Raw genomic sequence first — 144,179 nt, 5'->3', positions numbered from 1 at the left:
TCAATATTCCACTCTAACGATTGTTGAAATTGCTAAAATTTCTGGTCTGTAATTGAAGAACAAAGATATTTTACGTGATCCAATCGGTATACACCCTGATAAAAAGTATCGTACGTTCAACATGAATTTTCTAAAAACTGTTTTAGCTAAAGGGTTCTGGTGTATTGCGCTTATAATATTTATCTAAAAAAGTATGATCCTTCTCTGCAAATTTTTAAGATATAGTCGGTAGCACTACTAGAATTAATCACTGACAGGACATGTATAACACCAGCTGATCATCTTTTACTTATTAAAATCCTGTTGGAGAAATCAAAATTTCTGTATAAGCAGACACTATACAACACAAGACATACAGATATTGAATTGAAGGGAACATATGTTTAGTATAAAAAGTTTAAATAGCTACCAGTTTGTGACACAGTACAGTATGTCGAGGTTAATGCAGCATACAATATCTCAATATCATAAGTTGGCAAATCAGCAAACTGTGTTCTAAAAACTCTATCAGAACTGCCCGTAAGCAAAGCTATTTTTGTTGTGTCAACAGTATTTCCGATTGCCAGAGCATAGATAACATATCCAGCATTTCGAAGATTATTTGCAGTAGTTACCACCTGGTTAGGGAATATATTTTCATCTCCATCAACCATTAAAAAGATTATTTTATTCTCTCCTGCTCTACCACAACCATTTCCTGACAATAATTCTTGTGCTTTGTCTAAACCACACTTGATACAAGTTGCACCAGTCATAAGATTGACTCCATCTACAAGTGTATTAAATGCACTCAATGTGGCAGCATTGTTACATCTGATATGTATTTGACTACTACTTGCAAACTGTACAAGCCCAGCATTGCTGTTTCCAGATACATCAATTCGGGTAATAAGTCGCTTAATAAAATCTTTTTGTTGTTGAAATTGATTCGCATCAACGCTGGTTGAGCCATCCACAGTGACTGCAAATGATAGCGTTGCAGTAGAGCATGGAACTAACTGACCTAAATAAATGAATCTTTTTCTTACTTTTCCCGTGTAAATATCACACCAACATTTTGCGACGCTGTTCAATCCTTAAGATAACGAGCCTTGGCTGGTATGACAAAATATGAAAATGTAAGAATATACTAAGGAAGTAAATACACTAAATCCGGCTAATTATAGAAGTTTATTATTATCTGACTGCACAGTGACGCATACGGAAGTAGGTATTACGAAGACATCTTTGTTAAAGTTTAAAATTTCTAAGAGGTTTTCGTAACAAGATTAAACAAAGGTGTTATTCCAACTACATTTCAGGGTTATTTTCTACCTTCAAGATACAATAAGTTCCTTAATAATAGCTGTTATTTTACCTTCACTTCTCGTAGCCATTATTGCAAGTAACAATAAAATTTGTCCCATGTTCGCCATAATGATCTAAAAAATAAGTATTATGACTGATTACCGATTGCTGTCCTATTTCATTTTATTTTTCTACATAAAAACTACCCTAAGGATAGTATAGTAAGTGAATCTCTTTATCTTCGATATCTCCTTATCGTCAGCAAAAATTTCGGTTTCTTTTTAGGTATTTGTGTGGTTCTTAGCCAGTTCAAGATGGATTGTGTTGACTCTGCTTCCTAAACGATTTACATTTGAAGGCATAATCTTAAAGTTTGTTTGTTTAAGATATGGCTGAAAACGTGATTTAAAATTTACTTTATGGTTTAACATATATAACTTTAACTATTATAAGCATCAAAGAACAGGGAATATAAAATTCAAGGACAATAATCAGAACTCCAATAACATCCATGCCAACATGGCCTCGCCACCGTTATCGTCAAAAAATGAGGCTAACTGCGGTCGACCAACTCGACAACAGTAATGAGGCCCAAGAATGTTTTGATTGAAAATGGTTTATTTTCTAACCTATCCAAATTTTAAGGAATAATTAAGCAAAATTCGTCGCAGGATTCCATTTCAATTTTAAGTCTGGATGAGGGTTTTAATGTAAGAAAATGGCTCACCATTATGAATTCCACACCGACAAAAATACATTGGTATTATTAAGCCCGTGGAGAACTCCACTTACGCAGAGGAACAACGAAAAATGAAGAATTCATTTAGATTTTGATGACGTCAGCAATGATATAGAAAAAACATTTACTCGTTGCTTGCATTGTGCAGAACCTGAAATGCTATTTAAAATAATGTATATGATAATGTGGTTCCAAAGAACATTTAAACAATTTAAACATTTTGCTAACGTCAGCAAGGACGTCAAGCAAACAATTTTCTTTAGAAATTTTTATGCCTGTTTCTTTCATCGTATAGACCTTGGAACGATAGGATTAAAATGTATAGGATCATGTGCTTTTGATAAACGGTTACCGAGGTGTTCTGGTTAAAAGGTTTTTTGATGACGTCATCAACGCGTCCATCCCGAAACGGATTCAAGGACCAAGGTTTAAAAAACTTGGTCCAGCTGACAAATATAAAGTGCAATGCAAATGCTCCGTTATTTTTAAAATTGCTATTGCTGTCTGTTTAAATGCATTGATGTCATGCCGTAACGTTTGTAAAATTCACCAAGAAAACAGGGAAAATGATCGAGTTACAGACTCAATCATTTTCAGGCTGTGTCTGTCTGTTACAGACAGACACAGCCTTCGCATTATTATGTAAGATAGATTAAAAAATACTAGTAGATCAAGAAAATGACTGATTCGTGAAACTTAATCTTCGGGAAATACTTTGTGGTTAACAATTGAAGCTTTGCTGGCCAAACTCAAACAGTTTCACAAGCGAAACTCTCTTTTTCTTACATTTTTATTCTGTAATTAACGATAAACTATATTAAGTTGATATAGAGATTATACTGATATACAGAAAATTTATTTTGTGCAAAATTTTTCGTTTAAAAAAAGGTCAGCAAAATTGCCCTGCCTTTTTTCTTACATTTTTACTACATTCTTTTTGCTGAGAAAAACACACGCCCAGTAAATCAAATAAAACTATGGACACCTAAAATGAGTGTTTGAAATAATTATTAGGGTCCTGAACATTTAGAGTCTGCAGATTGTACCAGGGTTTATATAATTTTATATTTGATAAGAAATCTTATATATTAATTCCCATGCGTGAGTAAAACTGTGAGTCCACGACACGGAAATCACGGGTCACTTTCTTATGACGTGGCTGTACGCTAAAATTTAACTAAAAAAAAAGTAAGCCGCCAAATCAGAAAATAAGGGGTCCATTTGTCATTTATGCTACAGGGCGGCTCTCGGTCGTTATGGTTAAAATAATTTAATTTTACCCCCGGTTTACCATGTGCGCGCTGTATCTCACGGAAACAAGTTGTTTATCAACTGAAAAAAGAAAACCGAAGCGAAAAAGGTTGCCTGTTTTTCAAATTAATCCTGAAAAAGTTACTTTAAACAAAGCATGCCAATGTTTATGTATATGAGGTTAGCTTAAAGCTTATATGTTTTTCTATATTTTCCATTTTTGTGTTCTGGGACCGAGGTTGTATCGCATTCGAATATGAATGTAATTCGGATCTAGTATGTAAAAAACAGGAACTGTATATTCGTACGCACTTTAGTATGACATAAAGTGCGTATTAATAGTGCGTAGCGCTATTCATACGTAGAAAAAAGGAAAAAGAATCCTAACCCTAACCCTAAAGCACTTTACGTACGAATAGCGGATGAACATATACGTACTCAAAAATGGGCAAAAGTGCGTACGAATATACACTACGTAAAAAACAAACTGTTGTTGTCGAACGAAGTTAAAAATGTTGTTGTTAGAAATATTTTTTAAAACGATCACAAAAAGAATTGATTGGAAATGCATCAGACAATTGTAGCTATAAATTTTAAATTCGCTCTCTTTGGGATGAAGCAAAATTTAGTAATGGAAGTAAAAAACTGATTGGACTTTTACTCAGCCTAGCTAGCTAGGTTGCAACCTACTGAAAAAGCGAAAGAAAAGTGTGTTGTCTAAATTATTTGATAAAGAAATGATTTTAGGTGTATAACGATTTTTTAGCCGTTTCTTTTAGAGCTAAATTTTTCCTTAAATATTAAGTTTGTTGTTGTGTCTTGAGCCGGAAAATATTTTCTCTAAGCACTTATTTTGTAAAAATATACTCTGAAAAATGGGTCAGAAGTCTAGAATATCTTAAGAATATGTCTAAGCCTGATAGTTTGTTTTAAATAAGAACATTTGTATGACGCATAAAATTGATTAGGATATCAAACGAACTGAACTTTTTTGTGTCAAAGCAATGGGCCGTTACATGTAGTAAAATTGCCATTAGCTAGCTACACTATTCTTATAAAAACAGCGTGCATATCCTAGAGAAGAATTTACATAAACTGTAAAAAGTAATTTTTCCGTTGTTACTGTTTTTAACACTGTGATTCAGTATTGATGTCGTTATAAAAAACCTAAATCAATGTTTACATCTGTTACGATCGTTTGAAATATATTCGATTCTTAAATTCGAAAACGCTGCATTGTTATCTTCTTTGATTTTTAAGTCTGTTGAAGGAAACTGTTCTTTTAATATTTTGGATTGAAATATTTCGGTAGATATACAATATACCAAATGATTCAAGCTGTTACATTTCTCTTTTTGTGTTTTCAACTATTAATTTCTTGTATTTTGAGTATAACTTTGGAAGGTTTGCCGTATGCAATAGACTGAATAGCTGATTTTGTATGACTTAACGAAAAATGCTTGAATTTTTTTGAATGTTTGGTATCCTTTCTTTCCTTGCATTACTTCTGGAATGGCAAAGCAAGTATATAGTTTTAGCGTATTTCGCTTTTTATGTAACGGTTGTTAAACGCCTTTGATTTTTATGGACATTTTCCATTTTTATTTCATAATTTTTTTTATTATTTTTGTTGTTGCACATGCTTATATTTTTAGACGTTTTGTTTCAGCGGTTATAAACATAGAATAATGCAGATTGTGAGCAACCTCCATCCCAGGGCTTTTTTTCCCTTTTATTATTATGTTTTTGTTATTGCTGCACATGCTTATTTTACGTTTTTTTCAGCGGTTATAGATATAGAATAATGCAAATTGTGACTTTTCAAATTATGTTCTATGTTTTTTTTTGGCACCCCTCATATAGACTCCATGAGAGATTCAGTGGATTCTTCCACGGGACTTCGGCTAGTAAAATATTATTAAGGCTATCCTGATACATCATTAAGGTACTTCGGTAGCATAAATTATCGACGAAAATTACAGCATAAATAATGTCAATAACACTTTTCTTGTGTTAGGGCCAAAGGACATTGCTGCAACGAAAGAACTGTAAAAAAAGAAGAGTATAGAAGACTTGATTAAAAAAACTCTGTATTGTTTTTTTATTTTCTTTACCGACACGTGTGGTGGTATGTAACCTCGATTTATCAAAACTGGTTCTCACATTTAATCGATTTAGTACTTGCCTCAAACTCCACATCTTTTTTTTTCAAAGTATTATGTTGGGTAGTTGATACGATTTGCTGACATGGATACCACATGCCATGACTAATTCCCTTTTTAACATTTTATTATTTTACCTCGATTTAATTAGCTTGTGTTAACAAGTTTAAATCCACTTTCATCCACTTTTTTTCCCTTATATTTCAAAAACAAATTTTTTGCACATCTTTTGCAAATTTTTGCAATCTATAATTCCATTAATACATGGATATTTATCTTCGTCAAAAGTGTTCAGACACTCTTCAAAAGTTCAATTATACACACACAGGTGAAACCCCGCCCAACCAATGGTAATGCTGCGTTGGGGTACCTTTCATGACAGAATTATGCTGCTATGACCCTCCAAAATTGTGTAGAGGGATAAGGGGATGAAAATCAGTAATTCCATTGCCTTTTTTGTCATTTATTTTAGCTTTCGACTTTGTGCCAATCACTTTTCAAAAGCTCGTAGCTACATATTATATCTGTTTTCTACACATTTTTTATATACTACTTTCTTTATGTATATATATAAAATGTGCGTGACTATATGATGTGTTTATTTCCAATCTTTTCAAGACATTTTCCATTTTTATTTGCCTGTTCTATTTTTTTTGCACTTAAAGTTCTACTTCTTACTTTTTATTTTTTTATTCGTTCCCCCGACGTACAAATCGCGAAATAGGGTGGCCAATAAAATGTACTTGCAATTTCCAATCAGATGGCGAAGATGACCGGCCGGTGCAGGGTTACTTCTCGTCGTTAGTTCGTTAGTTCTTTTAGCTTTTCCAACTAAAGTAGTTAAAAAACTTGGGTATTTGATCCTTGAACCTGAAAAGAGTTCCAGATTAATTACTATTGGCAGCAATCACTAAAAATGCAAAACATTTTAGATTCGTAGTTTTGTTTAAAAGGTTAATGAATAGATCTCCCACATAGAGCATAAATTAATTACTTTGTTTTAACGCCGGGTTACTCTTGTTAAATTACTATTCAAAGCTGTTGTGTCATGGAAAAAGGATAATCCGATTTTTCTGCTGATATATCTTCCTAGCTAGCAAATGGATTATAAAATAGCATGTACTCCTCAATCTAGTTTCCTCCGTCGTAGCTTTACACAAACGACTAAATTAGGAATCAGTATTAATTGCACTGTATAGCAGTAACTTTTAATGAAATACTGAAAACAGCTATAACTCATTGAAATATTGGCCCAACTTTAAAGTAAAAAAGAAAAAAGAAGTCCATAATCCTCGTTTTAAGGGTTAACATTCTTTGAAACAGCTTTTTGTTAGCGCATACCGCACTTGGAATAAATGTCCAATTTTTCCAAGTGTCCAAGCGCCAACTAAAAAGCATGCGGAAAATGCTGTCAAAGGGAAGCCAGGGTTTACTGAAAGAATTCCTAAATCTAACACTCCATATCGCTTTTTTAATTTTGGGATTTAGCTGGAGAATCCAGAACCACTAAAGTTCATTTTCTGATGTGTCCCTACGTAAGGCTCATACCAAGCAATCGAGGTATTTTACAAAAAGTTAATTTTTTTTGAAATATATAACGAATAACCTAAACAAAAAAATATTAGAAAAGTTTAAAACCCTCTCACCTTAATTTTTTTGAGGTGCTTGTGCTGTGCTGACGTTTCAAAATGAAAGAATATAGCAACTAATTATTTAAAAAAATAACAAGTCTCCACGATGATTTTCCTTCTCAAGTTTTCCTTGAGACAAACAGTAGCATCTTGAGAAATTTTCCTGTTACCGTCGCATTCTTTTTTTCTTCAAAACAAACAACTAAAATTCAAACAATAGAAAAACATTCCGCTTACCTGAAGGCCGTTTCATCGACCGTCTTTCAATCTGTCTTCTGTTCGAATGAAAGGGTTTGGTAATGGATGCTAATGCCAAGTTTCGGTGAGTTAACATGCAAACAATGCAGGTAATCAGTTGGATTACACGTGTTTAAAGGAATGAAAATCGCTATAGACGACCCTAAAAGTTTTAAATTCTTTCGCCTTAGAGATGTGTACATTGCTTAATTTCATATCACGTTTTAATTGTGGGTAAATTCTTAGCTACTCAAATATTTCTAAACATGGTTATAAGAAAAAAAGTCTGGAGGCAAACAATAACCTATTGTTTTATGTTTTTACGAGCGAATAAAACTGGTGCCCAGATCTCAGATCCTGCTCAGAAGTTTAAAACGATGCATTACTGGCTACTGTGTATGCTGTAAATTAAAACTTATTTTTAATTGGATATGTTTGTTGCAGTTTTTACAATCAATTGAGAAAATTATGTTTCAGTTTCCCTAACATACGATTTATTTTGCCTCCTCCTTTGATAATACTTTAATTACCTGTTCCAAAATAGCAACGATTTTTTAGTTGGTAAACTTGTTGGAGTTAGACTATAATTTATCCCTTTTGATAGAACACTGTTCTCTGTCTCCGAAAGTTCCTTGGAGGAGAAGTTCATGACCCACTTCGATATCTCAATGAACGTATTTTCAATAACTACTGGTCTATTGATATTGGAAAACTTTTTGAGATGTCTGGTATTGCACAATCTCATTTCTTTCTTACAACTACCCTCGTGAATTTTTATCATTTAGTCGTAATAATCACCTGACAGTACCGCACGTTCCCGACAATTTCCGTCATTCTTATCGGGAGATTATTTCTCACCACATGATTTAGGTGAATCCGCTCCTGCAACAATTGGCGACTTGCACGGAGTAGTATTTTCCGATTTCTGTCCTTTTTCACTTTGCAGTGTAGATGGAGGTCTTTCGGAATGATGTCCTTGTGATGACAACGTAAAGAAAATCTAGCTAAGACGATTCGAATACCTTGTGATTTTTTACCAATCGCACCTTGCTGTTTATTGACTTCAAAAATAACACCACTTATCTGTTCAGTTATCTGTTCAGTCATTGTAATTGAATAGTATAGTAGATATTATCATGTCGTGGAGAAGCGAGTTTATTCTAGGTTACGCTCTAGGCTACAAAGTAAAATGTGTGCCAAGTTAACTGCGACAACAGCTACTCTTTATGCTAGTCACAATTTCAGAAAATTTTAATTTTGGCCTTATGTTCTTGCTCCCCTTATTTGTGACAACTAGTAATTTCATATAATGTCAAATTTGACAGATGTAACCAAAAATTAAGTTTTATATTTTTTATCAAGCTATATTTCAAGTTGTTGTCATTGTTTTTTTCATACTTCAAAATTCATTGCTTCGAGTTCTTTTGATATTTGAGAAATCAAAATATTCTGACCAGATTTTCGTACCAGCATTCCTTGACACGATACCTTAAGGAATGAATTTTCGCGAATTTTACGATTTTTTTTTCAATTTCGCGAAAATAAGTTCCGGCAAAAATTATTGGGAAACTCGCTAATTGCGAAGTTGCCGCAAAATTTGTTTTGTTATTTCAATTTTAAAAAATCATTTAACTATTTTTTTCTTAGTAATTTTCCTACAGCTGAATTTTAACTTTGGCAGGTTTTATTTAGTGTCCTACGTAAAAGCCCTTGAAAAACGGTATAGATTGAGAAGCACAATGTCATCAAATTTGCAAAATTCGAGAAATATTAGATGTTCCCATATTCCGAAAAAATAAATTTTATTCCAAATATCTATCGCGACAAGTAGTTCTCAAGAAATTTAGTGCTTTAGGGTACCAAAATATTTCTGTACTTGATTTTAAAAAAGGTTTTATCAATAAAGACATCTTTGGACAAAATTTGGAGTAAGAGAAACGGTTTCAGACGATTTAAATTCAAAACATTAGTTGATAAAAGCATTGAAAGGCCAAAATAAGACTTTGGAAGGATATTTCAAAAAAAAAATATATATTTTTGCCGATTTGCTGCTAATCGATAGGTACCGTAAGAACAGAATATTCTGTGGAATTTTATTTCGCGATTTAGTACTTTATTTATGAGCTAGTAAAGTAAGTTTTACGAAATTCGCTTTTCAGAGCTAATCGCAAAAATATGCTTTTTCAGTAAGTTATGTATAAGTTCTACAACTTATTATAAGAACTGTAGAATAAAAAAGTATTCAAAATCTAAAATTCGTCTTAGTTGACATATGTTGTTTGTTCTTAAGATATCTGTTTTCCTGCAAATAATTCACAATGTAAATATTCTCATAAAAGAACTTTAACAGGAAAATTATTTTTGCGATTTGATGTCCGAAACCACAAAAAATAAGTTCGGAAAAAATTTCTTTTTATAACGTAATTTCTATTTAACAAAGTAAAATAATTCCATTAAAAATACATCATCATCATCATCATCATGTATTTGGTTCCATTATTTACAAATGGTTCTTCTCCATAAAAAAAAAAAAAAAAAAAAGAGAAAAGGTTAAAAGTTATTTACAAATAAGTTATGATAAATTTATACATATAATACAATTAATAAAATACTATAAAATCCTACACTTAAGATAAGTCAAGACACATGGTAATGGAACAGAACGCTGAGAAAAGGCTGAAAACAGGGAGACAAAAGAAAATTGGAACGTGGAAAAAGTAGAAGACAAAAGTGCATAAGTTCGCCAATTAAATTGTAGCTTAAATAAATTGAATAAAATAGACATAAGTAGGCACATGTAGCTAAGTAAATTGGGGTAGTAGACACCAGGACGCTAAACCACAAAAGATATATGTAAAATATGATGAAAATTATTCACTTGCTAAAAGTTAATTTGTTGAAATCGATTGAAGAGTTGAAGTACCATTCAACTGATCTCAGCAAGTCGTTAAAGATGAAAATAAAATAGTTATACGTAAGAAAAAGTATCACAATGACAGAAGCCTCGCTAGACCTTTGTCTTTGAAATACTCTTTCGCATCTGTTTTAAACCTGTAAAAATTTTCACAAACTCTTATTTTACGTGGTAGGTCATTATATATGTTAGCTTGTTCAGAAAACGTTTTTGCTTCACCATGTTGTAATGTCATTTCATTACCCAAACGTGGATTAAATGTGTTCATATGTAATGGAAGATAGTCTGGCCATGTATCAGTGTGTAAAGCTTTATGTACCAGTTTAACAGTCGCGAAATCAATTTTTTCTCTAACTGGCAACCACCCAAGATCGATAACGTCTGTTGTTTTCACATATCTTCCAAGAACATAAGATGCTGCTGTGTTCTGCACTCTCTGAAGTCTATTTAATAGGTACTTTGGTAATTGGCCAAATACTACATTACTATAATTAAATTTGGATAGAATGAGTGTTTCAGCGAGGTTCTTTCTCACATGATACGGAGTAAATCGTTTCCATTGTTTAAGTGCTCGAATTACTGCATAGGAAGATTGTGTAACTTTGGTAATATGATTTTTCCAATTCAGATTTTCGTCAAAATGTATTCCCAGTATTTTTGAGATTGAGTTACGTTCGATTGAGCAACCATTGTGAATAATGTTACAGTCGTTAGTTGTTTCAAGATGATGATAGGAACTCATTTTGTTTGTTGAGAATAACATTTGTTTCGTTTTGCCATCATTAAATAGAAGGTTCTGATTGGTTGACCAACCAGATAAACTATTCAGATCGTCCTCAAGTGTTTTTGCACATGTTTTCAAATTTTTCATTTTGCAGTGTTGGTATAATACAGTGTCATCAGCATACTGTGTTGTGTTAGATGACACATTCTGAGACAGATCCATGACATACAAGTTAAATAATACTGGGCCCAGAATGCTTCCTTGAGGTACCCCAAAATGGATAGGTTGTGTGTTTGATGTTTTATCATCCACTTGAACAAACTGCTTTCGTTCGGAAAGATAGTCATGGATTATCAATAAGCTTTCTTTTGTGAAATTCATTTGGTGTAATTTGAGAAGTAAAGTTTCATAATGTACAGTGTCAAATGCTTTCGAGTAGTCAATTAAAACAGCCAGGGTTACCTCGCTTTTATTCATAGCTTTTTGAATATCATCTCTTAGTTTCATAATCTCTTAGTTTCATACATAACCTGAATTTACACCCAATTATGTAAATGAAAATAGACATACTTACTAACAGGCTATAGCCCAAAAGGACTAAGCGTAATGATGAGATGATCGGCAGGTGTATGTGAATTGTTTTATTTACATATTGTATCATGATGATTTTATTCAAAAAATATACCTGAGTTTTACTAATGCTGCGTTTTATATCAACACGCAATGTTTCACCAGGTTGTGCCAATTGAAAGAACTGATATTGAAATCCATTCGATAAAAAGAAAACCGTTATCAAAGGACCTCAATCTCCACTGATGATTTCTTTGACTTGTATCGTCTATAACATTTAAGGTTTGAGTTCTAATCTGTAATCAGTTTTGCTAGATTTAAATAGACGCAATTCAATCATGATTGTAAGCTATGTTACAATTTATTTCTATTTTTTATTCCCTCTAATTTACAGTAATTTATGAAAAACTTAGTACGTATTTGTCGATACACGGGTATTGTCGTCTTTTTCACTTCCAGTACCAAAATCTTTTATCACAAACTGTGTATTTATTTATTATTTATTTATTTATTTCCGAATTTATGTACAGGATGAGTATGTCGGTAAAAAATACTGTTATAAATATAGGTCCTGTTTATGCATAAGTTAAAATCTAGTTAGTAATATGTATTTAAAATGCAAAGAAAACTATCAAACTGAAAGAAATAAAAATCCCAGAAACTTATGGGAAACGCAAAAATAGCCAAAACGTGCGAAAAGTAACGACCAAAAGAAACAGTGGCTGGAAAGAAGTAGTTGCCATTGAAAAGAAATTATCACACAAAGAGTTCAATATAACCAAAAACTAAAAATTCGGCGAACTATTTCAGCAAGTGTTACTCAGAACAAGTCGCCATGAAAACTTAAAGTATAAAAAATACTCAAAAAATTTATCTAAACTCAAAATTTAGTAACTTGTTACTAAACTCATGTCCACTCTGCTGGATCTCCTTGGGCAAGGAATTGAAAAGCCTAGCTCCTTGAAAGAAGAAACACGACCGAGCAAACTCAAGTTTTATTTTAGGAATTTTTAAAAAAAATTTTGATTTCTAGTTGATAAATTATAGGAGTTTAAAGTAAAATAATTATCAAAATTCGAGCAACAATCACCATCCAAACGTTTTTTTTGCGGAGAGAAGCCCATTTCCTTATTAAAAAAGCCAAATAAAGGCTGTATAGGATTTCCGCGTCTCGCCCCTATACATCAAAATTATCAAACACTCTTCCCCACGGTTACGATTTCGCCCATTTTGGTTTTGTTTCCCAGCAATTTAATCTGGTCGTTTTTCCCTAAATTTCTGATTAAGCAAGACAACATGAATTTAAAACGGCAATGGGGGAGTCTTTGTTGTTATTTAAATATGGCGACGATATGAGAAGGACCACGAGAATTTTACTGGAAAAGTTTACCTTTTATATCTATCAATCTCAGGTAGTAATATCCTTATTTAATTCTCATTAGATATACTTTATCTTAAGTTATTAACATTTAGTGCTTGCTTTTTTTCGTTATATATGGAAACTTTGTCTAGCGTAGCTAGCTAGCTAGCTAGTGCTAGTTCCACATACTAGGTAGCTAGCAGACCTTCAGTGAGATATTTCTTGCCATAGCTAGTTATCTACATATTTTTTTAAAAGAAACCTAAGCATTTGGTTGAGCCTGGATGGAGTTTCTTAAAATTTGAGCCTCAGGCGTTTGGACTATAGTTTTGATATATATATTTTCTATTGCACATTAAGTTTCTTAATGTTGAAGATTTCTAAAAATTTGGTCTTTCTGAACCTAAGGTAAAAGCAAAAATGCATATATTCGTTTCCAAAAAATGAAGGTGATCGTTTAATTTCTAAAAACCTGGAAATAATTTCCCGACAAAGAATTATTTTCGTTGGACACCGTTCTTGTTCCGTTTTAAATAAATATGTCACTAGCCCATGCAATATTGTGTCCGGAACACACTGCGGTACTGCCAATGCAGAAACCCCAGCAAATGTTTCATGAAACCGTTTGATCGACTGCCATGGAGCACGTTGGAACTTTGTTTTTTATATGATTCATTATACAATTCAACCGAAAGTGGCGTCTAAAATTTTTCGCTTGCGAACCCAGGGGACTCAGTCCCAAGCTCCGCAAAACTTTCTATATTGATTGCGGAGAGAGAGCCATTGCTCGAACGGAGCTATTTTCCTCGTTCCCATAAATATATTAGAGCGTGACGAATTTCCGCGTTTTCCCCTACTACATCAAATTTTCGAAAATGTCGGATTTTTTTGACCCACTTACCCAAATATTTTTTATGGTCATTTCTTCCGTGAAAATCTGATTGATCGAGACTCGCCGTGTGCAGTTAAGATCAGGTCGGCACACAGCATTAGCCACGTGATTCATAAGTTACTCTTTTTAATGTCACATGATATTTCATTAGATACATAGCCCTTGAAACGAAAGTTGCGTTGATAGCCATATTGGCTTGTTGGTCGCAATGGACGGAAGGTCATTTTTAAGAAACGAAGAAAGGGTAGGTTTAGCTAGCTAACATATCACTATTTTTTGCATGTAAATGAACCCCTTCTTAGCCTTACGCCCACCTAAAGCTAGCTAGCATAAGACTGCCGACTTAGCTGGGATAATATTAAAACTTAGATAGCATATATAGCTATAGCTAGCTAGCTAACTATTTTAAGAAGAGTTAGCTAGCTCGCATAAAAAAGAGAACAAACAGTGCCATATAGCTAGCATAAAATTATCAATGTTGCTAGCATAAAATTAGATATTTGTGCTGACAAAATAACTAGCTAGCTAGCATAAAAAAATTCTTTCAGACAGATTTTCTAGCTTTTGCTACCTAGCTATAGCTACATATATACTACACACACAGTGAGTGAGATAATTCTACTCTCACATACCTTGTTATAGCTACAATTGGGCACAAAATTTGTTGACTCTGCCAATTTTATATATCAAAAACCAAGAACCAAAAATTTTAGAAAAGTCAGCAAAAAACATAGCTATAGCTATAGTCACTTATTTTGCAAATAGTACGTGGTCTCGTCCGCTGATGATTAATGTTTATACAGAGGTTGGCATGGTCACGTGCAATGATTTATATATATAATATATAATGTGTGTATATATATATATATATATATATATATATATATATATATATATATATATATATATATATATATACACTTTCGGATACATCAGGTTCTACACAAAATATGTCACCGGCCCATGCAATTTTGTGTCCGGAACACACTACGGTACTGCTAATGCAGAAACCCCAGGAAATGTTTCATCAAGACAAAGATGAAACCGTTTGATCGACTACCATGGAGCACATGGGAACTTTGTTTTTTATACGATTCGTTATACAATTTAACCGAAAGGGGTGTCTAAAATTTTCCGCTTGCGAACCTAGGGGACTCAATCCCACGCTCCGCAACACTTTCTATACTAGTTACCAACTTAACAGCATGTTTTTTAACAATGCCTGATGTGTTGATATTCGCATCTTTTGTTATCCTTATCGATCGTAATTTTTGTGATTGTGTTGCTGTTTAATTAAAAAATGACAAGCAATTATATCGAATAACAGATTGTATGAGAGATCGATAAACACGTCTGATAGCTTCTTCGTTGAAGAAATACTTGAGTTTACACAACAACCTTAACTTTAACGAGGATCGATTACTGTACCAAGATAATTATAAGATGTAGTGACATTGATTGCTACTCCGTCAAAAAGCAATGCAAAGTCAGCTTTTGACATTGCTAATCTAATTGCTGTCCCACATAGCACGCACTCAGAATTTCCAGGTTTCAAATTATTCACAAGTTCATTTTCACGAAAGTATGAGCTGATGTTCTTTAAATCATTATTTAACAATTCTTCTATCTCAGAAATCTTGTTTGAAGAAACGTAGGTAACAGTATCATCAGCAAATTCCACAACGTCAGCTTTTTTCAGAATGTCCGGAAATGTTAAAGAAAATTAAAAACAGTAGAGGTCCAAGGATAGAACCTTGTGGCACCCCACACAAAACCGGATAAGGATCGGTTAACTCATCGTCAAAACCAACAATTTGTTTTCTGTCAAACAAATAGCTCTCGAACCACTGAAGTGTGATATTGCTTACCCCATATTGTTCTAACTTTGTTAGAAGTGTTGCGTGCCCAAGGGTATCGAAAGCTTTCGATAAGTCAATGAATATTGCACCAGTAATTTTTTCTTTAACTGCAGCTTTTCTTATATCATGTAACTATAATGCTGTTGGTCGATCTCTTTTTACGGTAGCCAAATTGTTTTTCTGACAGTAAATTGTTGGATTCTAAATATTCACTCAATTGATTGTGGACAGCTTTTTCCATAATTTTGGACAGCACAGGCAGCATTGAAATAGGTTTGAGGTTTGATCAAAGCAATTTTCCATTCAGTTGGCATAACTCCAGTCTTTAAAGAAAGATTTACAATGGATGCCATTGGTGTTGAAATCATCTCAGCACTGTCCTTTATCAAGTTAGGAGGTAAATCATCAAATCCAGTTGCTTTGCTACGCTTCAACGATTTCAGTTCTTTTTGGATGTACACTTTGGTGACATACGAAAACTCAAAGGACTTCCTCAGTTCTAGAGCGATTCTGTTGTTGACGTTTCCAAGCGAAATTGACGAGTGGTATAGAACGATTCTTGAAATCCCTAGCAACAGTACTAAAGAAATTACAAAACTTGTTTGCTTTCAAACTGTTACTGGCTTGGTCGTCAACAGGTTTTACTAACGATTCATGTGTTTTATTGTTGGACGGAAAAACTGACTTTAAAGCTTTCCAAAATTTTCGAGGATTGTTTTGATTCTGGCAATTTTAAATGAAGTCCAGTCGTTTTTGTTTTTAGATCTTCGCGCTTTGCGCAACAATTGATCTTTATGAGTAATCTGCCCTTTTACTTCCTGTGTGAGGCATGGACAATGTCTTCCCTTTACTCGTTTTGTTTTCTTGGAAGCATGCTTGTTATATACCGTTGTTAAAATATCTTTGAAAAATGTCCATGCACGATTTACATCAGTCATGGCTCCTTGGGAGGAGGGTTGAAACGGGTTTTTCGGTGAGTTGCGTAGCCTATCAGCACATTCTTCAGTTTTTATTTATAAGGCGAATTAACTCAGGAAAAGTCATTTGTCAGAAACATTGTTTTGATGGAACAACGTTGTATCTGGGTTGTTGGTAAGGATATTTTAAGAATTTTTAATTTTTGCCGATTTTGATTTCCGACCACAACAATCGATATATACCAGTATACCTGTGATTTTCTTCCTAGCATTTAGAATGTTGACAAGGTAAATAAATAAATAATAAAATAAATAAATAAATACACCTTTTCCGAATTAGTTTTCTTTCGTGTACCACTGCTATTTCTTTTTTCAAACGAAATAAATCACACAGGAAATAAATAACCTGACAAAACAATTTTGTGCCAATTGACCTTTGTTTGAAACCGAGGCTAATTCGTACAATTCGAAAGAAGACTTTGAACATAACAATAACACCACCAAAACAGCATTTTCAAATGCCGGATTTAGCTGAAAACTTATTCACGCACCAATTTAATGACGCTTGATATGATCTTAAAGTTAAAACATATAAATTCACAATTCTAATAATATAAGAACATTTACTTCAGGGGACGTGTATTGAATTTCCAATTTTATTATAAGCGTTTTTCTGGTCTGGTTTGATAATAAGTTTATAATTTTATCAAAATCAAAAGTGCGAATCATTTACGGGGATAGCTAAAGCTCTTACTAGTTTTTTTAACCTAAACCTAAAAGCGGTAATAAAGATCACATTAGTAGTGAAATCTTTGAGAACATTCGCACTGGTTGATATTCATATTACGCCTTCAATAAGTTGAGAATAAATCCATAATTTAATCCATAAATCAATTTAAAACTGGAAAAACAGAATTAAAAACTAGCGGCTTTTACGTTGCAGGGGATGAACAAAGAATTAACATATTTGTATATCAACAACAACTCCCTAATGAATGTTCTATACTCTTTTATTATGCTTCATAGCTATGGTACTTACTGAAATCCCTATTTCCTGATTTCTTTTATATCTGACTCAAAAATTCGGGAAAGATTTTTGGCAGATAAATATCGTTTAGCTCTACAAAACTTTAAGCAGAATAAATATCTACGGTTTTAGGAGTTATGTAAGCTAAATATTTATATAGTATAGTATTTAGATAGTATAGTAAATAAATATAAAAACTCAGTATGTATTATAGTTGAGAAACATAGCAAATCTCTGCGGGTATTTCCTCTCTATAATTCAAACGTCGCACATGTATCTAGACTTTTATATGACACAAGCAGTTTTTTAGCATTGTTTTTGCTCTGTAAACGTAAATAGAGTCTAAACTAACTTCGGACTTTTTTTCTTCCGAAGAATAAATCGTCGAGATAAAATATTTTGTATTTTTAATTTTTTTAGTTCGTTCTTAGGCTACGAGGTAGAGGTTTTATCCTCACAAAGAAAGATTTCGTCCCCATTCCATAAAAGGGAGAAAATTCACGCGTAATTGGCCATTTATAGCAAATTTATACAAAAACTTTCTCTATTACCCGAACCTCTCTATAACTCAAACGGTTTTCGAATCCCCGTGGCTGTTCGAATTATAGAGATTCCACTGTGCCATGTTTTGCATGAGAGAAGTGTGTCATTGAAACTACTTGATGTTGTACAAAAGCTTCTCGAAGACATCGGTTCTATTTTGTTTCCAGATGGACCTTAGTTACCCACGCTTGGAAAAAAGACTGGCGTGGCACAAAAATCGCGGGTCATTTTCTTAGTTCTTAAAGCATGGCGTTACGCTAAAAATTTACTAAATTAAAAGGAATCGCAAAAGGGCGGTTTATTTCATAAAGTGCCCGTGGCATTTTCAAAGTCTAATAACTTTTTAAATACTGGATGAAATTACTTAAAATTTTGTGACTTTTCCTAACTCTTATTGGACTTTTGAAAAATAAAAAAAGTATTTCCAAAAATTGTCCTGTCAATGCCACTTTGTCCTGCTTGACAGGTGGTCATATCAACTTTTTTACTGCAGTGCTAAAAATTAATGCTTTCTAAACTAACCAGTTGCATGAATATGGAATAATGTATGTGAGAGTGACAAAAACTCATCATACAATGTTGACATGCATACTGTGTAACTTGCAGACCAGAATATTGTTAATTTACAGACCAGAATATTTGTAATTCCCTATTTCTCTATTTTTATTGTGATATGATGACGTCATTGGTTATTTTCTCCCATTTTAATCCAAATTCTCTTTATTGAGTAGCTACTGACATAAGTGCCAATAGATATTACCAAGTTTTATTCCATGACAGCTACTTCCACTAAGGTTCTCAAATATAGATTTTTCAAAGAAAATACTTGAAGATTTGAATTCTGACCGATTTCCATTTTCTTCTTAGAGAAATCCTTTATCTTTATACAACCTGTTCATGTTTCTAATAAAATCTTACATTCCCTTTTTTATTGAATAGTACTGTAAATAGTTTTAAAAAAGATACAAAAACGAGAATTTCGAAAAAAGACATATTTTCTTCAACCATTGTTTCATTATGACGTCTGTTATGACATGTCAACTTAAATATTTTGTCACTAATCAAGTCACAACATACTGATGCTTTTTTGTGCCAATTTTCGTCACTTAAAACCAAACTGGACAAAAGTTATAGCCCGCGGGCACTTTATGCCCCCCCCCCCATACTTGCAAGGGCCAAAAAAGCCCATACCAAATAGGGTTAAAGCCTCAATAAAGCCGTAATGGTTAAAAAAGTACCCTTTTACCCCCGTTTTTGGCATGCAAATTCCGTATCTTACGGAAACAAGTTGTTCAACAACTAAAAAGAGAAAACCAAAGAAAAGAAGGCTGTGTATTTTTAAATTAATTCTCAAAAAAGTTATTTTAAACAAAGCATGCCAATGTTTACTTATCATCAGGTTAGCTTAAAGCTTATTTGTTCATCTATATTTCCATTTTTTGTGTTCTGGGACTGAGATTGTTTCCTCTTTAACAAACTATTGCATTTCAATATGAATAATTCGAATGTATAATGTAGAAAACAAAACTGTTTTTGTCGAACGAAGTTGTTGTTAGTTAGAAATATTTTTTTTAAAAAAGAAAAACGTATGATGATATAACATCACAAATAAAATTGATTGAAGATGTATCAAACAATTGTATACGATTCCAATTTATTCTCCTTGGAACGAGGCGAAGTTTAGTAATCGAAGTTGGGCCAAAGGTGTAAGCCAAAGGTGTATCTTGTACAAAAATAGTTATAAGTGTATAACGATTTTTTGGCCGTTTGAACTTTTAAAGCTAAATTTTCCCTTAAATATTAATTTCCTTGTTGTGTCTTGAGCGGCAAAAATGGGTCAGAAGTTAAGAATATCCTAAGAATAAGTCAAACTTATTCTAAATATAAAAAGAATTTGTCAATAGTTTTCGCAGCTCATAGCAAGCTGTATTTTATTACGGCATTATATATTTCTAGGCCATAGCCATGCTAAGAATGTATTAAGAATAATGAGGATAGCATTTGTCAAGAAAGTGTAAAAAATTGAGACTGAAACGAAAAAATACTATTCTTAAAAAACACATCGTGTAATATACTAGAGAAGAATTTATATAAAATATAAAAAGTAATTTTTCCGTTGTTACTGTTTTTAACGCCACGAAGTGGGTAATTCCGTGTTGATATCGTTATAATAAACCTTAATGTAAACAAACTTAAATAAATGTTTACATATGTTACGTTACGATCGTTTGAAATATATTCGATTCTTAAATTCGAAAAGTCTGCATTGTTATCATGCAGGGCACGTTTGCGCTGTTTTGTTTATACATAATCAAAATAATTGATTTTCTTGATTAAGTTTTGATCGTAAGGCAAAATGTTCTTTTGATATTTCTGATTGAAATATGACAGTACATATACAACATACCAAAATGGTTCATGTTTTTTATATATCTCTTTTATGTGTTGTTAACTATTGATTTCTTATATTTTGACTGAAACTTTGGGAGGGTTGGTGTTTGTAATAGACTGACTCTTTGCTTTGGTAGGATGCATTACAAACTGAAACTGTACATTGTAGAAATTTTGTAATTACCTGTATGACTTAACGGAATATGTTGGATTTTTTGGCTGGTGTACTATTTTACCTGGTGTACTTCTGGCAAAACGTCCTAAGAATGTTTTGATACAGAAAATATTCGTTATATAAAATGGTGTTTTTTGACATAAAAACTATATTTTTACCTAACACTTTTCAGAGCGACAAAACACTAGACCCAACATATAAAACAAAACAGTCTGTTAAAATAATACCAGTTTTGTTTACATCTTGGCGAGTGCAGTTTTTTTAATTCAGTATTTTTACATATTTGCCAAACAAGTGGCTAAATTAAAAAAACAATTGGATATATTTTCCCTCCTTTTGATGGCGCCCCGGTTCAATACCAACAAAATAATGAATCAAAAAAAGTTGAAGATCAAAACAGCAAAAAATGTTGAACAACAGGTGAAGAACTTTTTTATTATTTTAAACTACTGAACGTACTGAACGAATTAATATTTACATTGTGAGTAAAGATAAATAAGGTAAAGATTCGTGAATAAAGATGAAGCCACTGTATTGCGCGTTGAATTTGTTGTTGAGTATGTCCGGTCTGTATATTTATTAGCATTTGGCGTCTTCTCATCAAAACAAACTTAATTATAATGTACATGTAATAAACAATGTCTTTAACTTTTGATATTTATTAACAAACAGAACTTTATAGAAAGAACAGTTTGCCTGTACAAATACTATTGAAACAAATAAATAACAAATAAAATAAAAAAGAATTATCGATCGAAGCTCGTAGTATTTTGTGAAAAAGGACTCCAAACATGAAAAAATATTGTTGTTAGTCACGACAGCTATTTTTAAAGTTCAAAGAAGTTTAAACGAAGGTTGTAAATTGTAATTATTATAGTACGTAAAATATTCTTGGTTATCTTAAGTAAAAGATCCCATTTTTGATGTTTACTCGTAAGTACATCAAAACCTTCTAATCTTCATCCTGTACAGCCATGAAGATTTTTTTTAACAATTTTTTTAGGAAGATATACAGATACTTAGTCTGAAATATCGTTTTTTAATATTATAGTACTTACCTTAGCACATTTTAGGATGTAGGATTTTACTTTCTGGCTGCCACAAAATAGTTTTTTGTTCGCTTTTTCTATAAAGGAGAAAACATTTGCAAAATAAAGTTCCGCGAGGCAAAAAATGCGTATTTTACGAATTGAGTAATTTTGGATTTTTCGCAAGAATTAACTTTCGCGAATTCATTGGTATAACGAAGAAATGAACTATGTATTACAAGAACAATCAAGGTGAAATAGAAAGCAAATATTTTGTTCAAACCTTTTTCATTTCCCATAAATGTGAAATCCATCCAATATAGAAAACTTAGTCATTTAAGTGCATAAAGTTCCCGCCCATTAGATTACAAAATGTGAAAAAACACAAAACAGTTTCAGTCAAAACATTTAGTAATTTCTTTATAATCAGCAAACACCTATTCCTGCAAAATTTTGAAAAACTCTGAACAAAACCAAAAACGTAAAGGATTTTCTTCTAGCAAAAATGACATCACATAGTTTTTCCCAACAAAAGTTCATAATACGAAATATAAAAGACATTAGCTTACACAACAACTTACAATGAAGTCCAATTCTACAAAAATTTGTTCTTTCAGTATATTGTATGTGGTCTATTTCCATAAAAGTTTACACAAAATTTCAAATAACAGCAACACAAACAGTATAAATGGGTAACCATATCATTCTCTCATAATTTTTTTAACCCAAGGCCATAAACACACGTAAATTTCCAATTAAATGAAAGCAACCCCGGTAACCATAACTTGACATTTAACATGTAGGCTGATAAAAGTTTAACAGGATATCAGAAACAAAACAATAAAAAATAATTTAACATACACACTTTAAATTTTACAAAATTTGTTCCACTTGTCCCGTTGCATGTGGTCTCCCTGTAAAGTTAACGGGAAATGTGAAAAATATACTCTATGGGAATTGTGCATCACACTATATATCCTATTAGTTCATGAACACGTTAAAAGATTTTATAGCTAGTTTTTTACATCATATTTCATCTTTAATAAAGGAGAAAAGTTTTACTACTAAGGTAGCTACCTAAAAAGAGGAATAACAACATAACTCCTAGGTTAAAACTATGGTGTGAAGCCTTGCAGCTAACATTAGCTAGCTAAAAATAACTAAGAAAACCAGTTAAATATACTTAAGCTTGGGCTATAGCTAGGTCTATAGCTAGCTATTTATGCTTAGTTAAACACATATAAAGAGAAACAATAGTAATGTAAAATAGTAACATTACAGTGAGTTCAACAAACCAAAGTTTTCTGTTTGGACAGCAAATATGTAACATTTCGAATTTTAGGACAAATATATTACTTACGCACCAGGGTATGTGAACAAATATGCTAGCTAGCTTTTTATAAAGATAGAGGTAAAATAGAAAACTTTAGGAATTTGAAGCTTTTAGGTGACTTTTTCCTGCGAAATCCGATTCTGTTTGACAACTTACACATTCACTTTGCCTGTTACAGACAGACAGATACACTCTCCGTATTATTATAAGAGATATTACTTGTAGTAAGGTTAAGATTAAACTAATCTTACGACATGTAAATATTATTCAGTAAAACTTATTCGTAAGCAAAAACAAAAACTACCGTACACTGCAAAGATGCAGCTAACCATACCGCAAATATGCAGCCAGCCATATTAACCCTATTTGCTCCGTGGGCAGGCGCGAATTCCTGCCCCTGCAACTTTTTTTTGTTAAGCTGCATGGTTATGGTACTGACTGAACTTTAACATTTATCTATTACACACCAGCCAAAATTTTATGTCTCATACCTCTCAGAGCCTTAGACATTGGCTATTACTCCTTAAATTTCTATTAAATTATTACAATCAGGAAAACATAACAATTTCTTTGAGTATTATACTTAGAACTTGAAACTTGCAAAGCAACATTACCTTATTAAAAGAAATTTATAAATTGAAAACGTAATTAAATACCCCAAATCGAGAAATAATGTCCATATGAATTATGTAAACAAATTTCAAGCTTTCGATGTTGTTACATAAAACGTAGTGACATAGAAAAAATTATTGATACAGTTTTGTTCCTTTTATGACGCACTATAAGTGTACCAGGTTTGATTCAATTTGGAAAATTCTACCAAAAGTTAGGGAAAGCGAAATCTGCCATCCTCCTCCTAATAACCTTTTTTTTGTACCAAAATATGTGGGCGTTATTTGTGTATATACTGTTCCTGAGAAAGCTTGTCGTTTGAAAAGAAAATTTATTAAAACTTAATATTTGGTGGTTATCTGTTTTTTATCGTCTATAGAGTGCAATCGTGCAATCTAATTAACAAAACGTGTAGGCGCTCTTTGTATATATACTACTCCGATGACTTAACACAATGCGCTTTTTTTGAGTCTTTCATGTCGCTGTTTAAGTTCTATTACGCTGTTTATTATTTCATCTCCTCCTGAGTGTTTCTCAGAGACATATTGATTTGACTGAGTGATGCAGTACCGATTTAACAATTCGCCCTAACTGATATGCACATATCAATGTGTAATTTCGTGTAATTACACTGAAGAGAGCTCTTCGCGAATTTTCGTCGACTTTTCTCGTCGACAAATTCGAGTAAATTTAGCACGACCATTGTTTACTACCGCTATTGACAGTTGCATCCGACAACTTCCGCCAAAAAGCTGACTCTTCTTCACTTTTGTTAATTTAGTTTAATTTAGACAATTAAGACGGGACAGAAGAAAACGCGTGTCTTTATCGTGTAGTTTTATCTTGATGTTCATTTCATAAACTGACACATTATGTATCATATTGCATTTAACAATAATCGAGTAAAGAAAAGGACTTTAATGACGATATTATTTGGAAAAAGTGTCCTATGCCCAGGATAAAGATCACGAAAACTTATTTTTTTAATATTGATGGTTATGTCACTAAATTTGGCAGTCAAGAAAAAGACTACAATGATAACATTGCGATCACAAATGACATTATTTCTTCAAAGCGATATTTTCTTAAATGTTGTTTATCACGAATCCAAATGAAAGTTATGAAAAGTCACAAAATTACATCATTTAATCAAATGCTTAACAAAAAGGTTGCAATTACTTTCCCCCACCAGATATAAAGGGATTAAACCTCAATTTTTCTTAAAAAAAAATACTATATCGATTGATACTTGGGATTTCAGTAATTGTCGTAATTTCTGCACTAATTTTATTAAAAAAGAGGGTCCAATTAATATGTCATCCCATTAGAAGTTTTCAATTAACTTCATTTAATAGCTTTGTCTATTAAGAAACATTTATTTTGTTAAAAGTAAAAAACGTAAAGCATCAATTTATATTGCGTTAAGTAGTAAGTGAGAAAGGATTAAATCTAAAGCCACGGCCAAGATGACTGGTTCTGTTTCGTGCACCTTAATATTCTTGCTTGCAGTTGTCAGTTCTATATCAAGTAAAACCTATACATGCTCAGGTAAATATAAGGATAAACATTACTGTTATTACGAAGAAGGAGACGCTGGCTCTAATATAATTATCATTGCTCCACATGGAGGCAGTCTGATACCTGGGAATATTTCTGATCGTGATGCCGGATGTCTTGTTGGAGATTCATGTGTATCGAGTCATTCCTGTGGTGTAAAGGATAAGGAAAAGTGTAAAGCCAAAACTTTCAAAGATGTGTATACTAAAGAGTTGTCTGTCATGCTTGCTAAATTTTTAAAGCTTTTGACGAAAAGAAGACCTCATTTGATTGTTAACTCACTTCATCGCAGAAAATTTGATGGCAACCGAGAAAAAAATGAAGCCACATTCAACGTACCAGAAGCTGTCACTGCCTTTAAAGAGTTTCATGGATTTATCGAAAAGGCCAGATCAAAGATTCATGGTGCTGGTTTGGTGATTGATATGCATGGTCAAACGCATCCTAAGGGTTGGGATGAGTTGGGTTACCTAATTTCAAAATCAACCTTGAATGACGGCACTCCTCTAGCGCATCATTCCTCCATTAAAAATCTGGCAAAAAACGTTGCAATCAGTTTCAATGAACTGCTAAGGGGACAAGAAAGTTTGGGTCAATTTCTGCAGGACGAAAATTACGATACAGTACCATCGTCTGTTAATCCCAAACCAGGTAAGAATGGATATTTCAGAGGCGGTTATAATACGCGAATGTATGGATCGTTACATCAGGGCGCGATAGATGCTGTACAAGTTGAAACCCATAAACAATTCCGGAATAGCAAGGAAGGTCCTGAATACAGTAGAGCACTCGCCAAAGCGGTGTACAAGTTCGTGCAAAAATATTATCCATAATGTTATTAGTGGTTAAACACTTACAGGACAGTCATCTTCTTTTGACATAATTTTAACTGAAAGAGCGTCTCCGAAACTAGTGATTTGTTAATTAATAGCTTCGAAACTATCGGGTCTCACTAAAATGTTTTTTAAATAATTATCTTTATTCGCAGTCCACTGCTATTATTCATTATAAGTTTCGCACAATAGTTTCAATTTTTCCTCTTTGTTAAATTACACTTAGAATAACTTGTTAAGTCTGCTCTGCGGTGGAGCACGAGTTTTGTTATATATGTTAGTTTTTGTGCTGTGATGCCCCGTGTTAGTTATGTAAAAATGATAGGTGTATTTTTTTAAACTATTTTTAGTTATATTTCCCACTTGAGTTCTTTTGTTTTCTGCACATCTTGCACATATTTTTTCTGCGCGTTGAGTCGTCCACATGTAGCGACAGAGTCCAACGTACATTTTGCAAATAAATTCTCTGCTATATGAAATTAGTCTTTCACCTTCGTACATCACAGTTGCCCTGCATGTTAGTAAAAGTTTCAGTTGTTTTTCTTACTTGTAGTTGCCTTGGCTTACGCCACTATATTTCTAGTAAGTGTTTATTTCTTAATATATTTTATGTCGTGTTATATGTGTAATTTTTGCTTAAGTTTCGTCTTGCATTTTGTTATTTAGCGAGTAAAAATTGTTAACTTTGTTGGAAACGTGTTTTTATTTCTAAGCACCTGCAAATATGTCTGCTCAATAACAGGTTGTGTCAACAAAGCCTGGGTAAATTGGCCTAATTTAGCGTCAAGTGATCCCTGCTTATTCATCTATCAGACGATGCTAGTTATTGTAATCCGTCTTTAAGTTGCTATGCCTTTAACTTAATTTATTGACATTGCTAGTTTTCTCAAAGTTACTGCCACCAAACCATTTCATTAACGTCAACGATAAGTTAATTTGTCGGCCACAGAATAAGACATAATAACACCCACTTGCAAAAGGAGTAAACTGACAAATACACGGACATTAGTCTATCTCTTTAATAATAGCTGTTCAAAATGGTTGCGCACAGTTTTTTTCGGAAAATTATTGCAGAACCCGATTTTTACGGACCTAATTTCAAAAATCACGGCAGAACCTGAAATATCGGAAACATGCTACGAAGGCTATTTTTAGTTTGGCAGTGTTGTAGGGTTTTCTCTTTTAAACACTTTGTATCTATAGAAATATTTCTTTTTTTATATTTGTTTTTACGTGTAAGGATAAATATATCGTCACGTTTGCTAGCCATGTATAGATCTTACAAACCAATTAAAAGATTTTAGCTAGGGATGTAGACTTCTCAGGGTAGCATTCTGTTAAAGCTAGCTTTGGCCAGTCACATTTATTCCCATTCTTTTAAAGTTTTTATTTAGTTTGGCATATTTTTATGTTGCGATTGTGGCTAACTAGCTAGCTCTTTAGCTACCTTCTAAAATGGGAAAGTAGCCAAATGCAGTTTTTAGCTACATCAAATTTCTTATTTAATATTTCTTATGATACTAAACGTAATTAGGTAGCTACTCATTTTACTACTGTCATAAAAACTTATTCCGGGAAATAAACTTTTTTAGCTGGATAGGGTAATGATGGGTTGTTTCCTGTGCTTTTATTTAAACCGTTGTAATAATTTTGTTTTTAGGAAAATAGTATTACGCCTACTACTCATTTGTGACACGGTTTAGGTTTAATAAAAGTTCAACCTGGTGTTAACAACAAGCTGTTTTGTGTTTTGTTTTACTTAAAATTGAAGTTGTGTTAAGTTTTTTGGGAAAAGGCTATACGCCTATATACATGTGTGACACAGTTTACATGTACTAAGCGCTCAGTCTGATAAATTTGTTAACGTTTACAGAAACTTATTCTGCAAAATCCGACTAATTGTTTTTGTTATGACGGGGTAACAACGCAATGTCTATATTTTTAAAAATGTGTACTAGTAGAAAAGCACTCCACCTGGATCTATGACACAGTTTACGAATTGATTTAATGCTTTATTAGGCGCTTAACGTGGTGTTCAACACCGAGTAACACAGCTACTGTTATAAAAAGCGTACACGCATTTTGACCCTGTGTCCCCCCGCTAGTTTTATTAAAACAAAAGACTAACCCTTCATAAAATTAAGTTTAAATGCATTACCGTAGTGCTGTGTTGCTTGGAAAGTTGTATGTACTCGGCTATTTCGAAAATAAAAGGAGCACATTTTTGTTTGTCAGAAAGGCGGAAATCCAGTTTCTTTGTGGTTCTGGTGGGACTAGTTGGTATAAAGACATTTGAATTAATACCCTGTTTGTTATTAGAAAAGTAGTGTTCTGATAAACTGCGGTACTAGATTTTAAAATACCTTGTTTAGAGCTCCAGTATCTTACGCTAAATGTTCATCGCCAATCGACATCTAAAACATCAGCAACGAAACTATCAGATGTGCGCAGGAGCAGTTTCTTAATGTGGCGATCAAATTAGCTATGGAAGTCATGAAAGAACAGCTAACCAATCAACAGTCGAAGCTAAAAGTGTAAAAGAAGCTATGTACGAAACGGGTTCGATTGCGTCGGTGATGCTTTCCACGAATTGGGTAAGAAAGAAATTAGCGCGGAAGAGGTAAAAGGAGGCTTTAAGAATGTATGCAAATTTTGCTTAAAAGAATGAAAGCGTTTCGTTTAGCCAATAGAGGATAATCTTTAACTACGCGCGAATATTTAACCGACGATTTAGTCTCAGAAGATGAAAACCAAGGAACTAAATTTATCAAAAGTGGAATCGCAAAAAGGCTTAAGAAGGTTAAAGAAAATTCCAAGTAGTAAAAGTTATAACTATAACAGATACGTAGCCGATCAACACAACTCGCAAAAAGGGTAAGAAATCAGGCGATGACGCGACAGAACATTATACATACAACTGGAAGTTTAAAACACAACGTTGAAAACGATTATTTGCAAAGATGTTGTGTTTCGTGGCCGAATTTATTATCAAGCAGCATATGTTGATTTTACTCTGGAAAAATACAAGGCGGTATGGACAGAATGGATAGTTTCGTCTTCTTGCTTTTTGGAGATAAAGACGTGTCCCGCAGATCTTTTTTACAAAGCATTATATTTTATTGAATTGGTTATCGAAAAGTGTAGAGTGTGTCGCGTAATTAAAGTGTATTGTTGTATAACATGAGGGTACATAAATTCAGGGCTTCAATGGCTAACAGATCACAACACATAAAAAACTTACAAAACTAACACTCACCGAAGGTTGTGAAAAGTGTAGAAGTTGTATTTTTTTTTTTCACTGAAACTTGCAATCTTTTCTTCGCAGAAACCACTTTCCGTATATATTCACGTCGTAAACTGCGATCAACCCACCCTTTCTTTATTTTCGAAGGGATCGAGATTTTGATTGAAATTTTCAATAAAAAAGGTGAATTTTGTAATGTTTTTTGTTAAAAGTATCGAATAAAATTTAAAGTTATTAATTTTTTTTCTCTGAAATATCACAATATAATTTTTGGATTCCTTTTTCCAGTATTTTAGTCAAAATATTGCGGATGTTAGTATTTTTGCATCTTAGATTGGCGTAATTAGGCAAAAAATAGCCTAAATTTCTTATCTAAAATATATATGTAAAAGTGCTTTGTACATGGTCACAGTCCCAGTCCCGTAAATCTGATAAGAATAATTTAACTTTTTTTTACCCCCTAAAAAAATTCGCTGAACACGAAACATTACTTGCAACACTTCGGCATAAAATATTTTCCGAAAAATTAAAGCGAAATAAAAGTTAGGAAAAGTAACAAAATACCAAGGTTTAATTATGATAAATAAGAAAAGTTTTAAAAACACATGTTAAAATTTTATTTTTAAATTTATAAAGTAGCACGAAGCTTTTTGTAACTGTGTTACATTTTCAAGTGATAAAAATATCCTAAGCTACAAACCTTTATACAAAATATCTACAATAAAATAATTAATTGATTTAATTAAAATGTTATACCCAAGGGAATACAAGTAAAAATCATGGACAAGCGAAACAAAAGAAAGAAAATGTGCAAAATCACCATGTGTAAAAATAAAATAAAAACCAAGGTTTAAGTATAATCTATATTATAATGCCCGTATACGTCTGACCGTCCGTCTGTCTATCACGCACAATGGTAGCTTAGCTGCGAAGGGCGAACTCGTGGATTTTTCCACGGCCTAACGACTAGTCCTTTAAAAAAGATATAGAGAAGTGATGAATTGTATTTCAATTTAGATTTTATGATTGGAATTCTTATGCCATGCTGAATACTTGGCAAAACCGTGTTTGATTTTTTTTCGGCATTTATCTAGATTTAGTCAGCATAACGAGATCCATTCACTTTAAAATTGTGTACACTCACATTTGCTAAATAACGTAATTCCATTTTCTGATGAACTTACGTAGCCTATTTTTACTTTAACTAATGTTGAGAATCGTTGCCTTTTTCACCCGATCAAAAGCATACGGCACAATCTTGGAAAGACATCTATGTAAAAGCCATAAAACATCACATAGCCATGTATCGAATTTCGAAGTTTCAACAGTCTGTTTAAGTTTTTAGCTTAACCCAATCGGATGGACCGAGAGGTCTGCGCCAGGGTCATGTTTGCATCTCCGTCCCGATGTCAGAAAGTATACAAGATGTCCTGGACACAACGTTGACAAAAGAGACTTTAATGATCTGAAATATTCCCTTTGCTATTGTGTTCGTTATCGGGACTTTGAGCGGTCAATTTAAACAATGTGCGGCTTTAAGACAAGATAATGTTCGAATGGAAAAATTTTCCCTAGACAAATGCCAAACTGGCCGAAGTCTAAATCCGCCCCTAAGTTCGTCTTTGTCTCGGTACCAAATCATATTTTCAATGTGATCACATTTTAATTGAATTATTAGTCTATTTTCTGGACATTGTTTAACATGTCAAGTTTTCGACAATCGCAACGCTCACATAACAGATTTGATTATTATATAGAACTAGTGGTGTAAAATTTGTGGAAATTCGCAAGACATACATATGTTGCATTTACTAATTTCGTAAAATATTAACTTTTTCCCGCGTACAGATTAAATACAGGTATGATTAGGCATATTCGGTTCGGGAAGGGCGAATTCTGCCCGCAGCCCCTCCCCCCACCCCCCTTTTCCTCTCCCTGTCGTTTTTTTAATAACTCCTTATTGCTATGTTGCATGGCTATGATACTTATTGTGTTTCAATATTTATTTATTAGACACCAGCATGCCACATTTTAGGTTTTATACTTTTCAGTGGCTTTGATATTTGCTATTGCTCGAAAATACCGCTAAAAATCTTAATAAAATCCTTAAAATGGAGAAGATATAACAACTCTTGGTTGGATTATCCTAAGAGCTTGAAATTTCCAACACAACTTTGTTTCATCAAGAAGAATCATTTTACATAATTTGGACACGTCACAAATCCGATGGTAGTCAGAAATGTTTGTTTACATTTTAATGTTACATTTTGTTTTGATTATTTTGTTAACACCATGCAGTTTCAGCATCGGAGCAAACTCTATTCCTTTTTTGCATCGAAACAGAATCTTTGCGTTTTCCATATATGATAGGTTGCTCTTCGCGTAGACATTCACCCTGCCCCGTACGAAAATTTGATCTCTATCGGCAACGCGTGGATATGACCATAAACATATTGGCAGAGTTTCATATCGTTTTTTGATTCGTAACACAATTACTTTTCTTTACAAACAACTCCTGCATAAGCGGCTGTACCAAAATTAGTAGCTGTACCAAAATTAGCAGAGTTCCAAAGTAATTTTAATATAAAAAATATTGGATAGAAGCAGGACATTACTTTTTAAATGCAATTGTAAAAAAAGGTATTACGGGATTTTTTATTGATTGTCGTGTTGTCTAAGATAATTGTTTCTACGAATTCATGAAAGAGACCTACTTGTCCCCAATAACTGTTTAATTTAAGCGTTTAGGTAAATTAGACATTGAATCAAACAATTCTTTAGACACTGATAACTTTTGGTAGGACTTCTCTACTTTCTGCTAAGCAAAATTGAAGCAACTTATCAAGTTTAGGCATTATAAAAGTCTGCGCGGTTTAATCTTTTAATGGTTACTAGTCGATAAAGCCCGTGGAAAAATCCACTAAGGCTGGATAAAAAATAAAAAGAGGCGTCATTTGAATTTGATAACGTCAGCAACCCGTAGAATCGTGTGCTTTTGGCGAATGCCTAAGAAGATATAAGGTTTAAAAAATTGGGTTGATGTCAACAAAGTCCGTCAAAACACAAAAAAAATTTTTTTAAGAAATTTGTATACCCGTTGCCTTCCTGATAGATCTTGGAAAGCTGATCAAGAAAATGTATAGGATCATGTACTTTTGACAAACGGTTGCAGAGATATTAGCGTTTGAAGGTTTTTTGATTTGGGAAACGTACCGAAATTGGTTCTAGGTGGTCTAGGTTCTTTGACGTTAATATTAGTTTAACGTTAAAGTTTGGTAAATTACAAAACAATTTTATAGGTGATATTTTATAGACTTCATTGAAGAAAATTATGGAAAATATAATCAACCTTGCAAAAGTGACAGACAGACACACGGAACTGGCGTATTATTATAGAGACTAGTCGATAAAACCCGTGGAAAAATCCACTAAGGCAGAATAAAATTTTTGACCCAACCCATCCACAAAAAAAATTAGAACTGTGTTTCCACGTTGCCTCTATTGTGTAGAGCTTAAACTGCTGATCAAGAAAATGTATATGATCATGTGCTTTTGATGAGCGGTTAATGAGATATAAGGGTTTTAAAATTTAGCTGACGTCAGCAATGACCAGTCAAACCCCCAAAACTTTTTTTTAGAAATTTGTATACCTGTTGCCTTCATCGTATAGATCTGGAAACGCTGATTAAGAAAATGTATAGTATCCTATGTTTTTGACAAACGCCTAAGGAGATTTAAGGGCTTTAAAATTTTGCTGACGTCAGCAAAGTCCCTATCAAAAGTTCCAAAAAAAATTTCTTCACAAATTGGTACACCTGTTGCATTCATCATATAGATCTTGAAATGCTGATCAAGAAAATGTATAGGAACGTGCACTTTTGACAAACGGTTGCAGAAATATTGGGATTTGAAGGTTTTGTGATGACGTCATCAACCCGTCCATTCCGAAACGGATTCAGGGACCAAGGTTTGGGAAACTTACCCAAATTGGTCCCAGGTGGTCCCTAGTTACCCACGCAGTGAAAAATCATTGACGTCACCACCTCGTTTCCAAGTTATTTGGCCTCAAAGTTTTAAGTGCACGACAAAAATAACACCACTTTAACGTCAATATCCTAGATTAAATTAATGAAGCCGTTAGCTTCATTAATTTAATCTAGGATATTGACGTTAAAGTGGTGTTATTTTTGTCGCGCCGTAACGTCAGAAAATTTGACATATTAGAGATGCATTTTTCGGCAATATCAAAGGAAAATGAAGACATCCACTTTGCCTGTCACAGACACACAGCCAGACACACTTAGCGTATTATTATATAGACTAGTCGATAAGGCCCGTGGAAAAATCCACTTAGGCAGGATAACAGAGAAAAACAACCGTCATTTAAATTTTATGATGTCAGTAGAGACCTGTCAGAACACAATTTTTTTTTCTCAGAAATGTGTATGCCTGTTGCCTTTATCATATAGATCTTGAAACGCTGATCAAGAAAATGTATAGGATCGTGTAGTTATGACAAACGGATGCAGAGATATTAGGGTTTAAAGGTTTTTTATGACGTCATTAACCCGTCCATTCCGAAACGGATTCGGTGACCCAGGCTTGGAAAACTTACCCAAATTGGTCCCAGGTAGTCCCTAGTTACCCACGCAGGAGATGACGTCAGTTATTTCCACCCGTTTCCAAGTTATTACGCCTTAAATTTAAAAGTGCAATGCAATGGCTTCACTAATCTTAATATACTTTCCTTTGACGTCAATATTGCTTTAAAGTCAAAGTTTGCTAATTTACAGAACAAATTTATAGGCGATGTTTTATAGACTTTATCAAAGAAATTTTATCCACTTTGCAAAAGTCACAGACAGAAGCTCCGTATTATTATAAGAGACTAGTAGATAGGCCCGTGGAAAAATCCACTTATGCAGAAAAACAATTGAAAAGTTCTGTCATTTGAATTTTGATGACATCAGCAAATATTTCAGTATATTGAATATGCCTTTTACTAAAAAAAATAATCTGAAAATGCATAAAAAGAAAGTATATAAGTCATAATTTAACAAAAAAGTTCTTAAAATCTGACACAAAATATCAAATGTGAAATCGCATGAAATCCTCCCAACAAAACTTCAGACAAAATATGAAAAACAACGGCGTGCAAGGTGTAAAATCTAGTTAGTAGAAAGTTACAACATTGACAGTCACAACCCAGACAGTTACGACAACAATAATAATAATGTTAGAAATAAAACATCTCAAATATGTATACATCTTATTATGTGATTATGTTGAAAACCTTCAATATTTTAATCTGAAATGTTGAAAAGAAAGGCTTGCAACAGTAAGCACAGATCTATGAAATAAGTTCTTTATGCATTTTAAACATTGTCTTTTCCCTAAATGCTTATACAACAATACAACCTGAACAACATAAAAAAGCCAAACTTAAACAAACCCAAAACACCAAAAAACAAAAAGTTAAACTTTGAAAAATCATTTATTCGGTTGCATACCATCCTCTCCCGCAAAAATATGCACAAAATGTAAAAATTAACCGGTTAACAAAACAATTTTTTTGTCTCATGATGCGTACTGACTTTACCAAACATTTTAAACTGAAATGTCGAAAAAGCAATGAGCTATGAGTAAATTTCAATTCAACAAAAATAATTATTTTGAAAACATTGTATATATATATATGGTCCTTTCTCACAAAAGTTTACAATAAATGTAGAACACAAAGGTTTATGAGGAGCAAATCAAAATATGAACAAAAATCAGTTTAATTGGCATGTTTTATATTGTTTTCACCCATAAAATCTTCCACAAAATTGATATGAAACCCATCAAATTCAACTCAGAAAAAGCAGTCATTTAAGTGCATACAAAAATACAACTTGGAAAGTGTAAAATATCAAATTATTATTTTTAGTATATATACTTGCATATGGTCCTTCCTCACAAAAGTTAAACAGTTTCAGTCTGAACATTCAGTAATTTTTTATCATCACCAAATATTTATTCCCGTAATTACATTACTTACAGTTAGTTTAAAGCTTAAAAAAAGTTTATAGCTAGTTTATTTCAGCTCACAGTCTAATTGTACAAAAATTTGTTCTTTCAGTATTTTGCATGTGGTCTTTTTCCACAAAAGTTTACACAATATTTAAAAAACAGCAGTTTGCAATACAAGCAATATAATCGGCAACCATACTATTCTCTGCTGAGAAATTTTAACCACAAATGTAAAAAACCCAGGTAAATTTCCCAAAAAATGTCAACAAACTTTGTAAAAATATCAACCACTACCCTTGTAAAAATATATAACCTTGTAATTTACATGCGAGCTTACAGAGGTTTAACAGGATATCAACAACAAAACAATAAAACTTACTCCAATTAACGCACACACTTTAGTTTTACAAAATCATTCCTCTTAAAGTAAAATTTTTCCTCACACTACCGTAAAAGTTCAATAAGTCTTTGAAAGATTTTGTGGCTTGTTACATCATAACTCGTGCTCAAATAAGATCCCTAAGTTTGACTACTAAGGTGGATATAAATAGCTAAAAGAGGAATAACAACATTAATCATCAGTTAGCTAGCTAGGTTTAGATATGGAGCTTGAAGGTAACATTAGATAAGACAGATACCCAGTTAAATATAGTTAAACTGGGAAGACGCCAGCTAGCTATTTATGCTTAGTAAAACACATATAAAGAGAAACAATAGCAATATAAAAATTATGACATTTGCAGTAACTTCAACAAACCAAAAGTTTCGCTAGCACATTTTTTTGATAACATTAATTATGCAAAAAAGTGTAAAAAAAACGCGGTAAAATATAAAGAATTTGAAGCTCTTAAGTGACTTTTTCCTGGCAAATGCGAGTCTGCCTGACACGTAACTCTAGCGACATAAAAACATAACGTCTAAAAATATCTAAAAAGTTCTTACTATTTGTGAATCCAAATCTACTTTAAACCCAAGCTTTCATTTTCTACTTCTAACTTTTCTTTACTACTTCTAGCTCCACTCTTCACTTTCGAATTAACTTCTTGTGGCTTCTAACTTTACTTGTGTACTTCTATGTTCACATAAAATATATATAAAAAAGAACAGAGTGTAAAACCAATTGGCCAATTTTTTAGGCTAATTAGTCAAATTAGAAATGCAAAAACAAAGTTTGAGTCATAATTCATGTTAAAACAACAACAATCAATTTAACAGTTCATTTTACGTCAACTTTTGCACTAAATTTCCAACACAAAATACATATTCTAAATAATTCCTATGATTTTCCTCAAAAGTTTAATCAAAATATAAAAGATGAGAGGTGAACGACAAAATCAAAGTTTCCAGAATTTAATTATTTTGGTATATACATGTCTATTGATATATGCCCTTTATAACAATATTTCAATCCAAAATGTGAAAAAGAAAAACAGTTTGCAACAAAATCAGTTATTCTGATGATATTGCATACACTTTTTCTCCACAAAAGTGTAAAAAAAGAATGGTTCTAGGAAATAACTCTGATTCAACAAAAATCAGTATTTGTATCTTGTACTCATTAAATATTACTCAAAATTTCAAAAAACTGCGATTTGGAACGCATCAAATTTATAAATAGAGAGGGATCAGTCATTTCGGTATGTTGTCCTGCCCGGTAAGAATTTATACGAAATATAAAAAAAAACACAAGTTTTTTCGGTGTTGTACTCCCTCAAAAAAGTTGAAACTTTTCTTAATAAGACAAAATGTCATAAACAAAAACATTTTAGTCAGAATATCTAGAACAACAAAAATCACTACACTTAAGGTACAAGAACTACTACATGTTAAATAAAAATCGTTTCGTCATATTCCATGTAACCGATGTATATAAGTTTAGTTACACAAAATGTGAAAAATACACTATTTGCATACACAAAATGTGAAAAATACATTATTTGCTTAAAAACAGTCCTTAAACTCTTCTTAAATATTATGTAATACTTTTTTAAAAGTTGTTGTGACATGTTAATTTAAGCTTAAAATGTCAAATGAAATAAGTTACAGTCACATTCTTAGCAAAGACCACTAAGATAACACTACGGTAGCTAGCTTAGCTACATGTAAAAAGCAACATACAACTGAAGCAAACATAAGCTAGCTACAGCAGCTAATAGCTGGTCAGTTGAATATAAACTGGAGACTTAGCTAGGTATAAAGAACATGGCTACATATTTATAAAGTCCGAGCTAGCTAGCTATTAGGTTGTTGTTGGTGTGGTTGGTTTTATGATGCTAGCTAACAAACATGTCTCGCATCAATAATATCATCAAAACTGAAAAAAAACATAAACAAACCTTACAGAAACCTTTCTATACTTTATTTATATACCATGCCCCTTTTTAAATGCTTTTGTAAAGATTTATTTTGAAGGAAAGAGTAGAAATTGCTTAAAAAGAACAGCCATCTTTTTTGCAAACACAATTTCCGTTACTTTGTGCTAGAACTTCATTTAACAAACCACATAAAACTCGCAGCTTTTCACGACAAAGAAGACATAATTTTATCGGCTACTTCAAAGAGAATTTCGGCAACATCAAAAGGAAAATGGCGATATCAACTTTGCCTGTCACAGAGACACGGAATTAGCGTATTATTATAGAGACTAGTCGATTAGGCCCGTGGAAAAATCCACTTAGGCAGAAAAACAATTGAAAAGTTCTGTCATTTGAATTTTGATGACATCAGCAAATATTTCAGTATATTGAATATGCCTTTTACTAAAAAAAATAATCTGAAAATGCATAAAAAGAAAGTATATAAGTCATAATTTCTAACACAAAATATCAAATGTCAAATCGCATGAAATCCTCCCAACAAAACTTCAGACAAAATATGAAAAACAAGGGCGTCACAGTGGTAATTTTTGTTACAATTTCTCCCACTGTGACGTCATAGTAACGGGCTTCACCCGCGTGATTAACCTGCAAATTTCGTGGTTTTACGATATTTTCCATAAAAGTGCCTAGCTTTTGAATGTATTATTCGCAGATATATTTTGACAAGCTCGATGTACGTTTTTATTTTTTATATTCATATATGATTGGAGTTTCAATATAAAACATCACTGCAAGATCACACCCTTTTTTTTCATTGTTTTCAAATGAGGAATGTGTAAAACAGACATTCTGTAAAATATTTCGCATCCATGTCTAAAGGTAATTGATCTAAACCATGTACGCTGTGGCCAGATCGTTTGCTCAGGAGAAAATCTTATTTTTCTCTTTACAATGTGCATGATTAGTCGCATTTAAAGTAACAAACTTGACCTAAAACGTGCAAAAAACACCATTTTTTGTGTTTGTTAGCTCTGTGTATGGATTCGGATGCGAATTTCTGGCATGTTGTAAACTGAAAAATTTCTTTCACGTATGTTAATCAAGTGTCTGTAATATCAGTTGAATTGGTTTTGATTTGTGGCCTCACGAATACCTGTTTTGATTCTTGCCAGTTTTATTTGGAAATTACCTGCAACAAGGAGTCACGAGAGCCATTATGAATTTCAAAGCTATCCTATTCCGCCATTATAAATGTATAGCTAGCAGAGAGAAAACTGACAGATTTTTGTGTTTAATGTTATATAGCTATGCAGTGATTCATTAAGCTATAACTGCAGAATAGCTAGCTAACAGATATAATTAGAATTAGTCCAGTTATTTTTTGATAGAAAAACGAACAATGTATGAAATTAAATTAAGATGGCTAGCTATAGCTACTATGATGAGAGAATAATAATGTATCTAGCTAGCTTATAGTTAGCAAGAGAACAATGTATGTTTTTTAGGAGAGAAACTTCTATGAGATATTATAAATAAAAATTTTGTTTTTTGATCTAATTTTGCAAATTAGGTTGCTAAAAATGTTGTATATCGCAGGATTTAATTCATCATTGTTGTTCCTCTTAAGGCCTACATAGTATACAACAATATTTCATCTTGTGTGATTATGAGACATATTGTGATTATTGTGAATAATTGAAAAATAAATTAAAATGGTTCAAACTGCTACAAATGAAACTGATTGCAAAGATGATAATGGAAATGTTGGAAATGATGAGAGTGGGGGGAGTAACACTGATGATATTAAAAATGATGACAATGAAGATAGTGGAAGCGCTAGGTTGTTATAATTGTTTTTTGAGTCATATATTCAGACATTATCCTTATATTTTAGATAATGGGTTGTTTATTTTTACAAAGTACATGAACCAATTCATGACAAAATATTTTTAATTTCAGACTTTGTGCCAAGAAGAAAAACTGTTCAAAGAAGTTGAAACACTGTGGCCCTTGCGATAAAAAACGCCTTGTTTTGACTCATTTTTGGAAGAAGTATTCTGTTCATATTGCACGCAACATAAGGAAGTTAAAAATACAACACCAGTCTTTGTCTGTCTGAACAAAATGCAAAAAGAGGTATGTATTTCCACAGCTATTTGTTTTAAAATTAAATACAAAATGATATATATGTACCACTATCATTAAGTGCCTAAACATGTTGAACCATGATAGTACACCTTGCCTTTCGGCTTGTTAACAAGGATGTATATTTTGGGGGCTCATGCCTAAACATGTTGAACTATTAATGGGGCTCTGAAAGGATGATAAGTGTACATATTAGAGACAGTTATATGTTTATATACGATATATACAAACGAAAAACATGACGGAAAAGTGAATCAAAATATATAGTTCAAAGTTTAGTATGTTTGTCGTTTGTATATATATATATATACATATGTATAAGAAAATGAGTGGAGTGTCAATCCAGTGTTGAAGACTTGAGGAATGAGGTTCAAGAGATTAGTGACAGAAAACAATACCAAGAGGCGGAACTTAAAGAATGCCAGGAGGAATTTGAAAAGGTAAAATTGCTGATTGAGCAGAAAGGTTATGCAAGGAAAAGACGTGAAAATTTGCCAACAACATCTGACATGATTAATTCTTCCACACATTCTGTAAAATATAGACGTCGGGAAGAGACGAAAAGTCTACTCGAATATATTCATGGTGGAAAAATCGGTTCCCTTTATGGTGCTTGGGACTACCTAAAAAGTACAGCAAGTAAGGAGCAAATGGAGGAGTTCATTTTATCATACAAGAGAGGAAAATTCCTTGAAAATCCTATTGGAAAATTCTCTGAACTTCAATCTAGAAGTGAAGGTGGGATTCGAAAGGCAGTGTTAACAAATTATTTTAATTATATGTCACGAAGAAAGTACACAATGCTTTGTAAGATACAAAAACATTCTTTCACAGAACATTATTCTTCAAGTAATTTGATTTCATACGGCGATCATAACATCTTGCTGAGAACAAGATCTGTATCTGATAAGACAATTGATTCTTTTGTAAAATCTTTGGATATAGGAGACATCCATCATGTTGAAGGTGGGGTATCACGTACAGTTACTGCTTTAGTAACAATGATTGCCGATTTAAATTTAAGAGTTAAGTCTTTAAAAGATAAATTACTTTGGTTCAATGGTAATACAAACCATTTTGTCATTGAATTTGCAGATGATGGTGCACCAGAGTCAAAAGACAAAACAATGACAATTGCCACCCTCTCCTTGTGGAATTATGGAGCTCGTATACGCAGTCGCTACTTTCATTATCCTCTTCACATGGTGACTGCCCCTGAAAAACATGAAGTTTTTGAACAGCTTTGGAAGCAGCAAACTGAAGAAATGCAACTGATTGAAGGCAATATTTTCAACATATGTGATAAGAAAGTTACATTCTCATTCGTACCTGCAGGTGATACTGCTTGGTTGTGTTGGTCTGGGAATGTACTACCTGCAAGTGCAACTTATCCTTCGCCTTTTTGTAACGTTCACAAAAGTCAGCTGCAACGAATGGATGGGTCGATAGGCTATGACTCCAAATCAACGTGGCAGGTACCAAACTATGAAAACCGCCAAAAGGATCTGGAAAAACTACAGTGTTTTGAGAAGTCTCTACCTACTGGCATTAATAAAGACACCAAACATAAAAAATGCTTGGCTTTTATGGCAGAAAATGGCATACGGCAACTTGGAGAGCCAAGAATTGGCATATTTGCAGACCGTATGAAGCCAGATCCCCTGCACCTTGAAATAAACAATTAGACCCACTGCCTTAATGTTATATACCAAGAAGCTGTTCGGCGAAACAAATTTAGGGAATTCTCCACCATATTAAAAGCGCCTGTGAAATGCAGCAATGATAATGCAATGAGTGGTTGTGGAATGAGGTTTGTGGGGAAGATGATTGAGGAACATTACGCAGATGAGAAAAAAATGTAACATCTTCAAAGTACACAACAGAATTCAGGTTCCCATGAGCTGATTTAAAATTATGCTATTTTTAAACAATATATACGTGAAACATATTTTGCAATTAAGGTTTTTATGAAAAATGCAGAACTTATCTTTGAATTCGGATAGTTTTTATTTTCCTGTTGATAAACTTTTACATAATTTTGCAGAACTTATTTTTGTGATTTGCTCTAAAAAGATAATATCAATCAGATTGAAAATAAGTTTCCATTTTATATTTCAAGGTTGAAAACCCCTGAAGTTCGATTGATTGGTGCGCAAGCAATTCTACTTGCACAATATGGGCACAGGTTAGTGGATACGCTAAAGTTACAAAGTGAAAGCGATGTACAAGCTGTGACAAGATTAGCGCTTGCTCAAATTGTGATATCACTGCGTGATGTTGGATCGTTGATTAATAAAGTTTACATCTTTAACGAAACCTATCCAGATGATGTTTCATTTTTCTGTAAAAAGTATTTTAATCTATTTTCTCTGTTTTTTCCACTGAGGTGTAATATTACTGTGTGAACAATGGGATATGTGGTACCTTTTCATGCCAAAGAAATTTTTAATAACTTTCGAGTTGGTTATGGAATACTCAGTATGCAAGGAAAGGAGTCGAAACATTCTTCAATTAAGCAAGAATTAAAATCCTGTAGCAATCGATCAACAGCTACAGATGAGAAAGGAAAGTGGCATCAATTAATGCGTTCAAGTTTTGTAAGAAATTTTTACCTGCCATATCATTTCCCACTGCCATCAAATTACCATTCTCATTATCAGTCTCGTAAACCAGTTATGGACATTGAAGCTTGCCATTGCTGCCGTCCTTTGGAGTCAGAAACATTGTGCAGTGTTTGTATTTCGTCACTTCCTCTGCTCGTTTGTGTCAATCAAAAATGTTTAACACAGGAATTGGTTTTAATATTAAAGCCTATTCAATGTAGCAGTTGCTCTGAACGCTTCTCAGACATTAACATGTGCAACCAACACCAAACAACACATCATCAAAAACAAACAGCCACAAACAAAAATTTGGTTCCAAGATCGATGTCTGTTGGGCAACTTAAAGAAGAGTTAAAATTACGCAAGAAGGCAGTAACTGGAAAAAAAGAAGATTTGATTCGTCGACTTGAAGGAACATTATAAACATTATTTCGTTTTTAAGTTATTTGCATTTAAAGATTTTTAGATTTAATTATGCTGCATAAATTATGTCACATTTAAGCAAATTTTGATATTTTCTGTCATCAATAACTTTGGATCTGTTAAAGGACATTGATTCAAACTATATTATAGAGTAAAATTAAATTAATTTATGCAGCATAATAAAACTAAAAATCTTAAAAGGCGAATATCTTGAGAACAAAGACAATTTTTTAAGCTCCACAACGTAAGCTCAAAATCCTTTCTCGTTTTGGGACCCCTTTAATGTTTTTTCCTTTATTCTAAAAAAAAATTTTTTACGGGAAGACATTTTTGTGAATCATATTTTTCTGATTGCGAAACCAGAAAAAAATTTTTTGTAGGATAAGTTTTTATGATCGGAATGCTTTTTATAAATTCTACTGTTACTGTCTCAATAAGTAAATAAAAATGTGAAATAGTATATACCAGAAGGAACCCTTGGGTTGTGTTGTGTTCACACAGCCCAATTAATGATTTATATGACATTAACACATGCCACCTACCTTGCAATTATGTTACAGTTAGTATATAATATATATTGAATATATTTATACAAGCCTTCTGGCATATTGCAGAGGGTAGTTAAAAATCAAAAGGTACATATAATTTGTTCTATTAGCTTTCTTTTTTTCAAAATTACAATCAACTTTGATTTTTTGTTCCAGAATTTCCAATGAAATTTCAATTGATACTTGTAATATATATAGATATATAGTTTACTTTAGATTATTAGTTTTTATTAAGATACGGAAAGTGTTGTAGTTAGTAGATTGGAAGAGCATTTAACAACAACAAAGACAATACAGTATGTAGTATTTTTTACTTTTAAGCGCAGTCAACCTGTTGTTACTTTTTACTTTCAAATACACATTGTACTGTTGTACCAAAAACCTTAGATGATAATGCTAAATTTCAACAAAATATTTATTGAAAAATGTCTTTTATTGGACTAACCTGTACAACTAGAAAATTGTTTTTGTATTAACGCCCTGTTGGTTTAATGGAATGACACTCGTACAAATGAGAGACCTGGGTTCGAATCCTGGACAGGGAAAAAACTTATTTTTACATATAAAATGCCATTTATATTTTTAGTTTATTAAAAAATAGCTTATAATTCAAACAAGGATTGTTTTCAGACTGTTGTTTTTCCAAAATGGATAAGTAGACAACAAATTGGATAAAGCTGAAATAGCCGATCTCACATAGGTCCAAACTAGATAATTTACAACTTCTAAATGACTACTAGCTATAAATAAGCAACGCTATGCAAACAATATACTATATTTATTGTTCCTTGAAATGTGAAGCTACGAACAATTTAGCTATACTAACTATACTTCTGCTGCTGTTACTCTTTGAGCACAATGAAGCATTAATGACTAATCACATGGGTGTCAACAACGAAGCCATCAGCAGTGTACCGTTGAATATAAAACAACACTTTCAGATGGCTATGTGCATATTCAAGGCGTATTGGTGCATATTCACTAACAGCAACATTCGACATACCATCGTACTGCAAAATGTTATCCTTGTCCTTGCGATATTTGCGTTTTACAAGATAGTTAGTCCCATCAAAACGTACAGGATTAAATATCTTTTCTGCACTAGCTACATTTTTTAAAAAGATTATTATTTTTTGGCCTTTTTTATTTTTACTTTTTGGCAGAACACACTCTACTTCTGCCCCATAATTTTTGCAAAGACAGACTAAGTAACGCATGATCTGCCAAGGTACGAACAATGTAACTGGAGGAACTAAGCCAGTAATCTGACCCCTGCATAACTTAGACAGCATACGTGCACCTATTTCTCGTAAGTAACTATCTATCATGGGGCCTACAAGGGCAAGGTGATTGCCTATCAGTTTTTCAACACCAAATAACATAGAACTATTCATACAATAGTCTTTCTCGACACCATTTGCTACATCATTAAACCAATGGCGCTCGAAGGTACCTAATTTTAATTCCAAATCAGTCAAGAAATTGCTATTTCGTTCAGAACCCATTCTTGCGTTTGATAGCTTTTCAGTAACTTAGCTAGCTGGCCAGCACAAATCAAAATGAACCGCTTCAAAACTACGAATGCGGAAAATACAGGTCAATTACTTAGAAGCTACGGGACCGATGAATTTTCGTCGCTTAAAATAATAACCTGTAGAAAAAATCGATTACCGGTTTTTCGGAGAAAAATATGTTACGCAATTTCTGCAAACGGGAGAAAATGGAAAGAATATTACCGCCGTGCGTGCAAGGTGTAAAATCTAGTTAGTAGAAAGTTACAACATTGACAGTTACAACCCAGACAGTTACGACAACAGTAATAATAATGTCAGAAATAACACATATCTCAAATATGCATACATCTATATTATATTATATCTATATTATGTGATTATGTTGAAAACCTTCAATATTTTAATCTGAAGTGTCGAAAAGAAAGACTTGCAACAGTAAGCACAGATCTATGAAATAAGTTCTTTACGCATTTTAAACATTGTCTTTTCCCTAAATGCTTATACAACAATACCACCTGAACAATATCAAAAAGCCAAACTTAAACAAACACAAAACACCTAAAAACAAAAAGTTAAACTTTGAAAAATCATTTATTCGGTTGCATACCATCCTCTCCTGCAAAGATATGCACAAAATGTAAAAATTAACCGGTTAACAAAACAATTTTTTGTCTAATGATCCGTACTGACTTTACCAAACATTTTAACCTGAAATGTCGAAAAAGCAATGAGCAAGGAGTAAATTTCAAATCAACAAAAATCATTATTTTGAAAACATTGTATATATATATATGGTCCTTCCTCACAAAAGTTTACAATAAATGTAGAACACAAAGGTTAATGAGGAGCAAATCAAAATATGAACAAAAATCAGTTCAATTGGCATGTTCTATATTGTCTTCAGCCATAAAATCTTCCACAAAATTGATATGAAACCCATCAAATTCAACTCAGAAAAAGGAGTCATTTAAGTGCATACAAAAATACAACTTGTAGAATATCAAATTATTATATTTAGTATATATAATTGCATATGGTCCTCCCTCACAACAGTTAAATTTTTGCACTAAATTTGCAACACAAAATACAAATTCTAAATAATTCCTATGGTTTTCCTCAAAAGTTTAATCAAAATATAAAAGATGAGAGGTGAACGACAAAATCAAAGTTTGCAGAATTTAATTATTTTGGTATATATATGTCTATTGATATATGCCCTTTATAACAATATTTCAATCCAAAATGTGAAAAAAGAAAAACAGTTTGCAACAAAATCAGTTATTCTGATGACATTGCATACACTTTTTCTCCACAAAAGTGTAAAAAAAGAATGGTTGTAGGAAATACTTCTGATTCAACAAAAATCAGTATTTGCATCTTGTACTCATTAAATATTACCCAAAATTTCAAAAAACTGTGATTTGGAACACATCAAATTTATAAATAGAGAGGGATCAGTCATTTTGGTATGTTGTACAGAGTCCTGCCCGATAAGAATTTATACAAAATATAAAAAAACACAAGTTTTTTCGGTGTTGTACTCCCTCAAAAAAGTTGAAACTTTTCTTAATTGAGACAATATGCCATAAACAAAAACATTTTAGTCAGAACATCTAGAACAACAAAAATCACTACACTTAAGGTACCAGAATTACTACATGTTAAATAAAAATCGTTTCGTCATATTGCATGTAACCGATGTATATAAGTTTAGTTACACAAAATGTGAAAAATACATTATTTGCATACACAAATTGTGAAAAATACATTATTTGCTTAAAAACAGTCCTCAAACTCTTCTTAAATATTATGTAATACTTTTTTAAAAGTTGTTGTGGCTTGTTAATTTAAGCTTAAAATGTCAATTAAAATAAGTTACAGTCACATTCTTAGCAAAGACCACTAAGATTAGCTTACATGTAAAAAGCAACATAAAACTGAAGCTAACATAAGGTAGCTACAGCAGCTAATAGCTGGTCACTTAAATATAAACTGGAGACTTAGCTAGGTATAAAGAACATGGCTACATATTTATAAATTCCTAGCTACCTAGCTAGTTGTTGTTGGTGTGGTTGATGCTAGCTAGCTAACAAACATGTCTCGCATCAATAATATCATCAAAACTTTAAAAAACATAAACAAACCTTACAGAAACCTTTCTATACTTCATTTATATACCATGCCCCTTTTTAAATGCTTTTGTAAAGATTTATTTTGAAGGCAAGAGAAGACAAATGCTTAAAAAGGACAGCCATCTTTTTTGCAAACACAATTTCCGTTACTTTGTGCTAGAACTTGATTTAACAAACCACACAAAACTCGCAGCTTTTCACGACAAAAAAGACATATTTTTTTCGGCAACATCAAAGATTTTTTTCGGCAACATCACAGGAAAATGACGATATCAACTTTGCCTGTCACAGAGACACGGAACTGGCGTATTATTATATAGACTAGTCGATAAGGCCTGTGGAGAAATCCACTTAGGCAGAAGGACAATGGGAAAATAGGTTCTTTTAGATGTTTTTCTGACGTCAGCAGTGCATATACAAAAAAATGTTCCTAAAATCTTACACAAAATGTCAAATATCAAATTGCATTAAATCCTCCACACAAATCTTACACAAAATAAAAAAGAACAGCTTGCAAGGTGTAAAATCTAGTTGATAAAAAGTTACAACAACGACACTCAAACATCGACACTCACAACACTAAACTCACAAAACCGACAGTAAGAAGACCGACAGTAAGAAGACCGACAGTTACAACACCAACAGTCACAACACGGATAATAACAATATAAGAAATAACGCATCTCAAATATGTACATCTTATAAGTGATTATGTTGAAAACCCTCAGTATTTTATTCTGAAGTGTCAAAAAGGAGGCCTCCAAGAGTTAGCACAAATCAACAAAAATAAGTTTTTTACACAGTTTAAATATTGTTTTTCCCTTACGCTTATACAAAAATATGAAAAAGCCATAGTTTGGAAAACATCAAATTTAAATCTAGAAAAATCAGTCATTTCAGTTGCATACCATCCTCTCCCACAAAAATTTACACAAAATGTAAAAATCAACCAGTTAAGAACACAAAAATTTTCTCTTTTAGTTCCGTATTGCCCTTTACCAACAATTTTAAACATAAATGTCAAAAAATCAATGAGCAAAGAATAAACTTGAATCAACAAAGATTATGTGTAGAGCTTGAAACACTAATCAAAATAATGTATAGAATCAAGTACAACACTTACAATAATACAGTAATAAAGTCAGAAATAAGACATCTCAAATATTTACTTCGTTGAAAACCTTTAATATTTCAATCAGAAGTGTCAAAAAACATCAAATTTATATCTGGAAAATCATTTATTCGATTACATACTATCCTGTTTCCCAAAATATATATACACAAATTGTAAAAATTAACAGGTTAAGAACACAAAAAAATTTTCCTTAGTATGATGATCTGTAGTTACCTTTACCAACCATTTTAAACGTGAATGTCAAAAATAAATAATGAGTAAATTTGAATCAACAAAGATATTATTTGTGGAAAACAAAGTGCATATACGGTCCGTCCTCACAAAAGTTAACACAAAATGTAAAACAGATCGGTTTTTGAGGAGCACATCCAAATCAACAAAAATCAGTTCATTTAGCATGTTCTATATTGCTATTGTCCATAAATCTTCTACAAAAAGGTTATGAAACACATCAAATTATAGAAAAATCAGGCATTTCATAAAATATAAAAAACAAAAAAGTTTTTTCATCATCACCAAACACAGTTATATATTACCACAATTATAGAAATCTTAACAAAAACGTGAAACCATGGAATTTTCTTCCAGCAAAAATGACATCACATACAGTTTATTTCTCCCCAACAAAAGTTTATAATACGAACTATGAAAAAGCCATTAGCTTACACAACAGCCTTCAGTCGAGGCCAATTCTACAAAATTTGTGCTTTCAGTATATTTGCATGTGGTCTTTTTCCCACAAAAAAAAGAAAATTTTAAAAAACAGCAGTTTGCAACACAAACAAAAACACGAACAACCTTCCCGAACCGAACGACCATCCTCTCATAAATTAAAATAAAGTCAAAAACCCATGTAAATTTCCAATCAAATGTCTACACCCCCCTGTAAAAATAACCTGGCATTTTACATGTAGGCTGACGAAAGTTAAACAGGATGTCAGAAAAAAAACAATAAAAAAAAATAAACACGCACGCTTTAAATTCTGGAAAAAAAAATTCCACTTGTCATATTGCACGTGGTCCCTTTGTAAAGTTTACAGGAAATGCGAAAATAAATATAAAATACATCTGCAAAAGTTCAAGTCTTTAAAGATTTCGTATCGTGCTCATAAAAGAAAAGAAGTTAAGGAAACTAAGGTAGCTATAGATAATAAAAAAAAGGAATAACAATATAAGTCATAGGTTAGAGCTAGCCATGGGATGAGAGGAGCAGGCATTGGAGGCCAACATTAGCTAGCTAACAGTAACTAAGACCCCCAGTTAGATATACTTAACCTGGGAACACTTAGCTAAAACTAAAGCTAGCTATTTATGCTTAGTAAAACACATATAAAGAGAAACAATAGTAATGTAAAAATAATAACATAACAGTGAGCAGTAAGTTCAACAAACCAAAGTTTTCCGTTTGTTAGTCAGCTAACAGCTTTATGTAGCATTTTGAATTTTAGGACAAACACATTAGTTACGCACCAGGGGATACATTAATTATGCAACAAAAACATAAACAAATATGGTGGCTAGGTTTGTTTTTAAAAAATATAAAACTTCAAGAATTTGAGGCTTTTCTTGGAAAATGCGAGTCTGCTTGCTCCAGTGACATAAAAACTAAACGTCTAAAAACATCAAAGTTCTTACTATTATTGATTTTAAATCCACTTCAAACTCTAGCCTTTATTTTCTAATTCTAACTTTACTACTTTACTTCTAGCTCTAGCTACCACTTCTTAATTCACTTCTTGGACTTTTCTTTCTCTGAATTACTTTTTGCACTTTTTTCAAGACGAAGGGACCGTTCTTTTTTTGTTGTTGTTTTCAGTGTCGAGGGACACCATTTTTGTACAGAAAGCCGTTAAATTTATTTCAGCAAATCAAGTTGATCCATTTTGATCACGTGATGTAAACAAAGTAAACCTGCTAGCAAAATGGATATAACTTTTTCGGAGACTTGAAAGGAAATTTCGGCTACATCAAAGGAAAATGAACACATCCACTTTGCCTGTCACAGACAGACGGACACACTTAGCTTATTATTATAAGAGACTAGTCGATAGGGCCCATGGAGTAATCCACTTAGGCAGAACGACAATGGAAAAATAGGTTGTTTTAGATTATTTGCTGATGTCAGCAGTGCAAATACACAATAAATAAATTGAGAAACTTGTTTTCATGTTTCCTCCATTGTGTAGAGCTTACACAGCTGATCAAGAAAATTTATATAATCGTGTGGTTTTGATGAGCGATTAATGAAATGTAAGGGTTTTAAAAGTTTGCCGACGTCAGCAATGGCCCGTCAAAACCTAAAATTTTATTTTAGAAATTTGTATAAATGTTGCCTTCATCGCATAGATCTTGAAACGCTGATCAAGAAAATGTATAGGATCATGTACTTTTGATAAATGGTTGTAGAGATATTAGGGTTTGAAGGTTTTTTCATGACGTCATCAACCCGCCCATTCCGAAACGGATTCGTGGACCCAGGTTTGGGAAACTTACCCAAATTGGTGCCAGGTAGTCCCTAGTTACCCACGCAGGAGATGACGTCAGTTATTTCCACCCGTTTCCAAGTTATTTAGCCTTAAATTTAAAAGTGCAATGCAATGGCTTCACTAATCTTAATATACTTTCTTTGACGTCAATATTGCTCTAACGTCAAAGTTTGATAATCTACAGAACAATTTTATAGGCGATGTTTTATAGAATTTGTTAAAGAAAATTTTGAAGAATGTAATCCACTTTGCAAAAGTGACAGACAGACACACGGAACTGGCGTATTATTATATAGACTAGTCGATTAGGCCCGTGGAAAAATCCACTTAGGCAGAAAAACAATTGAAAAGTTCTGTCATTTGAATTTTGATGACATCAGCAAATATTTCAGTATATTGAATATGCCTTTTACTAAAAAAAATAATCTGAAAATGCATAAAAAGAAAGTATATAAGTCATAATTTAACAAAAAGGTTCTTAAAATCTAACACAAAATATCAAATGTCAAATCGCATGAAATCCTCCCAACAAAACTTCAGACAAAATATGAAAAACAACGGCGTGCAAGGTGTAAAATCTAGTTAGTAGAAAGTTACAACATTGACAGTCACAACCCAGACAGTTACGACAACAATAATAATAATGTCAGAAATAACACATATCTCAAATATGTATACATCTTATTATGTGATTATGTTGAAAACCTTCAATATTTTAATCTGAAGTGTCGAAAAGAAGGGCTTGCAACAGTAAGCACAGATCTATGAAATAAGTTCTTTAAGCATTTTAAACATTGTCTTTTCCCTAAATGCTTATACAACAATACAACCTGAACAATATCAAAAAGCAAAACACCTAAAAACAAAAAGTTAAACTTTGAAAAATCATTTATTCGGTTGCATACCATCCTCTCCCGCAAAAATATGCACAAAATGTAAAAATTAACCGGTTAACAAAACCATTTTTTGTCTAATGATCTGTACTGACTTTACCAAACATTTTAACCTGAAATGTCGAAAAAGCAATGAGCAAGGAGTAAATTTCAAACCAACCAAAATCATTATTTTGAAAACATTAACCCATCAAATTCAACTCAGAAAAAGCAGTCATTAAAGTGCATACAAAAATACAACTTGTAGAATATCAAATTATTACTTTTAGTATATATAATTGCATATGGTCCTCCCTCACAACAGTTTAATTTTTGCACTAAATTTGCAACACAAAATACTAATTCTAAATAATTCCTATGGTTTTCCTCAAAAGTTTAATCAAAATATAAAAGATGAGAGGTGAACGACAAAATCAAAGTTTGCAGAATTTAATTATTTTGGTATATGTCTATTGATATCTGCCCTTTATAACAATATTTCAATCCAAAATGTGAAAAAGAAAAACAGTTTGCAACAAAATCAGTTATTCTGATGATATATATTGCATGCACTTTTTCTCCACAAAAGTGTAAAAAAAGAATGGTTGTAGGAAATACTTCTGATTCAACAAAAATCAGTATTTGCATCTTGTACTCATTAAATATTACCCACAATTTCAAAAAACTGTGATTTGGAACGCATCAAATTTATAAATAGAGAGGGATCAGTCATTTCGGTATGTTGTACAGAGTCCTGCCCGGTAAGAATTTATACAAAATATAAAAAAACACAAGTTTTTTCGGTGTTGTACTCCCTCAAAAAAGTTGAAACTTTTCTTAATTGAGACAATATGCCATAAACAAAAACATTTTAGTCAGAACATCTAGAACAACAAAAATCACTACACTTAAGGTACCAGAATTACTACATGTTAAATAAAAATCGTTTCGTTATATTGCATGTAACCGATGTATATAAGTTTAGTTACACAAAATGTGAAGTATATAAGTTTAGTTACACAAAATGTGAAAAATACATTATTTGCATACACAAATTGTGAAAAATACATTATTTGCTTAAAAACAGTCCTTAAACTCTTCTTAAATATTATGTAATACTTTTTTAAAAGATGTTGTGGCTTGTTAATTTAAGCTTAAAATGTCAATTAAAATAAGTTACAGTCACATTCTTAGCAAAGACCACTAAGATTAGCTTACATGTAAAAAGCAACATAAAACTGAAGCTAACATAAGGTAGCTACAGCAGCTAATAACTGGTCACTTAAATATAACTGGAGACTTAGCTAGGTATAAAGAACATGGCTACATATTTATAAATTCCTAGCTACCTAGCTAGTTGTTGTTGGTGTGGTTGATGCTAGCTAGCTAACAAACATGTCTTGCATCAATAATATCATCAAAACTTTAAAAAACATAAACAAACCTTACAGAAACCTTTCTATACTTCATTTATATACCATGCCCCTTTTTAAATGCTTTTGTAAAGATTTATTTTGAAGGCAAGAGAAGACAAATGCTTAAAAATGACAGCCATCTTTTTTGCAAACACAATTTCCGTTACTTTGTGCTAGAACTTCATTTAACAAACCACACAAAACTCGCGGCTTTTCACGACAAAGAAGACATATTCTTTTCGGCAACATCAAAGATTTTTTCGGCAACATCAAAGGAAAATGACGATATCAACTTTGCCTGTCACAGAGACACGGAACTGGCGTATTATTATATAGATGTTTTAAAGATTGTTTCCAGACGTTTTTCGTCACATATTAGTTCTCGTCTTGTTTGAGGCCGTTTTCATGGAATTTGATGTGTTTGGAACTGGGTTTCCAATATCTCAGCTACCATTTGATTGAACTTTTTAGCCTCCACTTTTAGTGTTTTAGTTTCTTTTTATTCATTTAAGGGAAAGTACGTGTGTTGACCATTCTGATTTTAACACAAGCAGTTTAACTTAAAAGTGATTTTAAACAAGTATTACGGTGAGTAATAAGAATTAAAAACAATAAAACTTATTTTTAGTTAGAAAAAAAAGTTATTACTCATTCATAGATGCCACTGAAACGGAAATAGGTCTCCATAACAAACACGCGCATAGCAATATAACAATGCATTTCCCAGTATTTATCTACGAAATGATATTGTGATCTTCATTGTAGAGCCTTTTCAATGTTGATCTCAATGTATTCGTCAACATCTATCTCCAAAATATCTGCGATGGGTATTAATTAATGGAGAGTGTACAGAGTTCTATCTCTTCACGTATCAAAGAAAAAAAAAACGAAATAAAATAAGAGGAGATTTTTTATTTTGGTTTTGCGTTTGTGTTTTCATTGATGTTCTTTTATTTTTTGTTTTACGTTGTATTACTGCTGCAGTTGTTCTTGTTCATTACTGACTTTGTTGTTATTATCATATATTTTTATTTATGTATTATTGCTCGTTTCTTTTAGATGGCATGTAAATGTCCTAAATGTCTTCATCACTTATTTGAAATGTTTAGTCAATGGGTGTGTCTTTTAGTTCGATTCATTGCGCTGGCAGGTACGTTGTAGACAGCGTTCTCGATTAAATGTCAAACGGGTGTACTATCATTGAGCTTTTTAAATTCATTGCACAATAGTATGATCTTAGAAAACAGGTACTTTTTAGAATTTAAGGTAATTAAATAAAAAAATATATAAGAAAACAAAACGAATAAATCCCGGAGAGGTTGAAAGCTCGAAAAAAGTTATTTGCCTAGCTAAATCATTTGTTAGCTTACATTACCAGTCTTTCTGGAGACAAATATACGTTACAGAAAAAAATGTTAAAACAAACGTACATGTTGTGTTTTTTAAAATTCCAGTAAGTGCCACACTGTTTATATGCAGGAAAGCTGGACTTGCAAACAGAGTTAGCTCACTTGCCGAGCTCTTTTCTAGCTTCTGCAAATACGCACATGACCATCTCGCCTCATAAACAGCCCACCTTAGTTCTGTTCTAACTACTAGTAATAAGTTTGGATAAACCTTCATAGAGAAATATATAATATACACACCACATCTACAAATATATATAATCAGTCCACATATTTCAACATATACGCAGAGATAGAAACAACTAAAAGTAGTACACATAAACAAGCACCAACAACGCAAAAAGAGCCAACAGTCTCTGTTTAGGCTGTACGACTCCTCCTAGTGAATTCTAGAATACTATTTTACATTTTATAAAAGTGTTTGTTCTGCCTCCAACAGCAACTTCCACTCAATAAAAATACCTATATACATAAAAATTACATACATAATAAACACATTATAGTGTATTATTATGTATACTTCTCAATGTTTTTAAAATTAAGTATGATCCCTCTTCTGTGGTAAACTTTCCAATCATGGACCATGTGGAAAATGATCAGAAGCTATCTAGATAGTGTTTAGTTGCATGACATAACAACCGTGAGAGAGCATTTTTCATTGCGTCAAAAACATGCAACTTTTATTTTTCGCTGCCAAATGGCACAATTTTCTTTATATCGTGAATATCGAAAAACTGCTTTTGTAGCCTTTATATAATTTCGTTGACATTCTCGAATCTATAACTATCTTTCAAAGGTTTTTTTACATTATACTTGATGTTTTACCGTAAATATTGCACATAAGCCTTGAGAGTCTCCTTCTTTTATTCACAAATTATTTCTGTGATTGTTTCTAGTTGCTGCAGAGATGTGTCCAGAATCGAAATCAGAGTTGGTTATATCAATCATCATCACAATTATCTCATTTATATTATCTATACCACAATGCAAAGCAATTTGTTCAAAGGTGTGTGGAAAACTTTTGTATGTTTAATCGTCCAACGTCACTTCCTTTTATAAATAAGGTCATATAGTAAATTAAAATTTCAAGGAAAGGTCGATTTTGCAAAATTGGAAACAGATTTGAATTTAAAACAGGTTAAGATTCGCATTTGCTAAACAAATAAGCAATGTCCCTATGAACCAAATTGAGTTAGTCTGCTTGTATTGACTTATACTGTGTTTAGTATCCTGATGGGATTCTAGGAAGATGTTGCAAGAACACAAGCGATCTGCTTCTTCTAATTATTCAACTTGTTTTGTCACTGGTTGCAACTGGAGTTTTGATAAGTGCGTTTTTATTTAACAATAATTCAGCACTCAGCAGTACTCTGGATACATTTTTTTCCTTATCAGGTATTATTATGAAGAAAGAGCAACGTCATTGCGAACTTATCCCTGTCAAAGTCGCTGTCGTTTCCACCGCTTTGTCATTCTGTTCAACATTAAACCTTTGCAAAATTCAATTTCCAGTAAGTATTTTGTGATGAAGTACTCGGTTAACATGAAACTTCTTAAAATGTTTAAATTCTTACTTGTAGACGCTATTTCTTCTTCTTCTTCTTCTTCTTCTTCTTCTTCTTCTTCTTCTTCTTCTTCTTCTTCTTCTTCTTCTTCTTCTTCTTCTTCTTCTTCTTCTTCTTCTTCTTCTTCTTCTTCTTCTTCTTCTTCTTCTTCTTCTTCTTCTTCTTCTTCTTCTTCTTCTTCTTCTTCTTCTTCTTCTTCTTCTTCTTCTTCTTCTTCTTCTTCTTCTTCTTCTTCTTCTTCTTCTTCTTCTTCTTCTTCTTCTTCTTCTTCTTCTTCTTCTTCTTCTTCTTCTTCTTCTTCTTCTTCTTCTTCTTCTTTTTCTTCTTCTTCTTCTTCTTGACATAGATTAGAATTTGATTGCAATTTTTTTTAGAATTGCTTTCCCTCTTTCGAAAAAGAAATCAAATATTCTAAACTGTCGACTAATGATCATCATGTAAATATAGATCAGCATTAAAAGGTAGGCTTTTAATTTTTTATAAAAACAAATTGACGGGATCATGGTGGATTTTTAGCACCACAAGCTTGTCAAAAAACTTGATGTGGATTTGTCGTGGAAAAATCTTGCTTTAATATAATTTGAGGAAAAAGTCATACCACGTGTTTTATTTTATAGAACGACTCATCTCATTCAATTAACAATCATATAAGCCTAGACTTCTAGGTTCGAAAACCGACAACCCAACAACTTTAATTTCATGATTAGTCAAAGTGCAAAGTAATTTCTGTGTACCTAATAAATAAAAGGGAGGTTATAATTAGAGAGTTCTATTAAAACTTGACGAATTAGCTCTTTTTCCCATGCTCAGAAGGAGAAAGTTTGTTCTCGAACTCAGACAAGCAGTTCCTAATTTATTTTTTTGACAGAACTTTCTAATAAAAATTTGACGTGTTTCCTAGATAAGTTATCAAACTTTTTTGCTTTTTAGCAGCTGTGTGTGTAACACGCACAGCTGCTAAAAAACATAACTTCTGAGAGGCTACCTCCTTACATAACTTCTGAGATGCAGCTATAGTACGCCAGAAAAGGAACAAAGTGGTAGCAATAAAGCTTAATAACGATATTAAACCGTAAAATTTGTCTAAAATATCCCCGTATGCTTAATTACAAAAATACCAGAAAACATCGATTTTTGTATATTTTAGGCAACATTTTCGGGTAGTTTCAAATGCTACCTAACAAGTAATTAATATATATTTATACCTCTGAGAAAAACGCTACTTTTATAAATTTATGTATGGTATAGGCTCATGCATAACTCTCTACAAAATAACCTTAGAAAGGACCTGAAAATATAATTTTGAAGTATTTTTTTCCTTTTACATTATATTTTAGTTGTTGCGGTGTTTCACGTTTCGTTTATTGTTACTATTTTTTTTTAGGTAATCTTCAAGGTGAAAAGGAGCTGCGCAATAAATTACTACTTGTCTAGATGAATTTTTCGGTGTTATACGTTTAATTTTTGTCAATTAATTCTCAGACGATTTATTGTATTTCTGTACAGTGTAACAGTGTGCAAAAAGCAGCTAAAAGGCAGTTAAATTAGCAAAATTAAGATTTCAGGAAAAAACGAAGAAACTTTAATACTAAGCTATTTTACAGTTCTATTCTTGGCGGGACTCACATTGGCGCGTTTTTTTAATTTTTTTTGGTAAGAACTGAAACCCATGCAAGCAGGTATGATTACCGTGGCTTACTTCAGACATAAATTACAGCAATTTACACGTATCAAGGTTTCCTGTAGATCATTTTATTCCAACATGAGAGCAAGTAAAATAACAGAAGGAAGGGTCGTGTTCTTACTGTCACAACAAATGTAGTTAACACTATTCTATCTTAAAAGACCAAAGTTGTATTGTTTTTAATTTCTTTTTAATGTTTAGTTACCTAAGACGATATCTTGTGGTGTCGTTTAATATTCTACAAAAATTTATATTTTTTAAGTTTAATTGTATTTCAAAGTGACGTACTAGTGACGGCTGCGTTTCAACAAATTTGTTTTATTTTTAATTTTTAAATTAATCTCGAAAGTCTTAAACTTTTTTTTCTAATCTCTATAATAATGATAACTGTACTTTGCCTGCAATGTGGCTACCAAGATACCTCTGACAATACACGAAAACAAATTTTAGCAACGAAGAATAACATGTTATTTTCTAATTCTTTGCATGCAATCGAAAATAACATGATTTATTAACTCTTTGTAACCTTTGTATATGCGATACAAGTGAAGTAATCAGGCTACGTTGATGTGTGATATTTTCAGGCTTATTCTGACCTTTTTCTTTCCCTGGTCACGTGACAAAGCAAAGTGTACATTTTTAACATACCCGGTTATAAGCCTTTAATAAATTCATATCTTAAAAAGCATTACTAACATATTGACCGGAGCGGGATTCGATGCGCAGTCACTAGAACTAGAAGAAGTATATATGGCATGAACGAACCTGCAGATTTATTCATCTAAAAGTATGCGTATTTTGTCTGTTGTTTGGCCAAAACCGAGTCATGCTAAACACGCACGAAATCTTTAAGCTAAAAGTAACTAATGCAACATATGTTTAATAAAGGCTGTGACTCGTGAATTATTGTGGATTTTTTACGAGCTAGTAACAAGTCCATATCATAATGCTTGCCGTACGTCCCTCTACCTAACAGTTGTAAGAGAGAATCTTGGCGTGTTATTTCCTGGTCTAGAACAACAGTTTTATGACTTAAACTTATACTATTGTGTTTAGCTTGAATGTGAAAGTTTGACAAAGACTGTTTCTTGCACTGCTACAACCTTTTGAAATGGTTTTTGATTTACTGTAACGTTGAGTTTTTAGCTAGGACTTCCCTGTTTTTCTTTGATGCAGACATCGTTCCCCAATATAGTCCCATTTTGATGATATCTCAAACGTACTCATCTTGAACGTAACTGCAGTATAAGTTTACATGCATTCCTGACATGATGGTTGAATTTACTATCAATATCTAGAATGCAGGGAAAAAATTGTCGAACTTAATAGTTCCCGGAACTGAGTGCAGAGATATACTGGAAACAACTTGGCCAGAGAAGAAATGGTGTAACATATTAATGATAAATCTGATGATAAACCCATGTAATGATGACACGAGCTATCACTACTGTAATATTATTTTGCACGGAGACAGACGCTTTTAAGGGCCACAAATCTGTTCAAGTAATGCCTCTGTCATTAATGTTACTCTCCATCTTGCACATTCTGAATTACATTCGGTAAAAACCAAACCACTCAAAAGGTCAACGTACAACAAATTAAATCCACTTTATTGCAAAAATGTAGACGACCTGGTAATAAATAATTAGGTTTTTGTAATTTCTATTTTTTTAATGCTATTTTCTAAAAATAAATACATTATATAAGATACAGTCGACAAAATGTAATACATAACAGTAAAATAGAAAATTGTTAAAACGCTATACTAAGTATCCTGAAGAAAGTAATTAATAACTGTAAAATGATTTTAAAATCATTATTCCTGTTTAACCAGCTTTAAATGCAATAATTTAGTATGTTTTTGTATAAAATTTGGAAGAAAATAGTTAGCTAGCTAGCTAGCGAGGTCAAGAAAGTTTCAAGTTTCAGCCGCCGGAAAACTTGACTTGAAAGTAATGTAGGAGGTCATGTCATGAATAAACTATGAATCTTAAGTATTTGTAAGGTAATTTTCTGCTGCTTTAAGTTATATTTGAGTGTCAATTTGATGTCTAAGATGATTAAGATGTTTTTTAAGAATTTTGATTGGGTCCTAAGGGCTCTTTCATCTGCGGATACGCTTATGTTTCAAAGATGATTAAGATGTCGTTTTTTGTGCTCACTTTTCATAAAAATCGCATCCCAGAAATGGCTTCATACCACATTTATTAAATCTTTATATACGGCAAATGTAATGACTTACTTGAGCATCGTAGTTAAAACTTGAAAAACCGTTACTTTATCAAGGAGGCGATCCTTTACCAAGGTTTTGATCAGTGCCATTTTTTAAGAATTTTGATTGGGTCCTAAGGGCTCTTTCATCTGCGGATACGCATATGTTTCAAATAGGAGGCATTCCTCCTTCTTCCTTTTTTACAACTTTCGCGATTAGCAGCATAGCTAGACTTAGGATTTTCTAAACAAGAAATGGTTCAGCGATTAATTGTTACAGGCAAAGTGGCCATTAAAGTACGCTGATTCCGTTCACAAACCAAGTGCGATGGTTTCACCGACTTTGTGTTTACCGCTCATTGTCATGCTACGAAGTCCATTCTGGTTTGGAAGGGATGGCCAAGGGTTTGTATGTCTCATTTTGACTTTTTGACTTTTTTCTATATGTTATCAAATGTTAAGATGAATATATTATTACGTTTTCTAGCCATTTTTAACTCTTAAACAACCAATTTTAAGATTTTGGCTTGAAGACGCATCCTGCTAACGTCAGCTAGGTAGCTATAGCTAGCCTTATTTGTTTCTATATTTTTAAAGTTTTAGTCAGTTTGTTACATTAAATTTTTTTTTATGCTGAGTTGTGGTTGTCTAGCTAGCTAGCTCTGGCTAAAAACTGAAAGTAGCCATATATGCAGTTTGGCTTTTACAACAAAATTCTTAATCAACAATCCCTATGCTTAATGCAATTAGCTAGGTAGCCACACCTTCTATTACTCTCATGAAAACTTATTCTACAAAGTAAAATCGCTGAGTGATTGTTTTAGCTTGACTGGGTACTGACAGGCTATTTTCTGTGTTCTTATGTAAATCAAAGTTGTGATAAAGTTTTTTTATAAAAAAGTATTAGGCCTATACGCATGTGCGACACGGCTTAGCCCGGTGTTAACAACGGACATTTTTCTGTGTTTTTATTTACACCGAGGTTGAAATAAATTTTTCTAGGAAAGGGTATTACTCTCCTATACGGAAGTTAGCAAGGTGTATATATATGTATTACACCCAAAACACGGACAAACTGTATACCTGTGGCACACTTTACGGTTCTTATTAATCGCTCCACCAAGTGTAGAGCGCCTGGTAACACAGTTACATGTGACTTCACCCGGCGTTTCAACGCTGAGTCTCCCAACTACTTTTACATTATGTAGTCACACAAAATTGACGTCAATATGTTTATTTGTATAATATAAGTGTACGAAGGTGTTAAAATCTATTTACATTATGTGATGAAATGTTACAGTAAAAAGACCATTATTTTGCAAATAGGGGTCAAAATCATAAAAATGTTACCCAAGTTTTTTAACTGCCGCAATTCTTGGTGTTTACATAAAAAAACCTTGAAAAACTTATAGTAAAAATGAAATGATCTTAATTTCTTTGCAGGAATAAACTTTTTTTAACATTTGCGAATCAAAGTACTTAAAACTTGCAATCTTATACTCTTAAAGTTGGATGAAATATGGTTTAATCACGGCATTTTTTTAGTTAAGTCTTTTCATTGCATCTTTTCCAAAAAAAAAAAGAAAATAGGATTTCCTATCGTTGAACTTTAGAAAAGAACACTAATTTATATTTTCTATTGAAAGAAAACTCCAAGAAAGTGTAGCTAGCTACCACCAAAAGCTGTAACCTCCAGTGTGTGGCATCACAGTATTTAGCTGTATGGTTTTCAGTAATAATCGGTGAATTTCACCTGGCTTACTAAAAACAACTCCCTACTGCATAACAAACATTTGCAAAGCATGTAACTTTTAGCTAGCTAGTGGCAGAATTATGTTAGCTAGCTAGCAGGCCAGCTTCCTTCAGCATTGCTGGTGGGCCATATGTTTGGCATTAAAATTTAGCTATCTAAAGAGTGGTTAAATCACTAAAACGCCAATGTTGTTAAAAGAGAGAGCGGAATTATGTTATAAAAATATATAGCCCTTAATATCTGCTTCACGTACAGTCGCGACATATTCAAGGGAAGCATCTTCCATCATTCGTCTCTCCCACCGCACCATTTGTTTACATTTAGATGCTTAATACAATATTTTGCGGAAAAACATAGATCTCTAATAATAGGCCAATCAGGATTCATTTTGTGACCAAACGGGTCCAGAGCTACTTTGGAGGTTTATCTCATAAAGCTTTGTTCAAAAAGTGATGCTAAGCGAAGTAGTTCACATTTCTTTTAAAAAAAATTTACCTACTTATAACTCCTAGGAAAAGACACTTACACGGGTAACTATAGAGAAGGCTAGTGATATTGTTATCTGAGTTGCTAGGAAACAAAAAAAGTGTTTGGATGCTGGAATGTTCTGATGTTGCTATTTACAGGATAGTATCTAAAAAATTCTGGTTCTGAGAGCTGTTGAGAAGAGAGTTTGTTGTTATGATTTAAACAAGGTCTAGGTTTTTTAAAAAAAGACAAAGAGTCCTCTGCACGAGGTTGTCTGTACGTCGTACTCAACACGAGTTTGTTTGTGTAATCCCGAACGGGATAAACATAAGTGGAGTTAATTATCTGTTTTGTAAACAAAATAAGCTGAACAAAAAGATTATTAGTGCAATCTTTATATTGATTATATAAATGAACGCTTTACGTTTCAAGAGAGATAAAAGAATGGATGGAATTTTGCGTTTGTGTTGCTTTCATAAGCTTACCTTTTGCTTACCTTTCCTTCATAGTATAGGACTGGAAATATAGTTTTCCCTTTAAACTAGTTTATTGTTAACATCTGTTTTAAAATGTTTGTTGTATATAAGAAACAAAAAAAAATAATTAAGTTTCCCCATTACTTTTTGGCGTTAGAATCTCCAAGAAGGGTAAAAAAACGCACAAATTTATCCTTTTGAAAGTTATTTACAGCTTCCTGTGTTTTACCACATACACTCGATGAGCTAATTCTGATGATTTGTAAATCTCTATATTTCAGAGTCGTGCTAAGGACACACGGAATAGCAATTACGACATATGTGGGCGAATTTCCATGGATTTTTCCACGGGCTAATAATAGTTTCATAATCTTTCTTAATTTAATTGCTTTATTTGCCAGATTATAATTGGCCATATTTACTGAGATGAATTACATCATTGTTTTCAAAATGTGACAAAATATACGGTAGCCGATTTCTCTTGGAAAATAGACCTCTAATTACTTCTAATTCTCCATAGGGAATGAGATTTTAGGGATCGTTATATCCGTTGATAAGACGTTGCTAGGGATATTTTTTACTAAGTCTAGTAAAAATAAATATTTCTCCTATTTAACGGAGAAAATGTCATTAAAGAACAACGGCATCGGTAAATTTCGCTTTAGAAACAACAAAAAATATTTTTTTAATTAAACTAAAGAATCTCTCGGACAACCCTGTTTTTTCTTTTTATCAGTGTATATTGTAGGATCAGTTTGAGCTTGAAAGTACAGGTGTTTTTTGCGATGTAAGGTTTCTCTTATCAAGTTATAAGTTCACACTTTAGACCTCTTCAAGACACTTTCAAACTCTATTATTAATAAATAATATTTAAAATTGTGAAAATTTACATTTTTAACTCATATAACAACACATAAGAGAAATGATATTTCTCTTACAAAAAATGAACGAATTAAGCGTTCGAAGATATGATTTTTAGGTGATATTATCAAAAAATACTGGAGCCTATTCCGGCTTTGTTTAACTTTCTTCAGAGCGAGGCTGAATGTTTGAAAAAGAGATTACGGTTTGCAAAAAAGTAATCACGTTTTGTTATAATTATTGCATTCATAAAACGCCTCAACTTTTATTTCGATAAGAAGATATAATATTTCATAAATACTATTTAATTTCTTTTAATTTGTGCTTTTATTCTAAAATAACTTCTCCTTAGATCATTCAAAAACATATAAGTGCCTTAGCGTAAAGAAGATAAAACAATTTGCTAAATATAATCACTTACGATGGAGAGTGGAATTGATATCTTGATATCAACATTTGGAGTGTAAGTTGCCACTCATTATGTTGTCAGCAAAAAAAGAATGTCGAAAAGGGATTTAGAAGATATAATTGCAGACTAGCTAGCTGTCAACATATGCTCTGTACCTGGCTCCTTAATTTATTAAAGAATACCATTCTTTATACAGCATATTTAAAGAAAGCTGACGATAGCAAGTTGTGGCTTTGTTTACACAATGTCATTTTTCAGGTAGCTAGTTAATTACTGCTATGTTTGTTTGTCCGTCTGTTTGTATAATAACCTGTTGTTTATTTGGCTCTAGTTTATTTATTTACGAAAATAACATTTGAGTACATTTAATTAAAAATATATATGGAGTTGTTTACATAAAGTTTCTGTTAAAAATTATGATCTTAGAAGGGGTTTAGGACAGTAAACAGATAGGATATTTTCTTAGCGACTTTGACTGCGAAGATAATATTAGAATGTGTGAGGTTATAGTTGTCAGACATGTAATGGTGACAGTATATATGTAAGGTGCAGTTTTTCTTTTGTGAGCTAACAGATTCTTTTATAGTAGATATGAAGTGGTCAAAATACAATGTTTCGGAATACTGCATTATGGTAAAATCATGCAGCAGTATTTGATATTAATTTTGGGAACTTTACACTAATTCTAGTGAAATCGAATACGGTGTCTGGATGTCATCCCACATATACCAACAACGAGATTTTATTTTACTTTGTCCTCTCATGTGTCGTGGAATCTCTATGGTAATAAGCAGAATCGATTATACTTATTTGTTTTAATAATCCGAGCTTAATTAGTTGCTTTGATAACAAGTTGTTTCCACCAAAACGCAAGTAGCAGTTGCAATCAAATTTTGTGTCATGTTATATACACCACACCCTATTTTCTAAAATTGCGCTTTTGCAGATGTTGCAGGATATGACTTCTAATATACAGCCTCACGGTTACAGTGTCCTCATTAAATGGCTGACCACATATGCATGCCGAACAACGTCGATTTCAGCGTTTTTAGTCTTTTTTTTACAAGACTTTACGGAAGAAAATGTAGCTGCGAGTTCATAAAAGCAATATTACAAAATCTTTTTTTATAAAGTGATTAAGTTTTTTTGTTTACTTGTGAAGTATATATCAGGGTTTTTTATTGTCTGATCACATCTCTGAAAAGAATTGAATTCGTGTCATTTTAAAATCAACAGTTAATACGCACGACTGTCTCTGCGATAAGTCCCCAAATGAGATGATTACAAGATTGCGTTTCAACACCACATTGAGTATTAAACTCTATCACGACTCTTTTTCTGTTGCAAATTGTACGCTGCAAAGACGCACATAGATTTTGAGGGTGACCATCGTTATAGCCAGGGTCCCTTTGCGTCAATTAATTCGTTGCATATGTACACAAACAAGTACTTTATAATACCCTGCAGCTACGAAATCATCTTCGTAAACCACTAAACTCTTTCATACAATACTATCTTTTATTTTATTTTTGATTAACAAGTATAATATCAAACAAGAAAATTGCTGTAGGAGCGAGGCTGTAGATATCGCTGACAAAATCATTTCTATAATTCAAAGCTTTGCATTGGTATCGCAGCACCGAACAAAAGACGAGTTTGTGTCGCGTTGCCAAATTGTTGTTTCATAGCAAGCATAACATTGATAAAGCAAGAATGTAGGTCTGCTTTAATGTTAGTGTAAACTGTGTTAAAGCAAATGAATTGGAGACATTGTAAATATTTTTACTTTTAATTTTATAAATAGCTTCAATGCGTTAACGCTGCGCATTTAAAATTTATTGTTTCAAAGCAAATTGGGATATTTATATGTCATCGAACCATTGTCAAAATTCTTTTGTATCCAATAGCTGCTTTTATAAACCATAAAGTTGCTTTGAAAAACAACAACTTTTGCAACTTACAAGTAACTTTCTTACGTCGATATATTGTCAATCATAAAATATTTTGTTATCTGAGATTTCCGTAAATATTTTCTTTGTAAGCAAGATGCAATCTTCATGAAGCGTAGCTTATGCAGTAGTTGGTTAACAAGATATAAACATGACGCTACCTCGTGGTTGTAATGCAATAAAATCGAGAAAACTTTGGTGCAGGTACTTGTTAAATAATATCGTACAACTTAATAACTTTATTGTGAATCCATACTCGAATTGTTCTAAGTAGAAAAAAGTGGCTATGTTTTTATGTTTTTTTTGTGTTAGTTAATCGCTAAAGTCAAACAAGAATCGAAATTATAGGTAACATGGTATTTGTGCAAGGTGACTTTAATTCTGTTTTTGACACACAATCTTTTTGTATAAGCAACGTGAGGATTAAAGTCAACCCTGAAGCAAGAGCTCAAAAATAATTAATAATATAAGTAGAAAAATAGGTCAATAAGATAAGTAGACAAAAAGGGTGTTCTGCAGACCGTGAGTTACACCTTATTTTTAAAGCTTTTATCGAAAACGATATTAAAACGAACATTTGCTATTGATTGTGGTAACGGTCTTATGTAGCAACCAAAAGTCCTTCCCAAGTAGACAGTCAACAACTGAGCAACCAGTAAACCTGTAATGCCCTGTGTTTAGTACAATCTTGTTCAAAATATGTTGGGACAAGATAAGATAAAATTGGCTATTTCAAAATTTGATTAGGTTATTTAGTCAAAATGTGCTAATTATTGCTGACAGCAGCATGGTAATTTTTTCACTAACTTCGGTGCCTTATTTGGCCCTGGCGTGGACTATTTCGATGTGCGGGCGTGCTAGAAAATACGACTAGCAAATTTTTCACGCTGCCTGCCTCGTTTACATCTGTGCATAATTAGCGACTTTGCAGCTTGCTGGTGTTGTTTGACGCTTCTGTCAATATTTGAAAAATGACGAAAAAACCGCTCTTGTCTCAATATTTTGATCAAAATTTAAGATGTCCGCATTTTACGATAGCCACTTTTGCTATGATCAGAATGCAATTAAAATGTTTTTTTAATAAAGTTAGCTAATAATTAATCCAGATAGCGAATTACTTTTAAAAAAAGCTAAGAGTCTTTATTTTATTTTATCTTGTTTGATTCTCCACTTGTTCGTGCTTGAAAGAAGTTTTATTACTTACTTATGAGCTTAACTGTTAAACCAGTAAGTCGCATAAATGTTCTGTAAATCTCGTGTTATCTAGCAAATTATCATTTAAGTGTCAACAAACTTCTGTATGTGTTTGTATAATGAAATATTGTAACGTAGGGAATAATGAAATAAAACGTCTTTGACTTTTTTTCAAGTTTCAATATATGGAAGAAATTAATGTCCTTATCTAGCTATTTATTTTTAATTAAGCGCTATCAAAGGTGTTAGATAATTTTATTTTTTTTCTTACACATGTTTAACAATCACAACATTTTTCTTTCAATGACGTATTCGTACGTATTTTTTCTAGCTGTTTTCTTTTGAAAATATGAAATGCTGAATTCGGAATACGGATATTAGCGTTGTCAAACATAATTAATTAGCTATATTTGTCATCAATGGTACTCCTTAAACTATTTCAAGTGCATGCCACAGATAAAAGGGAAAAGTATATTTTGTATAATTTATCATTGGCACGCAAAATACCTCCAACCTGATTAGCTGAAAAGAGAGAGACATAAATAGATCTCACACTTTACATACAAAATATGACTGCGCAAAAGAAAAAAAAGTATACAAAAAGAATTGAATTCAATAAACTTAACTGTTATCAAAACACAATTTTGGGAACAAAGCACTAATATATGTAAACTATTTTTTTTCTTCTTGAAGTTTGTCTGTTTGTCTGTAACAAGCAAATGTGATTATATTGTCCACGATTGTCTACAAGGATTTTTGAAAACTTTCTCGCTTAAAAGCTCGGAGAATAACCAGATTAATATATCAGAACTGGAAAAATGCATGCCACATTGCACTCTGATATTTGCTTCTAAATGAATTCATGGCATTATCTATGTTCCGGGATAATTGTTAGTTATTGATCGTAATTAACTAATTATTATTCTTAACTGGTGTTGTTGTGTAATTCGAAGATTTAAAATCTGAAGTGTACTCTGCATACCTGTACAATATCATCAAGAATGTGCCAAATCAAAGGTCTCCCATAACTGTACTTCTAGTGCTACAAAGATTGATTATTTTTGTGTTTTGATCAGGCTGACCAGGCTGAAGTTAGAAGCTGGTGGCGATTAAATCACCGCTTTCAATTCAATTTACATTCAATGGATACCGGAGTGGATATAAATCCATACTCCACATTACCTTTGTAACGAGAACTAAATTCATAGAATGCGGTAAAGATACTGGAGTAAAAGAACAACGTTACTTAACCATGCCTGTACGGCTATTATTTCAAAGACTGGATTTTATTGATATAGCTAAGCGATGGTGTTGGTACTTGACGTATTCCCCTTCAGATAATCTAAGTTCGAGGAGTAGTGACTTCATATCTGATGCAATTTTGCATGGTAGTCGTCGTGCTTTCAGACCTATCGAGCAAACTTAATGCCACAATTCTCCCCGTTAATAAACATGCATACATGCATATTAACAGGTGTATTATAGTTTAAGTTAGAAGTATTGTATATAAAAAAGGGTCGATGGAAAAGAATAGACTAAACTATATTTTTGTAACACAATTTTTTTTTAGACAGAAACATCCTTTAAAAAAATAGTTTTTGTCATTTTTCTTGTTGTTGAAAAATCAACAAATCAAATTTAAGTTATAGAGACCTTACAACTTACTTTTTAATCTCTCAGTATACTAAGCCATGCAATGCTTATCATTAATTCACTCCCATTTTCATTTCATAATCCTTATGACCTTTTTCTTGACAAATGTTTTATATTAATGTTTCAACTTCAAACGAAAACATTGCGGCTTTGTTTGTATCTATCCTAACGCGTTTTAGCTAGTCATATTTACTTCATTAAAAGACTTAAATGGGTGAAAAGATGTGTAGACACAATTCATGGAATAAAATAATCTTATTTATATTTTAGTGAAGATGTTCCAGTTCGGCTCAGCCTTCGTGAAAGAATGGCACTCAAAGAAGCGGCTGCTTCAAACAATTCCGACGTCACTCCACGTGACCGAAAAATAAAAAGCGATAGTATACAACAATATAGAAAATCACGTGACATCGAAGATGAAATCGAGAAAACGACGCGACGTGTGGTTAGGATAACAGATGACGGCAAAGAAGAAGTGAAAGTGAGGGAAAGAAAATATCAGAATGGAGAGAAAGAACAAGTTGTTAAAAGGTTATCGAGAGAAAACGAAAATAAAATGGTAAAGATTTATATTCCTTTGAATTTAGTAACGTCTTTAGGTTCCTTTCCTTTTCTTTTCTTTAACATACACAAATGTTTAATGGTAGCATGCACGCGGAAGTTCTTGATGGTATTGTAAATGCTTCATCTGCTTTTAAAACGGGGGGCTCACGATATAAATAACGTATAGCCGTTATTGAGTGATTAATCAAAGAAAACGCCCGTTTTTAACTTAAATAGCTCGCAAAAACAAACTATGCCATATCGCAAAAGACTGTACTTAAATGTGTAATATTTTTATTTTATTTACTTTATGTTTATTCATTTTCGTTTTCACTCAACAGCCTTTTTTCACCATCCCACATCATAACTGAGTCAATGGTGCAATGGGACTAGACTATTCATAAATATCCTTAAAGTTAACTTGATATGCTAAATAAAACTTTGCAAAATCACTTACTAGAGGTGATTAAAATAAACCGCACCGACTTACTCACTGCCACAAATAATCAACGTTAAGATTTGTCAGCGTTTTAATACGATTTTAACTGACATGACACTGCGGATTATGACTTTGACACATCGCGACAATGTCTATCAAAGCAGTTTCGAACCACGCTATAATAAAAATGCTCTTTGTATCTAAGATCTAATTTTAGAAATACATTTTCCCGCCATTTTTCCTTTTATGGAAAAAAAAGTTCATATTGAATGTATTTAATAATGAAATTAGATGTAAGTACAGTAAATGACAAAGCTGAGGATTTTTTTTCAGGATTTTATACCTGATCCATAACACAGTTTCAGCCCTTCTCTGAGTATTAGTTTACGATTAACATTTAAAAATGTGAGCTCTTTAAATCAGTTTGTAGGGTAACATAGCTAATTTTCTTTTTTGCTATGTCAAAGACTAAATCAAGGCGAAGTTATCGTTTCGAGAGTTTTTTAAAAAATGCATGAAGCCTAAATACAGTATAGCACAAGTCTTGCGGACAATAAAAGCCCGTGGTTTAGTATAAGAACAAGTACATGTCAAATATTTGTTGAAAATAGTGAAACAGAATAAGAATTGTTTAAAAAAAAGACTCAAAACTACTAGTGTCTTACTGATAATAGATTGACCTTTTTATGTCAGCAAGGGGAAAGTTACTTTGGGACTGACTGGAGTACTGAAACAATTTCTCGTTAAATGTCAAATTTCGGTATTTTGCTGCAACCTCTCACCAAAATTTTGAGACAATGGCATTTTTCAACCATGTTGTTAAAGTTGCAAAGAGTTTGCGAAGTACCACCCCTTCAGATGTGTATCTTAGTGTGCAGCGTTTAAATTGAGCTAGTCGCATTTTTTAACAGGTCTCTACGAAATAATCAACGCCTGGCCTACATAATGGCCATGCTGACGTCAGCACCAATCAGTACATTATGAGTGTTTAGATCTAACTAAATCAAATATGCTCTAAGTCCGCTGCAAACATTGACAAGTGAACTGGGACAAGCTTAAATTTTGGGTTCTCACAGCCAGAAAACAATAAACTTCACCGCAGGAAAATTTTTATCTCTTAATATCATATCAAGTTAATTGAAACATAAAGACGGTTATAAATTGTGTTATCACATACATATTATGACGCCACACCAATGGATTAAAGAATATCTTATCCAGAATTACGTTGGGTTCAATACAGATTTTATCGCGGTTTAATGTGCTACATTGGTATTTGAAAAGCTTTTTCTCCTTATATTTTCTCGATGGTGACCGAATTTCTTTTTTAAAATTATAGAACTTTTAACTGGCAGTTGATATGAGAGGGGGACGAGACAAATTCTGAAACTGAAATATTTGCCGAGATCCTTATTTTCCGCCTTTATATGGGAAAATTTAACCAGGGATATTACACAAAACAAGTGCCTAATTCAAAAATTCGTTAAGAATTTGGCGCGTTGAAACGTAAACAAAACAAGTTTCAAGCGAATAAACGATTTTTTTAACATTGTCAACAGTGGTGCCGCAGCTCAATACATTGCTAAAGACTTTAACACTATATATTCATAACTTATGAGATTGACAATTCTATAATGTTCAATATAGTTACAGTAAAGAACATCTTACATTTGTTTCTTAATTTAGTTACAAATCTACAAATCAGATTACTTTTGAGTTTGATCATTACTCACCCTTTTTCAAAAAGATTCACAATAAAACATATGTACTTTGATTTGTTCAGTGTGAATAGCAAGATTTGTTTCTTTGTTTCGATTTAAATCTGCCGATATCGAAGTTCGTCTCCGAACGGTGTGTTTATATGGAAAGGATTTACCTATTCCGCTGGGAACAAAATCCGTTCAAGCGAAATCTTGCTTAGCCGAGACAGACCGAAATAGTCACGAATTTTCTTCTTCATATAAACATAAAGTGATTTTTAGTATAACTATTGATAAGTGCGATATCCCGAAAACGTCTCGCGGCGGTAATCGTTTCATGTAAACAGCCCCTTAAACGCGTTTTAATTTAATTATGACGTCATGTAGTGCAACGAAATTTAATGTTAATGGACAAAGAATTACTTGTGGTAATAATCACAATAGCCACGAAAAAACTCAGGAATTCTGGTGTCATGTTTGTTGAGTAACAGAAATTTCATGCGTGGGTGATGAACGTCACAAAAAAAAATTCGTGGTAAGCGTTTTAACCAGAAAGATAATTTCTGCCTGCTTTTTGTCGCCTAGAATTTGAAAAGCTAAATGAATTGTTTCTTTTCTTTTTTGAATAGAACATATTATAGTTATAGATAATAATAATGAAATAATAATAATAATAACAATATGTCACTGGAAAATATTTCTTTTGATACGAGTCTAAATGTTGGATTCTAAAAGCATTTTTTTATTTTTACTTTCACAACTGTAATTTCACTGTATTTCTGTTCTCACTTATCTATATCATTTTTTCTCTTATGTTAACAGCTACTAAGATATTATTCTACTAACCAAGCTGTTTGTTTTCAATGACTCTTGCCACCTCGTTGCAGACGTGAACGCTGTTTCACCTTATTTAGATAATTTCAAATTACGTGAAGTCTGTCACATGAAATTATAACAACAACATAAATTCTTGTCACATTTAATTGGTTTCACTTAATTACCCCCGTGTTTTACAACATTTTAACTATTATCCGGAGGTGAGGTGCTTAACTGCTTCCTCTCATATATGGACACATTAATATTGACTTAACGACAATGTATTTCGACATTATTGAACTTAGAAGAAAGTTATATAAAATGGATGTTATAACTATATTGTAAGATACTTTCAAGACACAAAAATAAGTATTTAAAAAGGAATTTTAAAATGTCTATTACGCTTGTGTTAGCGAAATCGGGAGGTAAATTTGTCATCCAGAATTTAAAGAAAGTACCACTAAAAGTTCGGGTAAGGTTTATTTTTATGCCTTAAATAATAGTAAATATAACGTTGTAGCGTTGAAATAATATATAACAATGTAATTTTTAATGATTTAAACTGTAGTGTACTGAAAATACTGAACATATATTCAATTCACACATGTTACTATACGAAAAGTGTATTATAGGAAATATTTTTATTTCGGACTTGCCTCTTTTTCCAATTTACACCCATGAATTTGCTTGTTATTCGATACCTGTAGTTTCAAGGTATAGCTTTTACTTCCAAGTATATTTAGTAGATATGAAACTAATTATTAACAAAACATGTACTTTACAATTCTGCCTTGTAACAACAATACGACATTGCAAGAATTTTTATTTTGAAAGTTTGCTTACGTCAAGAGTTTATGTAAAAGGGCTACAGCACTGTAGCACTGTTAAAGTGATTCGAGGGAAAAAGGGGAGGGGGGGAGGGGGGATTTTAGAGTTTGGAATAATCGTCCCACTTTTTTCCAATCCCATTTATTAATTTATTAAGATGAGAAAAGTATTTCACTCTTCTGACTGTTTAGTTTCGCCTGTAATCATATTAATGTATCTAAACGCTAGTAGACTGAAGAAAAGAAATAACAATCTTGTATTGCAGTGAAGTATCACTAAACTGAACAAAGCAAAGGTTTTTTATTAGTTAATTATTAATTTTCAATACACTATCTACCATTTCACGCCCCCTCTCTTTCTCTCTCTCTCTCTCATTTATATGCTACTCTAGTATACTTTTTTAAATGGCTGGTATACATTTGTCTTGTAGAAAGCCATTTATACAACTTCATAGGGCTTTATGATGTTTTCAAGTTTGATATTAATATACTAGCTCGTTTTTACGTGCAAAAGCGTGAGAAAGTTGTTTCGAAATAATTTTATAACAAAAGTAGAAGTAGTATTTAGAGTTTGTGTACTTACTCAACTTCTTGTCTCACTTACCAAGGCATTTAAATTCTAGTGATTAATTGAGGTTCTTATTCAAAGAATAAAAATAAGCCTTTAACCGGAGGAAAAATAAACTTTTACTATTCTACTTATTTAATACGAAAAATTACGAATTTAAAATTCCTGTTTACGTTTTACGCATGGTTAATCAGGTGTAGTTTCGAGCTCTCTAAATTTAACATTGTTATTTCTTCTGCAACGATTGAAAGAAAAGCATGTCTAAGCAGAGGCCTTTATTTAGACAATTAGCTAAAATAAAAATCATTTAAGAAATGAAATTTAAAGATGGGGAGACTGCTTTACTTAACGCCCCGAACTTATTTAATTTTTGGAAATTTTTAGAGGGAATTTATTATAAGGGGGCGTTAACAATAGAGGCGGTTAGATACCGCATTTATGGTAGGTGGTTAAGCGTGTGAGAACAGCATTTCGTTGACTCTTACATTAATAGAAGTGAAAGCAAAAAAACTTTTTTTTTAAATCCTCATGTTTTTACATACTATTTAACCACTAATCTTTACATTATTACCAAAAAAATTGCTAGAAATTTGTCATACACTTTTTTTGGACAACATTATGCTATTTTTATACACATTTGATATGCTCATTAACGTAATCACTTCATTCTGATGAGTATTTTATTGGTTGCTAATACTTTTAATTAATAAATACCAACTGTAGATTCCGTCCCGAAGGTAAATAACTCCAATCTTGACATCAACAATTTCACTTTTCTGAAATACACTACCGTAAATTACCGCGCTCAGTGACTAAATAAACGGTCAGTCTGAATAAGCGCCTATTCTTCTGATTAATTTTAAATAAGCGCCCCGTGACGAAATAGACACTCAGTTTGTAGCTATAACCGTCGAGTGAACGTAGCGGAGTTTTATTTGAGAAAAGTAAAAAACAAAATTTATTGATGTACAAAAAAATTTTACAATAATATTTCTTGTGATTTTTGTATCAAAATACGATGTAGAAAGCAAAGAGCAAGAACATTAATTACATAGTGTTTTTTAACTTAACTACTTTTTAGGGCTCTTTTAGAATAAGTTAAAAGAAGACCTTGATGTAAGATTAAGTGCGCATGCTGTCTAAATGATAGTTGTGACTTTCCTGCTTCAAAAAAGCCAAAAGTATCAAAACTAAGGAAATAATGAGAACTGCAATAAATTATTATATGAGTGATTAACTTGTTCATTCTTTTTTTAAAGGCAATTGCTGAAGACAAAGAAGAAAATGAAGCTGAGGACGTCAACAACAATGATCTGTCGTCTCGCGATTCACGTCAATCTCAAAACACTCGAAGAAACGATTCAAAAAATCAGGACATAGCCAATGGTGATGAACGATCAGCAAAAAGAGAAAAGCGTTACGAAGAAAAGAAAGAAACTGTTAATGATGACTCTTTCGTTCGACGAATAAGACGCAGAAGACGTGACGTCGTAGATGAGGAAGACGTCAAAACGAATGAGAGAAATAAAACCGACGATAAATTAGAAATAACATCCCGACGTGTCGATCGTCTTGAGAAAAAAGTAGAAGACTCTTCTTACAATGAAGAAACTGTAATTAAAAAATCACACGGAAAAGGAAAAGTGGAAGAACACACGAAAACAAAGAAAACTAGGCACTACCATGACAACGGCGCTGACGTGAAAGAAGTAACTGAAATAAAAGTCGAAACGTCAGTGACAAAGGATAGTGATAATGAATCAGAGACAAAAATCGTTGCTAAAATTATAAACGGTGACGTTACCAAGCACTTGGAAAAGAAATCTTCACGGCATCACCATGACGACGATACCGACGTTGAAACTGTCTCTATTACTAATATCGATAAAATATCACATGCAGATAATTCCGTCACTGAAAGTGAAGTCACGACATTAATAGAAACATGTGTCAATCCCTCCGAGATTAAAAATGGTGGCACAAAAAACACAAGTAATAACGAAGAAATAAAAGCACACAGATTTAACAGAGCAGGCAGGATGATTGACGATTTAGATAAAGACACTGCTAATAAACCAGTGCGTGTAAATAAAAGACCAGAACCAAGAAGTGACATTAAACCAAAATCTGATAAACTTGCAAAAAGAAGTATAGTCATCGAGGACGTGATTGCAAAAGAGAATGAACAAGGTGTTGAAAGTTGTAGTGCAATGACTGAACAAGAGGAGGAGGTTAACGAAGTTAAAAATGTAAAACTGCGTAATAAATTTGAGCCTAAAGATCGACCAGCATCTGTAGGTAATTTTAAATCCCGATTCGAAAACAAGGACAATGATAAAACACAGACTAAGCGCCCCTTGTCTGTTGGCAATGTTCGAGCTAAGTTTGATCAAACGAATAAAGCTGAAAGAAAAAGTAGAAACATTCTTAGTAATAAGGGAGTGAATAAAACAATTGATGAAGACAAGGAATTAGAAGTAAAATTGAAAGAAACTGTCCCTAAGGAAGAAGAACAAGCTATTGAATTGAAGGACACAAAGAACAATAATTTAAGAAATAAGTACGAAAAAAACGCAAGACCAACTTCTGTTGTGGATTTTAAATCAAAATTTGAACCAAAAACCCAACAAAAAAGACCACTCTCCACAGGAACGTTTCCCTCCAAATTCGGTTCAACCTCTTCCAAGAGTGGCGCAAATGAACTGCAAGATAAGTTGGGGAGACTGAATGGCAATAAAAACGTTAATTTTAAAAATAAATTTGAAGGTAATCAAAACAAACGGCCCGTGTCTGTTGGCAACTTTCGTTCGAAATTCGAACCTAAAAGCAGTGATAATACAGAAAGTGAGAGGCCGCTTTCAGTTGGAAACTTTCATTCAAAAACAGAGACAAAAGACAACAAACCTGAAGATAAAGAAAATAAAATAACTGAAAATAGAACATATGAAAAACCTTCAAGAGAAGACAAGAAAATAATTGCAAAGAACACAACCGTGAAGGATGATGAAAATGGAAGGACTTTGGAAAGTGTGACCAAGTTAACTAAAGGGCATGGTCAGTCTGCCCAGGAAATAAGTCAAATTAAGAAAGTTGAAACAAGTGACAAAGGTGGCATGCATATAGAAAAAGTTACTACGGTATCAGAAACGAAAACAGCAACTGGGAAGTACACAAGACGAACTATCGAGACAAAAATAGAAGCGAACCCAGAAAAGAAGGCTAATGGTGAGTACTTTAATCTGTACATTGCCCGTCCAGCCATTTTCCCCAGTCTTCATGCTGCATTTAAAAACTGAATCCTAATCCAATGGAGCCAATTACCTGTTAACTAACAAATCCATTAGCTATATTACAAGTTAGATTAGCATTTTTAAAATTTGGCGTGATTCTTTTCTCCTCATCCTTCAAATCTAAGTGCTCGTATTATTGTTGTTGGTTAATTGTGAAGAAAAAAAAGAACGACATGAATTAATACGATGCAAGATGCCTGAAAAGTAATGAGAATACACTACCAAAGGCAAATTACAGGTATGAACGCATCAACAAATCTTTTAAAACCTTAAATTAATCTTGTAGCGCCATCCAAAAGTATGGAAGCAATTATGAAAGAGCGAAAACAAAAACAAGAGGCTGCAAAGAAATCTCAAGCAAATCGAATGGCAAAAGGAAAGAACATGTTCAAGCAAATGGACGCCAACGCCCAGTAAGTATGCCAACAGGAAAGATGTTTTTCATATTTGTTATTTATGGTAGGATTTTGATATTTGTTATCCCTTTCTTCTTCCTTGTTTCAGAGTTGGTCAGAAAGTCACAGTGAACTCAGGAGGTGGTGCAGCAAACAGTAACATTGAAAAATTGCTGAAATGGATTGCTAAGAGAATTAACCAATATCCGGTAGGTTGTTGTTGTTATTGTTTTCCTTGTTACATTACCGTCATTACCGTTAATTTTGTTATTCTTTTGTTCTTTTCCTTCATTTTATTTTATTTCTGACGCAGTGTTCATTGTCAAATTGTTAGTAAGATTTGTGTCTACCTCAAAATATTTTGTTACCGCGAAAATTCTCTCGCAAAATAGTACCGCAGTCACCAAACAAGGTGAACATATTTTCATCGCTTCTGGATCCATCTAACAAAGAGCGTTCGCTGTGGAAATTATTCACTTTCAAGTTTTTTGTCATGGAGGAAGAGTTGATGTATTCATGAATGATTTTAATTCCACATAAGGAAAAAAAATTTGCAATGTATTTTATCGCGAAATGTGTTTGTTCACTTATATTTATCGCGAAATTTATTGTGAAGCCATGAATTTCGATTTGATTATTTTTAACGTAGGTGGACACCAAGCTTTACTAATTTTTTTTTGTTTCCGTTGCCGTGGTTGCTGTTGTCGCTGTGTTTCCATGTCGTTTTTTGTGTCTTGCACTCTTATAGCATAATAGTAAATTTAAACATATGTAGGCTGTTCATGTCAGCAACTTTACATCAAGCTGGGAAGATGGGATTGCAATGTGCGCTTTAATGAACTACCTGTTAGGCGACAAGGCTATTAATCCACTTGCTGTTAGTACAACAGATAAAAGAAAGAATTTCCACATGGCCATTAAAGCAGCTACGTAAGCATTTTATATCTTTTCAAATTACTAGTTGAAATGTCAAAGACTGTTTCAATGAAGTTTCTCCTTTTTCGTTTTTAGCGACGCAGGTGTACCAGCTTTGTTAGATGCAGATGAACTGGCAGATCATGAACTTGATCGACGATCCATGATCACCTACCTGCATTTAGTATACAAGATATTGTTTGCAGATAAGCAAGAAATAAAGTAAAAGCCAGAAGCTCGTCTGTTTAATATAAAAGACCTACGATTTATGTATGTGGTTAGTCAATAGCACAACACTTAACACTGTCAACTTTTGCACCCGTAGTCAGTTTGGAAAAAAAGATTTTTAAAAGTTTAACATGGATAATTGTTATTGTTATTACCATCATAATGGAATATAACTGAGGATATTATGAAAATCATGTTTTGCATTAATGAATGCTTATTTTATAGTACTTTGCGTGTCAATTATTTATTTATTCGCTTTTCTTTGTTTGTTTGTTTATTTGTTTGTTTGTTTCTTCGTTTTTTGTTAGTTTGTTATTTTTTTGTTTTTTTGTTTTATTCACTTTTTTTTTCTTTTTGGTCTTGGTCTCCCCTTAAAAATCCCCTTATAAAAGGAGGGTGGTATGCAGTACCAAATATTAAATATAGAACTTCTATTTACATTTCGTAGTGGGTTTATATCGTTTTTGATCTAATCTCAATATGATTTTGGACCAGTGTTACATACTTACAACGACAGATATAATCTGTACAAATGTAATTTTTGCGATGTTGTCAGGTTTAATAAATATAATCTTTTTAATGTAATCATTTGTTGTATATATATTGCGTTTTGTTAAGTAAAGTTAGAAGTTCAACATACATTGTCTTCTCTTTCTGCCAGTTTACAATTTTGTTCTCCAATTAAAGCATTACATTTTCAATCCAAGAAGAAGATTTCTTGGATATGTTTACTACCTCCTCCTCCTCTTCCTCCGCTTTTTTACTATTTTCTACTATGGTGCATGACTATGATACTTACTGAATTATTATACTTGTACTTAGACACCTGCCTACTGAATATTTAGGTCCTAACTCTCAGAAACTTCAAATTTCATCATTAGTCAAAACTACCCTTTAAATTTCTACGAAATCATTATAATTGGGGAAATGTAAAAACTTTCGTTGGGATTGTCCTTAGAACTCTAAACTTGCAATTAAATTTTATTTCATCAAAGTGAATCGTTTTATAAATTTTGGACACATGATTAACTTCCGGGCAATTTTTGGCATTTTCACATGCGGAAAATATGTTAAATAAATTTAACGTAATGAAATCGAGCAAAAGTATTTTAAGATGGAAATTATTTTGTTTCACTACGCACATGTCGTACCTTTGTCTACAGATTTGGATAAATTTGGGATTTGTATGCGGCAAGGTTGCAACAGAAAAACACGTTAACATGTCTTTCTTTTGGCCTGTACGTCTTATTGATCGCCTAATAGAGTATACCAGCGCTCTACCGACCTACCAAGCACCTAATACCTTAAAATCACTCCAAGAGTAAACCAAAAAAATACCTTTCTCAATGCTTGTTGACAATCCATTTTCATAATTTTATAATATTATCTCCAGAGCACCGAAGGTAGCAAAAAGCGATCCCAATGCGTCAACCTTCGTCCAAGAATCTGAAAGTTTTCTGACGTAGCCCGTTGTTATGGGCTTCGCTATACACTTATTTTCGAGTTTGGCCGCAACATTTCAGAGTTTCTACGGAGTTTTATTAAAAGTACTACTCAACCCTGTATTTTGGAGATCAACTGGCGTTTTAATGAAATAAGTCAAGTGAAGCATCTAATGTTGATAACTCGGTTAAGAGTAATTGATAAATACATTTGATCGGCTTTGTTAACTTAGGCATACCTTTAAATCTTCTTTGGCATACGTAATAAAGAAACATGTCAAAAGCACAATTTTGTAATGTTAAATATTTTGTAAACGTTTTTAGATAAAGAAATGACCAAGCCAACGTTGACATATCCAAACTGAGGAACCAATTAAATATACCGTCGCGGGCTCTTTTGGATTGAATATGTACATAAGGGCATGGCTTTTAAACACGGAAGAGATTTTTTGGGGGCCTTGTAATAAATATACTTTTGCCTAATTACAATCTTTCCGTTGTTCTGGAATCGCAAATAACTTGTAATAAATTTTTAAAGCGAGCTATAGCAGGTTCAGCAAGCCTTGATTACTAAAGGATCTATATGGTGGAGATGTTGAGTTTTGTGTGCCATGCTTTAGTTGATGATTTGTTATCAGTTGAAGAGGTTACTAAGCAGCTTAAGAAAGATCTCCGGCATTGATGATACTCTCCATCCCCGAACATTCAGAATAACATTGTTTAATAACCAGGCCACTCAGAAATCCAGGTATGAAAAAATTATATCCACTTTATTGCAAGTAATATACGCAACCTGGTAATGAATAATTTAGTTACTTTTCAATGATTTTTCTACTTCTTTAATGGTTTTTTCTAAAAATAAATACATCATCTTTCAGCATTTTTATGGCGGTAAAATAAGATACAGTCTGCAAAATATACCACATAACAGTAAAATCAAAAGTTTGTTTAAAAAAGTTTAAAAAAGATTCCAAAGTCATTGTTATTGTTTTAAATGGCTTTATATGGAATACTTTTGTGTGATTCTGTGCCAGATTCAAAAGAAAATAGCTAGGTAGGTCAAAAAAAAGTTTCCTTTACTAGTAAATTTAAAAGCAAAATAAGTGTAAATTATGGATATTAAATATTTGTAAGGTATTTTTCTGTAGTTTTCAGTTACATTTAGGCGTCAATATGAGATGAAAGATGATTTAGGATGTTGTTTTAATCCTCATGGGTCATAAAATTTTTGGTTAGCATAAGATCCAAGATGGACTGGAATTGAATTTTAACTATATTCTTTTCATTCTTCTTAAAAAATTTCACCAATTTTAAGCGCAGATTTCTTTTCTTGGATGGATTTCTTTGATTACTTGTGGTCTGTTGTTTATATTTTCTACATACAGAGATGCTTGTGCATGTGAAAAAAACCCGCGAACTTTTTAGGTTTTGCAAACATTGGCAAGTCATCTATTTGATGGGTAGACTTTCGCAATTTGTTTTGATACCCTCTATTGAAACGTAGTAAACAGTCTTGTTCATTTGTTTTGATATATATTCCCGCTTCATGTTCTGTTATATAATACGCTTTATCACACACTGTTTCTCAAACGAAAATTTTTATTCGTCCCTTAGAATTGTGACTAATTTGTTCTCTTGTTTCAAACTCACTATTTAAAAATTTTCATCACAAATTTGCGACTAATTAACAAGCTGTAATATTAGAGGGTATATCAAAATCTTTAAGCTGAATACGCGACAGCCCGTAATTTTGTGCCCTAATCTCAAAAGCTTCAAAACACTTAGCATGGTCTTTCATTCTGGCACACAACCTACGCAGCACCGTTGTAACAAAAGCACCCACACATTCTAAACTTTAATTTTTTTTCATATCAGCAGAGATGTTCAAGTGTCTACAAATCTCTTCCATTCTAACGGCCGTTTGGTCAAATGTCTTCAGCCGATACATGACAACGTGACGTTTTTCGAATCAGACTTTTCTTCAGACGATTGTTTTCTTTCCATGCCTGTTTTTTAAATATATGTATGCTTAACAATCTCTGACTATAACTGCTTTTTATCACAAGCAGCCATTATTCCTGCGTGTAGGGCTACAATGTTGCGATACCTTTTTTCTAACAATGTCAAACTTGAATTTAAAATGGACAAATTTTTCCGAGGTATACTTTTGATCTGCCTTATGAGTTAATTAACGCCAGGATCCCGAACACCCTTTACAAAGAATCAATACTAAGCTAAATGCCAGACGAAAATGTTGCTTGCATCTTTCTAAGTTTAATTCAAGATTTGTGCATTCAGGCATGCATATCTTTTTTCTTATATTCATTATTCTTTGATGTTTATTTTTCTCACATGTACTTGGAAATGAGAGGATTGGAATCAATTAGTATAATCTCAAAATAAAATAATGTTGAACAAACACAAAGACAAGGTGCACTGGGTGACAGAATCTGACGATCTAAAAGAGTACGATAAAAAATACGTCGCTATTAAAACACAATCTTGAACGAAAGTAATTTTAGTAAACGATCTTTTACTGACTTCGTAAGATAAAATTGTTTTGGGGTTTGAATGAATTCTGGTTAGTCACATTGCTTAGAAGTTTAAACTATATAAAACTAATTTAATAAGAAATGATATTTTATTGTTATAAAAAGATAGGATATAATCTGAAAATTGCTTTTAGATGAATAGTTACTGACAACAAAATTTTCTTAAAAAGAATGTTTGGCAGATGATAAGCATGATTGTACGCCAGAACTTAAAATTATGGAAATTGTAAAGCAAATATGTGTGCTTTTTATTATTATGCCTGCTTTTTTTGCTGACCCTTTTAATGTAACAGTAACAAGAAGTAGAGAAAGAAAAAATAACGCAGATATTCTTAAGGTTAATAACGAAACCGTCTGCGGAATTTTAAACGCTTCATGGAGGAAGAATGAATGTGTTTGTCCCAAAGAGAGGACAACTTTTCACTTAGTGGATGGTAATTACAGATGTTTTAAAAAGGACGAAATTGTCACAGGTAGAGTTTACTAAGTAGTCGTAATCACGAAACTGCTAACTTCAAAGTGATTTTTCTTTCATCTGTTGTTTATATTACCAGTGAACTTTGTAACACTTTTCAGCCAAGTATAATAAACCAACTATAGTTTTTAGTATTTATATAATATTTAACTACAGTGTCTTTTCATTAGACTGCAGCACTACCAGTCAAATAACGTTCCTAAGCAAAATTAGCGAAAGTGATACTTCTTGGAAATCAGCTGCTACAGATGCCCCAAATCTATTGGGACGGAAAAAAGGGACTTATCCTTGCAACAGGTCTGCTATATGGTTAGACAATTTGGAATCTAACAGTTTACAAGTTAGGATCGAATATGAGATTACTCCCAAAGAAAAGATTAAATTCAACATTTACGTGGTAGGTTACTTTTTTGTTATCAGTGTTTGCTGTTATGCTTTTTTCATTAGTTGTTCTCGAAAAATTACATTTGCACAAACTTAAGGCAGTGCTCATATACAAACCATAAATTCTTTAAAATCACCTTCATAGTTTAACACTGTTTCAGCCTAATGTCTTTTTCTAATTAGGTGATCTTGGGCTAAGACTATATTGCTGGTACGGAAAAATTACGATTCATTAAAAAAGTATTTTTGTTTTAAAAAATGTCATTTTTAAGAAAATAAAGCGAAAATTTATCTCTATAATAATACGGAGCTTCCGTCTGTCAGTCTGTATGTCACTTTTACAAAGTCGAATATATTTTTTACAATTTTCTTTAACAAATTCTATAAAACATCGCTTATAAAATTGTTCTGCAATTTACAAAAGTTTGACGTTAAAACAATATTTAAAGAAAAGTATATCAAGATCAACCTCGTCCCCAGGGCATCTTGTATCTTTTCTGACCCCGGGACGGCGATACGAACATGGCCCTGGAGGAGGCCTCGTCACGTGACCCTCCAATACACAGTATTTCTGTGTGCAATATTTAATGATATTTGTCTCAATGTACCACAGTTTTATATATAACCTTGCAGAGCTAAGCGAGATCGGCGTTTTACGTCACAGATACGTGCGGCGAGTTTGTTTTGATTCCTCTCATCACAACACACAAACTTCTCGCATATTGCCCTTGATTGTTTTGTGTAAATGTATAAATATACAATAATGTTATTTAGGCTGCTGTTTACTTGAAGAAATTCAAGCAATTTAGTTATGTGTATTTCACTGAATTGGTTGACTAGCAAGCACTGGGTTGCAAAACTTGTAGCTAGGGGAAACTTGGAAATTAGTAAATGATTTGCCCATCTGAACATAACACTTCGTTGGTTCTCTAAGGTGCAAATATGGCTACATAATTTTCAAATGTTCGTATCATTCTAGGTGCCTGACTGAAAGTAGCTAGGCAGAAATTTAACCTCATATTAACATTTACATTTTTTATTCATTTTGGCTGAACTTTAGAATTCTCATTTACCGTGAGTTAATATCTGTGTCTGCATTACTGCTTTTATATGATGACAAAGATTTTGCTGTATTTAAACAATACTTAACTGAAACTGAATTCATATATTGTGGACTCACTGCTTGCAGTTATATTGGGTGAAAAAGGCTTCAGAAGAGTATTTACTTCAGAAGTATTTTTTTCTTTTACATTTGTGGCCTTAACATTTCCAAAAAGCCACCCATTACTGATAAATTCTGCTTTTTCTTTTCTTGATGACATGTTTTTAAAACGCCTTGCAGCTTTTTTATTTTTTACTCAACAAGCTCACATTTAATTTGCACACTTAATTTGCATTTAATTTATACAAAAACAAGGTTTTTTTGTGTTTAAAACATAAATTATATAAAAATTTTATCAAAAGCATTATGCTGGTTTGAAAATTGAAAACGACAAGTCTACGTGTGATCTGTTTTCTCGATTCACTGCCTTAATAGTTTAGAAAGAATTGGTATACGACTTTACCAACAGCAAAGTATTGCTACCTTGAGAAAAAAATGTTTCGGGAATAATTTTTTGAGGAAATTATTTTGGGGATTTTGGACCAAAATTAGTTTCATAAATTCGCACTTTTTAGAGCTCATCAAAATTCTGCTGCTGTTCAAAAATCGATTTTTTATTGATATATACATCTATTTATTGTTATCATTCTGCTTGGAAAATATTTAAAATGCCAAACTAGCTAACCGTGATATTAATTCAGTATTCTCATAAGAGGTCCTATCACAAAAAGATATCAGCAAAGAGATATTCCTTGCAACTAAATTTTTTGTTTACTGGCATAATTTTAGGTTGAATCTTATCTGACCTATTTCTGAGGTTAGAATAGCTTTTAAAATTTTCTGAATCTGTATCTTGGTCAAAACTGATATGCTGTCAAATCGGCTTATCGGCGTCTCTGAAAAGGGCTTAATTCTGAAACTCAGAATGTATGATAATAATAGAACAATTTTTTGGCTCAATTTCATCAAACCAATCTAAAACCATATCATACCAAATCTCAAGTCAATATTTTAATTTTTACTGAAGTTATGGGACGCTATATAAACTATATACTCGGTTTAGACTTTTTTTGTTATTTTTTATGTTCACTGCTCTGTAATTTGTATTAAAACTCTTGAGATAATATATCACAGTGGTGAGCTGTTAAATATCTACCACCATCTTCAGTACATCCTTAACAAGTTTCAAGTCAATAACTTTATTTTTTACTGAAGCTTTTGCACTTTGAATTTTCTTGAATTAGGCCGGATAAATGTGCATTTAATGATAAAATGGCTCAGACGGTTAACCTACTGGCTTTTTATATCTTTTATAGTAACCAAAGCATATAAGGTAATAAAACATGCCCACTAATAACAACCTGATATAATTTAAAACGTAATGTATATAAATTTTGTAAAAAAAAAATTTCGATATTTTGTGCAAAATTATTTTGTCTATAAAAGACATGGGCGGCAATTTTATGCAAAGTCATTCTTTGCAAAAAGCTGAAAATCAAACCTGGCCACTTGGAAACAAGTTGAGTTTCTTTCTTTTGTTCTTATCTTGATAGTTTGCTAGGTATAGTGTGCTAGCTAGCTACTTTTCTAGCTTTATTAAACATTCCCAGCTATTGAAATATTGTCTTGTAAGCAGTATTACTTTATGATGTCTTATTTTATATTCTCATTGCTTAGTAATGCTTTTTATTAAATTTTTCAGTTTGAAAAAAACTTGACACTGCTGATACACCTCCGCCATTTTAATACGAACAACTTCCTCCTGTTGGTCACAGACTCGCCGCCTCGCTAAAATGTTTTGTATGACGCAATAATTATTTGACATATCCGCGCCAATCAGGTTTCATATCGGACCAGCCTCCTCCATGGCCATGTTCGTATCGCCGTCCCGAGGTCAGAAAAGTTACAAGATGCCCTGGGGACGAGGTTGTATCAAGATTAGTGCAGCCATTTCATTGAACTTTTAAACTTAAGGCTAAATAACTTGGAAACGGGTGGAAATACCTGACGTATTTACCTGCATGGGTAACTAGGGACTACCTGGGACTAAATTAGGACCAAGTTCCTAAAGTTGGGTCAACCTAACCGGTACGGAACAGACGGGTTAATGACGTTATCAAAAACTTTTAAATCCCATATCCCTTCAACCGTTTGTCAAAAGCACATTATCCTATCGTTTTCTTAATCAGTATTTCAATCTCTACAAAATGGAGACAACGAGTATACAAATTTCTAAAAAAAATGTTTGTGCTTTTTGCGGGTTTTTGCTGGACGGTAGCAAATTTTTTAACCCCTTAAATCTCCTAAAGCGTTTGTCGAAAACATTATTTTGATCAGCGTCTCAACGTCTTCTTAATACAGGCAACGAATGAACTAATTTTAGCCATTTTTTATATGAACTGCTGACGTCAGCAAAACATCTAAAACAACCTATTTTTTCATTGTTCTTTTGCATAAGTGGATTTTTCCTCGAGCTTTATTGACTAGTCTCTTATAATAGTTCAAAGAGTGTGTCTGTGTGTGTTTCTGTGTGTCTGTAACAGGCATAGTTGGTGTCTTCATTTCCTTTCATGTCGCTGACGTCAATAACACTAATTTAACGTCAATGTCTTATATGAAATTAAAGAAGCCATTACAATGCACTTAAATATTTGAGGCCTAATAACTTGGAAACGAGGTGGTGACGTCGGTCATTTTTCACTGCGTGGGTAACCTGTGACCACCTGGTATCAATTTGGGTAAATTTTCCAAACCCTTGGTCTCAAATCCGTTTCGGAACGAACGGGTTAATGACGTCATCAAAAAAATTTAAACCACAATATTTCCGTAACCGTTTGTGAAAAGTACATGAATTTCAATCCGTCAAAAAATATATAGGATATACATTTTTTGACGGATTGAAATTTTTTTTGTAGTTTCAAAATTTTTTAGTCCTTATATCTCCTTAACCGTTCATCAAAATTGCATGATCCTATACATTTTTTTCATCAGCGTTTCAAGCTGTACATAATAGAGGAAATATGTAAACAAATTACCGAATAAAAAAAATATGTATTGACGGGTCCTTGCTGATGTCAGCAAAAAAACGTATAAATCTCCTTAACTTTTCCTTAATAAATATATATCATTTTGTTCAGACTTTAAGGCTCTTCACAATGGATGCTACGCAGGTCAACAAAATTTTAACATAATTTTTTTTATATATATATGAACTTGACAGTGCTGACGTCATCAAAATTTATATGACGGTTCTTTGTCATTTCCTCTGCCTACGTGACTTTATCGACTAATGTATAAACCCATCATCATCACCAGATATTTTGATAGACCTAAATCTAACTGAAAATAATTTGTCAAAACGTTTAGAACAATAAAAGGTACAGCAGTACACATTATTCAAGGACTTAACGCAGCACAGAATTAACGCGAATTTTGTAACGTGAGTATCTAGACGTTGAAAAAGTTACAAGTTAATTTAAAAGCTGTATTAAAGTTTAAAAGTATATTTTCGCAATTCAAAGCTCACACATACATCCATATTTCCTTCTACTTGTTTGATCAAAGCAAAAAATCCTCTTTTTGTACTGGGGTGTTGTTTAGTGCACTTAATACTATGAAAATCGCTATATTTGCTACATTGAGCATATTATCCTAATTTTCACGACTTTAAAAATTACTCAAACGTCTACATATTAACCCTATTCCTGCTGGGTCTTTTAGGGGCTCCTCAATGCTGGGGGAGTGCTGATTCGACCCCCTGTGTAATTTCTACAATAATTGTCCGTTGGACTTGAAACTTACCACAAGTGTTGTCCAGGTATTAATAAACAATTTGTGGAAAAAAATTTGATGACGTCATGCAATAAGAACAATGAGCCAATAAGAACATAGAAATCAATAATTGTTGTATAATTGTATTGAAGTTAGTGACAATATTAGAAACACGAAATAATATAACAATATAAACTAAGAAGTGACATAAAGCTTTTAAACACATGTAAAAACATTTTTTAGAAAAAATTTTTTTTAGAAATTTACTCAACATAAAAAAGTGTAATTCCGAAAAAAAAAATTTTGAAAATAAATCTAAATAAAAGTTAGGAAAGTCACAAAATTTGAAGGTGTAACTATAAACGCATAAAAAGTTATGTCACAAAGTTCAGCCCCCCAGCACGAATACGGTTAAATAAAGAGAAAAAACGGTTAACTTAGTCGTTGCAGCCATATTTGGCAATACCTTTGTCATAAAGAAGAACATTGACTTGATGATTCCGATGAGTGTATCTAGACCTGTCTAATGACATTAGAATCAAAAATAAATTTAGCTCAGCTAAAGAGTTCCTAATCCAATTTTTATCCCTAGTCGTCTAACCGTGAATAAAACTACCGGGTTGTCCGTCCTTTAAATGTTGCATTTCGTGTTTCCGTAACAGACAGACAAACAGACAGACGACGGCTATTATTAAAGAAATTCACCACTGGACACTCAATATTTGTTATTCCACAAGTTACCCCGCCATATCAAAAACAGTCGGCGAGCAATTTTTTTATTTTACAGAAAAAGTTGCGGTGAAAGTTCAAAAATTAATCGTGACACCGGGATGAGCGTTTAGTACAGGGAAATCGTGTCGCACATCCGTATAGCCGTAACATCGAATAAAAACCTTAACCTCAACTTCGGTTTAGATAAAGACACAGGAAACAGCACATCGTTAACCCTAAGTCGAGCGCTTAATACAGGTTAACTACGTCACCCATACATGTAGACGCAATACAATTTCCAAATATTTTTTATTGCAACTTCCGTTTAAATAATAACACAGGAAACAGCCCGTGGTTACCCCGTCCAACTAAAATAATAACTCAGCAATTTTATTTTGTGAAATATACACAAAACTGAATATAAACCTTAAAAGTACAGCAATAAAGAAGGTCAGCTATATGTAGGTTTAAGGTTGGAAATTTAGTTTTTCGCTTTTGAAGTTTATTCTCTAAAACATGTGAATATCTTTTATTTTCTGTTGCGAAGATATATATTATAGGTATCCTTAAAAACTGAAAAAGAGACGAAGTGTAAAAAATGTAATAAACGCCCCCCTCTTTTAAACGCCCCCTCGAATAGACGCCCCACAAAGATGTAAAAAAAATATAATAAACGCCCGGGCGTTTATTCAAAGCATTACGGTAATACAAAGCTTTTAGAAGATAAAAAGGTCAAAAAAGGATCTCCTTCAAAATGACAACCTCCGTTAGACCGTCCTAGAGGACAATCAAAAAAGGTCGGTAAAAATATAAATGGTTTTTAGCTATTATTAATAACTAATCGAAAGTCCCGACTATGTAACTCGGTGTTGAACGTCTAGTTGAGCGCTTAATAAGAGCCGTAAAGTATGCAACACATGCAAGTAATGCGCACACAAAATTACATTATTTCGAGTGTCAAAAAATAACTTTCTCGCAACTTAAGCTGAAATAAAAACACAGTTTTCCCGTTGTTACCTCATCATGGCAAAAATAGTCGGTAAATATTATTTTATTTTGCGGAACAGGTAATCCCTGTTACACATCCGTATGGTTATTTTGATAACGGTATTATTACCGTTATCAAAATAACGCTATGCTCATGGTTATGATAGTTAGTGATTTTTTATATTTATCCTTTAATCAACTATATGCCAAATTGTTACGTCCCATACATCTCAGAGTCTTAGATAATAGAACTTGGAAATTACAACACAACTTTATTTTATCAATGGAAACCTTGTAAAGGTTGAACTTGTTCTTAATCCGATTTCCCAAGTGTTTCGGATTTAATTGGAAAATCGGGAAGAATCGGATGTTGGGCAACTTTTTGGGCATTTTTTCATTTAAATTTTGTAAAAACTGAAAATATGTTAACTTTTATTTATTCATTCTTATACAATATGCTTTAAAGGCCTGTACCTTTTAGGTTAGAGAGTCAGCAATGCATTTTATATTTTTTTCGTCTTTCCAGTTTGTTATTTTATAAAGAAATAACATTTTTCGATAAAGAATGTAACTGGTTATCAGAAAATATATAGTTAACATAAAAATATGCAGTTTGTAAAATATAGCCAGTATTCTCAACATGAATAGTTTAGTAAAATAAAAAAACGTTGATTCTTTGGAGAGAAATTAAGCCAGGGGGCGTCTGTCCCGGGCCAAATAGCATATTCAAAGACTCGTGCCACATTGCCAGCCATTATCTTCATTGGTCAGTTAGATTTAATTTAACATATTCTCAACAACATAATGTATCTTTAAAGATTTTAAATACACTATAGTTTTTCTTTATGTTTTTAGTTCAAATACAACGACATAAAATATATGTCTCGTTTCAATGACATCAAAGGATCAGTTATAAAATTGGTCTCCTTATGTAATGGAGTTGATATTTGTGTTCTTCTGAAAGCTAAAGGCCAACACACATGTAAGTCAAATTTGTTTTTATAACAACCATAGCTGCATGGTTACATATAATGTTTACAAAGTCTCCGATTAAGAAAGCCTGTGAAGTTTAATATGGAAAGGTAGGCAAAAATGTTTACATTTACAACCTCCACGATTTACGAGTTGAAATATGATTGTTAATTGGACCTTAAGGTGGTAATTTATGCGTTACTAGATTGAATTAAAGAAGATTAATTACAGATAATTAACAAGAATACAACAACTTTCACATAATACTCATCTGAAAAGTGATTTTCGCAATGTTTAGTTGCCCTGTACTATACCATGTAATCTGAACAACTTGCGGAAAAATATAAAAAAGGTTAAATAGTTGTTGTTGTTAAGTAATTGTTTAGAGCTCTCGTTTTGCGCACATATGATCTGTAATGCTATTTCTGGACATGCTGTGGTAGAATAGTACCAGAGAGGGTTAATTATTACAAAAAAATAAGTACAAGAAAAATAATTTTAAACATTTAATTATAAGAATTCCTAATTAGACCTCATTCCTCGAAAGACATCAACATTGCCAAGAAGGACAATGCCACCACAAACAAAAACAAAGTCGAAAGAAACAACGTCGAAAAAAACATCGTCGGAAACAACAACGTCGGAAAGAACATCGTCACAAACAACAACGTCGGAAAGAACACCGTCACAAACAACAACCTCAGAAAATACAACGTCGGAAAGAACTACACCGCGTGGAGTATTTACGAATAGCTTGGAAGCAAATGAGACTTCAAAAACAGAAACAAATATAATCATTGGTGTTGTTTGCAGCATAGTCATTTTTCTGATACTAATGATAACTTTTATTTTTATTAGGTGAGCACTTTGTTAAAAACAAAAACTGATATTGCTTTAAATAAAAGGGAATAAAACTTAATAAAACTCATTATAAGAGTATTTTTTTTAGATTGAAGCACCAAAGAGAAAAAAAGGTAAGAGTTTAACCGTTTAAGGTGGAGTATTATAATGAGAAAATGATGGTACCCTCTACCATTATACAAAAGATCAAATAGAGGAGAAAAATCTCTTCACTTGATTTGCATAACTGAGATCTCAGTTCAAAGAACTAGGAAAACCGCACCAGCTCTTTTCTATAATGCAATGCAAAAACTGAAAGTTTAATCTTACGAATAGAGCAGATCACGTGAGTCCTTTCTGCTAAATATACAACAATTGTACAAGTTATTGTGAGCATTACTGTAGTTGTTTCATTAAAGAATAAACTAACTTGATGCTGTCATCTTACTCACAGTGTGTAAGAATAGAAGAATTAATTTGGAATGGAATACAATGAGTCGTCAATAAATCATAGTACCTGAAGCTTTAATTTGTTAAGCTTTTTAATCAGAAGAGATAAGTAATAATATGCAGAATAACAAAGTCTACATTTTCGCATTGCTTTTGTGACATTGCTATACTTCCGTTTTGCATGATTATCTTTATGGAGGTATAAAAGACATATTTTATACATTCATGTTATCATGACTAAAATATTCGCTGATTTTTTTTAAGATAATATCTTATCGTTATAAAAGAAATTTTTTCAACATAGATGATAAAAAACAAGCCAGTTAGTTTTCATTAAAATTTTTTTTTACCAGTAATGCATAGACTGGTAGAAAGAAATTTATCGTTAAGAAAAAAAGAGATGGGTTTTACTCTATAGAACTTTATATATAATATGGAACGACAGAAACAAAACAGATAAGGCATACAGAGTAGAAATACGTTGGTGCGTTCTTGGTAGCCATAAAGAGGCCTGTCCATGATAAAACAATAGTTTGACACTCCTTAAGAATCTAATACGTAGATGTTCTAAATATTCATATGCACACCTTAGTTCATATTTTCTCCTATTGTAATATTACTTTTTTTTACTTTATAGCCTCCGACTGCTGCGATGTACGCAACCTATGAGGATGTGAATCCATCTGTAAACACGGCATATGAAAATCCTGACTCAGAATACGCATATTGTGAAGGTACTTTCTCTTTTCTATTAGTATTAGCACAATCTACAATCAGTAGGAACATTTTTGCTAAAACGCCAAAAAACGTATCATAGACTTGTCCAAATTGACTCAAACTCGGTACACTTACAGTACGGCATGAAAGAAACAAAAAATCAGCAATAAATTTTTGCTTATGTATCGAAAGCTTGAAATTTCTCCAAAATACCTCTATCTGCTTAAAATTCAGTTACTTAAGTTTTCTAGCGAATTTTCACATCTTGCATAAAGTTAATTCTTAATAGTTAAATAAAAGATAGTTAACATATTTACCAGTTTAAACAGAGTTCGTATAAAAAATTACAAAAAAGCCCGAAAATTCGATTTCACCCGATATGAGGGTAAATCCAAAAGAATGGGGAAATCGGATTAATCACCTGTCCACAATTTACAGTTTCATCCTTTAAGTTTATTCTCTACGAAGGTTACTATAGTTTCCCGATTATAAAGACTTCATAGAGACGTTTAGAGGTAGTTTCGAGTAATGGCCAATATCCACACCTCACATAGGTATGAGCCCTAAAAATTTGGCACGCTGCCGTATATATATTATAACTCAGGACGTATCATAACCATGGAGTCGGGCAAAAAGGAGTTTTTTGAAAGCCCAGAATGTCAGCGAAAATCGTTCCATATGCAAACACTGGAATGTATTTTGTTGAAAAATTCCCTTTTTTATAGATGTATCAATACGCAATCTTGCTTCTGTTCTTGATGCAGCTAAGGTATACGTAAATATCTCCCTTATGTCGAGCTATATAAGAACTTTCTCATGAGAAAGGTAATTTACGACTGTATCGGCAAGTATATCACAAGGAATATGCTAGGAAGACTACTAAAGATGTGCATAGTAAGGTTTGAGACATGCCCGTAGAAAGGACTTAATGAAGTTCCATAAAAAGAATAATCGGCAACTTTGTTTCTTGCAACTTTATTATTTTTGCAAATGACAAATTATGAAAAATTTAAAACCTCAGAAGAAATAGGAAAGAAATTAGCTACCATTTAAATTTTGTGATTATACAATTCGAAATTATGTTAGCTATTTGGATTTTTTCGGTAGTGAAAGAAGAAAAATGATATGGTGTTAAAATAATTTTAATGCAAAGCATAATATTGGCTAAGCTTTTTTCATTTTGATAAAATTTTGCTGGATGCGTGATGTTGTACGATAAGTACTTTACCTTTCTTCTTTACTTACGTTGCTTCATTTGTTTAGGACAATGAAAATACATACAAGTGCTTAGAGTCAGAAAAAAACCTAGGCGGAGAATATGCGCAATTATCACTTCCGGAAACTGCGGTAACAGGCTTAAGCGACCCTGCAAATGAACCGGTATATTTGGAAACCGAGCCAGATTACGCAACGACTTATCCAGTATGTTTTGAAGCTCAACCAATTTATGTAGAAACTGAGCCAGAATACGCAACAACAGAAGCACAGTATGATGTCGTGAAAAGATAAGAATAAAAAAATATGTTTCATACCGAAATGTGCATCTATTTAAGGAGTAACCAAAAGATGTTATTGTAAAAGAAAAAATAATTATAAAAACTATTTGTTGTAATGCTTTTTAAAGTAATTCTTGCAATCTGTGTGCAAATTTATGCCTTTAGGGACACATTGTAATAAATAAAAACTTGTAATTAATTAAAAACAGGGTAGCTAGCTACTTCTTGAATAAAAATTGTGTTTTGCAAACTGATGATTCTTTGTTAGATCTAAAATCCAGTTCTTGGAAAAATTTAAATTTTTATGGCGGTATGGAGTACACATGCTATGAGAGAAAAACAAAGGAGGACCAAAGAGAGTGGGAGAATAATATTTTTGCGGTGCGAAAGTACTTTTGTCTTTCGAAAAAATCTTATGTGAAATAAGAGCTCAAAAATTAATAAGAGATGAAATATCCAAGATAGAGCAAAATCTTAATTGACTGACATCATTGCTTATGTTTTGCTCCATGCATTTTTAGTAGTGCAGTGATTATTACTAATTTTTACCCAAGATCCTTTTCAGTTCAGTTCCAGGGGAATTGAAAAATAACAAAGGAAACGCTAAGTCATTCCAAAACGCGTCATCATTCTCTGTTTAATTTCCGAGCAATAAAAAAAGAGTTGAATTGTTTTCCACTTTTTTCGAGATAAGTCTCTTCTCTCAAAAACACAAACCTGTCAAATCACTTAAAAACACAGACTTCTTACAAGAATGCAGGCATATAAACTAGAAAAAAGAAGGAAACAAGTCAAGGTAGCTACGTACCACTATCAGCTCTTAGAGCGTATTAATGACAACATCAACAACAACACATCATAGAGCAAGACAATAATGCTACTACTAAAGACCATAGTCAGATCAGTTTAAAAGTGATAAAATTGGTGATGAGGATGGTGCTCAGAATAATGAGTCCAATAAATATATCAGTTAACTTCTTATTTCAGCAGTTCAATCATTCGTTGTCCTTTCGAAAAAAATTTCATTAAACCAAAAAACAGGCTAATAAGAAATGCTGGTGTCGGCGTAAGTTTCTGAAAAACTTGACATTTCTGGTAAATTTTGCGTATGTATTAGGCATCGGTTTGCCAAATTGTTATGCCTCCTCAAGCTTTAGATAATACGCAAAAGTGCTGCTAATAATCTCTATGAAATCCTTATGATTGGGAAAATATCATAAATTTCATCAGGATTATCCTTAGGATAACTTACATCACAAGTTCATTTCACAAAGGGGAATTTTTTTTACCTGCTATATTAAGGTCAATTGGACATCAAATTTCCCACGCACTGTTTCTTAGGAAATAAAAGAGAAAAAGACGAGCGAGACAGGTTTATGGTTCCATTGTTATTAACAACAATACACAATTTGAAGAGATATCAAAGGCTGCAAAAATAAGATGTCTGTTTATCAATTCTCCTAGTTCTAACCAATTTTTATGAAAAGCCTTACAAGTTTCTCAGGCATAGTGTATTCTGAACTGAACCTCAATATGCTTTTTTTTCTTCATTTTGGCCTCACTATATGTTTATAGTACGCTTATTAATAAATAAATACTACTACTAAAATAAAGATACGTCAATATTAAAAACTGCACTTTCAAGAGGGAATGTCCTGTGTGATCTCTTAATAACTTTAAGTTAGATAAAGAAGTTATTATGCTTAGAAAACTCCTGGTTAAAAACATGACTTATAACTTTTTACTTTTTTAAGCTAGACGAAACTATTTTAATTACAACGGATATTTTTATTGTAGTAAAGTAAAGAATTCTTAATCTGAAAATTGCTTTCAGATAGATAGTTACTTGCGAGATGACTAAGATTTCATAGCTAAAGTAAAGGTGTAAACATGATTAAGTACAAGAAACTAATGCCACGATCATGGAAATTTTAAACGTGTATGTTCTTGTTGTCATTTTGCGTGGTTTGTTTGTTCACACTTTTAATGTAACGGTAAATAGAAAAGGTAAAGATCTTCTTTTGGTTAATCAATCCACTTGCGCAACTTTTAAAGCTTTATGGGAGAATGAAAGATGTCTCTGTCCTAGAAGTAAAAAAACGTTTCACTTAGTGAATGGTAAATACGGATGCTTTAAAAAGAACCAAATTGTGACCAGTAAGGATCATTTACTAGTTGTCTGTTTTGATTTCTCCCAATTCATACTGATTGTATTATATAACACGATCATTGTTATGTGCTGTTTAGAACCAAAGTGTAAGAAAAAAAAATGATTGTAAGGAGTACTTCTTATTCAACAAAAAGAGCATTTTTTTGACATTTTGCATGTTGTCCCTACCCATTAAATCTTACCCAAATATTAAAAAAATGCATTTTGGAACGCATCAAATTTAAGTAGAGAAGAATCAGTCATTTCGGTATGTTGTACAGAGTCCTCCCCGGTAAGAATTTATACAAAATATGAAAAACAAAGATAAAATCTAATTCTTCTTCTGTGTATGGTCCTTCCTCACAAAATTAACATAAATATGTCAAAAAAAGGTTTCAGTTATAACATTTAAAACAACAACGATCAGTTCTATCAGTATGCCATGCCATTGTCTTACAAAAAATGTTCACCTTAAAGTTTCACAAGGCATGTAAATTAAAAACAACTAAGGTCAGGTATTTTGGTCTATTTCATACCATTCTGTCCCAAAGAATTTATATAAAATGTTAAAATTGAGTGGTAAAACAAAAATATGTAAAATTTTATTTTTTTATATGCATATTGTATATGCCTTGTGCAACAATAAGTTAAACCAAAATGTCAAAGAGAAGAAATAAATAGCTTAAAAAGAGTATAAAATCGAAATCAACAAAGTATATATATATTCTTTTAAAAGGTGTTGTTGCTTGTTATATCTTCTAATTTAAGCTTAAAAGGTCAAGTCAAATAATTTACAGCCATATTTCTAGCAAAGACCACTAAGATAACTACGGTTAGCAACAGAAAACTCCCACGTTAGCTAGAGGTACTGGGAATCTTCAGTTTAAAGATAACATTAGCTAGCTACAACAGCTAATAGCTGGTTAGTTAAAGAAAAACTGGAGACTTAGCTAGCTATTACGTACATGGCTACATATTTATAAATTCCTAGCTAGCTAGTTCTTGTTGGTATGGTTGGCTTTACGATGCTAGCTAACAAACATGTCTCCCATATCATCAAAACTGAATAAAAACATAAACAAACCTTACAAAAACCTTTCTATACTTCATTTAAATACCATGCCCCTTTTTCAAATGCTTTTGCAAAGATTCATTTTTAAGGAAAGAGTAGACAAATGCTTAAAAAGAACAACCATCTTTTTTTGCAAACACAATTTTTGTTACTTTGTGCTAGGAACTTTATTTAACAAACTTATTACGGTCGTTTTGTTAGTCAGGGAAAACTTGAAATTTTTCGCAAAAAAATTGCTTTATTTCGATTACGTGGTTTAGTTCATCCAATTAACTTTCTTATTTTGATCACATGATTCTAAAACACAAACAAACAAAACTCGCGACTTTTCTTGACAAAGAAGACATATTTTTTCGTTAAGACCAAAGATTTTTGCGGCTACATCAAAGAAAAATGAACACATCCACTTTGCCTGTTACAGACACACAGAACTGTTGTATTATTATATAGATTACATAGATTACTTTACATAAATTAACGGCCGCGAAACAAAGGAAAGCTAGTAATTCGTGTACTTTAACTCCAGTGTGAAAACTTTAAAAGCTTTATGAAATCCAATGTACTTCATGTTAGATCGATGTAAAGAATTCCAAAACATGTGAAACTTATGCAGCAAAAACAAACAATACCGCAGTTTGAGTTGGAACATTAAACGTCACAATATTGAACATCACAATCTGCATTATATGCCATAATAATAAAAAGTCTCAAAATATAAGCAAGAGCATCGAAGAAACTTCAACAACAAAGTTCTTCAGTATATTGCACAATGTCTACTACTAAATATTTACGCAAGCTCTCAAATTGCGTTTGGTCTTTCCCCACAAAAGTTTACACAACATTATATCAATAAACAACAGCTTGTAATGTGTAGAAATTTTTTTTCAAAAATTATTATTTATTAGTATATTGCATATCATTCTCCCTCCCAAAAATTTACACACGAAAAAACAACAACAACACAAAACAAGTTAGTGTCAAAATACTCCAAGCCACAAATTTCAGTTCCTTTAGTATATTTTGTACTCTTTTCTTTCAAAAAAATCCATCATGTTGACTTGTTAAATGCAAATCGATTAAAATAATTAAAATAATTTTTATTTTTATTTTTTACATAACATCCGCCCTCACATTTGTTTAAACATTTGTAAAAATCAACCTAAATGTAAAAATAGAAAAAGCTTCATTTAACCAATGTTTCGTATGTTGGTTGTTGAAAATTACATGGAAGCCTAAACGAAAGAAAAGAAAAACTGAAAAGGAAAGTAGCTGAATACAATGTTGATTTTCATTTTATCTACTTGATTCTTATTTATTTTTTTACAACTTAAAAAATAGTTTGTATTACGTTTTAGTTGAGCAAATAGTTAAATTGCCTTTCGCTGACAAGAAAATATAAAAATTAAAATAAATTATTTATTTCGGCATAATCTATTCTGTCCTCTATCATGGTAAATTTCACTAAATAAACATTCCAGTATGCATTTTTCATTCTGTTCTTTAAAAAAGTTTTAATATGAAATGACAAAAAAGGTTTGCGAGGACAAAAGTTTTCACAAAATGTAAAAAATAACGGTTGATGTGGAGTAAACCCAAATGAAGCTATATATATATATATATGATGATGAAGTCCGTTGTGGAAGGATTTATATCAGCATTTGGCATATTGTTTTTACCTAAAGTTTTAAAATAATGTATAACGACCACAGTTCGAAACTCTGTTGTTATTTTAGTATATTGCATACATTCCTTTGCCTAGGAGTAAGTCCGAAATTAACTAAAAAATAGTTCTTTGTAGCACATTCATAGAATCATACACAAATTGTCAAAAAAACATACTTTTAAACACATTATACTCTTGTCTGGAAAAGTAAGTCATTTCTGTACTTTAACGTCAGAAGAAGGAAGGCAAAATATTAATGAAATTTGGTTGAACAGATTTTTGTGGATGATTAAAAATAAAATTTTGCCAGAAATAGAAAAAGTAACTAAGTAATTTCAGAGTTAGAATTTCTCATAAACCTAAAATTTATTTCAAGGTTTACAGGTACTATAATCAGTAGTAATAATGAAATCTGCTTTGCTTTGCCTTAGAGGTTCCAGATCCTTGAATACCAAATTGCACACAGAGGTGGTTAATGATTTTGATCTTGCCTGTGTAGATGCCAGAATATAAAGTTTTTATTTTATTTAGTCACCAATGCGCACTTCTCTTCTATTCAGTCAAACACTCGTGTAACTCATAGCCTTTGACAATACAGTTTTACTCTATATTGTCTTTTCTTTATCAATTTTCATTTTATTTAGCCTTAGTCTATTTATATTTTAATTAAATTGTAATTATTTTTAATGAATAAATATATTTATTTTTGAAAAAAAATTAGTAGGAGTTTGGAATTAAATTTTTGATTTCGGAATATTTTTACTGAATTATATTTTTACTGAATAAATTTTTGTGGCTAAGGAATGTCCCATTTTTTGTTTGTATATCAAAGAATTTTAATTTCAACAAATAATAATAAAACAAATGTGAAACTGTGGAATTTTTTTCCAGTAAAATTATCTGACAATAAAGTATACTGTGTACAGTTTCTTACAAATTTTACCAAAATTATAAAAATAAATCAACAGCTTTCAAAAGTCTGATTCTACAAAAATTTGTTCTTTCGGTAAATTGCATATAGTCCTGTCCCACGAAAAAATAAATTCAAAAATTCTCAGCAGGTATTATATGGCTTGTTACATTCCAAATTCGTGCCCAAAAGCGCAATTTAAGTCAGTTAGAGCCGAAAATCTAAGTTTATTAAGGTAGCTATAGATGTCTAACAACATAATTTCTAATATGTTGGGTAGATACTGGAAATTAAGTATATCTAACATTAGCACGATCAGCTAAAAGACTGTAGGGACGGATCGATATAGTAAATACACGTGTTTAAGTATTTACGCAATATAAGTCCCGTATATAACGTATTGTCTAAATGTCTAATAAAATTGCATTTTGAATAAAGGGGTAAATTTAACGTTTTAAACTTTTATGGCTACCGATAATGATGCAAGATAGATTGCAAATGAACTTCCTTGCTACTTTTTCCCGCTTTTCCATGGTGGCCATTTGATTCATATACGCGTTACAATAGCAAAAATCTAGTAAAAGTTTTCAGAGGCTGCCAAAACTTTACCGAAACGATATAATGAAAATTATAAAGACTTCTTTTTCATTGGGAATGATTATTAGAACAAAATTTGTAAATTATAGTCACAAAGTTACACCCAGTTAAGCATGTATTTCAGATATATTAAAATTGCCAAGCAGCCATACTAAGGGTTAATGGTACTAATTCCCGCATTGTATATAATTTGTGCTTTTTAAAGACTTTAGTCAAGTTTGAAAAATTACGTACCCGCAAAATGTTATTTAAGATATCATTCGCTAAATTGACATTCGCAGAAAAAAGGAAATATAGCAATTCAAAAAGAGTGAAAAAGATCTGAATTTTTTAGTGCAATAAAGGTAAATGGAACACCAATGCTAAAATCATAACAATGAATGGTAACAGTATATTGTGGTGAAGTTTTTTATAAAGAAAACGATTTTCTTTAAATAATTATCCGATACCTTTTGAAAAGCTAAGCGCTGGCAAAATCCATTTGCCATTTAAGCAAGCGAAAATAATTCTTACTAAGGACCTTTTTTAAAAAGTTAGTCAGGTGTCAACTTATGACCTTTATTATTGTTTCGCTTATGACCTCCAGATTAAATAGTATTTTAACTACTGGCGTATTTTAAAGAAGATATTTTTTTGCATATTGGGTTTGAAGTGACCTTCCGGCGCGAAATGTGCAAATCAAAATTAAAAATCGATCATGGCCTTCAAAATTTCTAGAGGAAAAATGCAAACTATACAAACTTCCGAGAAAAATTACAAAGTTTTGTAATGTTAGCAGGGGGGAATGAAAGAATATTAATACAGTTTATTGCATATTTCATGATGGCTCCTTGAATCAATAAGTTTACAGAAAAACAGTCTGTTTTTTAGAGAGGGTACAAGACGAAGAAAACTCCAACAAATTCCGAACCTGATTTTATTTTTCTTTACACTACAATAAAACCATGTCTTTTATATTTTAGATTACTCAACCAGTGTGAACAAAAGGAGGGCGGTAGTATGCATAGTTTTAGTAAAGAAATATTTTTTAACACATATTGTAAAGAACTTTATATATGCTTGCTGGTAAAGAAAATGTCTAAAACTCCCTTTCTTGTGTCCTGAAATACTTAGTTTTTAAACCAAAAACGTGGAAGACGGAAAGGAGCAATTATCTATATAATAATACCCGTATATGTCTGTTCGTCACGCAAAATGGTATCCCAGGTAGCGAGACGCACTGAAGGAGGTATGAAAAGACCATGTGATCCCGTGGATTTTTCTACGGGCCACCGGGTAGTCTCTATTATAATAGCCGTATTTTAGTTGTTTGTTCAAAAGGGTTACCGCGTCCTTTTACGGAAACACGAAATGCCATATATAAAGGTAATGGTAATGACTAGTGTAGATAAAACCTCTTTGTAATATTTTGCAACGTGCCGTTTGCACTTGTTAAAAACGAATGAACCTTAATAACAGATTTACGATTTTTAATAACTTGTACGAAATGTAAGTGCTCTGCACCTCCACTCTCATTGCAAAAAGAAACCCTGAAGAACAACCATTAACAAAAAGTTAAAAAATGAGCCATGGGCGAAATTGCCTGGGGACTTGTAAATTGCTATAAAAATTTTCGCTTGCATAGGGGACTTCTTCCTGCTCTGCAACCCTTTATTTAATAAATTATTTAAAATCATTTTTATGAAAATTTTTACTTAAAGAATTTTTTTAAGCACTCCTTATCAAATACGTAACTTCCACTATTTGTAAATATATAACAGAATTATTTTTTATTTTTTAGATTGTAACACTGTAAATGAAGTAAAGTTGTTATCAAAGAATAGTGAAACTGATAATTTTTGGAAATCAGAGGCTGTAGTTGCCAAGAGTTTGGTTGGAGAAGGAGCAAAGTCACACAATAAATGCGGAAATGCTGCTATATGGATAGACAATTTGGAATCAAAAAGTTTGAATGTTGATGTTCAGTATGAGAGAAATGGCCGTAATATTATATTCTATATTTACCAGGTATGCACTGAAGTGTTACTATTTCCTAATCTATTATCCTTCTTTTTACATTACTCCTGCTGACAAAACTTTAATTGCCTCTACGAATATAGCTGGCTAAAAATATAATTAATATCTTTTTAATTGTAACTTCTAAGAACATCTTTTTATATCTAGTTACACTATTCCTTCATTTGCTAGAGGCAATTTAAAAAAAAATCACCCAAAAATAAATGGGTGTGAATTGATTTTTTGATATCAAATCACTTCTTTTATTCGGTTTGAAAATTTCCACAGTCATAGCATTTGTCCTTTCCTGAATTCATGCACGTATTTGTATACATATCGGTGAAAAAATAAAAAAATAAAAAATTTGACACTGTTTTTATGTTGTTAGATTCAGACAGATAATTCTAGAGAAAAACATAGATTCTTCAGTGTTATGGGCTGGTCTGGGCACTAGCAAAACCCTTGTAAGGGCTTAGGCACTTTCCCTCCCGCCCGTTAGCTTACAAATGACGCTAAAAATTCAAATATTGATATGTAAATGACCCCTAAGAAAAATTACATTAAAACTTGAAAATAAATTTCTACACCAATGATAAATAATACAGTTTATACACAATATTAGTACTGAATATTCTTCCTTTAAATTATTGTAAAAGAATTATATCGCACAAGTTTAGAAATTAATAATACAACAAACAACCCTCTTTATTCACGGTACAATTTGGGTCCAGTGCTGTAGCATAAAATTTAAATGTAATCTAATGTGATGAAACTTTTTTGCCCGCGACCGAATTCTTTGAAAGACAAAGACATACGATGATGAAGGCGTATTTGATGTTGTTGTGGGATAACAAACGCCTATACAATTAGCAAAAACAATTGGAATAAATTCCTAGTGACCAATTTTCTTTCTCGAAATATATGTTTAAATTCTACATTACGCTTTATTTGTGCAGGGTTATGCCTTCAGGTTTGCTGTGTAGGAGCATACCGGAATTGTTTAAGTTTTAAGTTCACACGGTTGCTACTTCGATAATACTGTTTCAATGTTAGGAAGGTGGATGACGCTATGTTTATTTACATTTAATCACGCATGATAAATATCTTGTAACAAGCTAATGCAACTAGCTAAACGTCGGGCATACCGTACAATTTTTCATGCATGTTTAATGCAATTTTGCAGGCTGTCATTGCGCCGCAGGTACTGTATATATATATATATATATTTTATATATATATATATATATATATATATATACATTATATATATATTTTGCACCAGAACATTCCAATTGTGTTGGATAACGAAACAGAAACAAAAGAAATTTAATCAGCTCTTAAATATGTACAAAAAATTGTGTGTAGTTTTTCCCGGTCATTTTCAAGAGGTACTTCAGGAGTGCTCATGATTAGGCAAGAGGCATTTTTTATTTTTTTTGTTAGAACAAAGCGTTTTAATTGATGAAAAAATTTAGGCCTTTGAAATAGAATCGATCAAAATCGTTTTAACAAACCAACAAAAACTACAAAGTATATAAATATAAGAAATGAAAAAATTGTAGGGCGCAATGGACGAATATTCATAAAAATACTAATTCCGGTAAGAAAAGGCGTTGCCTATTTTACCTTCTTAAGATATAAGCACTTACAATAATACAATTGCAGTGTAAAAAAAGAACTAACATATCAAAATATTTGAAATAACTTAAAAGATTTCCTTCATTGTTGAAAACAGATGGGTACTAAAATTTTCTGATGGCATGGTGTACACTATTTTAAATTTATTAAAGTACTTACGCCTGCTGAGACGTCTTGAACATTGTCTAAACTACCCACGTCTGGCTAGGTGTCTATATGCAAAAAAAATGCTCACTTCTTACTTTAGTTTCAATATGGACAAAAGAACGGGCCGAATAAGGTTAACATAATGCCAATCATTTTGAAAGGGGAAATTGCCTGTCTGTTTTTTTTCAGTTTCAAGGTAAAAGCAATTAAATTAAGGAAAATACTTATATAAGTTAACATATAAACATGATTTTTCTGTTTAATTCTAGATCATACACAACGACAAAATATATGATAGTCGTTTTAACGATATCGAAGGATCGCTTATAAAATTAGTCTCGTCGTGTATTCAAGTTAATGACACTTGCGTGTTGCTAAAAGCTAAAGGAGAGCACACTTGTAAGTCTACTTTTTTATAACAAGCATATAATCATGTTTGTAAAGTAATACAAGAGGTCTTTAAAGACAGTTTATTTCTATATTTACGGAAAGTCAGCAAAACGACAATTTGGAAATTGCCCAGGACTCTGCGACGTTGTCTATACCGATAAAACAATCCTATCAAGTTAAATTAGTTTAAAGCATAAGAAAACTTTAAACAAACCTTGTCCTATTACCGAAAGATTCACTTCTTGCAATCGTATTCCAGCAACAAGTGTAAAAGTGTTCAGAAAACAGCTATAAAGATAAGCTATAAAGCCCGAAACCATGCGAACTTTATTTCGGTTACCTATGCAATTTTTAAAGAATTACTATGGTGTGTCAATATATAAGACTGCGTATTTATCATTACAATGTACCCATATATGTGTAGCTAAGTATAACTTGTCCTATCTACCTGGTATTATTTTTGAATACTACCATTTTATTTACCTTTAACGGGGCCATCCCCGTGGTTCATAAACTGTAAGGAAAGACCTTTAAATTTTTTACCGTAAACAACCATGCTAGATACCAGATAAAATTTCTAACTTTGCGTGATTTTCCAATTAGACCGTATTCCAACAAAGACATCACAGCAGACATCGACAACAACCACATCAACAACAACTTCATCAACAACAACGACATCAACAACAACGTCATCAGCAACAACGACGTCAACAACAACGTCATCACCAACAACGTCGTCAACAACAACCACATCAACAACAACGTCATCAACAACAACGTCATCAACAACAACGTCATCAGCAACAACGTCGTCAACAACAACCACATCAACAACAACGTCATCAACAACAACTTCATCAACAACAACGTCATCAGCAACAGCGACATCAACAACAACGTCGTCAACAACAGCCTCATCAACAACAACCTCATACAAAACTGCACCACCAAAGCCTAAAACACCGTCAATAGCAACAACCATAGATAAGAAATCAATAACAACATTGCTTACAGCATTAACAAATACTTTAGAAACAAACGATTCATCTAAAACAGAAACACATATAATCATTGGTGTTGTTTGTAGTGTAGTAATTATTCTGATAGTGATAATAACTTTTATCATTAGGGGAGGACTTTGTTGTAATAAAAAGTATTATATATTAACCCTATTTGGTATGGGCTTTTTTGACCCTTGTTAGTATAGGGGGGGCATAAAGTGCCCACGGGCTGTAACTTTTGTTCTGTTAGGATTTAAGTGACGAAACTTGGCACAAAGAAGCATTAATATGTTGTGACTTAATTAGTGACAAAATGTTTGGGTAGAAAATGGAAATCGATCAGAATTCAATTTTTTTGAAAATTTGATATTTGAGAACCTTAGTGTTAGCAGCTGTCATGGACTAAAACTTAGTATATCTGTGCGCATTTATTTCTGTAACTAATCAATCAAGGCAAATTGGATTGACATGTGACAAAATGACCTATGGCGTCATCATGTAACGATAGAAAAATAAATAAATAGGAAAATACAAATATTTTGGTCTGTAAATTACCAATATTCCGATCTGCAAAATACACAGTATGTATGCCAATATTGCATGATGACTTTTTGTCACTATCACATACATCATCACATGTTCACACAACTGGTAAGTTTAGAAAACTAGCAGTACAGCAAAATTTGATATGACCACCTGTCAATAAAAGACTAAGTGACATTAACCGGACAATTTTTGTAGAAAAAAAAAATTCCGAAAGTCTAATAAAAGGTAGGAAAAGTCACAAGGTATTTCATCCAGTAATGAGAAAACTATGAGACTTTGTAAATGCCGCGGGCACTTTATGCCCCCCTCCCATCCCCCCATACCAAATAAGGTTAAGAAGATTGGCACGGATTAAGATGTTGGATTATATTTTGTTTTAGATTAAAGCGCATGGGAGAAAGTAAGGTAAAAGTTCTTACAGTTTAAGGCACGCTTGTCGTGTGTTATTGTGGCGATATAGTAGTGCAGTAAAGTGCATATACTCAAGGAAGGTAAATTTTGCACAAGATCAAGACGGGGTGGAAGGTTCTTTGGTTTTTGAAAGGTGTTCACATATATTTGGCAATAATTTTATAGAATGCAGACGAATTCTAAATTAGAAGTTTAAAACTTCTGCGACTTTATATGACAGAGCTTGAAAATTTGTTTATGAATATTTTATTTTTTGAAAAATCTCGATCGGTTTTTAATATTTTTGGCTTAGAAGTTTTGATAATTATGCTTAAAAATACATGACAGGTATTAGCAAAAATTCGGTGCTGTTTTAAGAGCCCATCCAGGTATATTTTAAACATATTTACGTGTCATGTCAGCAATTGTTTCTGAGCATCTAGTCGGTGATGTCATAACTCTGTATAATTAGCTAAGTTTTAAGACTTATATATTCAAGAAAAATCTTTTAAAAAAATGAAATAAAAAAGATTCAAACACAACTTTTATTACTCTTTCATATGAAATCAACATGTTTTTTCGCGGGAAGTTACCTTTATCAACGTCATTACAATTACTTTGCATTGTTGCTAATATGGTCGTAGGCGATATGCAGAAGATCACTTTGCTAAAAATCAGAGAAACTGAACAAGCTAATGTTCAACACTACTATAGTCACATATGAACTACCGTAACTATCATATGCAATTAATGTTACTTGCTGCCATAGCACTAAGTGACTAAGCGATTAGCTGAGTGCATTAGTCAGCGTCTCGTCCCAGCAAGCTCAATCTATGATTTTTATCTGGGTCAATAGTTCCTGTTTATGTATCTTATATGTTGTGTATTTGTAGAAAGTGTCAGATAATGTATACAAAGTAGACAACACCTTAAGGCTATAACAACATCACGAATTTAAAAATAAAAATATGTTCAAAATGTTCAAATGTAATCTACTATCAAAAATAATATTAATACAGTTGACGTTTTCTAATTCGACGCTCCTTTATTCGATAAGCTCTCGTTTTCGATCAAATTAAAAGTCACCGTCAAATTTCCTTAAGAAACTCTCATATACGAAGCTCTATTATTCAACATTTTCTTATTCGATAAGCTCTCGTTTTCAATACAAATTTGAGGTCCGGAGAAAGAACTTTGCTCTCTTATTCGATTTCTAGAGTGTAACAAGGCCTTTACACGGTTTCAAATTTCCAATTTTAAACGAATTTCAGGCTTCGAATTTTCGTACGTTCGATTTCTAAAAGTCTTCAGAACAATCGGGTGAGGCGATACAAGCAGTTGACACAAAAAATGGCGAAAAATTTGGAGATAATATACTAGGTGAAAAAAATGCTATTTTGTGTAAATACTAACATATTTGCCGCACTGAGAAAGCCATGTTCATAGTAAGTCCATTTTAATTTCCTTGGTAGTCATAAGCAGACCTGTACGTGTTCCACCATTAAATAAGTTTAGAACTACTTAAAATGGCATTAAATATATTGATCACAGATCATAGATTCCCTCTGCACGTATTATTTTCCAGTTACCTTTATTATTATATCAGAAAGCTTTTCTTGTAGTCTCCAACCTGTATTATGAATGCAACATATGAAGATGTAAATCCACCTGCAAACACGCCATCTAAAAATAACGAGTCAACACCAGAATACGCATATTGTGAAGGTAATTTTAGTCCCTGTTGTTAAGTTATGCTATATAGCTGCATGTTAAGTTGGCTAGCGGAATTGGAAAGTTATTGGAGTTATGGTCAAGAATGCTATAGTTTTACAGTCATTAAAGTATGCAAAATTGAGTCAATTTCGAATTTTAAGGGGATCTTACACTTAACAGCAAAACGGACTTAAATTTTGTTGCCAATCTATTAATTATTTTTTGTTTTGTTTTTATCAATTTTAGAGCAAAAGGAAAGCTTTGAATGATTTCAACTTTCAGTTTGGAGCGGAAAGGAAATGTTCATCAGAGCCGTTTCATTTTGTTTTTGATAGAAAATTTACCTTAATAATCTTGCATAGCATAATGAATGTTATGTTTACTTGTTTGACAAAACCAGTTTATCAAACTAAGTAAAATGTATATTTTTAGCTTTATCTCCAACAAAGAACAATTTTATACAGTATCGCAATAAGATATACGCACACAGTAAAACATATTTCATTTTTAATTTTATTCCCTCTAATTTTAGCTTTAAAGACGAACATTCCAGCTTCTGTTGTCGACCAATCCCAGGTATACATATAATTTCCGGTTACCTTTAACCAGATAGCTTACGAAAATTTACGAAAAAGTTAATTGGCAATGTCATGTCAGACTAGAATACATTTCATGATATGTACATGAAATACAACAAACAATTTTTGCATAATGTGTATGATTGACCGCCCGTATGGTTGACCGCAAAAATACAGATATCTGCATAAAAAGTAAATAGGAAATGTTATATCTTTTATTGTCTGATAATGCAAAATGTAGATTTCAAAGGAATTGAGAATCTTATTCCGTGCGTAATGTAACTTCAAACTATATATTTAATATATGACACAAAAAAAACTTAGTTAACTTACAGTTTAACAATAATTTTCTATTTCGGATTCGTGCAGCTTTGAAAAGCAAAGAACTTATTTACATGTCAAAATAATCATAATGCAATATAATCATTATTCCAGCTCTTTTATCATTTTTATCAATTCATGTTGAACACTTGGCATTCAATTCAATGTTAGGTTTTGACTTACATTGTTTAATTTTTTAGGAAACGGAAAATACATACACATGCATAGAGCTGGAGAAAAATACAGATGAGGAATATGCACAATTATCACTTCGTGAAAACGCGATAATAAGCGTAGAAAATCCTCCAAACGAGCCATTATATTTTCAAACTGAGCAGGAATGTTTTAAAGCCGAACCAAGTTACGTGGAAACTGAGCCTGAATATGCAACAACTGAACCAGAATGTTTTAAAGCTGAGCCAACATACGTAGAAACTGAGCCCGAATACGCAATAACTGAGCCATGGTATGCAACAGTCTCCAAAAAATGATATAAATAATTTCGTTTCATATTTTCTTACCTATAATGCTAATTGACTTTTTTTTATAAAAATAGAGTAGCAAAAGAAACTTTGACCAAAACGAGTAGAAGAATCCTCTGACCGAACTGAATGGGAGAATCTCGTATCAAGGCGGAATAGTTTCAAGACACATTTCTAAAGTATAAGTAACAATAAATTTTATTTGTTAATAAAAACAAACTATTGTAGTATTGAGAAAATTCTGTATAATTTAACTAATTCCTCCAATCTCTTTGTATATCCATAATTTTAAGAGTACTATTGCACGAAGGTAAGTTTCGATCCACTAATTATCTCTTCAAATAATAAATAGCCAAAGATGATTATGATCACTGCCCGTCGATGACAGCTGTAGCTGTCGAAACGTAACCTAGAATAAACTCGCTTGTTCATGACATGATAATATTTATATTATTCAATGACGATGACTGAACAGATTAGTGGTAATATTTTTAAAATCAAGGTAAGACTTGTGTTCATCAGCAACTGTCAGAACTTTCGGTTATACACTTATTAATATGCATCAAACGCACAAGTGCATTTAAGAATAACATCAAAAAAATAGTTTTATTGTTAAAAGATAGAGTGGTGATTGATTAATGGTAATTGTAACAAATGCTTTTTTAAAAATCAGTTATTTTACTCCATGTCAGTCTCAAGACTGTGTGAGACACAATGTCTCACGACTTAGTTACGACGTTAATGAATAAATCTGATTAAAAACAAACATCCATCAAGGTAGTGTATCCACTGAAACAGAAACTTTGATGTTTGTCTGAAATTTGTCGCGATATTTCTCTTGACTGATATTACGTACATCTACAGCGATATCAATACTATTTATTTACTTATTATTATTTTTAAAATGTTTATACAGGATGAGGATTTCAGTAATTTGCAAATATATACATAAATACAAAAAAACTCCTATCAATGTCCGTCCTGTCTGAGAATAAAAATGGGAAAAAGCAGTAAAAACAGTAAGAACGATAAAAACAAACAAAAAATTGATCAATTAGAAATGCAACAGTATGAAGACAAGGTGTGAAGTGACTTCATGTGAGAGCTAATTAAGACATAGGTATAGTTCAAAATATTAATCCAACTTAGCCAAACTTGAAGCAGACTGGACGGCACAGTGACTAAGATAGCCGCCGAGAGTGCACATCGCCCAATAGCTTTTGTTTTGGTGAAAACATTATGGCATTAATTAATATCAACAGAAGTATAAATCAACTGTGGTGTTAAAGGTATTATGCAATTATATAGGAGCTGAGCAAAGAATTACTCCGCCGTTTTCTCCGTGCGGTATTGGAAAAAAAATTTACAAGAAAAATGCTTGTTGCCACAACAAGAACAACAACCACATAAGTATTTCCAGGGAGCCACCCTTAAAAACCCACACAGCAGGTAGCCTTCGTTTGCTAGAAAAATAAAAGCTAAACTTTGAATTACTCATTATTAACTTATAATTATCTGCTGCAAAACTTTCTGTATTAACAGGTTACTTTCTAATGCAGTTTATAATATGAAAACATGTGTATATTGCTAGCTGATCACCTAACAAGATATTTCGAAAATTTGGAGTGAGTAATTTATTTCCTAAAGGTTGTTTATCATAAAAATTGCCGTGTGCAAAGTAATACTACGTTGTAATGGGGTATATCTCTTTTTTGCGTAATACTTTACAAAACAAAACTCTATGTCAAATTTATCCTTTCCTTCGTGCCTCGTTATTTATTTACATGTCGCCATTTTTGAATTTTTAACTTTGTTATCAGGTCACATAATTATGGGTATTGTTCAGTTGAGTGATCTCTGTTGCTGAAAACAAGATGCTGAGACAAGGCTATATATCATCGCATACTACCTTTCAGAATAAACACTGTTTACAAAAATAAACAGGACTATATATAAAATCCGCAGAACTTACGCAACTGCAAACGTACTAAACACCAACATTTAGCATCTTTAATGCCTGCCAACATCATTTAGCGATAAAATATAAAACAAAATTAATAATCTATGATTTTCAATATGCTCTGCAGTCTGATGAACTGAGAAGGCACGTTTATAGTAACTCCATTTTCATTTTCGTTTGGAGTTTATAAACATTGCAGTTAAGCTTGATTATCAAATAAAGTTAGAGAAGTTAGATTTTGAGACAAGTACTTTGAAAGCTATTCTTAACCTAACACAACGCGTTGATTTGTGCTACTTAGCTACTTCAAAATAACTCTATCATAACTGTTACAGAGGAATTTACACATTTATTTGCCCGGGTTAGGTTCGCTTGACGAAATGATAAAGGACAGAAAAAGCAGAAGAGAGAAGACATCTCATGTGCCATGTACGTTGACCATATACACTGCGCAAGACTTTATGTTTCATGCTACCATAGGTGACATGTAATACAGGTATATGGTTGCGCGGTTAACTCAGTCTAACTTGGAGGAGAAAACTCTTTTTTAAACTATGAACTCATTTAAAAGCAATCATTCTCCGCGATTGGTGAAAATATCAATGACGTGCACTTTTCGAGAAACAAAGCCCTAGCAGTATTTGCTAACATTGTGTTCTGAATTTCTTAATAACTTTTTACATGTTATAGTTACACCTTTAAATTTTGTGAGTTTTCCTAACTTTTGTTTAGCTTTATTTTCCACAAAAGAATTTTTTGGAATTATGCCGAATCAGCCCCCCCCCCCCTCCCCCCAGTATTAAGGATCCCCTAAAATGGCCAGCAGAACAGGGTTAAGTTTCAATTTTAGAACTAAGAACGGGGACAAGACCTGACATGAGACAACAAATTATTCTGCCTCATATAACTCTTAGTAAAAATTTTTGCACGGCTTACCGAACAACAAGCAATAGGAACATACCATTTCAATGTAATAATGTTCTTTTTCAGTGGTTTATCTTGTCCCATTACTTCTAGACCATTTTAAAAGACTACCTGGGTAACCCGGGGTTTCAATAAAGTTCATGTAAACCATTCTAGACACACGAGTGGAGCTCTTATTTCAGGTATACACTATATCGCACAACAGGTGTTAAAATAAGAACTATATAAATTAAAAAAGAATTAAAAAGAATAAAAATTAAAATGGAAACGAATTAGGTCATTTTTATCTGAACTTCTTTGCTAGAAGAATGATGTTCTTTCAAAGGGCTGCGTAAAACCGTGAAAAATAGTAAACAAATGATGTTGGAAAGTGCACAAGGCGGGAAAACAAGAGGGCAAACGGCATTAAGGAGAGATAAAATTTGAGATTGAAATTATTTAGTCGTCAACCTAGCTGAAAAAATTAGAAATATGAATTGCCGGAAATATGAATTGCCGGAATTTTCTCTCACCACAAGGTCTGATACCTTTGTGGTAAGCCAGTAATTGCCTAAAGATCAACAATAAAATATCTACCAAGTGAGGCTGAAACAAAATAACCCAAATGTGAAAGTAATACATCTTTTGCACAATAAGTAATCTGTCTGCCTGCCAATCTATTTTTCTGTCTGTTTGTGAGATATAGATGGTAGGCGCGATCGGCAAGGAGTGTATTTCGTGGATTTTTCTGCAGGCTAGTAAATACGGTACTTTCTTTGCCTGTATTAATGAATGTTTGTTTTACTCTCTCTAACAAATATTTACATGAACGGGTCACAGAAAATTACGTATAAAAAGTGCACAGAAACTTAGTAAGCAAATATCGAAAGTGCTCATGTCGGATAACAAAGATTTGTTTAACTTAAACTTATTTTGTAGTATTAGCAAACAATAAACAATGGTTTTTTTCCTTGATATAATGCTTTCAGTATATTGATAACAAATGGAGTCCTACTAAGATCTTTATATCATAAACATTATAGCATTTTTCTGTAATATTTTTGACTGACAGATTGTTTTACCAAGGTTGTCATGAAATAACTTAGGTAGTGTGTTTTCTTTGTATTATCTTCTCCACTAATACTCAATGACTGAGGGCGATATTTTCGGTATGTGCTGTACCGAGAATATTGCCCTCGGTTATTGAAAGCTGAGTTTACGCAAAGTATACAAATACAAAGAGTTTGAAACCTACTCGCCTTCAATGCGGGAATACCAATGATGTACACTATTATCAATCACATGAGAACTATTGTTTTCTATGTAAACAAAAATAAAAAATTAGGTTCGTGTTGAAAATGGCATAATTAGCTATGTGCTGTCTCAATGGAAACAGAAAACTTCAAAACGAAATACCAGAAAGTAGAAATTTAGAAAAAAAGAGATACTAAAATTTTTAACCACTTTCTTAAAATCTTTTCTGTCATGCAACGAAAGCATTGTGTTAAACGTTGGTGTTAATTATCAGGAATGACATCAACTTTTGATTTCTATTAAGTAGATGAACTAATTTAATTAAAATTTATAAGCTTATTGTTATGAGGTATAAGAATTATAATCTGTAAATTGCTTTCAGATGAATGAACTGGCGTCTTATTTACAAGACATATCAAACTTTAACAGTGGTGAAAAGAGAATCGTAATTTGTACAAGGAAGAGAGAATGATATCATGAATGTCTTGGACGAATTAAAATTGTTTCTTGTCATGTTACCTGGCTTGTTGAGTGAAGTAATTAACGTGGAAGTAGACAGAAGGAGGACGGGGGATATCATTAAAGTTAAAAAATCGGCGTGTGAAACATTCGATGCTTCATGGCTACGACGGAGATGTTTCTGTCCTGAAAACAAAGGAACGTTCCATTCCATAAAAGGCCAGTATGGATGTTTTGAAAAGAAGAAAATTGTGTCAGGTACTGTTTTTTAACTATTTCTTGTGTATTTGCTTGCTTTAAACTAATCTGGTTGTATCTATTAAAACTCAGTTCATCTATTAACAATTTTATGCTAGATTGTGACACAACCAAAGACTTGCCATTACTTCGAAACAAGGGCACATTTTGGAAATCAGACAAAACAGTTGCTGAAGATTTAACTCACCGCCCGTACACAGGATCGTATATATGCAACAATTCCGCTATATGGTTGAACAATATGAATTTACAATATTTGAAAGTGGAGGTACACTATGAGGTTACTTGGGATGAAAAGGTTATATTCTATATTTATCGGGTAGGCTCTATATTTTCATATTTTCATTACATTGCATTTGTTACAAATATTTTTACGATATTGCATTCGTTATTTTTGCTCCAATTATCTCTTTTCCTTTTTGTCTGCCTTTTAAATTTGTCAGCACGAGAAAAGAATCCTTGTGTTTTATTTCTTTCAATAACAATCTAATATAATTTTCCTTTTGTCTCCAAGTTGTAATGTTGTTGATAATAGTTGTGATTTTCATAGTAAAAGAATTAGACAAAGCTGCCCTGGTAAACGTGCTGACATTTCGAAAAAGAAACTGTTAAATATTGTGAAAAAAATTAATAGAAGCTCTAACAACCCTTAGTCAGATGGTATATTAATCTTGGTCATCAATTACCACTTGATTTCAATTTATTATATTTTTATAATATTTAGACCAATTTCAATGACAAAACCTACTTAGAACGCTTCAAAAACATCAAAGGATTCGTCATAACGCTGAAAGCCTCTTGCCTTGAACTTGATGACACTTGTGTAATTCTCAAGGTTGCTGGAAATTATACATGTGAGTCAAAGCTACATTTAAATAAAGTGGTTGTGGCATATACATTTAATAAAATCCTTTAGCGAAATGCTCTAACAAGTCAAAATATCAAATACACTCTTGCAATAATTATTTTAATTGAACAACAAAGACGATTAAGAAAGACAATTAGACCTACACAACAATAGCAGGTTCCTCATTATTCGCAATGGTAAATTATTGTTCGAAACATCTTAGAATAAGTAATAAAATGCTCGTATATCAGAAATGGTGTTGATTCCTTCTTCAATTTTAATCATTTCCTTCATTTGCGCCTAAACATACAAAGATCTGTGTAAATACATATCTCGAGAGTTAAATTCGGGCTGTACAATTTGTTGGTGTATACGCCCATTCTGGTACGATTACTTTGATATTGTTACAGTTCCACTAAGTCTAACGAAAAGTTATTTTTTGTAAATTTTTGATAATGCAGTAAAAACAACACTGCAATCCAAGAACTAAATTTAGCCTTTAAAATTAACGTCAAGTTTTCCAGTTTTGAATATTTAATTAGATAATATCGATACAGAGCCGTCAACACTGCTACCAATCACAACACTAATGAAAACAACAGAGCCGGACAGACCGACAATAACAACAACAACAACAACAACAACAACAACAGTGTCAACACATGCTAAAATAATAACACAAAAATCAACCCAAATTATAACAACATTACCGGATTCAATTCTTTCTGTATCAACTTCACCAATATCAGTATTGCCACACACAACCTCACCAAAATCAATGATATCAACAACTGGCCTGCCATTAACGTTAAACCCCGGAACAACTTCACCTACTACTTACTATACCTCAGCCACAGATAATATATCAAAGATCGACAGAAATATTATCATAGGTATCTCCTGCAGTATAGGTTTCATTCTGTTGCTGATAGTGATTTTCATGATAAGACGGTGAGCTCATATTTCCTGTTAAAGCGTAGAATTCTTTCGCACTGAATGGCTTCTTTAAAGCGTCATTTAGTTAAAAAGATAATTTACTTTTAGATTAAAACATAAAGAAACAAAGAAGGTATGCTGTTATAAAATTTCACGGCTATCGCCTGTTGTACATACTCCCCGCATCTTTATTACATGCATCCCTTCCGTCTGTTTACAATAATTGATGAAAATTACGTGGACGGGGGTTATTCCAACTATTATAAGTGAAGTTTTAATGGCGTTTTTCATTACAAAACCTCAGGATTATATATTAGCATACAGACAACTAGTATTATATAAGGTTGGTAAAGGCTGTTTAGACCTTGAACTTAGACTTTTTAGGTATGGTGTGGTGAATAACTTGGCCGCTGTTTATATGTCCATAAGTGAATGTAATAAAAAAAAAAAATTGGAAACATTTTCGTAGAAAAAGACATATAAATTATACCAAAAATTTTTTTTTGTTGTCGTGAGCATTTTATCATTTACTATCATTCATTACTATCATTTACTAATTAAGTGAATTACCATTAATTATCAAAATAAACTTTGTTTTCCAGAATATTGAAAAAAATTTTGCACATTATGTTACTTCGTCAATTAACTGGGACATAGAGATATAATATTTTTTTAAAAAAACACCTAAATTGTGGTTACTTTCACCAACCAGAGCTTCCTTATCACGCTAGAAGCAACTTAATCTAGGATATTTTACTCGGATAGTTGATAAATAGTGCGGTTTTCGGATATGTTTCTACAAATTTAGAATAAGTGTAGAATAAGTTGAAGAAGTTAAGAAGAACAATATTATTTGTCCAGTAGAAATAAATAAAAAGATCGATAATAAAAAGTAATAATAGAAGTTATGAAAGTAATAATAAAAGAGGTCTTATCAGACCATCACTGTTGACACATTACACCTTGTAATATCTGTGGTTTAATATTCATTACTCCCATGCGATATTATAAAGCATGCTCTTCTTTTTATCTGTAGTCCCCGACCTGTATAATGAATGCAATTTATGAAGATGTGAATCCATCATTAAACATACAGAATGAAAATTCTTACTCCACTCCAGAATATGCATGTTGTGAAGGTAATTATATTTATTTATTTACTTTCTTTTTCAGTCTTGTTTAAAAAAATGCAAGAGAAAATTTTACACACAATGCACTTCTCTTATCTTGGAACTAAAAATTTTTGCATGAACATCGATACTTTCTTTCTTTAATTCAACACCTTCCATTTGTATTGTAAACATCCTTTTTCATCTAGATGTAAGAGGAACAAGTGGCGTATCTGTTGCTGAAGCTAAGGTATATGTAACTATACTTCAACCCCGGATGTATTATTTGGAAAGATTTTTTTTCACAATTTTGAAATATCATCTTTTTGCCTGCATTCTGAAGACGTTAGGCTGCGAAAAATATTTACTTGAGCAGGGTTGTAGGCCAAAAAAGCGTGAGAAATCGGGGAATTAGGATACACTGAGAAAATCAAAAAAAAAATACCATCTAAGTATGTCTAACCAAAAATAACTTATGTCTTCTATGAATATGAGAGAACTTTTGTGTGTGTTGTCTAGATAGAAACAGCATCCTTCATAGTTTGCGGTTAATGTCTTTGAAATTCCGCCCCCCATTCCCCCAATTTATATGTGAGGTTGCACCTTTCTTGTCAAAATGGCATTTGTGATATTTCTTCACCAGATTGTGCAACATAAGCCAGACTGCAAATGATTTTCAATTTCTACGGCATTTCTTTTACATCAGTTTCTTTTCCTTTACAGGACAATGAAAATATGTACAACAGCTTAGTGTTGCAGGAAAACATAGAGGGAGAATATGAGGAATTAGCATTCTCAACAAAAGAAGAGATACACTCAAGCGATCCAATCAATGAGCCGGTTTACTTGGAAACCGAGCCTGAATGTACTCCCAATCTACCAAAACATGTAGAAGATGAACGAATTTACGTAGAAACTGAGCCTGAATACGCCACTACTGGGACAGAGTATACGTCAGCCTTTAAAAAGTAAATAGAAAATCTAACTCTGGTTTTTAGTCACTCTTCCACATAACCTTGCACGTGAGGAACTTCACAAGAATTGGGCACATAGAAAATATTCTGAAACGAATTATTGTAATGATAAGAAGCTGTTATAATATTTAATACATTTGATTGCTTCTTGCTTCTTAACCTGTATGCATGCTTTCAAAGTAGATTCTAAAGTAACTTGTATTTACCAGCCACTGTTGCAACATGAGGACCCTTGCCCATAACCTCTTTTTTTCAATTTTTCAACTCTCTCACTACGACCGCTATTATAGCTGCACAACAAACATGTTCTCGGTTTGTAACCTTTTTACTTAGATATTCACTTCTTGCATCAAAAGGTTACAGTTTTTTTTTCGCTAAGAGATTTTCACGACAAAAATTATTTACACAAAAGTCAGAATAAAAAAGTCAGGCATTGATCTAAATACAAAATCTTAACGTTTGGGGTCGCAATCCGGAACAGAATATTTCAACTTCATAAAGAAGTAGAAAGGAAACAATGAGTAGACTTTGACGGCTATAGATTTTTTTAATTCTCTGGTAAGAGTAAAAAGAAAAACACTTATATCAACAGGAGTTTGTGAATGATAATATAAAATAAGTTTTTTGCATTTCTTTGCTGATGTTATGCTATGAAACGCTTTAATGAGGAGGAGTCATTACCAGTTCTTCTTTTATTTTATCTCCTACTGTTTAAAAAAATAGACAGCAATTCAAATAAGCAATTCTGAGTATTTAGTTCATGTAAAGTTATCCCCTACTATATAATAAAGAACATTCTTCTCAAAATATATGTGGCCAATAGTCGATAAGCTAGAGTATTGTTTAGTTACATACTATCATTAAGTTCTCCACCACAAGTAATTCCATAGGCTATTTCTATATTAACTTAACGCTTTTTCCACTCGTCAAAGTATAATTGTTCATGTGATATTTGTTGTTGACGCCAGCATGATAATTTTGCACAAATTTTGGGGTCCTGAGGGTTACGACGTGAATTAATTTGTAGTGCGAGCGTGCTAGAGAATTACACATTCTAAACACTGTCTTTCTGCTTTAGGTAGCGACTGTGCAGCCTGTCGGCTGTGGAGCATTCATCGTGTAAAGTTTTTCCACGTATTTGAACAATAACGAAAAAACTTCCTTTGTATCAATATTTTTGTCTAGGATTGTAGCTAGTTTTTGCCTGAGCTGCAAATTAGTTGGTCAACTCACTCTCATTTCAGATCTTTTAAATGATCAGAGTGTAATTGCGGGATAGCGGGATGGTTTAACATATACTGAAATACCAACACTTATATAATAATGAGATTGAAAGTATCACAATATCGATTTTAATAATTAGATGAAACATGTCATAAATTTTCACGGAATTCATTTTAATTGTAATGACTTCTTTGTGCCACGACCTTTAAAAGGGTTAATTACATGTAAATAAAAGAAATACTAAACGAGATCAGTTTGCTTTCATTAAACTTTCTTTATTAAACAGAAAGTTGCTTTCATTAAAAATTATTCATTAAATAGAAAGTTTTTTTTTAAAGCTGTGACAGTGATTAAATGTAAAAACCTTTATAGAACTGTCAATGATGTAAAGTTTATATTACATGTTAAATTGCTGTTGTGTATCTCTGTTAAGTTCTGGATTGAGATGATAAAATTTACAAGCATTTGTATCAGCTTGGTATTTTGTTTTTATTTTGTGAAGACAATAGAAGTATACAGAGCAATCAGGGATGTAATACAAAACGTGAAAGAGAATGAATGTAATAATATTCATGATACGATATGGGTAGAAAGAAAAAATGTCAGAGGCCACTGTAGTTGCAACAAATTGCACAGAACTTTTAAAATTGTTAATGATGTACCTGGTTGTTTTTCTTATGAAGAGATTTCACCAGGTGGATATTTTCTTAGCATTTTGTGTTTCTGCTCATTTGAATTACATAGCAAGACTTACCGCTCACTTTAATAACATATCTTTGATTATTAGAATGCGACGGCCATATTCTGATTGCACAATATCCAGGAGGTGAATTGAATGGTGAAATTAGCCATGACATAAACATAACTAACTCTTGTCATAAGTCAATAATGTTGTGGAATTACACTGCCTCGTTGTGGGAGCTTCTAGATTCAATCGTTGACGTTACTACAGAATATAGAAGTGCACAACTTGACAAGATTTCTTTTCAGGTTTGTAAATTAATATCACGGACGAATCTACGTTTTAAATAAATTCTTATTCTAAATGGCTGAATATGGGAATTTTTTAGTTTGATCCTGTGCGAAAAGTCGAAGGAAGATTAATGAAGTTAAATTCTGTTTGTGGTTATGTGTCCTGTTACATTCTGAAAATTTTGGGGACGCATATTTGTAAGTATGGTGTAGAATTGAAGTATCTGTTGACAGTCGAAAAAATAGTCTTCTATATAGTCCGTCTTCGAAATTTTGTCTTAAATAATGGCTTATCTATTCATATACATTGACCGTAAATAGTGTTATTATTAGATAATACAATTTCACCACCATTAACATCACCAACGGAATCGACAACAAGACCTACAATGAAGATTTCTACGATGTCGACAGTCAAGACAATGACATCAGAGGCAATTGCGACACTAACAACGAGGACTAAAACTGCAAATCCCTCAACAGATGCATCAGGCAAAAACACAACTGAAAGAATGTCATTGACCACAATATCAAAATTTTCAAGAACATTAAATAAAAATGCGAACAAAAATAACATGACGGTTATTATAGGTGCGGTCAGTGGTGTAATCCTAATCCTCTTCATCTGGGCAATTACGATTGTTTTACGGTAAGAATAGTTAACATTTCCAACCTCGACGAACCTAGACAAAAGTGATTCCAGAATAAAAGTTTCGGAGTAACTTTTAGATATGGCACAAAGCATCAGTTAACCATTTTTTGCAGTAGGTTACAATGTCCCACTTGCATAATGCTTAACCGGCATCCAATAGTAATATGTCGTCATTTTGACATTACCGATACATTGATATTAAGATCGGTAATTCTGGTGAATTGCAGTAGAGAAAATTGACGTTTAAGAAAAATTAGGAAGCTTACAATTTTGAAACTAAATTAGCAAGCCAATTCTGACAATGTCAAATTTGAATTAAAGTATTATTAAGTTCAAAGTAACTACGGGGATGATTCTTAAAGTGCACGAATGTTTAAACTTTTAATAGATTGAACTTTTTCAGTTTTTAATAAACACACAATCTTGTAGTAAAAGATCAAACACCAAATAGCACTGCTTATATATTTCTAACAGTTAAGTAAAAATTATTGATGTTAAAGAGACTGCAGAAAACTGCGAATTACTTAACATTACTTGCTATATTTGCATATTAATATGTTTCACTGTTTGAATTCTAGGCGAAGAAAATTAAACAGAAGTAAGGTAAGTGTTTATTGAAAAGCATATGAAACGGGATACACAATACTTGACATTTATCTAAGTTTTTAGAATTTTTAATGCTGTTTTGAACGCTTGACATTTAGGCATCCACACCTGCGGTGAATAATGCCGCATATATGATAAAGAATCAACACAGCGCGCCAGCAAATGACTATGACTACGCCACACCAGGTATACATTGCTACTGTACATGCCATCATTTTAGCTTCATTCTATTGGGAAATACAGTTGACGTTGATGCTAATGATTAAAGTTGCTTTTTAAAAAATTGTACTTAGATCTACAGATGGTTTCACATTCACAAAATCAAAGGAGTGACAAGGTATCAATTTCTTTTGCGTCTGCTTTTGTTTATTTGCAACTATGTAATTTACTCCCAATACTGCTTTACTTTTGCAACTTTTTCAGTCGACAGATAATGTTTATAAAGAATTGGACATTGCAAATGGAACTAATGACCGAGAATATTCCCAATTGTCATACCGCAATAACGGTGAAACTTTCGAACATAAGAATGATATGTTTAACGAGCCGTTGTATTTTGAAACTGAGATAGAGACTGGCGAAATTGATGAACATGTTCTGTCAAATACATCTGAACCTGTATATGTGGAAACTGTGCCGGAAGAATAAGTTTAACGATAACATGTAATATCATGTGACACACGCTAAAAATTGATGTTGGATAATATGTGTGGATAAATAATTTAAGTGAAAATACAGGTGATATTGTTAATAAAATATAATTAACCTTTAGTGACGTTTCTTGTTTCTATTTCATAGTTTGTCCATGTAAGTAAGATGACACCAGTATCGACCCAATTGTTCAATATTTTTGTGTAGGATTGTAGCTACTTGTTGTTGCACCTGCACTTAATAGGCCTCTGACTCTGACTCCGTTTTTCTAAATGATCTAAGCGTTGGCAAGCTGTTCATTAAATTTTGGTTTTAAATTTACAAGCAAACATTATATAAAACATGCAGTTGGATATCTCAAGCGGCTGGATGGTTTAACATATACCAAGATACGAGAACACTTATATATTAATGCAATTGAAGGTATCACAATATCGATTTCAATAATTAGATGAAACATGTCATGAAGTTCCACGGAACATTTATTTTAATTGTAATGACTTCCTTGTGCCACGACCTTTGAAACGGTCAATTGCATGTTAGTAAAAGAAATACTAGTATAGACCAATTTCCTTATATTGAAGTTTCTTTATTACACAGAAAGTTTTGTTTGCGACAGTGATTAAATGAAAAAACTTTATAAAACTATCAATGATGTAAAGCTTATATCATTTGTTAAATTGCTGTTCAGTATCTTGTTAAACTCTGGATTGAGATGTGAAAATATACAAGCATTTCTATCAGCTTTGTGTTTTATTTTTACTTCGTGAAGACAATAGTAGTATACAGAGCAATCAGGGATGACATACACAACGTGACCGAGAATAAATGTAACAATATTCATGATACGATATGGGAAGAAACAAAAAATGTCAGGGGCTACTATAGATGCAACAAAACTGCACAGAACTTTCGAAATTGTTAATGATGTACTTTGTTATTTTTCTTATGAAAATATTTAACCAGGTGGATATTTTCTTAACATTTTGTTTTTCTGCTCATTTCAAATACATAGCCAGACTTACCGCTCATTTTAATAATATATCTCTCATTATTAGAATGAGACAAGCTTATTCTGATTGCACAATATCCAGGAGGTGAATTGAATGGAGAAATTAGTCATGACATAAACATAACCAACTCTTGCCATTAGTCAATAATGTTGTGGAATTACACTGCCTCGTTTTGGGAGCTTCTAGATTCACGCATTGATATTGCTGCATAATATATAAGTGAACAAATTGATAAGATTTTTTTTCAGGTTTGTAAATTAGCATCACGGACGAATCTACATTATAAATAAAATGTTATTCTGACTGAATATGGACACTTTTTAGCTTAATCCTGTGCTAAAAGTCTAAGGAAGATTAATGAAGTTAAGTTCTGTGTGCAATGATGTGTCCTGTTACAAACTAAAGATTGTGGGGACGTATATTTGTAAGTAAACCGTGGAATCAAAGTATCACTTGAGGGTCCAAATTGTCTTTTAAATAGTCCGTCTTCAAAACTTAGTCTTAAATATTAGCTTATTAATCATAGATTTCCAGGACAGACTTTTATTATTAGATAATACAAATTTGTTACCCTTATCAACATCACCATGGGAGCCGACAGCAAGACCTGCAATAAAGATTTCTTCGACAATGACTGTCAGGACAATGGCATCCACGGCAATTGCGACATCAACAGCGATAAATAACGCTGCAAATCCGTCAACAGAGGCAAGCAAAAACATAACTGAAGGAATGCCACATAACTTCAATGTTATTATAGGTGCGATCAGTGGGGCAATCTTTGTCGCTATAATCTTGGAAAATATAGAGGTGTCACGGTAAGAATAGCTAACATCTACAAAGCTCGACAACCTAGACAGAAAGTGATTTTAAAATAGAAGTTTTGGAGCAATATTTAGATATGATACAAAGCATCAATTAACTATTTTTGCAGTAGGTTACAATTTCCAAATTGCATAATACGTAAGTAGCATTCAACAGTTTGTAACATTTTCACATTGCAACATCAAATATTGATACCAAGTTCAGTACAGTACAGGAATTGTAGAAGGAGCAAATAAAGAAAAAATTTGGAACGCTTAAATTTATATCCCTAATTAAACAAGCCAATAGTGACAATGGCGAACTAGAATACAATAAATAAAATAACAGCCTTTTAGGCATCCATATCAGCGGTAGAAAATGCCGCATATGTGATAAAGAATCAAGATAGGGCACCAGCAAATGACAACAACTATGCCACACAAGGTATACATTGTTATTGCTATGTTATCACTTTAATTTCCAATTTCCATTGACAGATAGTTGACGCTGATGCTGATGATTTAGGTTCTCTCTATTGTTATAACAAAAATTGTATTTAGATCTACACATGGTTTCTCTTACACAAAATTATAGAAGCCACCAGACGCCAGTTTATTTTTTTTCACTTTTGGTACTACAAAAATGTATTTTAATTCGAAATTTTTGTATTACTACTGAAACTTTTGCAACTGACAGATGTTTACAAAGAATTGAACATAGCAAATGGTACTAATAACCAAGTATATGCTCAATTTTCACACCGTGTGGCAGCGGTGAAACTTTCGGACATCCCAATGATATATTTAATGAGCCGTTGTACAGAGACGGAGGGAAATAGTGAGCACATTCTGTAAAATACATTTCAACCTGTTATGTGGAAACTGAGCTAGAAGAATAAGTTTAACTTGTAACGACAGCATAACATGACACACGTTGAAAAGTGGTGCTCGATAATATGGGTGGATACATAATTTATGTAGTAACACGGGTGAAGTTGTGTATAAAATATAATTGAATTTTGGTGGCGCTTATTGTTTTTATTTTTATTGTTTGCCCAGGCAAGTTAGCAAATTGGCAAAGCAGTGGGTATGTATATAAGTAAATGGAGGAAGCCCCGTCACGTGACCCTCAAATGCACAGTTTATCTTGGTGTAATAAGATTTGTCTCAATAAACCAAAGTTTTATATACGACCTTTATGTCTTTTGCTATACTTTCATTGCTTAGTAATGCTTTTTATTAACTTTTTACTTTGAAAAAGCTATGCTGCAGCTTTTTTACCATTTTATTAAGCACAATTTTCTCCTTCTTTGTCCCAGACTCGCCGCTGCCTCGCCAAAATGTTTTTTGTGACGCAATAATTGCGTGATTTTTCCGTGATAATCAGGTTATATGAAGTTTTGTTAGGATTATCCTTAGAACTTTAAACTCCATCACACAACCTTGTTTAATCAATTCTGCAAATTTTGGAAACGTGATCAATCCAAATTTTTTTTTTTTTTTTGGATTTTACCCAAAAGTCGGGAAAATCAAATTTTCGGGAATTTTTTTCGGTTTTACATGCGAAACCGTAAAACATGTTAGACAACTTCAATATGGCTGTCAGAAAATGTTAACAGAATGTTAAAGTTTCTCGAACTGAATTAGTTGAATTTCCAGCAGATAATGGCATTATGGACAGATTCAAGTTAAACGAAGAATTATTTTTGTGACGTACTAGAAGTGTGCAAAGTTTATTAAAAAAAACCCGTACCAAATAAAGTTAAAAGTAATTTCATATCTGCTATAAGGTTCCTTATATTAACGATAAAAATATAAAAAATTCTTTTTGAGAATTCCTTATAATTTTTTTGTTTGTTTTTGTAATGCACTTGTTTCCAAAAATTGAAACAACTGTAAAACGCTGCTTTTATTGTGATCACGTGTAAACATCAATAAAATAATGACATTGAAATCAGAAATGACATTATTTCTAAGAATAATATTCCCTTTCTATGTTGATTTATATTTTCTTTCTATCACCGATATATCTCCTGAGCAACACCTTTTTAACTAATTGGTGATCAACATACATTAATGCGGATTTAAAACCTCACAGAAAATATTCGAATAGTGTTTGAAGTATATGTAAGATAAATAGTTCGTATTACCATTTCCATAAGAATATTATTTAAGCCATTTTTACGCCAAAAATTGTAGCATTTACGGTAATGGTATTTTTACTATTTTTCACGACCTATCTTAAATATTTTTTATTCTAATTTTATCACCTCGTAAAATTTCTGTTACTTAGTTAATTAGCCTGATAAATAATGTAGGCTATTTTAAAATTATTATAATCATCCAGAAAATGTCGAAATCGTCATAGTAACTGTACACACCAGAATGCGTTAGTCAGTGCAAAGTTGTGGGCATTTTACTATTATGATGCTCTTACTCAGAAATTAATCATCAATAATAATTCAAGGGTGAAAAAGCATATAGTATAAAAATAAGGTCAGCAAAAAATACGCTCAAACAGACTGAGCCAATTGACGATATGTATGCACCCAAAAACATATAGAAAGCGTAAATATAATGATAAATAAAATAAGGAATTATACCAGCTTGCCATTTAAACACCACTGGTTGAATGGATTAGAAAACGTTCATACATAAGTGTCTTTTATAAAGTTTATTAAAATTCTTAAGACTATTTTGACGCGAACTCTTAACTTTTTTCCAGCGCTTGTCCATTGCAATTGAGTAATTGTTTTTGCGTAGGCATTAATTTTTAAACACACTAATTACTTTTAAACGCGCGCAATTACTTGAAACAAATAAGTCAATATGTATCACCAGGTATTTAAACTTATTAACATGCGTATGTATAATAATAGGTAGCTAAAAACAACATCTAGGGAGTTTAGAAGAACTATATTTAATGTTGTCGCAAGAGCATATTTTTCTAAGTTGAAAAAGTGTTAACCCTTATACTTCGTTAGACACGAAATAACGTTGCTGCGAGGGAGAAAGGGCGACATTTTATCTCCTATTCATAACTCATTTTTATATCATCAAAAAATATAGACACATATGAAGAGCATTAAATGGTACTCAGCAGTGCTTAAGTTCACCAACGAAGTAGCAGGAGGCAAGAAATTAGGTTCAAAGACGAAAAATTATTGCCAAAACCCAGTGGCAATTTTGGATTTTTGAAGGAACAGCTGTGTTAATAAATTTAAATCTTTTTCTTTACTCAGGGTAGCTTTTAGTATACGTATTAAATAAGTCTAAGGAATTATTTGTTGAATGAATCCCTTCAGCGCTCTTCCAATTTCAAGCAAACGAAGTCTACTATATGCTGCAGCATATATGGCTATTATTTTTTTTAAAGTTTTTAATAGCTGATGATGTCAGTATACTTACAAAAAGCTTCGTTTTTAAAAAAATGTTATAATAAATAAATTTGAGTTCACGCCTTTGTATCACAACAACTAAAAAATATATAGCTATTAATCCATATTCAAAAAGAATGTTTATTATCCTTATTATTCTTAACCTTTGTTCCATTAAAATAAATTTTGTATATTTTTCTAGATTCTGTTTTCTTGTACCTTCAGGAAGCTATATCACTTTTTAGTTTCGATCTATAAATTTTAGTGGCCCTACTTAAGTTCTTTCTGGTCTGTCGTTTATAAGTTTATAATGTTTTACCATTACGTCATTATAACGACATAATGTAGTGAGGGCGTCATTTCAAAAGGGTGACGACATTAAGTGGTTTTGACGGCTTTAGGTAGAAACAAATGATGGTGTAAATCTTTTACATACTTAAAGTGAAAAACGAAAGATTATCTTTTACATTTCCTTTTTACATTTCTAAACTCTTAGAATTAATGACACAGCTTACGTTTAACTTGTGTAAGCATGTCAAAAAAATGTCTGATAGCTTCAATGCTTTTTGTAGTTTTAATGTAACATCAAAGTTAATTTTATAAGAAAAATTAATAAAATTGTTAGTACATGAGCAATTCCAATCCAATGACTAATTTGTGCGCTATAAAACCCATCATAAAACTTATAAATGTCTGAAAGTGTTATAGCATCTTTACTTTTTTAAAGCATACCGGTCAACTTTGCCAAACTTGAGGCGAAAAAAAATACCCTGTCTAGATGAAGTTAAGAATTGATTTAAACACGATGTAAAATTGCAATCAAGATTCATTAAAACCTAAATGACTTTCTTATCCAACCGATGCCACAGCCTTTAAAAACGATAATTTCTTTTAAACAATGCATTTAATGTGTTTAGTTATGGCCTTTCGTCAGTAAAATTCTTTTTAAATAAACCGAAAGTATTACGCCTAGATAAAAAAAAGATAGAAGCAAATGTTTTAGAGGTAAAGGGTTTTATAAAGATTTTATGAATTTGTTGACATCATCAAGCGTACTAGAATAATGAGATTGATAAAAAATATTAACGTTTACATTGGTTTAACCTACTGTTTGTGTTTTGCTTTGTCAACGAATATAACTAGAATGTAGAGGGATCAAATACAAAATGTAACGAATTCAGAATGCAATACTATTCCTAACACGTTGTGGGAAAATGGAGAATGTCAATGTACAAGCGAAAGCAGAACGTTTCATATCGTTAATGGCGTGAAAGGATGCTTCAATCGTAAGGGAATTGCGCCAGGTATTTGTTTCATTGTTCTTTATCTTCCTATCTAATCACTCTATGTTTTGTTTATCAGTTTTGCGAATTAAAACAGCTTTTATACCAGTATCTATTTGCTAGAATGCAAGCAATCGATTATGAAGTTAATGCAATATAATAGCGGTTCCTATATTTGATCAACAACAAAGGCCGTTTATGAAGATATTAAGTATTGCGATAATTCAGTAATGAAAGTAATGATTTGAAACCAAAGTATCTCAAGTTGGACTCTGGATGAGGATATTTCTTTTGTTGACGTAACTGATACTGAAAATAACTACGAAATTGATTTCCAGGTATTAAAATATTTGTAGTCTTAAAAAGAAAACATTTAGAAAAACACTTATTAAGTTAAAAGTAATCAAACCGAATCTAAGATTTGAATTCTGATGATCATTTCACTTTCATTTTTCGATTGTTTAAAGTACCCTGTGAAAAAATAATTGTTATCTTTTTATTAAATTAGAATGAAATGTATCAAAGCATAGATTTATTGCACGAGCTGTAACATAACAATGGGAATAAAATTTAGCGCATACTTACTTTATTTCAAATTTCTTACTAATCCTGTGTTTGCGTAACAAAGGAATTTAACAATTGTATTTTAGACTGATGACCAAGTGAGAAGAATAGAAGGAAGTTTACTAAAAGTTAATTATACTTGTTATACTAAAGAATATCCTGAGGGAAAATGCTTGGTCTTTAAGTTGTTGGAACGTATAAGTATACGTAAATTTTTAATTACATCGCGTAGCTTTTATTTTATCACAATCTATTTCACTACCTGAGCATAGACTGTGTAAGAAAGAAGCCATATGCGTCTTAAAAAGCCCTTGTTTCTTGAATGGATCACTTTACCAACACAAAATCCTTTCTCTACATACGATACTCTAAATCCTTCAAAGGAGGGTAGGGACACTCACACAAATTGAGGGACACCCTCCTAGAAATAGATCAGATCTCATGCCTAAGTTGTTCATTAAAATAATTTTCGAAATTATAATACAATTACCAGATTACCATACTTGGTTATTTACAACAACATCAACGCTAACAAAACAACAACGGTGACGACCAAGACGTTTGAAAAAAAGGCAATAAAAACAACACAAACACGAAGAACTAAAATCTTCCCAACGCTGACGTCTGCATTCACAGTATTAAATAACGTAACAGCACTTACCGAAAGAAGCACAAGCAACAGTACCAGCATTTGGATCATAGGTGTGATCTGTGGCATGGTACTAATCCTACTCCTGATGGCAGTGATGTTTATGGTAAGGTAAGAAAAAGGTTTTGTATCCATTTATACTCTCTAGAAAAACTAGCTAGAACATAGCTCAAAAGTAAATAAAAATGAAGAAACTTTACAAGTGATGGTAAATGTGATTCGAGAAAATTTATCGTCATTTTAATCTATTTTGGAGACTGAGAGGACCAGATAAAATGTTTGTGATGTGAACACTGAGTAATGTTGTAATAACCACAAAATAATCACTGAAATGCTTATTGTAAGCGCAAACAGTATCATTTTTCCATTTGTTTGAGCTTAACTATGGTATTAACCGAAAAAAAGATCGGTGAAATAGGTTGATAAAAGGTTTTAGACGGAAGAAATAATGTTGGCTTGCAAAAGAATAGTCAGTTAAAATGTAATATTTGACCAATGTTACATTTTTGCTAACAAAATTTTTCTACCTAGAAAAATTAAAAAATACAAAGGGTACTCTTGTACCCTCATCATTTTGAAGCATTTTGGATCTTAATGTTCTAAATAAGGTATGGCATAAGCAGTGTAAAATGCTTAATCGGTAATTTTTTTGATGGACATATAGGTTCAGTATCCGTGACATATAAACCTATGATTTAACTGAAGACATTGAACAACAATCGGTTAAGTTAAAGAAACAAAGAACAAACCAACTGCATTTTTTACAATACGGTTCGCTGTCATCAGCATTGTCTTTAGTCGACTTCGTCAAGCTTTTACTGTGTATATTGACCGATATGTATGCAAAAATTGATGGAAATTATCAGGGAAAAGCCGATTTTTCTTTTTACCCACCATGCTATTGAGTCATACCTTTGTTCCATTTTCTAGGATCAGGTAAAAGAATCAGTAAAAGTGACTAGTCTATATAAAACGTAAAAATAGATAGTCACTGAGGGTGACCATTTACCGACATTTTTTTTACCGATAAGGTATTAGGAAGAAGTATAAATAACAGTAGATACTCTTTGTTATACACCTAATAATGTGCATATCTGTTGCTTAAAGATCATTTCACACAATTACATCTTCTGCAAACCTTTCGACCTTGCTTTCTGTATAAAGGTTTAATTTTAAAAGTTTAATTTTACAAAAATTTGCTTAACCACGACATTCAGATTGGATTTACTGGTTTATATGAAGAATGACCATTGAGATATAAATAAAGATGCTTACGTTTTTTTGTTATTGTTCTTATTATTTTGTTATTTTTATTTTTAGGAGGAAAAGAGTACCTAAAAATAAGGTCGGTACATGCTTAAGTATCGTAATTTAACGACGAATTGCCACTGTTAGGCAATGGCAATTGCAGTAAGACCGGATCAGAAATACAACGCTACGAAATATATCCCCTTTACTACCTTTACAAATGTTCTATCTTTAATTCTGTTCTTAATTATTTGCAAAGTGGCACTTTTTTGGCTATTTTTGGAAATGGCAAAATAGCACTCTCTGACAAATGCTCTGCAGCTAAAAGACTGCGGAAATTGTACCTAGGTAGATATGTAAGGTGGTTGGGGAACGTTGAAACGGCGCTAGTGGCAGTTTCTGCGATGTTGCATTATGGAACAAATAATTGGACGTCCCGCAAGTTCTAAAAAATCGAGAAAACAGGTTATGCTAATTTCAGCAAAAATTATCACAGTTTGACGTTTCGGAAGTAACCAAATAACTTAAGCTGCTAAGTATATTATGAACATTAAAAAGTAAACCTTGACATCTTTGAATTTCAGGCAGGGTATAAAAAGACTGTAAATAACTGCTCGTCAATATTTCTTTGAAATTAAGCATTTATTCTTACAAATTTTAAGCTGGATTGTAGTAACTTAAAGTTTTAAACTTCAACTCTTAGTCTCCAACTCCCGCTGCAACAAATGCTGGATATGTTATCAGTAATCAACCAAGTGCACCATCAAATGACTATGACTATGCCAAACTAGGTACATCTTTCTGTTACAGTATTGAGTGTACAATCCAGGAGAATATTAATAAAAAAAACCTTTCACAATTCTTCATCTCGCAAATTTAATGTTGTCTCGGTCTACCAAAGAATAAAAAATATGGATTTAAGAATTTGGACCGAATGCATCCCAAAATTTATTAAATTCTTAAGCGTAAATGTCTTTTGGAAGTTTTATTATTGTGTACGATTGTAGTTCAACTTTAAAATATATACGAAATCGGTATTTAGATATGCAGATGGTTTCCAAGCCACAATATAATATGGCAAGTAATAATTCGTTTGATCGATATAAAATTAATTGAAAATATAAGTTTCAAATGATAGGTGTACAACAAATTTTTAGAATATTGATTCCTTAGTATTTTTTTTGATGACATTATAATCATAATAGAAGAAAGATCGATTTAAACATATTCTCCATTGTTTTGTATTTTAACGTCTTGACGAAGTTGATCTTGTACTTTTTATTGATGAAGCTGTTACAATTTAAATAAAAGTCCGTGTGTTTTAGTTTGTAGCATGTGAATTCTTACATTTTTAGGTAACTGAAGAAGAGACATATAAGGAGTTAGACACAAAAGACATCAGTGTTGAAGATTATGCACAGTTATGGCAAAGCAACAAAGGTGTGAATTCCGTACATAATGATGACAATTAGATGAGCCGTTATAATATGAAACAGAGATAGAGACTGCAGGAAATAGTGAAAATGTTCTGCCAAATAAATCTGAACCAGTATATGTGGAAACAATATCGGAGGAATGAATGTTGGAAGAAATGAGAAAGTATCATAATTTTAAAGTGTTAAAGTAACGCAAAGAGAATATAGATGTTATTGTATAATGTCTGATATTATGTATACATATAATGCTGTTTTCACAGTGAGATTAAACACGATTATAATACCAAACCCAGATGAAACAGCTATAGTTGAGAAAGCGTTGAAGCGTTTTCGACAGGGGGGGGGGGGGGGGGGGCGTAAATGGGAGGGTTAAAAAATTATTGTACAATATTGCATGCAATATATTGCAATAGTGAAAACTGCATTTAAAAAAAGGAAAAATGACATACTATCTGTTCCAAATATCGATGACAGTGACCAATTAAATTGGGTATTGAAGCAATAAGGGACCTATTAAGTAATAGTCAACCTTCTGCTTGCAAAAAATAGACATTGCCTATCGAGTCCACAACAGCTACATGTTCCAGCTGTAATAAAATAGGGAGACTCTAGATTCAGCTAGGACATAGACATATTTTTTTGAAAGTGTAACTGCTTCTACGCCTTAACTATGTTAGTGAGTTTGAGAGTATGCAATATGAGCCAAATTCACTGGAAGTGAGTTTGATAGACTGCAAAGTGAATGATAAATATATCAAAACAGGTTACATTTCCTTGTGCTGTGTTCCTCTTTGAGCCTTCACTTTATGCCTTTTATCCTTTTGTGCACGGAAGGGGAGAAGGGAATAAAGTACCCCCAGGCCATATAACCCGAGCTATTTTCGATTGGGTGATGAAACATGAATTGTGGAATGTCTTAATGCAAACCTATTCCAGCTAAGAGAATAATTTGATGACGTTATTGGGATCAGAAATACCGCATCACATACTACTAGGCTATTTTCCACATTTAATTTATGTTACATTATATTGTAATTTAATTTGCTCACATGGTACTAATGCCATAGTCCTGTTATATCTGTTATACTTGTTTCATGCAAAATTGACTTTATTGATGTTGTTTTTCTATAATGTCGTCATATATGCAATATAGTTCTTAATTTAACGATAACAATATAAAGACCCGTTGCATTGGAAATTTTGACGCAGGTGTCATTAAATTTGAAACGTCTGTAGAATATTGAAAATGAATAGAAGGATGATGTAGATGAAGAAACAAGAACATATACGTCAGTGGGATCAGAATTGTCCTTTCTGTAGTGGTGTGTTTTAATTCTTGGTACCATATACCTCCTCAGCAATACCGAAGTACCCACCTGGTGACAATATATATGGTCCATACGTAAACAATAACAAATTCCACATTACAACACTCTTACAGTTTTACACACTTGTAAATTGTTAGGTTTTGGCCGCTTTTGAATTCAATTTACCCTGGACCCAATATGCAATGGTACTCTTCTGTGAAGTGCATTTATTTTCTTTCTTTTACATCACAGGCCTAAATAAAAATTAAGAAAAGTCAGGAGATGCTTATCTTTGCCTGCAAGATGTGTTACACACAGAAAATCTGCAAATCGATCAGGGGCGGATACAGAAATTTAAACAAGTTAGTTCATTTTTTTACAAAGTCACTAGAAAATGGGCGTTAAAAGTACGCAAGGCGTTAAAGGGCGTTTTTTACTAAGCGCATAAAATCCCATTTAAAAAATATATTAAAACTAAGATGAGAAAAAGCAAGCAGGGAAAGGTCTATATATTAGCCACTTTTATACTGAGATTTAAAGCCAGTTTACTTTGACGTTTCATAAAGCGGTTTACACAACCCTGTGTGTTGAGGGCAAAATTTTTGCACGCTTTGAAAAAAAACTTGAGTATTTTAACCCTCTATCCAGAAGGCTTTTTTAAAAACTACAAATTTTTGTATACCGTATGGAACACTCTAAACTGGAGAGCATATTTTAATAGATTTGTGACAAGCAGAAGACGAGTGCTGTTATATGAAAGCCTGTGTGCGAAAAAAAGCAGAATATAATTTATGCAACAGAACATAAATTATATTTTATAAAGTATAAATTACATTTTTTATGTGAATAAGGCATTTTCCGTTTTTATATAAGTAACAAAAATTCAGTGATTTTTTATCTTACTAGTTCAAAAATGGTATTGAAGTGTTTCTGCACAAGTTATCTGCATTCTAACTAGCTAAAAACGCATTGTAAACAATACTAAATCTGCTTCAACCTATAACACCGTCCATCAAGAAACAAAGTTCACCAGAAAATAGTATATTTCGAGGTCTTGTAAAGTAAACCATTCTTTGAAGCTAAAATTGTTGATTTAAAAAAAGCAGCTTATTCCAATTCAAATCTGCTTTTAATTCGAAAATGCACAGTACCAGGCACAACAACTTTCTTTATCCAACCTAACTAAAAGCAAAGCTTTAATAAAAAACATCATGCGTTTTCTTTCTTCAGCTGACAAATAACTTTGTACGCACACCACGCATGCGACGGCTTTAAAGTTTCATTTTCAGTTCAGCATGGAAATCTGTTCACAAGTAAGTCGCAATAAATTTATCAGGGGGTAATTGCACAAATTTTTGTCAAGTTCTTAGTTCTTTGATATTTTATTACCTTGATAACAAATCTTCAAAAGTAAATATGTTGTTATTTTATTTTTGTTGCGAAAAACTACTGTACGACGAAGTTTGTTTGTTTCTAACGACTTTTAGCGGTATTTCCCAAGTCACTACCCCTTAATGAATATCCTCGACGTACTTTGACGTACTTATGTCACAATTACAGGGGTTGTCTTATGCCTTTTACGGTCACATGTTACCATTATTTATATTTTTTACCCCCTGTAATAACAAGTAAGTCGAAGTACATCGAGATTAAATAAGGGGGTATATGCGACAATTTTTACGGTGAGTTAAAGCAAACTAGTCGTTATCCCGTGAAAAATCCAGGATTCGCCCGTCCTTTTTATACCACATTGCGTGCGTCTTTCTACTCGCGCAGCTAAGCTACCATTTTGCGTGACAGACAAACAGACGTATTCGGCTATTACAATATAGATAACTGAATTGTGTGCCCCCTAATAAAACAACATGCGAAGTTAGTCGCAGGATAATTAAGCAGTTTCTTAAGTATTACGCCATATCATTGATGAATATGCGCTCAACTATATAACATATGCACGTGTGTATTAAGTGTAAAAATTCTATATAAATTCAATCCGGCGCATTATAAGAGACCCGGAAAGATTTTTGTTTATAAGAAAAATACTATTTTGAAATTGCAACCACAAGGCTTTTGACGAAAATTAAGCACGTCCACCCGACTAGCTTGACATACCCTAAATCTGCCACTGTGGGTCATATAGGAATTGCAAAAATGTTAAACCTTGTTGAGTCATGCAAATAAAAAAATTGAGAATTAAACATTTTAAGGCCCAACGGACAAAGATCGTACGGTTACTTATATTTGTGTGCGATAATAAAATTATTTCCGCTAGGCTATTTGAGGGCTCCTTGGTGTTGAGGGGAGGCCTCTAGTAACAATTTGGACAAAAAAATGCTGATGTCAGCATTTTTGGTAATAATATCATCGTAAAAATTAATTTAAATTTAAGCTTTGCAAAATATCTGAATAACTGCTTGGTATTTAGTCACACTAATGTGGCAAACAAAAAATAACATACAATATATCCTAAGAATTCCCATAAAGCTTATAAATAGATTCATACATGGCTATATTAATAGTTGGACGTTTAAATTGTCGTTTGCCAACTCTTAAGTTGGTTAATAAGTAGATATACAATAGGTAAACATAGGTTATTGAGATTTATTAACCCGAGGTGATTTATATTCAACGACGCTGCGCGTCGTTGAGTATAAATCACCTCGGGTTAATAAATCCAATAACCTATGTTTACCTATTGTATATATTTTTTATTATATACCCAAAAGAGATTGTTATAATTAATATTACTTATTTTGTTTTGTGTTTGTTTTGTTTTCGTTTCATTTTATAGTGAAGCGATTCATTTTTGTTTCGATTTCTTTGTTTTGATGTTTTTGTAAAAAGAATTTTCTCGACAAAAAAGTTCCCGCCATTTCACGTGTTTGGAAATCGACCAATCAGAAAACGGACCACTAAGAAACAACCAATCACAGTTAATTACGATAAAAATTAATGAGGCGGAAAGGATAAAATCAAAACATGCGTTTACGAATGTTTTGTCAAAACTATTGTTACGTCACAAGCATTGAATAATACGGGTGGAATACGATTATTTATTCAATGGCTGTTTTTGCTTACGGGTATATAATAATATGCGTTATAATAATTTTTATAGAGTATTTTTTTACATTTTTGTCTTCTCTATTTGAATATATTTTCGTATATTGCGTAACATTGATTGTCAGAAGTTTTCTACACTTGAGGTACTTTTTTAGTTGGCTGGTACCTCTACTCTCGAAATTGCGTGTGGGGTGAGATTATGCTTGCGACGAAAGTTCTTAACATACTTAGCAAACAAGTTTTACTTTCCGTTCTGGAAATCTAATACGCAGAATACACAATTAAACCAAACCTCCCCCGTAAACGGACAAAAGTAATTACTTCTTAAGTAATTACAAAAATTGATCCATTTTATTCAGTAAATTCCTTTTTAATAAATAAAAAGTATTTTCTATAGTTGTGAAAGTTATCTAGAAAGAATATTGATTCATATCACTTTAATTAAAAAACATAAATACATGTTAGTAGATGGTAAGATGAAGTTGGTAAAAAAATCAAGTATTTACATGAGCGTTATATTCTTGTTATATGTTGTCGAATGTCTAAAGGTTTCTAGAAAATACAGAGATGTAATACAAAATGTAAACAAGTCGGAATGTGATCAACTTAGTAACACGGTGTGGGGAAGGTCAAACGGTCTATGTAAATGCAGCAGTAGAGACAGGACGTTTCATATTGTTAATGGTACAGCAGGTTGCTTTAGACGTTCAAAAATCTCACCAGGTACCTACTATGCCATTATGTTTTTGAATTATTTAGTTATTCTCTAATCTAAGTTTTCCTTTCATTATTTTAAAAACACTGCCACGAATTGTCATTGAAAAGTATCTTAAAACGTCATAAACAAGGGAATTTATTTTAGGCTACCATTTTGACAGTTACCTCTGTCTTTTTATCTCAGTCAGTGTGTAAGATGCTGCTTGACAACTTCTGGAATAAACTCCCCTCTTGATGAGATGATATTATTTTAAATTATGAATGCATTTCTTCTTGATGTTAGGATGTAAAAAAGATGTCTTGAAGTCTCAAAAAATATATCGCGACATGGAAGATTGTCAACATTATTCACTATTGGCATGGAATAGCATTGCCCAAAGTTGGGTGAATATTCATATTAAAGAACATTTTGATGGAGAAGGACTTAATATTTGGGTATTTAATTTTCATTAAACTAGTCAAGTAAATGATAAAAGAACAAAGATCTAATAATTAAAGTACTTATTGCGCACTAAACGTAGATAATTTCATACTCTGCGTCTAAAATGTCTTATTTTGGATTATAGGCATTTTCCTATTTTAATTACATAAATGTCTCATTGACATTCCTCAAAATGTCATCTGGTTATGTCGAAGTAGTAAAAATGAATTCTGTTTAGCTCAATGGAAAATTGAATAATATTAAAGGAAGATTGGTTAAATTACTTTGTGGCAAGCGAAAAAATCCTTCAACACATGTTATTTCAGCTGATTGCTACGTATATAAAAAATTTGGAACATATACTTGTAAGTAATTATTGAATAAATGATCATCTTTTAAGTAGATTGGATTTAGAACATTATCAAACCGTTTCTACAACAAGCTATATTCTAGGAACATTTGCACGGATTTATCAATTTTTTAGATTACACAACAATAACAGCAAAAACTTCAACACCAATTTCAACAACGACTTCGAAACAGATCACAACAAAATCAGCAATGACATTGAAAGAAAACTCAAATGGAAATAGCAACAGTATTATCATTGGAAGCGCATGCGCTATGGTTGTAATTGTTGTACTAATTTTGATTGTATTAATTGTAAGGTAAAATTAATTAACGTACTTATTGCATATTTGTTTCGCTACTTAATGTAAATCAGGTCTTGCTGTATCGATTAGAAAATAAGGATAAGTGAGTGATTAAAGGTGTTTTACAGTGACGATGTAAAACAAACAGTCACATGTCAATTAGTTTTATCTGCTGGAAGCTTTCGGACCCAAAAGCGTAATAAGAGTCGTATATACCGATGCAAATAATTGTGGAATGTGCAGAAAATAAATTAAGTTTTCTTCGATTGAGAAAAGCGAAATAAAAGATGCTAACATTACACTTTATCTTCACATACAATTCTGTATGATATATACGCAGGTTTAACCCTATTTGTTTTTTTTTGGAAATTTGCCAAAATGTTGCCATGGCAACACTTTTTTTATGTTGAGAAAAAATCTAAATCAATGTTTGACTACTGATACAGGCAGTTGTACTTGGTGTTGGAAATTTACATGCTAACATAAATATTGATCCTGAATTCAAATAATTTAGTCATTCCTTTGGCAAATTATCAGGAAATATTGAATATGTTAATCCGGATCAAAAAATTGTTGCCTATATACAAAACTGAGTACCAAAAGTTACTCAAAATTTTTCATAACAGAACCAGTTGCTTTTTGAAAAAAGTGATGTTACCAAAGCTTAGATGTTACAAACTAATGTAAAATAGTCTGTTTTCTGTCGATTCTTTATTCCTGTTAAGAATTTCAACTTTCCTAAAAAGATTAATTGTTAATAACGCTCTGATTGCAATTTTAATGCACAAGATCAAATCTCTTTATATTTTCCAACACATGATTATTCAGTTATTAATTTTTATTTCTAGGTGGAAGAAAGCCAACAGAACGGTGTGTTTTCTCAAAAAGCTAAATTATTTTATTGCTATTTAAGCAGCTTCAACATTAGCTTTGCGTTTTTGCGGAAATCATCCTAATGTGGTAGACATTGTTTTAATAGATATTTGAACATCACGAAATGTAGTTGTTTCGCTCATAAACAGTAAGTATAATTAGCGTAGCCTTAATTGCTATAATCTTTTTTTAAAAATTTCACTTCCTAGCCGTCAAATTCTACGGTAAAGAGTCCAAGTTGCGTGGATAATAATAATCAGGGAAGCTTGAAAACAAATAATTATGCATCTGATAATTATGCTACAGCAGGTAAGATTGTGTTTACTGAATTTATTGTCATTATTCGTTTTGTTTGTTTGTTTGCTGGTTTATTTGTTTGTTTTTACTGTTTTTGCTGTTATTATAGTCTTTGTTGTTGTTGCTTTCATATTATGAACTCTATTTAGATTTGCAGATGGTTTCTCATTTACAATATAAAAAGGGTGAAAAGGTAAAATTCGCAATTCGCATTTTCATTTCTATAAAGTAATTAACCAATGAAATCAATAAATCAACCAAAATCATACTAACAATTTAGGCGAAAGAAGAAGAGATTTATAAAGAGATAGATAAAAATGGAGTCTTTGATGAAGATTATGCACAGCTGTCTTACTGCAACAGCGTACAAACATCATTGCAAAATGATGGATTAAATGAACCGCTGTACTTTGAAACAGCGATAGAAGCTGACACGGAGAATAAATTGGTGTCTGAACCAGTATATGTGGAAACAGTCCCGGAGGATTGAATACGAAGAAAGAATGGATTTAGTATTTATTGGCATGAAGGCTATGTACAAATGACGTTAACGTATGTTTTAAAAAGAGTGTTGATTAGTTGTCTTTACTAAAGATAAAAATAATCATCATCCCAATCTTCTTTTCGTGTTATGACAGTACCTCTGCGACTCGTCTCCTCCATCAAGTAAAAAGTGATTTTAAAGGGGCTACGAAACGGCTGTTGATTTTAAATCTAGTGACTTGCACGAAAATCGAGCTAATGGCAGTGGTCCTTGCTTTTAACTCAAACTTTGTAATAAAATAAACGCCAAAACCTTCGACTAGATAGTTAGCTATATCCTTTAAAATTTTGTATAGAAACTTAAAATTTGATTGTACACAACGCCAGTCTAAGCAACAATATGGCTTTGAAATCTTTTCAGAGGTAGTAACACAGCTCCTCGTGTTGTCTCTGTTCCCTCGTCAAAGCGAACTTTCGATTTACTGATACTTAATATATTTACAGACTGTAGCTTATTTTACTGCCAAAAAAATACTGAAGAGTAGCAAATTTATCATCAAAAATTAATTATTCATAAACAGGTTGTCTACATATCTATATTGTTCTAAATTGTGTATAACTTCTAGGACCTTGACCTATTGAGTGGTCCGTTTATCACACGCCATTAAATCGCTTCTTTCGTAACTCTATTTCTGCTGGGTTATTTTTGGTATTCTCAATGCTGGAGAGGCTGGCCCGATTCGCCTTACCACCTCTGTAATTTCTTAAGTAGTTTTTCAATTAACACAAACTCTTCCATAAGTGTTGCCCAAGCCTAACAATTACGTCAAAAAAGATTGCAGATCTTTTTTTTTTTTTTTTTTGACAAGTTTTTTCGACGATCTGCCACGTCTTTTTTTTTTTTTTTTTTTTTTATCTTTGCGTTTTTACTAATGACGTCAAAATTACGGAAATGGGTACAAATGGGCTTAGACTTGCAAAATATTTGTATAACTGCTTGATATTTAGTCAAACTAACGTGACAAACAAACAAAATAATGTATGAATAGAAGCAGTGGAATACCGCTAAAGAGAACAGCTCTAAAAGACGGACTGTGGTACTTAATACGAACACCCAAGATACATTGTCAACAGTCACAAGAAAGAATTCTTTTAGTTAAGAATCGCAAATAGTCGTCAATTAAAAAATACTTTTTTATCTTTCATAGCCTACTTTTTGTTATGGATAATGTTTAATGTCCAAATACATTGCCTCTTCATATGCATTCCTCGTAAGGTAAACTTTTAAGAACATTTTTCGGCCAAAATTCTATAATTATTTTGACAAAAGCTCTATAAATCATAGGTTTATTTTATAAAGTGGACAATTTTATTTTTTGCACCGATGGTGTCTGCTTATGGGCGCGATTCCAATGTACTAAGGAGTACCCTAAAGCTAATAAAAACATTTTTATAAAAAAAAATTACCGAAACTTTTCACTCTGTTCAAATATTAGTTGCCATGGCAACACTTTGTCACATTTTCCAAAAAGCTAAATAAAAGTTAGGAAATGTAAGAAAATATCACAGTGTAATTTTAAGCCCGTAAAAGAATTATGGAGAAAGTTAATCAGGGGCTGAGGACTAACTTTTCGACACTAACTTCCATATTTTTTTCAACCAACAGTTTGAGATGTAAATACTAGTTTAACAAAACATCAGTGGCTTTTAACTTTGCTTGCACGAAAAGCAACCCGCACAATTTATAAACATTGGAATTATCAATATAATTAATTGGTCTAAAGAAATAAAAAGACAATTTCATTTGTTATGTTATTTGAAAGAACAAATCAGATAAATGAACAAGGATTTTCTAATTTTTATTTTATTAGTACGTTTTGACGCCCAACTAAGCGATCATTCACTCAGGCATTTAATTTATTTTAATAGATCCGAAGAACTTTTTCCCACCAATGACACGGTTACAGTGCTAAAATTTACTGCGACTAAACATTTCGTTAAACATTATTTTTATTCAAAGCAGAGAAAACTGGAGTAAATCTTTTACAAGAAAAAACGTAATGCTGATAGTGTGGGGGGAAGGGGCTGATTCAGTCCAAACCCAGGGAATACATGTTGGTTTTAGAATACCGAGATTGCAAATGTATTTGCCCCCAATATTTCCAATGCTTGCAATATCGGAAACGGTTGCTAAAATCAAATCTTTGCCTTTTAACTTGACACATAATTCTTTATTCACTTGACTAATATGCTCCTGCACCTAACCAAAGTTAGCCATGTTACAAAAGAAATATCCATTACTCGCAGCAGGGTTATGTGGTTATACCGGCGGTCTTTTTAGCCGTTTTAAGTTGAAGACCCAAATGACTTTTATATTGTTTTTCATCCTACTTCAAAGTCTTATTCAAAGCTTTTAAAACCCGCTGACGCTAAAGCGAATTGACATTTTCCCTAAGATGAACCTGGGTTAACTTGCTATTCGTGTATGTAGAAATCGGCGTAACCAAGTCTAAATTTTTGTACAAATGATGTCTTTTACATTAAAATTAAAAATCACGCCACAAAATATCAGTGTCACCGACAAATTTTGCTGACGTTAGCATTTTTTATTTATATTTCCGTTTTTGGAGATGTACATTTTGGCATATATTTCTAGCAATGAAAATAGTTAACTTAAGTATTATGTGACACTCTAAGTAACATTTTTCCTTTTTAGCTATAATTCATTAGCTTACTGAGGCGTCAATTGAACAAAGAGTCCAACAATAATTGAGTTACCTTTTTTATAGAATGCAGCGTTTATAATGTGCATTCTTGGTTAGAAGAATACTCTTAACTGTTTCAGACCAAGATAGGCAATTTCACAAGGCACCAAACTCATAAAAGCCCAAACAAACAAATCTGATAATTTCTTAGGCAGTAATTGGGCCTAACTTAGGTAAAACATTAACACCCGGGGTATGAATAGGTGTTTGTAGAAAGGGGCATAGTGTTTGAACTATTTATGACGTGCAAACTTTGATGAAAAATGCGAGATGGATAATGATTGCGGCAAACCACCTATTAAAATGTTTCTACAAAATTTTTATTCGGTCTTCGATTTAATAATTCATTCTAAGCAATTATTGAAATGTTTTTACAATCTAACATTTAAGCTATTTTTTTCCCATTGCCGTATGTTTAATTACATCTTTGGAAAAAATACTAAATTCTTCTGAATTCTTTTGACCACGTTGTGACGTAAGGTCCGGGGAAAAAATGCTAAATTCTTCTGAGTTCTTTTAAACACGTTGTGACGTTAAGTCCGGACAATATTTGTCAGAATTTCATATTGAATAAACAATAAGTTCAAAAATTTACAGAGGGGTCGGTGGCCCTTAAATAGCACAACAGGTAGAGGATTACAGGCTAGTTTGAAAGTGTGTGTAATGGTAGTTAATGCTTCTTCAATGCTTCT

General features: G+C 32.4%; 8 protein-coding genes across 16 annotated transcripts; all 8 read left to right on the top strand.

Annotated features, from left to right (window-relative positions):
- The first annotated feature begins 53,884 nt into the window (after positions 1 to 53,884).
- Positions 53,885 to 58,626, top strand: LOC130623538 (uncharacterized). 3 transcript variants are annotated; one of them, XM_057439031.1, is made up of 6 exons: positions 53,896 to 54,039; positions 55,192 to 55,301; positions 55,522 to 55,624; positions 55,691 to 55,806; positions 56,235 to 56,321; positions 57,245 to 57,720. In XM_057439031.1, the coding sequence occupies exons 1-5, from the start codon at positions 53,949 to 53,951 to the stop codon at positions 56,316 to 56,318; spliced, it is 504 nt and encodes a 167-aa protein (XP_057295014.1). In that variant the 5' UTR covers positions 53,896 to 53,948; the 3' UTR covers positions 56,319 to 56,321; positions 57,245 to 57,720. The 3 variants fall into 3 exon arrangements, with proteins under 3 accessions (XP_057295013.1, XP_057295014.1, XP_057295012.1); XM_057439030.1 differs by lacking the exon at positions 57,245 to 57,720 and adding an exon at positions 57,746 to 58,626 and having other exon boundaries at positions 53,885 to 54,039; positions 55,522 to 55,806; XM_057439029.1 differs by having other exon boundaries at positions 55,522 to 55,806.
- A 1,442-nt stretch (positions 58,627 to 60,068) lies between these two features.
- LOC130623536 (repetitive organellar protein-like) lies at positions 60,069 to 79,141 on the top strand. 4 transcript variants are annotated; one of them, XM_057439028.1, is made up of 7 exons: positions 60,069 to 60,106; positions 72,431 to 72,488; positions 74,671 to 76,636; positions 76,988 to 77,114; positions 77,206 to 77,305; positions 77,872 to 78,026; positions 78,108 to 79,123. In XM_057439028.1, the coding sequence occupies exons 1-7, from the start codon at positions 60,084 to 60,086 to the stop codon at positions 78,235 to 78,237; spliced, it is 2,559 nt and encodes an 852-aa protein (XP_057295011.1). In that variant the 5' UTR covers positions 60,069 to 60,083; the 3' UTR covers positions 78,238 to 79,123. The 4 variants fall into 4 exon arrangements, with proteins under 4 accessions (XP_057295011.1, XP_057295009.1, XP_057295008.1 ...); XM_057439026.1 differs by lacking the exons at positions 60,069 to 60,106; positions 72,431 to 72,488 and adding exons at positions 63,800 to 63,980; positions 68,789 to 69,077 and having other exon boundaries at positions 78,108 to 79,139; XM_057439025.1 differs by lacking the exons at positions 60,069 to 60,106; positions 72,431 to 72,488 and adding exons at positions 65,641 to 65,875; positions 68,789 to 69,077 and having other exon boundaries at positions 78,108 to 79,141.
- Positions 79,142 to 82,367: 3,226 nt separating this feature from the next.
- LOC130624001 (uncharacterized) lies at positions 82,368 to 94,589 on the top strand. Its single transcript, XM_057439559.1, has 8 exons — positions 82,368 to 82,706; positions 82,879 to 83,105; positions 90,519 to 90,645; positions 91,166 to 91,493; positions 91,585 to 91,609; positions 92,563 to 92,659; positions 93,368 to 93,411; positions 93,906 to 94,589. Exons 1-8 carry the CDS (start codon positions 82,451 to 82,453, stop codon positions 94,149 to 94,151), a joined length of 1,350 nt encoding a protein of 449 aa, XP_057295542.1. The 5' UTR covers positions 82,368 to 82,450; the 3' UTR covers positions 94,152 to 94,589.
- A 1,408-nt stretch (positions 94,590 to 95,997) lies between these two features.
- On the top strand, positions 95,998 to 106,039 carry LOC130623877 (uncharacterized). Of its 2 annotated transcripts, none has more exons than XM_057439413.1 (4): positions 95,998 to 96,295; positions 102,310 to 102,536; positions 104,579 to 104,708; positions 105,303 to 106,039. In XM_057439413.1, exons 1-4 carry the CDS (start codon positions 96,061 to 96,063, stop codon positions 105,902 to 105,904), a joined length of 1,194 nt encoding a protein of 397 aa, XP_057295396.1. In that variant the 5' UTR covers positions 95,998 to 96,060; the 3' UTR covers positions 105,905 to 106,039. The 2 variants fall into 2 exon arrangements, with proteins under 2 accessions (XP_057295396.1, XP_057295397.1); XM_057439414.1 differs by having other exon boundaries at positions 96,006 to 96,145.
- Positions 106,040 to 106,549: 510 nt separating this feature from the next.
- On the top strand, positions 106,550 to 110,404 carry LOC130623878 (uncharacterized). 2 transcript variants are annotated; one of them, XM_057439416.1, is made up of 5 exons: positions 106,550 to 106,654; positions 108,262 to 108,364; positions 108,885 to 108,928; positions 109,452 to 109,717; positions 109,808 to 110,404. In XM_057439416.1, coding segments are annotated over exons 1-5 (429 nt in total). In that variant the 5' UTR covers positions 106,550 to 106,639; the 3' UTR covers positions 109,809 to 110,404. The 2 variants fall into 2 exon arrangements, with proteins under 2 accessions (XP_057295399.1, XP_057295398.1); XM_057439415.1 differs by having other exon boundaries at positions 109,452 to 110,398.
- A 3,693-nt stretch (positions 110,405 to 114,097) lies between these two features.
- Positions 114,098 to 118,598, top strand: LOC130623867 (uncharacterized). Its single transcript, XM_057439399.1, has 8 exons — positions 114,098 to 114,567; positions 114,666 to 114,886; positions 115,292 to 115,421; positions 115,957 to 116,365; positions 116,459 to 116,483; positions 117,387 to 117,489; positions 117,669 to 117,709; positions 118,183 to 118,598. The coding sequence occupies exons 1-8, from the start codon at positions 114,327 to 114,329 to the stop codon at positions 118,429 to 118,431; spliced, it is 1,419 nt and encodes a 472-aa protein (XP_057295382.1). The 5' UTR covers positions 114,098 to 114,326; the 3' UTR covers positions 118,432 to 118,598.
- A 934-nt stretch (positions 118,599 to 119,532) lies between these two features.
- On the top strand, positions 119,533 to 123,522 carry LOC130623868 (uncharacterized). The gene is made up of 8 exons (XM_057439400.1): positions 119,533 to 120,352; positions 120,445 to 120,647; positions 120,728 to 120,827; positions 120,963 to 121,278; positions 121,860 to 121,884; positions 121,986 to 122,073; positions 122,181 to 122,224; positions 122,311 to 123,522. The coding sequence occupies exons 1-8, from the start codon at positions 120,103 to 120,105 to the stop codon at positions 122,533 to 122,535; spliced, it is 1,251 nt and encodes a 416-aa protein (XP_057295383.1). The 5' UTR covers positions 119,533 to 120,102; the 3' UTR covers positions 122,536 to 123,522.
- A 14,177-nt stretch (positions 123,523 to 137,699) lies between these two features.
- On the top strand, positions 137,700 to 140,812 carry LOC130623598 (uncharacterized). Of its 2 annotated transcripts, XM_057439102.1 has the most exons (8): positions 137,701 to 138,001; positions 138,279 to 138,430; positions 138,655 to 138,781; positions 138,901 to 139,084; positions 139,918 to 139,939; positions 140,152 to 140,251; positions 140,389 to 140,432; positions 140,520 to 140,812. In XM_057439102.1, exons 1-8 carry the CDS (start codon positions 137,737 to 137,739, stop codon positions 140,727 to 140,729), a joined length of 1,104 nt encoding a protein of 367 aa, XP_057295085.1. In that variant the 5' UTR covers positions 137,701 to 137,736; the 3' UTR covers positions 140,730 to 140,812. The 2 variants fall into 2 exon arrangements, with proteins under 2 accessions (XP_057295086.1, XP_057295085.1); XM_057439103.1 differs by lacking the exon at positions 138,279 to 138,430 and having other exon boundaries at positions 137,700 to 138,001.
- The last annotated feature ends 3,367 nt before the right edge of the window (positions 140,813 to 144,179 follow it).

This window comes from Hydractinia symbiolongicarpus, chromosome 13 (genome assembly GCF_029227915.1).
Source record: "Hydractinia symbiolongicarpus strain clone_291-10 chromosome 13, HSymV2.1, whole genome shotgun sequence".
In the NCBI taxonomy this organism is placed as follows: domain Eukaryota; kingdom Metazoa; phylum Cnidaria; class Hydrozoa; order Anthoathecata; family Hydractiniidae; genus Hydractinia; species Hydractinia symbiolongicarpus.
Note: the sequence above shows the minus strand (reverse complement) of the source record. Positions and strands in the feature narration are given on the sequence as shown.

Bases quoted from the DNA above. Each gene is read 5' to 3' on its own strand.
- LOC130623538 (XM_057439030.1), top strand. From the start codon at position 53,949: ATGGCATGTAAATGTCCTAAATGTCTTCATCACTTATTTGAAATGTTT. The intron at 54,040-55,191 runs GTACGTTGTAGA...GATTGTTTCTAG, and splicing joins TCGATTCATTGCGCTGGCAG to TTGCTGCAGAGATGTGTCCA. The intron at 55,807-56,234 runs GTAAGTATTTTG...AATTTTTTTTAG, and splicing joins TTTGCAAAATTCAATTTCCA to AATTGCTTTCCCTCTTTCGA.
- LOC130623536 (XM_057439025.1), top strand. From the start codon at position 65,823: ATGACGCTACCTCGTGGTTGTAATGCAATAAAATCGAGAAAACTTTGG. The intron at 65,876-68,788 runs GTACTTGTTAAA...TTTATATTTTAG, and splicing joins TCGAGAAAACTTTGGTGCAG to TGAAGATGTTCCAGTTCGGC. The intron at 77,306-77,871 runs GTAGGTTGTTGT...AAACATATGTAG, and splicing joins AGAGAATTAACCAATATCCG to GCTGTTCATGTCAGCAACTT.
- LOC130624001 (XM_057439559.1), top strand. From the start codon at position 82,451: ATGGAAATTGTAAAGCAAATATGTGTGCTTTTTATTATTATGCCTGCT. The intron at 82,707-82,878 runs GTAGAGTTTACT...TCTTTTCATTAG, and splicing joins AAAGGACGAAATTGTCACAG to ACTGCAGCACTACCAGTCAA. The intron at 93,412-93,905 runs GTATACGTAAAT...TCATTTGTTTAG, and splicing joins CTGTTCTTGATGCAGCTAAG to GACAATGAAAATACATACAA.
- LOC130623877 (XM_057439413.1), top strand. From the start codon at position 96,061: ATGGAAATTTTAAACGTGTATGTTCTTGTTGTCATTTTGCGTGGTTTG. The intron at 102,537-104,578 runs GTATGCACTGAA...GTTTAATTCTAG, and splicing joins TTATATTCTATATTTACCAG to ATCATACACAACGACAAAAT. The intron at 104,709-105,302 runs GTAAGTCTACTT...TTTTCCAATTAG, and splicing joins AGCTAAAGGAGAGCACACTT to ACCGTATTCCAACAAAGACA.
- LOC130623878 (XM_057439415.1), top strand. The intron at 108,365-108,884 runs GTAATTTTAGTC...CTCTAATTTTAG, and splicing joins AGAATACGCATATTGTGAAG to CTTTAAAGACGAACATTCCA. The intron at 108,929-109,451 runs GTATACATATAA...TTAATTTTTTAG, and splicing joins CTGTTGTCGACCAATCCCAG to GAAACGGAAAATACATACAC.
- LOC130623867 (XM_057439399.1), top strand. From the start codon at position 114,327: ATGAATGTCTTGGACGAATTAAAATTGTTTCTTGTCATGTTACCTGGC. The intron at 117,490-117,668 runs GTAATTATATTT...TTTTTCATCTAG, and splicing joins AGAATATGCATGTTGTGAAG to ATGTAAGAGGAACAAGTGGC. The intron at 117,710-118,182 runs GTATATGTAACT...TTTCCTTTACAG, and splicing joins TATCTGTTGCTGAAGCTAAG to GACAATGAAAATATGTACAA.
- LOC130623868 (XM_057439400.1), top strand. From the start codon at position 120,103: ATGATAAAATTTACAAGCATTTGTATCAGCTTGGTATTTTGTTTTTAT. The intron at 121,885-121,985 runs GTAAGTGTTTAT...CTTGACATTTAG, and splicing joins GAAAATTAAACAGAAGTAAG to GCATCCACACCTGCGGTGAA. The intron at 122,074-122,180 runs GTATACATTGCT...AATTGTACTTAG, and splicing joins CTATGACTACGCCACACCAG to ATCTACAGATGGTTTCACAT.
- LOC130623598 (XM_057439102.1), top strand. From the start codon at position 137,737: ATGTTAGTAGATGGTAAGATGAAGTTGGTAAAAAAATCAAGTATTTAC. The intron at 138,431-138,654 runs GTATTTAATTTT...AATTCTGTTTAG, and splicing joins GAGAAGGACTTAATATTTGG to CTCAATGGAAAATTGAATAA. The intron at 140,433-140,519 runs GTAAAATTCGCA...CTAACAATTTAG, and splicing joins AATATAAAAAGGGTGAAAAG to GCGAAAGAAGAAGAGATTTA.